Genomic DNA, 102,793 nt, shown 5'->3' on the forward strand with positions numbered 1-102,793 from the left:
TTTTTTTATTAGATCACTGTTTATCAAACCTTCAAAATGTGTTTTATTACTCATTTGATGCTTACACTGAGGATTCTCTGTAGGTCCACGTCATTATTCATACAGATTCCTCAATATATTCTCCAAAAAGATTTTGCACATCCAAAGTAAAAGCTCTTTTTTAAAAAATCTTTGGTTGATTATGATATTTTTCACCTCTACCGCTGCACTTTTCTCTTCACAAATGAACATAAACATGTCCATTTAGATATTGATTTATATGCCTTTCCCACAGAGGACGTTTTGACTTGTCAAATGCAGGTGTAACTAATAACACTGCTAACAGGCTGCATCCCATTTAGTTGTTCCAGTGTAATGATGCATCAGCTGTTAAGATATTACCATGCAACGTGAGTGTGTATTGTGTATTGAGCCGGTGTAGCTTGACAAATGGTTTTTGAGGGTGACCTATCACTTTAAGAGTGTCAGAGCCCCTCGATGGGCTCCTCATCTTTTTTCTCTCACAACATCTTTCTTCTGCCATGCATGGCTTGTTGCCGAGGTAACAGGCCTGAGAATGGTTTAGCATTTCCAGCATTGCCTGGTGAATCAACTCATGCTGACATGCAGCTGACAACAACATGCTGTATGACTGGCTCAGGTATTTTCTCACCAAAATGTCACCAAGAGTCACCAACCACCTGGTGCTGTGGTATATTCTTATATGAGAATCATATCAAAGGAACCATACATGATATTATGTTTAGCTGCTCTGTGTGATTATGGACACATCGTACTGAGCGTTGTGTGTGACGATGCTGCTTTGAGCTGTTGATAAAGAAAATCAAACCTGGTGATGGAAATGTCCATGCTGCCACGGTCTCTTTCCAGATCTGTGCGGACTGATGTTTGGAACATTACTGTGTCTCTCCAGCAGAGGACAGTAGCTGTGTGTATGTGTATGTGTGTATGTGTAGATCTGTGTGTGAGCAATGAATGTGTGTGAGTGTGTGTGTGCGTGTGTATGTACATTTGTACATGCATGTGAGTCATGTCACCCATCATGGCTATTAAGCATTTTAGTCTATTACATTCTAGTCTGCAACAAGCAAATACAGGCAGCATCCATGAATTATTACCTGTTCATTTCATTCAGCTTGTTTAAATGCACAGCAGCAGCACACTTTTCTGTTACTTGTTTTTTTTTTTTTTTTTTTTTTTTTTGATTGACCAGATCATTATTGAGTTGCTCCCCCACAGACTGAAAGCACATCAGTCAATCCCTGCCAGTCTGAATCTGCATTTGTATTGCTCCCTTGGTATTCTTGCTGTTTACAGGTAATCTGTCTGTTGGAAACTGGTGGCTGTAAAAACAAACAGAGGCTTAATGGACAAGTCTGGGTTACCAGCAAAAGAACAGATTGGAGTTACTCAGCCCTCCATTAATCATACTTATAATGAACTACATTACGTATTTGGATGGAACTGTTCGTATTTAGCATGTGGCTTTAATCTAAGTGGCTCAAATCACAGTGCTGCCAGGACAAATGTGTGTTTTAATAAACTATTTACCAAATTAATTCAGGAGGATTTTAAGATATTTCCCTTCTGCACATAATTTTCCAGGATTTCTCAGACACCAGCTTTTCCTAAAACACATTAAACACACAGTGACAGTGTTGTAAAAAGGTTGATTCTTCTACATGGACTTGATCAATATGCATTGTCACTCATTGTGCCCAACCGGGACACACTCAGGCCTAGCAGTAGGCTGAGTATGATGCAACATCTTGCAATAAACAATGTGCTGTAAGAGTATGTTACCCAGAGGCTAGCAGTGCATGTAAAATCCAAGTTCAGAGAAAAAAGGAACACGGTTACACGCATGTAAACACAGTTTAACAAAATAAAAGATACGCTTTTTTTTTTTTAAATTGTCCTCGATGTCCTTGCTTTCCTCAGCTGCCTCATTCCTACCTGCCTGCTTTGTTGGACTTGATGATGGACCCGTGGGTCACGGTTATTGAGATGACCTGCCTCATTGATCACCTGTCACAGGTATGGATTAGAGCAGAGATCAATGGGACAGCCTTATACTCAGAAGCACAGCAAAGGGAGGCAGCAACTGCTTGATAATGGTCTGACCCCTGAGGCTCCAGTGGTCTGTTTTGATCTGTGTGTGTGTGTGAGTACTCACTTCCTCTGCTTCTTAAATCAGGGTATGTGGTGGCTTATCAGTCAGCAGGTCTCCCTGCTCTTTCATCCTTTCTTCACCCTGTCTGAGCGTCCTGCCACACTTCTCACCTGACACATACACTTTTCATTTCTGTGCCTTTGATATATTGCTTATTAAGACTTCGAACACAATCTGAAACATCTTTTATATCAGATTTTTACAGTTGATTACAGCTGTAGTTGTAGTTTATAAATTCAAAGAAACCCAACCATTCAACAAAAACACAAGTGACATGCAGTGAAAATGTAGGGTTTTGGAGTCTTCAGCTGCTGACTTTTCCCAGTCAGTAATCCAGTCATGAAAGGAGTCACCATTCATTTTCTACTTTATTTTAGATATAATAGACAAAAAAATGCAAAAAACATTGCTGAAACATGACAGAGAATTCAACTTGACCATGTCTTATGTCCAGTCTTACTCTAAATATAGGTCTTTCTTATGCAGAGAAACAAAACACCAGAGACTGACCTCTGCTATTAAAGGAATGTGTTGCAGAATTTACAGATAATAATTTAAAGACTGTTTGCACACTGGCTTCTTTTAAGTACTACATTTAGAGTTAGTTACAGGTTAGATGGAGTTACATTAGTCCAGTAAAAGACATCCCATCTGAAATATGTGGTGCTGAAAGAAGAGCTCCCATAGATGTCAATATATTGTAGAATATGTGGCACAATTCAAGAAGAAAAAGAGTAATTTTGATGATTTTTATTTTGATTTATCTCATCAGTGAGTTTCCAGTTTGAGGTGATCAGGAGAAACAAACCTGCGCTCTCCAAACACTGAAGCTTCATTTGAAAAGGCTGGCTAGTTCCACCACAGTACACAGTCCTAGCAACATCAAGGTGTGAAGAGGGCCATCCGTTCTTTGTGTCTCCCCCACTTACACAAACACATGCAACAAAGAAAAACACTTTCTCTCAAATCCAATTGGCTGGACTAATAATTGGATTTTGTGATTCTGTACATCAGGTTAATACTGGCCATATCTTTATATTATATTTATATTATATTATGTTAGTGTACCATGATCTGATTGCTGAAGGCTTGCCCACCCCAGTAAATATACAGGTCCAGATTAAACACTTATTCATTTATTTATTTTAACTGTGTGAGCCTAATAAATGAAAAGAAAATCAAGGTTCTGCTGAGTATCAGCACAGATACCCAACTGTGTTACCCAAACTATACACTCCATTTCCAAATACGCCATTTCCATCATAACAATGCAATGACGCTTGACTGTTTTGCATAATCAATAAGCCTCTGAGCAGTAACAGTGAGTGGATATAACATTTGTTAGCATCTTCACGTTGTAGGGTCTGGATGCTGCAGGAGGGAGGCTCAGTGCATACCAAACTACCTCTAGGACCCAGTGTCTCTCCTCCTCAGCCTTTGTAGTTTTGTGTGGAGATGAGGGAGACTGAGATGTGCTTCTTGCTTATCACGATTCACATCGAGCTTCTGTACAAGCTGAGGAGGATGCTGAACAGGGCAATTTGAAGCCAGGATCAGCTCCTATAACTGCTTGTTTTTATTTTTATTTTTATTTTATTTTTTAATTTCATTTCTCTTCATCTCATTGTCACTATTTTTTTTATATTCCTCAAATTAAATTTCGAGACATCATGAAAGCCAATGCATTTCGGGTGCATTCCTGCTGCTGGCTGGGACTATGATTTATCAATGCTCGCAGCTTTGTTCTCATGACAGACTTGCACACATTCAGTCTCATCAGAACAGGAGAGAGCGGTGAATTGTCCTTAACTTTCTTGCATCTTCGACGATTCCAGCTGCAGCAGGTACTTTCTACACTTAAGGTGAGTCTGTTTTTTCTCTCTCCCCCACCTCAGACACAAAGGAAACGTTTATTTTATTATTATTTATTTTTATCTGAGGAGATGCTGGAAAGCGTGGGAGAGGCAGCTTGATCTCCCCTCTACATTTTTTCCCTCATATTATTGGTTATTTTCTGCATTTTAGGAATTTTTCTGTCGTCGCCTTCAAATCGGTGTACTGACTTGATCCAGTATTTTGGGGTAATGTTCAGTGAGTGGAGGCGTGGGACGTGTCAGTGAATACTAATTACTGTCAGTTGCTGTCTCTGCTGTTTCTTCTCCTCCGTCTATTGTTTTTCCCCCCGTGTGCTAAAGGGAATCCCCAGAAATAAGTTATGGATATCTAACGAGTGTGTAGGTCGCATATAAATCCACTGGCATGTCAACCCGGTTAAACTGATCGTCCATTCATTACAGTGGCTGTCCTGTTGTGTGTAGGTGTTGAAGCAGCCATGTGGAGCAGAGAGAGCGCTTCTCTACTTCTCATCTGCCTTCTGGCGCTCACAGCTCTCTGGAAAACCAGGTGAGTCTTTTGAATGGGGAGACGCCTTGAATGATAAGAGCTGTAGGCCGAGGATCACTCACTTTGTCTCTGGGGACGGACCAGAGGTCTCCATGTATCTGGCTGTTTTTTCTTTTCTTCCCTCAATCACACTGGACTCATTATCAGTGGACACAATGCGCAGGAGGGGGAGACAGTTACCGCCTTCAGCATCCTCAGTCTGACCATAAAAATAACCTGGAGGGCATGTGGGTAATTATCTACTGCCTTGTAGAAAGTGGGGCTTATTGCAGCGAGGTGCAGTTTCTACAATGTAGGTCTAAACAAATCTCACTCCTCAGGGTCTCCATGGTTATTTAATATTACAAATTCCCCAGACCAATTATTATTTCTTCGTGATAAATAGCGCGCGCACACACACACACACACACTAGCTCTATAATAGGATATTAATTGTCAATACCCTTTTGTAATTCAGTGTAATGCAGCTAATATTAATATTGGAAAGCAATTTTGTGACCAAATGGCCTTTCTTTCAAGGAAAACACAGCTACCAATAAAAAGTCTTTGAAAAATGTCTCAGGTATAATTACTTCTACTACTACTACTTTTCTAAATTGATATCTCTGAAAATTTGTCCAACCTTCTTTACACACTTTTTACTAAGTCCCACTAAATGCTTTCTTAAATTAGAGGACATCTTATATTATCACATCAGGTGTTAAAGTGTCTTTTACTATTGACCAGAATAAACTGCCCACACCAGAGGACAGTTGAAAATTAAAAGACAACCAATGTAAGAAGTATGACAGGTAATTTGAATAGGGTAATTGAATTGCTCCTGAGGCTCCATTATGATCCCGTCAGTGTATGGTAGAGATTCTAAAAATGTGTTTGGCATGGTCAAATTGTCCATCCCATTGTCACTGGCCTTTTTCACTGCACATATTCTGAGATATCACAGTGAGAAAAGCACCGGTGTAAATACATTTTACACAACATTGTATCTATAGTAGTTTGCAAAAAAAAAAAAAAAAAAATCATATCAAATCTATTAATATTTTAAAATAACTGCCAGCAATTTTGTCTTGTGATATTTCCAACTGTACAAGCAGGAGGCTGGAGGTCAGTATAAAATGACATGTACACAGCCTAAGTAACACTTACAAAATTCCTAAACTCAATATCTGTCATGGAAGTGGATAATGCCAGTAGCTGGTACAGTAGTTAGGAAAATGACTTAAGCCTTTTTTAGCTAACATTACTAACTGGTTAACTGCTGAGGAAGCCTTGAAAACTAGCTAGTTAGCTACTTAGCTAATGATAGCAGGTCAATGTTAAACCAAAACAATAAAAATTGTCTGAATTATCTAAATTAGTCAAGATTTATGGATAAATATGAAAGCTTGAGTTATCATTGCTTCCACATAAGGTTTCCTTCATACGCTAACACAGGTTTGATGTTTTTTCTGGTGCCAGCAGCCTTAACATTTGCATGCTGTCCTCATATGGGTGTGATTTTAAATGCAACTAAGTGTTGTTGCTATACTGGAGAAACATACTTGAAAATAGGAAATAAAATATTCTCAGCCCACCAGTATGTAGCCTACATTAATCCAACACTTTCCCTGATGGTAATTAGAGAAATGTGGTCCAAACAGAAAATATTCTGATGTGAACAAATTATTAATATTGTGTATGTATATTGTCTTTTCCTACGTAAAATAGAACATGCCCAAAACCTGAGGCTGTTACACCAGAGCTGTTGACAGTAGTGATAATGTCGAGCTTTAACGTATTACCTTATCTGAATTTATTTACCATGAATCTCCAGCTCTGATTAAATTAGCATATATTCAGTTGTGTTTTGGCTCTAAGATTAGATGGCTCACAAATGTTCTGCCTTGAACTGGGTCATCCATGTGGATGAGAAACAATATGTGTGTCTGTGTGGGCACATATGGAGTCTTTGCCAAATAATAATGACCCCTTTTCTTTTCATAAATTAAGCTTCTGACGAAAACAGAGTTATGAGTCTAAAGACATTTAAAATTTAATCAGATTCCTGTTTGTTGAAGTGTCCTTTAGCTGGTCATGTTGTTGTTGTGTGTCTACTAGATCAGTGAATGCCGATGCCACATCCGATGCCTTTAAAACCAACATCACCCTGTTCACACGGATCCTGGACAGACTGCTGGATGGATATGACAACCGTCTACGGCCTGGTCTTGGGGGTAAGGAAGTTATGAACTATCAATGGATGTACAGAAGTTCATTGTTTAATATTAGATTTTTGTTATGAAACATCAAGTCTCTATTTTTTTAAACAGTTGATGGCTCATTTGGAGTGAGAACATTTCATTTAACATCAGCTTTTGTTGTACCGATAACCTTTGGCAGCAATGCCCTCAAGAATAAACTGACAAACACACTCTGTGAACAAAACATTTAGGTTATATAACAGTCACTCCACTTCCTGGAAAGTAATAGCAGCCAAACTGGCCACATTTAACCCTGCAGACGGATATATTCTTGCTTGAGTTTTCCCGGAAAATGCTCAGTGACTCTGTTTAAGTGTTGTGTAGTTGTGCTCCATGGGTCTAAAGCCAGTTTGCCTGTAGAAACGTGTTTGAAATAATTTCACTGGTATGACAGAGGTTTTTAGTATTGTATTGAGTGATTTCTGCATTTCATTCATTGGTCCATTCCTTCTTAAAATATATATTTTAAAGGAGCAGTTACTGTAAACTGAAAGTTGATTGATTTTGTATATTCCTTGAAATATACTTTGGATAACATTCTGGTCTACCAGATATCTCTCTAATTTTTTCTACTATCTATGAAAAGAAAATAGGAATAGCTCTTGCAGAATTTGCATTTTCAGATGCACAGGTCCCTTTGTTATAGCGCAATGGTTAGTCTAAATAGGTGTGTATGTATGTATATATATATATATATATATATATATATATATATTTGTTCTATGGGTATAATTGCTTTATTAAAGTTCTGCGTTGTCATTTTGTGATATTGACATGTTGGAAATGTTTATATGTCATAATATGAAAATAGAAAAAATCCATAGTATAAAATAACAATATGTATCATAAAATATAGCAATATATTTTGATTCTTTTGTGAAATGTAGCCACTAAAAGGTGAGTTTCCCTAGTTTCTGAGAGACTTGATAAATTTTAAACTGCAGGAGCATAACAGGCTTCGATAGTGTCCAATTCCCACTGTCTGCAGAGGACAGTATTTCATTACTTGTGGAGGATCATACCTTCTCCTGTGGCCTCTGTGCTTCTCTCTCCATCCTCACCTCTCCCATCATCCGCCATGTTTGGCATCTCATTTCCAGCTGGCCCCTCATCCCAAAGCTGAGCTCCTCCCTCAGGATTTGGTGCCATTTGAAATTCAAATTCCTGGGGCCATCAGCCCAGCCCAGGAGCTGCCATATGGGGAGCAGACCTCCTTTAGCTTGGCAAGGCTCAGCCTGTACAACTGGACCTACAGTAATAGTGCTGCTAGCTTATTTTATTGTTTGTGCAGGAAAAGCTCAAATCTATGGCCTTTTGCTATAGTGTAGCTCCAGTATATATATATAAATCTTACTTTAAAAACCTTAATGATGATATTTCAAGTCCTGTTTCCATCATATGTGTTTTTATAGTCAGTGCATCGCTAGAGAATATTTTTCCTGATGTTTTTCATTTGGCTCTGGCATTGACAAAATATATGTAGTCCATTGGAAGATTTATAGGATTGCATAATTAAAACTGTATTGATTTTGACTGACAGAAAAATTACATTAACTAATGATTTTCCACCAACAGACAGCTCTGAAGAAGTGATCGTGTTAAAAGACAGGCTTAGGGAAGAACTGCAATCTGAAATAAAACATTTAAATAAAACATTCAAACATAAATTAGATGCTTTCATTCAAGTACCATGAGCACATACATTTTTATCAGATTTGGTTCCAGTGGGAGCTAAACCCCCAACACTCAGAGTGTAGTAACATACTTTACCCATTAATATAAACAGGGCAACACCACGGTGCAGGATTCAGTCTAGAAAAGGAAAATAAAATGACATCAGATGGAATTTTCCACATTGTAGACACATTAGATCTGTATGTCTCATCTGTGAGAAAAACATGTTAACGCCTCACTGGACTTTGGTTTATAACACATTTATAATGGCTGAAAAAGAGACTCATCACAGCTGCACAAGTGTGTTCACTCATACATACAGTATAGTCATACAGAGTCAGTCCCTTTGACAGTTTTCATGGTTCAAGTAGCGTGCCGCAAAAAACGTAGGCTGAATCCCAGTAAAATACCATAACCTATGCATGTGCTCTCCCTGTATGAATCATTAATTCAGTCATGTATTTACAGCATCATTACAAATTACCTACATACATGCAGAGCATATTACAAAATGTATTTTCCCTACATGTACTGTCATTTTTACTGGTCTGACTTTGTAGCTTTTCTGTGCCAGGAGTCTCTTTTTACTCTTCAGTATCAACAATTTTAAATATCCCCTCAGCTTCAGAGTGTGGACAAAATAATATGAACACCTATGTCATATAATGCAATAAATCCAATCTAACAAAATCACAAACCATGGCCTAAAGAATAACCCCTAACACATTTCAGACAGTTTCAGCCAAAAAGGCAGAATCATTTGCATGTCTGTTACTATACATTGGATTACATTGTACATAAAATGGTAAAGTTGAACATTAAGTTATTGTTTTCACTAAACCATGAGACAGATAAGTCTGCACTCATGAGCGTTTTACAGTGTTTTTTGCAGTGAACAAGAGATGTGAGTTTTACAGCTTCTACTGAAAATCAAATGATGAAGATGGAAAAGATTAATCTAGGGCAGAGGTTTTTGAGATGAACCCACGTGTCCCCTGGGGGCTACTAGAAGGTTTTAGGGGAGAGAGAGAAAGAAAAACAACTACTGTAATCGTTTCAACAATGAATGAATTAGAGTGTGGGTTTAGGCTGCACATTTCTCTTGAATTTATTTATAGAAAATATAACCATAGCCATGTGATAGCTAAATAGGCCTATTGCTTTCAGGAGCAAAAACAACTATTTTCCTCTAATATAGAGCCTGTAATGTACCTACTGTGGACCAAATTGTAATCCTAACTGCTTTAATCCTGCATTTATTTTTCATGCTTGTCATGTGTTTGGGTGTTAAAGCGATACCAAGCTCTTTTAAAATGCAGCAATCGGTGTCTGTCACTTTCACTGAAATCAAGCCAGGCTGCAGAGTGAATGCAGAAAGCACAGTTGCTCCCACATCATCATTAATGTGACTGCAAGGCAGCTCACTTCTGTTCATATTCACACTTCTGCTACTAATTTGTTTTCTACCCCAAAAATTTGTCATCTAACTACAGCTTCATGCTTAGAGCTATACATTATGTTCCAGCTTTAAAGTTGCAACAAGCAGGAATTTAATGTAAACGCCAATTGTTTTATTAGAGGAAATCACATCTGAGGCTGTAAGAGATGTCCTCACTGATTAAAAAGATGCTGTTGGATTTGTCAGAAGCACCAAAAAGAAATTGTGTTGTCGAGTATGGTCACTGCTCCACTGGAAGGTGAAAAATGAAAATAGGGAAATATAAACTCTTAAAGTCTGTGTAAAGAAAATTCAGAGATTTGTCTCTAAACACATTATTTATGTTTGACACATTGTTTATGTTTGTTCCTGAAAACATGTGTAAAGTCTGTAAACTCTGCATTACTGCATTGTGGAGTTAGACCCTTTCACAGTTTCATTCTCAGGATTTTATGGGTGGGTCTGAAACGGTGGCTCCACTCAGCATAACCCCGCCCCTAAGACTGTGACTGATACAAATAGCAGTGCTGCATTAGCATCAGTGCTTCTTCCGCTCCACTGCAAGTTACTGTAGGGTTTGCTAGCTAACTATGCCATCGTCCCGCAAATGTATCTTCCCTGGATGCCAGAGTTTGCAGAACAGTTCGGTCATCACCCTATTTAAATTTTCAAAGGCATTAAGAGATGGATTAATTTTGTGAAGAGCCACACTGACGAAGAGCTGTCGAACACCACCAACAGTGGTCATTTCACTCCGGTTGGTTTTACAAACTTTCAACAGAGGCAACGGGAATTCACAGATAGTCCGACCATCCATTTTCTACACATTCCAAATCAATAAAAAATTGTCCTCAGTCTCCAATCTTTGCTCTGGCTCTGGTGGCTCAAATGTGAACGTCTGTACAATTCCAATGCTGCTAGTATCCATTTTTCAGGTCATGGTGCCAACAAGATGCTAACTGACACTGTGCCACCTTCAGCAGACACGCCCTCAGTGTCTCAGAGCAGAGCAGATTTGAAACCTTATTTTATATGTTTGCCGATTTTTTTTTAACCATTCAAATTTAGCTGGATGGTTAAAAACAAGGAAACTTCTCACATGTGTTTGCTATGAAGGATCCCACAATACTTCAGTTAGTAAACATCCATCAATGCATCTTTTCTCTAGAATTTAAAGAGCAGGTTTTTATTTATCTTTAAAGCTGCATTAATCAATATGTTTATATGGATATATTTTATATTTTACTGCTCTCATCACCACCCTTCTCCCCACAAAAAAGAGCTGATGGGAGAGTGAATATGGAAGTTACTAAGTTTGCTTTTTGTTGTTTGATTGTGTAAACTGGCAATAGTTCTCTAACACTTGACTGCTAACCAATGAAGTCAGCTCTATTTTATTTAAGTTTTATATAATCGTTAAACACCTCCAATATTTGCGGTGGCGTTAGATATTTCCCTTCTTTTAATAGTCATTGTTGAACATTTGTGTTGTTTGCACTTTGGGTGATATTGTGTTGACTTCTGGTTGGACTTGCTGATAGAGGAACCAAAATGTCTGCTCAAACAGCTAAAAAAGCTAGCATGGCTAACCACATAGAAATATTAAACACAACAGAGGACATCAGGTGTTAAGGAAATTTAGTGAAAAAGTTGTAATAAACATTCTTTAATCACTAGGTAAAGCAATGTGGCAGTTTTACAGATTGTTAATTTAACTTAACTTAATTAAAACTTATGATTGATATAATCAAATCAGGTTTGGCTAATAAAGATATCATCTCTCTGAAGTGATATCACTCATTCCCTCTGACTCACCCTGCACTCCAATATTGGGTTTTTGCTCATGCTCTTTATCTGTATCCAAACTGGCAAGAGTTAAGTTGACATTTGGATAGTTGCACAGCGGGATGCACAGTCCCCTAACACAGACAGGTTGCATCTGACCAATTAAACATGGTTCAGCAGGCCCATCTGTACCAAATGATTCAGATGATATGAAAAGCACATGTTTATGACTGTTCTTGCTGAATAAATGAACTTTAGGTATTGTCCTTGTTCCTATAAATAAGTGTCCTAACGTCCTCAGGCATTAAATGCACTCTGGATATTTTTAAATAGTAAACATGTATTTTCCCTGAGGGCTGTGCTTTTCTAGGTTTGCTATTGAGGATGCATCATTTGTACAAATATGGTTAGTTTTGCTCCACTCATGCAATGCAAACTGGACTGGAGCTGTCATACGGCGGTGGTGGATTTGGTTTTCTGGAGACCTTTTCTTGTGGGGGTTTTTCATACAGGTTTGGAATTTTGTGATGTGATATAACAAAAATCACCTTCAGTCCATACTTACAATAAATTGAATGAATAGTGTGTTGGTCAGTCAACCTTCATTTGGCATTTCATGTAAAACTAATTCATAGGAACAAACAAGGAGCAAGGAAAGATTAAAAAAACAAAAAAACAAACAAAAAAAAACCACAGATGACCACAATATACCCGATGAAAAAAAATGAGATTATTATCTGGGTAAAAAGAATAAAATATGCAACAACCTTAACAATTAACATCTAAAAACAGCAAGTAGTAGCACTGGAACCCTCAAAACATCTACAGAAAACATTATTTCATATAAAAAAAACTATATATACAAACACAGGTGTGCAAAGATCACTTTTTTCTGAATGTTCTGATATACAACACTGATCATCAAGAGGCAAAGTGCACAAAAACATAAGCTTTTCATTCATATTTCATAGTGTTAAGCATTGCCAGTGTCTCAATCATTCACTTAGTCACTAAATATAAGCATTTTATCATATATAGAAGACTCGACATTTAGTGTCAAACACAGATTTTACTGTGTTGTGTTTCATGTATGCCTCCATAAAGAACCTTTCTCTTCAAATAAGTCAAACTAATGGAACCTGATCATTTCAAACCAGCCTGATCCACATACAAAGGCCAGGTTTACATAAATAAAAGCACCCCACCATATATCTCCCTAAATGGATTGCAACTATTACCCAGCAACCTGTCGCTTTCTCTTGATTTACATCACCTTATAAATAAGAAAGCATTTCCATAATATGTCTTGTTAAAAGGAGGTGGACGCCGGCTCGCTTTGCCATGCATGAGAGCACTTTACTTAGGAGTAATGATCTCTTTAGATTGTATGTGAGATGCTGTTTGCTCTGTAGTACAGAGTGTAGAGTAAAACGTGAAAGCTTTTTGAATTGAGCGAGCATGAGAGATCGAGCTTCAGTAATTATTGAAAGAGACAGAGTGTAGAGAAAGCAAATGGACCTGATGCAGCAGTACTGATGCAGTCACACATTATCACTTGAATAGGAAGCATATGAGGGTTTGCTCTTCCTATCTGTCACATCAGTATGAACATTTAGGACAAATTTTCTACGCTTAAAATCATAGCTTACATGTCACTGTGGCTCACTAAATTTAATCTTACATGAGCTGCCCATAAACTGGTTTGCACAGTGATGTAGAGGTGATCTGAATTTGTAAACAATATATTGTAGCTCTGTCTGAGCTTGTCTTGCTGTGCAGACACATTTTTGCAGTGACAGTAGGAAACCTTAAGTTTGCAGTAACAGTATTTTAGTGCAGTTTCAGAGTGGTTGTTGGAGAGTGTAATCCCCTGTGCATAGGTTGGTCATTTGAGTCCCACAAGCGAGTGGCGGACTCTGCCACTAACAATATAAAACTAATATCAATGTAATCACTGAATATAAATACATCAAATGGCTATTGCTGGAAAAAAAAAATGGTGACCCTATGTTGTAGTCAAACTAGATTTTATCATGCAAGTTTAAACTCATTCTTTATAAGCTGTTTAAAACCCACAGAACAACACCTCAATTGTCTTTGTTTTCTCTTTTAGATGATGAAAAATAAAGCTTTAAACAAACAGTATTCGGTCAGCTTTCCTGGTCTGTACTAAAAATCTGTGAAACAAAATTGTCAGAAAGATAGAAGAAGAAAACAGCCTGTAGAAAACTATGTAAAAATCCCATATTCCCCTCATTGCCTTTAAACTTTTTGTAGCATTTTGTTTTTTTTCTCATTTGGTGTCTTTATGCCTCTAATTGTTGTGTCTCATCCAGACAGGGTAACTGAGGTGAAGACAAACATCTACGTCACCAGCTTTGGACCAGTTTCAGACACAGACATGGTGAGAGCAGATATTGGACATTTATTCATTGTAGTAAATTATTCACCCATATCTTTGTTGTTGTATAAACATTTAGACAACAACACCATTCCAGGGGATGGCCTTGTACTCCCTGTTCATACTTAAAGGAACAGAAGACACTTGTTTTGATTTATTTTTAGTTCCATTATGGCTTCCCCTCCTTTCATAATTTCATCATCTGTCTTTCTTCCTTTCTCTCTCCACACACACACACACACACACTGAGATGCTGAAGTGGGACCAGTATTCCTCATTACAGCGTGATGTCTATTCATCTGACAATTTTCATCTTATAAATTATTGAAAGTCCTCTTGTTATTCAAGTCACTCCTTTGTTTATCCTGGGCTTTCCTGTTTATCATTCTGAAACATGCACCCACCTTCACATCATATCATCAACCTCCCTTCTATTGTTGAGGACCCATTTTCCAAGTGATTGATCTATTGATTTAACAGTTATGATGTTGGAGTTCAATGCAGTAGTCTCTGAAAGATATGTAAACTAGAAGGCTCTCAGTTGAACATAAACCACAATGTATGCAGAGTTGGTCTCAGAGACAGACTAGTTAAGACCAAAAAATAAAAATGATCTCAGATCCACCTACATCTGATCGACAGATTTTCCCAAGGGTGATCTGATCTAAATTTCAGCCAAATCATTCCTGATGTCTCTCTTTCAGAATATCTTACAAACAAACAGATGGACAGACAGACAAACAGCTGACAGGAAAACATCTTCTCCTTCAATTCCACTGGCAGAGGTCATTACTGAGCTAGCTACTGGCCACTGGAGACTGTAGCCCAGAAATATGTTTAAACTGTGAAATCAGTGGGGTATAATCATCTCGGCGAATGCTCAGATTTGAAAAATTCTAATATCGTTATTTATTTATCAGTAAAACTGACATATCATGTAGTAAAATAGGGCACAATCCTGAAAAATATGATTTATTTCAGGGTCTACTCTTGCACAGACAGATGTCTCATAAAAATGTGCAACAGCATGAAATATTCTCCTCTGACCTGATTGATTTATTCAGATACTGTAGAGCAATTCAACTGATTGCTAAGGTGGCTGCATTATAGGATTTATAGTAGGTCCACTGACAGTCAAAGCTGGAAAATGAAAGAAAAATAATTAGAAAAGAGGAAGGAAAAAAAGGAAACATACTGGATTTAGCTTCACAAGCATTAGCCACACAGGCTATAGGTTATTTTAAACTCACAAGCCAAAAAGCTTTATACTCTTTGGCTGCAGTTTTGTAAATAAGCATGTACAGTCATCCGTCCTACTGGTAACATTGTACTCACCAGCAGTAAAGAGATGGGGTAAAAATCAGAAGCACATCAGGTTTGACTGAACATTTCAGGTGCATTCATTTTCACTTCAAAATAAGGTAGTTTAGATGTATTATCTATATAGTTGGCTTGTTTACAATTTGTATGATCATCTGACTGCTCATATTTTGTTTTGTCACATTTGTTGCAGCAATGTTGTCATGCTCGCAGATCTCAGAGATTACTTTAGTGGGTTAGATATTATCAAAACCAAGAGTAAAGACAGAGAAAACTATGAAAACAAGACCTAAATTGTAATAAACTGGAATTATTCTGTTACTGTAGGAGCTGCTATACCCTTAAAGAATTTCATTAGTCTTGGTTTCAGTGGACTGTTTCGGTGTCTCAAGATCTAAATGTCAAAGGCTTTTCAACTGTGTCAAGAAAAAAACAAACTCTGGAGAAATTTATCTCTCCTGCTCATTCTCACTTGCTGTGTGTGAATCACACAAACACACACTCTCTCACATACACATACATTTCACAGTGCAGTGCTTTCTGCCCTAAATCCTTTCTGGTGTGGTTTCTTTTGACAACAGAGGATTGTAGGTCAAGGGATTGTCTTGGCCTCAGAGCCATCTTAGGAAAACACCAGGTCACAGAGCTGCGAGGAACATGGAAAGCACAGGCCTCACCTTGATGGAGCTTTGACAAATAGAGAAAGCCATACAGTGCCCAGGTTTTAAAGTGGCAGGTGAAGTCAGTCGTGAAGAACTGGTGCTTGTAGGCTCCCATAAAACACGGTGGTGGAGAGTGCAGTGTGTTTTATTTTCCATCTTTGAGAAGGAATTTGATTCATCTCCATACATGGGAAAGCTGAGACCTGAAAATAGATTTATAAATAGTAGAAACAAAAACTGTTAAGCTGGTGAGGTTAATACATTTATCTCCTCTGCCCACAGGAGTATACCATAGATGTTTTTTTCCGGCAAAGCTGGAAGGATGAGAGGTTGAAATTTCATGGACCAATGAATATTTTGCCTCTCAACAACCTGATGGCGAGTAAGATCTGGACTCCAGACACCTTCTTCCACAATGGGAAAAAGTCTGTGGCCCATAACATGACCATGCCTAATAAACTGTTGAGGATCAAAGATGATGGGACGCTGCTGTACACCATGAGGTAATTAAAGCAGAAGCGTGCCCCAAGAAAAAGTTGTAGTAAAAGTTGTGTTTGAAACATTTTGGCAAATACACTTATTCACTTTGATTGATTGGCACCACCTTCATGTCTCTATGCTAAATATGAAGCTACAGCCAACAGACCTTAAATAGTTGTCCGATACATAAACATAAACATTTTGTTTTCACACTTAAGGTTTTGTATGAATTAAACAAATGCGATACAATGTGTTAACTAGCTTAGCTTTAGAGGAGCTGGCAGTTAGTTCATCACCTCTGGACAGAACCAGACTAGCTGTTTTCCCTTGTTTCCTGACTTTGTGCTAAGCTAAGCTAACTAACTCCTGGCTGTAGCCGTATATTTATGATGCAATGTTGCTGTTTAAATGCTCTGGGCAATAAAATACAACACATCTTCTTTGTAGCGTTCATGTTGTTTACATATTCTGACATAAAAGCACATGAACACACCAAAGTCAAAGCAATGACTTCCCATCTTGAGAAATGGGACCAGGAGGAGCACATGAATGCAACATTTGTGTACAGACACGAGGGTGGTATCAATCTTGTCAGCTAACATTAAATGAAATATGCATAATGTTTCCCAAAAGTCAAACTGTCCCAAACTGACTTGGATAGAGGACTTAACCTACTAAAGTGTATGACAGCCTTACAGAAACACATCCAGTAGTGACAGAGAATCCTGTTTGTTCAAATGTATTCGTCTGTTTTTTTTTACAACCAAGCATCTTTTTGTCAATGTTCTTTTCAATAAGATCAATTTGAAAGATAAAATATAGAAAGATATTTTTGCAGTGGTTGAAAAATGCTTTAAATAGTACATACTGTGCAGTTTCTTATCTCATAGCTAACCTGCAATCTCACCACAGCCACACACTAGTCTTGATTTGTGCTGGTCTCTGCAGTACCTTGTTTACTTTGCTCTGCTGATTACAGTTAAGATGAATTATTTTTGTCTCAAGGCATTACAGATGGGAAGCATCTTGAATAGTGCATGAGGCTTTTTTTTTTTTTTTTTTTTTTTTTTTTTTTGAGACCGTGCCTAATCTGTGCTGTTTACTTTTCATGCATTTGCAAAGTCTCCTTAATTTTCTGTGAATTGGATGCAGGTTAACTGTGCATGCAGAGTGCCCAATGCATCTGGAGGATTTCCCCATGGACTTTCATTCCTGTCCACTAAAATTTGGCAGCTGTGAGTAACTCTGATGATGATAGCGCCTGAGGGAACTTTAAGTAAAAATGCTATTTTCTTTTTCTTTTTTTTTTTCCTTCTCCTCACTGGTTCTTTGGCAAGAGAGCAGCCTAAGAACCGAGTGAAGCTGGAATGCATGGCTCAGTTTTCTGGCAGTAGCCCTTCAAGTTTTAAGGAAATATGCATCAGCAATTAAACAGATACAGAATGTCAGTGTAACTGGGAAGTATGGGAAAAGGACTCTAAACTCATCCAAATATTTTTCATTTTGTGAATTTAAATCAGTTTTAATCACAATTTTATTGCCATGGCTTCTTTACATTTGGATGATGAATTTTTGTTTTAAGCTGCTTTTAAGATATTGTTTAAAAACAAGGTATTATTAAATATCATAGCAGTATAAATTGGGTCATGTCTGAAATGCCTTGACTTCTCACATTCATTAAATGTCCCATGCACCTTTAATGCATTTATGTGGTGACATATTTACAGTATTTTACTTTAATCTCCTTGTTACAACAGTACAACAATCTGTGGCGTGACATGATTGGCAGCATATTTCAATAACTGAATGTATTGAGGGAAACAATCTGTTTTTCTGTGTCATCAGACATTCTTAGGTTAGCAGACAAGCTTTCAAATCTCATATTCAGTGAATGCTGTGACTGATTGAAAAGGGCAAATGTCACCATGCATCGATTGCTTGTTGGCGTTTTACATCTTCAACCACTGAGAGATTTTTTTCTTTCTGCAGTATCCCTTTTCTCTAGAAACCCAGTATCAAACACAATGTAGTGGGGGCTTTTCATTTGGGTCACTGAAATAATTTCTCGAAAAGTCATCAATAGCTGTGGCTGCCCCAGATTTATCCCCTATGGGTTTATCCTCTTCTCTTCTTTTTTAGATGCCTACACAATCTCAGAAGTGACTTATGCTTGGACTCTAAATGCCTCTGATTCTGTGGTGGTGGAAGGAGAAAGCTCCCGTCTGAACCAGTACGATCTGCTCGGACAAACGGTCGGACAAGAAACTATCAAGTCGAGCACCGGTAAGCTTTTGTTGTGATCTAGTAGAAGTCTAGGGGGAAATGCATCCACCTCATGACTTCTCCACCTCTGTCCTCTCAAGTAAATTATCCTCCATCTTAAAATTTTTTCAAATCCTAGAAATTACGAAGCTATCACTGAAATAGTCTGGGCTTTGTTAGATAGTTTCCAGCTGGCACCATAGACTGTATATAAAAATGTTTTATTATTTTTAATGTTTTATACACAGTCTAGGGCTGGCACACAGCAAAAAGTGATTATTTAACAGTGGTTTCTCATACACCTGTTAATGACATAATCTGTGCAAACACACCATTAATCTGAAAACTCTGTTCTGCTCGGTTCATTTTGTGGAATCAGGATCAGAAATATCTCCATTATCTGTGAACAGTTTGAGTGTGAAAACTGTGAAGATTTTGTGCTTGTTTGGGTGGATGTTGAACTCGTCCACCTCCTACATGTTACAGGAGGCGGCTGTGGTTTTCTGTGAAATGCTTGCTAAGTTTTGTCTTTTTGTTACTCACTTTTTTTGGCTTGAAAAATACAGAGAAATGTTTGTTCTGGCTTCCTCTGCGTGACAAAGATTCAACAAAACAGGGATTTGGCATTCATGCATCTTGAATTCCCTACTTTGTTCGGTATTTTGTTAATCTGCATTTAGCATGGCCCGGAGACCCAAAAGCAGCATGACAGGTGAACTGCTGCTGCTGCATTCCAATGCAGCGCAGTTTCTTTGGATGGATTTTAAATGGATGTCAGTAAAACCAGACATGAGATGCTGATGTAGGACTAAACATAAGGGAGCACATCTGTCTGTTGTAGCTGAGACACTAACATAGGAGCTACAGGAGAAAAGAACGGACTGCTGTGTTCTTCAGTGATTTAAGTGTCTTCTGTTGGTGCGCAAAGACACAGGAATGTCTCACAAAAGTGCAGTGATGCATGAAATGACAAAGAAAATCTATGTTCTCAGTCCAGAAAGTGAATGAGTCAGTGTGTGCATTGAAAATGGGGCATTTCACTCAAATGGACCTGCAGGAGACATTAGCAAGTGAATCCAACAGTGACAAGCTCATTAGTGGACAGGGTAATTAACTTTCATTACATCTAGTGTTTTAAAAAATGCACTTAAAGCAAAAAGCAGGAGATTAAAAGTTATAAAATATATATGGAATATAACTTTTTTTTAAAATGCTATTTTAACTGTTTGCTAAATCAAACAGCTATTGTCCAGTCATAGACTGGCAATGGTAACTAGATATACCTGGTGTTTCAGCTAAGCCCAATGTATGTAAAGAAAAGATGTAAAGAATGTGTTAGAGCTGCAGCTAACATCAGTGGCTCTATCCATCTCTGTTGGATATTGGGAAGTTTACACTCCAGCAAACCTAGATAAACTGATCTGATATAGAATTACAGTATGCTCACTAACACAAAATGGTTAGTCCTCAAAAATATGAATAATAAATAATAACTGTAACCTCTGATTTGCTTGTCCTAGTTTGTGTGTAAGCTGAGCAGTTGAACAGGTTTATCGTTTGAACAAATTGATAATTTGATCTTATATATTTTCTTATTGTACTAGAATTAACTAACTCTACTCTGCAATACAAGAACAGTTGTGTTTCTTAATTTCAACATCTTCTTCATGTATCATCAAATGGTGAGGATGCTAGCTGTTTCCCTGGATGTGCAGCTTTAGCACCCTACCATCAACGTAGCCATTAAGGGCACACTGTAGACCTTTTATCAGGGTTCTACCTTTAAAATTACCCCAACTGAGCTTGTGTTCAGGCAACTCTAATGTTAATGTGATGCTAATGTTAGCTTAATTAGGTCACTAGCTACAATATGCTAGCAACAGCTGTCAGAATCACGGTCAGCAGCTAGAAATGAGAAGCCTGTTTTTGTTATGGCCATTGTTTGAAAATTACTAAGAATTTTACATGTGCCATAACAGAGAGCTTGACAGATGTAGCAACAACTAAGGGGAATGTGGCTTAGTAAACTGTCCGTTACTCCTCTTTGAAAGTAGAAATGTACTTTATCTTTAGAAGACTATCAGTTGTCAAGCTATATTTATCTATAAATCACTTTTAACAAGCGGATTCTTCACAAAATGAATACAGAAAACAAAGAACACAAATACATACAAAAATAGGCTAGAGATAAGAAAGAAAGAGAAAAGAGATAATGAGATCTAAAAATAGAAGCAACACATTTCATGCAAACACACCATCACAGATGCCAAGAAACGGGGCCAGATTTTGAGTGTGCATACATGAAGCTATATGTCTTTCTGTTTGTGTGAAGATGAGAGCAAAACCATTACAGTCCAGAAAGTAGACAGTACAGAGAAGAGCTTGAGAGATGAGATCAGAAACTGGTCGTTAGTTGTGGAAAATATAAGTGGCCTTGAGTCTGGATTTAAATACTGAGACACTGTGAGGCCAGCAGCCTTCTTCTGGAGAGATGAGAGAAGGTTGGCAGCTGTCTCCTCCACATGCTGGGAGTGACAAGGAATCTGACACACACTGACGGGAGATTATATGATGGCAGTAATCAAATCAATGATGAAGGCCATGTAATATGTTCTAAGTCAGAAATAAGACTTTGTAATTAGTGCATAAATGTACAGGGAGAAACTGGAGAGAGAATAAGACCAGACTACAAAGTGATGTGTTCTTGTCTACTGGTTTTCTGAGCATTGTTTAAATGTAGAGGAGGAAATGTTTAAACCTGAGGACGATCATTGAAGTGATAAGTCTGGATCAAAGATGTTTTAATGTTTGAAGGGACCCTTTCAGGTGACTCTACTTGAAATAAGACACATGTCTTATATGTGAGATCTTTAATGCTCAGAAGAAGGAATTTGTCATCTTATATTGTGTTGTTTGCCGTTCATTTTTAGTATTAATTCTGTCGGTAACTACGACATCACATAGCAAATTAAAATGGAAATACAGATTGTCTCTGCAATATGGTTCTCCTCTCAGAAAGGCTCCCTGCTGTGGCAACACAGTGTAACAGAATGAAATAGGTAGCACAGTGATAAATAACATGCAGGGACCATTGCAAATAATCCCCCAGTGGTTATTAACTTAGAAATAAATGCCCTCCAGGGTGGGTACAAACAGAGCAGAACTGAAGCAGGTGGAGGCTGGGTGGAGTGGAGCAGCAGTAACCGCAGCAAGCACACGTCAGCGTGGAGTGAATGTGAACCAACAAGATGGTCTTTAAATAGGCCGCCAGATCAGTGCAGCGAGACGTGATGGCTGTGGTTGTGGTTGTGTTGTGCTGTAAGTGGTTAATATAACATTAAAAAGAGATATTGTGTCATTATGATAAAAATAACATGAGTATAAGGAGAAAAAATAAGTTAGGGCCTGTGACTACAAAGAACCTCAAAATATAGATGAGGCATATTTCAACAGACACACAGTTTTATTAGAGCGTGTGTTGCCATGGTAACAATGCATGTTGCCATGGTAGTGTAAGCATAAACTAATCTTAAAGTACTTATATAGCACTTTTCAAAACAGAAGTCACAAAGGGCTTTAACAAGCAAGCTTTAAGAAGAAACATGAGAGATACAGGGAATTCAGAAGTGATTCAGTGGATCGGTTCCCAACTTGAGGATTGGGACCCTTCAGAAGGTTGCAAGATAAAGGGGTCATGCAATGAGTAAATATATAGCAAAGAGAGAAACTTCTCTGCTGCTCAAATTGGTTTCTATCTTCTTCTACCTTTTTTTCTTTCTTTAATCTTTGCCTTTTTCTTGTGAAACTCTTCAGACCTCCAACAGTTATTCAGATGAAATGGTCTAAGAAATTTGGTGGAGAAAGTCCCAGCAGTGCTATGAGGAAGGGTTGCAGGTAGACACTATCATTTTCAGGGTGCATTTTCTTGTTAACCATACCACCCCACCCCACCCAAAAAAAACAAACAAAAAAAAAAAAAAACAAAAAACAACAAAAAAGAAACAAAAACCAAAACAAAACAAAACAAAACAAAACAAAACAAACAAAAAAAAAAAAAACCACAACACAGTTGGTAAAAACAGTTGCTGCAGCACTTCACACAGCCTGGCACAACGCCATCGTTTGTTGTAGTTGAGGTGTTGAGGTAGATCAGAAATCTGAAAGCACGTACAATTCTCTGTGTCACCGAGCGACAGCACTGATCTAATTTTAGTAATAATACTTAGTTGAGGATAATGTGATGGAGGAAGCTTTCTGAAACACAGTTCTTGCAGGACGATGATAGCAGTGATCACAGTAATGGTGAGGAATGTGTAGGCGTGCTATAATTACAGGGAGACCAGTGCTTTTTGTTTTGTTTTTGTTTTTTTTTCAATTTTGGCCAAATTTGAATGCATAACATTACTAAAACCCTATTCAATATTTCAAGTTTGATGGATGAGTTCTTATTTCTTCCAGGCAGTCAATTTTGTCATTTTGTTTCAGTGTGGTATGAAAATCAGCTTTGCAGAAACATGGAACTTGCTTCAAAATATTGGCTAAAAATTGTAAAACCACTGGTATGGACCTTTAAGACCTTGAGGGTGGAAATGTGAATTAAGTATGTTAAGTATGATGGCTGACAAAAATGTAAAGAATGAGTTACATGTGATGACGGGGAAGGAATTTGTTTAAATTTGTTCCTGGTGGAGGATTCTGACCTCAGACTTTAACTATAAAGTCAAGGGAGGTGTGGGTGGTTTGCGAAGCATCACAGTGGAGTTAGATGTCTTCCCTGTGTGCTCCAGCATGCACAGTCAGTCCTTCTTTTCTCACAAGCTGCTCCAGTTTTCATTCCTGGAACTTTTTTATACTAAAGTTCAGGAAAGTGCGGGTGAAAGCATCGAAAAAGTGTCAAATGTTTTCTTATAGCACAATCAAAGACCATGACATCCCTGTAGCATTAACAGGATCTTTATCCCATAATATATCCTATAATCCTATAATAGAGTAATTAAAAGAAGTTTACCAGAATCTTCCAAAATCTAAAATCATCTGAGAATTCAAATGCAGGTACTGTAAAGTTTGTTACAGTTTTAAATTGCATCCAGAAAAAAATGTATCTCCCACAGAAAAGCAGGCTTCATAACTGCATCCCTGAACCAAGTGCTCCACCACTACTCCCTTTAGGTATCAATTACCAGTATACAGTATTTCCCCAGTGACTGCATTCCACTATCAAGGGAATCCCTGCTTCAATTTCATTGAGTAAGAATATGCTTTCATGCACTAAATGCTCCTATCTAGGTTAAGTGCTGTATGATGCTTTGGTAGAAGGCAGCATGCCTGCCAGTGACTGCTTCTCTTGTTTAACTAGTCACTCCACGTTATCTGATTGGCTGACTTTAAATTAATCATTCATTACTAGTGTGTCAGTGTTTGGTGTAGCGTACTTGCAAACTAGGTCATTTGGCACAAATGAATGTGCTCTGAGGCTTCACAGGGACGGACATCTTGCATGAGCCTGTGAACATATCAACACCCTGTTACATAAAATCCCACTATTCAGCCATACATTTATTTGTCACGCAGTCATGTTCGATGTGTTACTTTACAGCACTTACAAAGAGCAGTTCCTGTGAATCCCACTTGTTTCTGTTAAAAACATTTATTTTTGTGTAACTGAATACATCACACATAAAAACTGAATACAGTGATGTTTTACTTAACAGTGTCATTGTTGTATTATTTTATAACACTAACAGAGGCATATATATTCTGAGTGTATGTTTTCTACATTTCTGAGCGGGTTTTGTGATGTGGCAGGAACATTGTCCTGCTGGGTGAACATGGTATTGTAACGAGATGATCAATGTTATTCAGTTCATCTGTCAGTGGTTTGTAATGTTGTGGCTGGTGTGTGTGTGTGTGTGTGTGTGTGTGTGTGTGTGTGTATGTAAAATAGACCTATAGGCCTATACAGAATATGCCACCCACCAAAGTGGTTAGTAAGAGTGACAGATGGATGCTTATATGGATTGATTATAGTTGCTTTAAAGAAATAGTTTTTTAAGGGGGTAGGAATGTCCCATTAAGTTCTCCCTTAAGCCTAAATTGACACTGAATCATATGTTTAAGTGCACTCATACTGCTGAAATCACTCATCTACTGATCTTTGAATTGATCATGCTCTGTGCTAAATGTGTAAGTAGGCAGTTGTTGGTGGGGGTCGGCAGTCTGCCCTTTAGAGGCCACAAATTGAGCTGTTAAGCTTTACATAATGATCTTTTAGTGGGGAACTCTACAGATTCTGCAGATCAGTCACTTGTCATGAGGAGTACTCTACAGCCTGTAAAAACAGTTGTATAATGTCTTCTCCGTCTCTGGATGGAGCCCTCTAAATCTGAAAAAATAACCCTGATGATGACATCAAGGTAACTTGGCATGGCTTTGGAGATGACAGACAGTGTTACAAGCTGGGATTGTGGACAAAGAAAGGGACAGTCCAATGAAAACTCTGTTGAGTATATATGTGTGTGTGTGTGTGTGTGTGTGTGTGTGTGTGTGTATATATATATATATATATATATATATATATGGAGAGAGAGAGAGAGAGAGAGAGAGAGAGAGAGAGAGGACTAAATGTAGCCACAGTTAATACAGGTATCTCTGTACTATTCCCATGAAATCTTGATTTGGAAAGCGTGTTGTCTGGTGTGAGTCTGTGCCCTCTATTGGACAGTTGACGCCATACACCAGATTGAGTGAGGTATTCCTGTGGTGTTAGCAGGGAACCTTGTTTCCTACATCTGTAGGAAACATGATGCGATTACCATCTTCATGCTATAATTAGTGTCTCCCCTCTCTAGTGAAGCGATCACAGGTTTCTCAAGAGAAAATTCAGCTACATGCAGTAGATTCCTTGCTTGTGCATCCTCCTCCCCCATCCACAACACAGGCAACAGGGCTGGCATGCAAATTAAATTACAGAAGATATAGAGCTCCATAGGGTGCTGAGAGTGCACTCAATCTCTATATTCCAGTGCCTGAATTAGTGTGTGTGTGTTTGTGTGTATGGTGACAGAGAGAGAAACTGGTCGTCACTTAACTGCTAGAAACGCGGGCAATACAACTACACTGCTATAAAAAAAAGGGAATAAAAAATCTTTTGGGATTAGTCCTTGGAATTGACACCCCCTTCCCCCTTCCCACTGCTGAAAAGGACTTTCCTCTTGCCAAGTGGCAGTGTGTATCAAGGCCTTCATTTCAGAATCGCAGCAAATGAGCTATGTTTCTCTGTTCTGTTGCCATGGGTAACACATCTTTTTCTTCTCATGTCTAATCTTGGCTTCTCTTTGAGATATCTTCCATTTGGCCTGCCTGCTACTGCAGCATTGGCACTGTTTCATGGCCTTGTCAGCTATTAGGCTTTGGTCGGTGAATAGGAAATCATACTGCTTATTTTTCCATGTACGAATGGACTATCATATCAAATATGCACTATTAACAAGTAAACTGTCTAATCGACAGACTGCTCTGCATTGTTTAAGATCGTCATATAAAAATACAAATTTCTACTGATGTAAATAACATGGGCACAAAGGGACATGTGGGGTTGCGCTTTCATATTTATCTGACTATTAGAGAGCAATCTGATAGTTTTGATGGATAAAACACCTTCCTGTGCAGCAGGAGCAGAACAGATGGATGCAGCAGTGTTCAAACACTTCACTTACTCACATAGTGATCATGTTCTTCATTTTACTTCTACCTATTTGTTAATGGTTTGTAGTCAGTATTTTTTTTTAATAATTTGAATCATGAATCACATATACACGACAAAACAAGAAATCCACAGGAAAGCAAGTTTTTATATTTAGCCATTAGGTCACCATGTTTTAGTATGGAAAAGTCTGAGTGGAGTCTCCTTTACTGTAATGACGATAATTTTGCCTTTAATTCTAACAAATCAGTGTAGTTTAGGCTAAATTCATAACAAAAAGGATGATAATGGTTTTATGAAAACCTGAGCAAGGATGCCAGTTTTACTGCTGTGGTTCTAAAATATTATCGATGGAGAGATGGAGCAGTAAATATGTGTTCGAGTTGTAGAGCTTGGAAAATTGTTATATACAGTATATCTGTACATAATATAAGGAAACTGGCGGCACAAAACTAGGGGAAAATAAAAGGAAACCAGATTTAATGTAAAAGATGGACTGTTTATTTAAAAAAATCTTAAAGCAGAGCTCCACTGATTTTACACATCAAAGTCTGTTTACAGGCTGTAGCCTGTAGCACACATTTGATGAACTTTTATTTTGTAAGTATCTTCATCTCATGCTACTTTATACTTCTGCTTCACTGCAGTTCAGCAGGAAATGCTGCACTTCTTACTCTATATTTCAAGATTTTATTTATAGTACAAAACGTGCTAATCTTATAAAATATGAGTGCACCACTAAATCTGTGGAGTCATACCCCATGAATTATCAGAGCGAGATGTCAGTCATTAAATGCATCAGTTAATGAAACTTTTTAAAATACCACAGAATAACTGGTGGTAGAAGCAGCTGTTGTGATTGTGCTTTAAACTGACCCTGATTCTTGTGTCCACAGGTGAATACACAGTGATGACAGCTCATTTCCATCTGAAGAGGAAGATTGGCTACTTTGTCATCCAGACGTACCTCCCATGCATCATGACTGTCATTCTTTCCCAAGTGTCTTTCTGGTTGAACAGAGAATCAGTGCCAGCTAGGACTGTGTTTGGTAAGTATATAACTTTATCACTGACCACATTCCTCTTCTCTTTTATTTATGTATTTGTTTGTTTATTTATTCATTCTTAGGCAATAAACCAGATCTTATTGAAACAGCCCAATTCCCAGTGGCACTATTGTCATATAGGCCCAGTGTTATGCATGTGGAACTCTTGGAATTCATCCCAGTGTTGTCAGCATCAGGGAGTGAAAACAACCAGTGGTTGAAATTTGATGACAAATGGTGGGTGCAGGAGAAAACAGGATAAAGAAGAAATACATTTCTAGAGGCTTCAGTGCTTTTTTAAAATCCAGTTGGACAAGCTACTGTTGGACTTGTTTGTGAGCCAAGTGGAACTAATAACAATGACCTAAGAATGGTTAGCGCAGAGAAAAAAAAAAAAAAAAAAGAAACAGGTACAGGAGTCAAGAATAAACTGGGCAAAAACACTCAAACCTACCAAACAGTTAAAGCATTACTGAAGGTCAGTGGTCATTAGTGTAGAGAAGGCTAATAGCAAGCTTACACTGTAAAGACAGACACAAAGGACTAACACTTACTCTGAAAAGGGTAAAGGAGTAGAGTCCATTCTTTGAGAAGGAAAGAGTGAGACAGTCAGTAAAATGAGTGAAAATTATTCATCGATTTGATTTGATTTCATTTGAAATCAATCAAATGAAATGCTGTTTTCTTTTTGTATTTCCAGGTGTCACCACTGTTCTCACGATGACAACACTGAGTATAAGTGCAAGGAACTCCCTTCCCAAGGTTGCTTATGCCACTGCCATGGACTGGTTCATCGCTGTCTGCTATGCCTTCGTCTTCTCTGCTTTGATTGAGTTTGCCACTGTCAATTACTTCACAAAGCGCGGCTGGGCTTGGGATGGAAAGAGTGTTGTGAATGACAAGGTAATGAGGAGAAAAACATGTCTTTTTGACAGGCCCCGTTTTCAAAAGGAATTCATTAGCATTGTACTGAAGAAAGCAATACTTGCAGATTGGATATTGGAGGTTTAAAAACATTTGTTGGATGCAGAGGGCAGCAGTGATAATAGCTGCTGTTACTCTTCACCCCAAATGGCGCTAAAACACAAACTCCAGTCTGTGCAACGTTGCTTCTGTAGTCTTGATCTAAACCTTAAAGTGCTGTAAATGCACACTTCTGATTTAAGTATGATGTGCCCTACGGCAAGCACTTAACACTCAAACTGCTGCAGGGGAGTGACTCAGACTCTGAGTGTGTACAACTGTGATTATGTATCTGTCAGCCCAAAGCTTAAAGAGTTTAGAGAGTTTATAATGTACCCCAGTAATGACCTTTGATTTTAAAAACAGATTTAAAGTTAAAGAGTTTAAGAAAGAAGCGCTTTTATATGTTTGTTGAATAAACTCTTCTTCAGGTGTTATGATGCACTGCAAACTTGATTTTATGTAAAAGTTTGACAAAGGTTTGCAATATATGATGCAGACTAATATCAGCACCAACAGAAGATGTTAATAATATCAATAATTTCCATGCACATGTATGAAGATTGTAAGAATATAAAAGACGTTTGCAGTAAGTTATCTGAAGGTTTAGCTGGAAGTTAGCTAGCTAGAAAAACTGATAAAAAATTATGATAAATGACAAACTGGTTGAAAAATAGATGCAGTAAATACATTGTTCATCCTGTCATTTGTGGTGTTGATGGGTCAGCAGAAAAAAAGCAGGAAAAAAATAAACGTTTTGTAAACTCTAATCTTACAGTGTGTCTCCATTTCAAGGATAATTTTACGTTTAACCCAGACACATCAGTATGGAGTATTATGAAATGTTCTTACAAATACAACACCCTATGTGCCCAATTGTGTTTCCACCTCCTGCTTACTGTAAGTGTATCAGTCCATCTAATGTACATTATAAGTCCATGACAACCATAGACCTGTTGGAAAGTTACAGAGCATTCTTAACAGCAAACTGTATTATGCCATATATATATATATATATATATATATATATATATATATATATATATATATATATATATATATATATATATATATATATACATATATATATATAACTGTATATGCCATATTTGGCCTTTGCTGTCTTGTCTTTTGTCCTGACCCTACAAAATGTGCTTCATCCATTACCAGGACTTTCCCATTGCCACAGCAGCCCTCCATTTACATGTACTTCAAATTCATGGGATGACAAATGAGGTTCCTTTTACATTACGCCTAATCTTGGTTGTCTTTCAACAGAAAAAAGAGAGGGCATCTGTTGTCAAGAAGAATAATGCCTACGCTGTAGCAGTGGCTAACTATGCGCCTAACATTACCAAGGACTCCAGCACACTTCCAACCATCGCCAAAGGTGGTGCTGCAGATCCCAACAAGCCCAAAGCAGATGGCAAAGTGCAAGACAGCAAGAAGACATTCAACAGCGTTAGCAAAATTGACAGGATGTCAAGGATTTTGTTTCCAGTTCTCTTTGGCACCTTCAACCTTGTCTACTGGGCCACCTACTTAAACAGAGAACCCGTTATAAAGGATATGGTCCCATCTAATTAGAGACCACTTTTAATGGGTTCTTGTCTGGGGACTAAGAGACGAACCAAATACCTCCAGCAACTGTGTATACATACCTTTGCAGAGTGAAGTCCTGGATTGCAGTGTGATCCTCTATCTCGGCCTGTTTTCTACACCGTCTGCAGCACTTTTGAGAAGCCTGGCTTTTGTAAATGTGTATGTATATTTATATTCATGGTTCCATGGTGACATATTGTGTGATTACTTCGATTAGAGTGCATATTTCCTTGAAAGTATGTTTTCCAGTTACAGTATGTGGCCATTGTACATACAAATCAAATGAAGAGTAAACACATTAACATTAACACATACATTTTTATTTAAGATTACTTCTAAATGTGTTGAGTTTTGCTGGTAATGCCCACTATCTTGATATTACAGTATATATTTTTCTTTTGAGTGAAAGGGACTGCTTATATCATAATTATTTCTGTCCTTGCCATCTAAGAGTGGCTTTTTTCTGTCCAAGCCAATGCAAAAACACACTTGTATAATATTGTTACAGTGTAAAAGTTGTTTTATTATCTGTGACTACAGTTATGGGGCTGCAATCGTACTCTGACCTCCAGAATCACTGAAACACTCCAAACCAAAAGGCTGTAAAAAACAAAAACAAAAACAAAAACAAAAACAAAACAAAGATGAACACAACAACAACATAAACCAACAGAAGAAGCTACAGAATTAGTGTGCTTGTGCTTGTGATACAGTGTCGTACTGCCAGCATCACTTTGTAGTGATATCATTTGGAGTCACAGGAAAATATCATATTGAGAAGAAAAGAGAAACAAAAGAGGGACTCAGATCAACAGAAAGCTGCACACAGTGTGTGCTGAGGTGTTAACAGCTAAAACTCAAGCCATCAAGGTCAAAAATGAATGATTGATATATTTACATGAATTTTTATTTGTGATATGTGGAAAAGACAAAACTTTGTATGTTTTGTTTACACATGTATGCTGTCAAGTATTGTTAGTGCTGGCAGTGTTTAAGAAAAAGTCAACTTGTAATACTGAAAAGTATGTAGGAGCACAGTAGTCTAGTTTGTAACTTATTAACTGTAATTTATCATTTAAACCTAATAACTGAATACGATCAGAAACATTTGACTAGACGATAGGAGGAAAGTCCATGAAGAGAGCAGAGGGACACCACACAAACCTGACTGAATATTGCCTTACAACACTTTTAGCTAACATTAGCACAAAATGCCTATTTATACATCTAACAGACACAGAGTAACATTATCATCCCATTGAAGTTGTGTTTTTTGTCACAAATATAAGTCCAGGGGTCACTCTCCTTTTAGCTCTGTGTTGATCTCCAGTAACTCCTGACAATAATATCTATCTGAAGTGTTACTTTCTTCACCAGCTACCTTACATGCTGACTTTGTAACTCAGTTTGTCAGAGCAAATTCATTAAACAATGAACTACAAGGGGCTAAAAAACAATGTAGAGCTGCAGAGTTGGGGGATAAGTTTCTGTGACCCCTTTCACCTTAGCATATGCATTAATTGGTGAGCAAAAATGATCATTGCAGTATTAACAGTAAAGGGAAAAGAATCTGTTGCTATAGCTACAAAGAATTTATGAGATGACAGAAGAGGAGCATGTTTCTTCACAAGCACACTAATAAGTATTGTTCACACTTTATTATAATACAATTTGATCATTTTTGTTTTATTTATTTAGGCATTTAAGTGAGTTTCAAGTTAACATCATGTGAACTTATTTCAAATGTGTATATCACAGCTTTTTATTGGCTTACCACCAGTGGTAATAACTCTGGAGGACAGTGTGGATTTGTTGGTGTTGAGTAGAGCACTGTGGCAGTCCTAAACAGCATGTTGGCCATTATCATTTTTTGCTCATTATTCATAGCCAGTGTCTGGTTATTTCCAACACATTTCATGATCCCACCAGCTGTTTTGAAATAATTACAGATTTGAAAGGGATAGGATTGTAAACATAAACCTGTTTTGTGCCAGTGTGAACCTCAGTGAATCATATGTGGAAGTTCTTTTAATAGTCACATTTCTCTGCTGTTTCTCTGTGTAATTGGTCTGAAGTGACAGGATACAGGCAGGATTTGGGAGTAAATTAATATTTTTTATCATGAAATGATCATAGATTTGTCATTTCATCTCATATTCTTATGCTGTACACACTAAAACTTTGGACTGACTCAAAAGCCATATACAGTCATCAGCAAAAAAATAACAGGGACAACCAATGATTGTACTTTTTGAGGATGAGTGGGAACAAAAATCATCATACCATTTAGTTGGTTAAATATCCCCCAAAACATATGAGACAAAGCAAAAAAGCATTGTATAAACCTGTTTTGTAGAAGATGCTCTTTCACAATCTCGGCCATGTTCACTGTATATTGATAAGACAAATCATGTTCAGCCCCATATCAGTAGCCATGTACGGGACTCTACTGTGTAACCTTTTTCTCATAAAGTGATATGATTTTGCTTCACATCAGTATTTCAACTTAATTTAACTTAATTTGACTGTTGAAACAAATTTTGCATGAAGATGAAATCTAGGATTTAGATTTATTTTTTACAGATTATGTTGTGGGATATACTTATTTTTAATTCAGTTTTTCTTCAACATCCTGATAGAATCTTAAACATTCCAGATAAAATGATTGTTCACGAGGTGGATGCTTGATTCAGTGCACAGTTTCTAATAAAACACATATCATTTCAATTCTTTACATCTAGTTTTTGGCATGTATTTCGATGTCTAACACAAACACATAACATTCTTTTGATATGCTTCCCTTACAGTTAGTTTTTAAATAATTGTGACCAGGATGTACTGAGTGGGTTATACTACAGTTGAAATATAAGCGAAGACAAAAAAGCAGTGACAGACATTTAGTCATTTCTGTACTATAGTTTCTTGTTGCTTATCAGGTGGGATTTATGTCAATATAAGTGTATCTGTGATTGGCTAAAATCAGCTGATAATATTGGTCAGGCTGTTATCACTTTTTAAGCAAGATATAGAAAAGTATAGAAAACATGACTGTATCTCAATCCACAGTGTTTTATTTGAAATTAACAGTTTATTTTACACTGTGTCCTTTTAAATGGCTAATACTTGATACTAGAATTTAATTTACTTAAACATTCAGTTACTACATGCCTGTAGCAAAAACAAACAGCAGCTGACCTTACACTGAGAGGCTATGTAGGAAGTCTAGCAGTATTTTCAGTATTGTCTCCCTATAAACCTATTGCTGTGATGTAAGCTAGGTCGGCAAATAACCATTCAGTGTCATGAATGCAAGGGTCATGAAAAGAATAAAACATACACAAATAAACAGCATTTTATAAATATTTTAGGCTTATTTTTCACACAGAGATCCTTACATAATGTAGCTATGATTTTAACAGTAAGGTAACTGGACTAAATCTGGTTATATTTGGCGTGACATGTTTGCTTTGAGAACCAAGACCTGGATGTTTATAAAAATAAAACTCACAATTTACGGCAGCCCAGTATGAGACGGTGAGAGAAGCAGCTCAGCCCTCCTTCAGCAGGAGAGGATGCTGTCAACCAGTGCTCCTATACTGCCAGAGACTATCATTGCAAGTGTGTCGGTGAAACCCACAAAAAGCCCAGTGGCACTGAGCCGTAATGCAAAGCTCGCTGAAGTTTCATTTTCCAGCCTGATCTTTCCACCACTCAGGCTCGGCACAGACCCCAGTGTGAGGTCTCCTCTCTGAGCAGTATCTCCACAGTCCACTGCTGACCCTGCTCATCCGCTCAGACTGTGGCTTGACAGAAATCAATACTGACGGATGGGAAGTATCTAAGTGGTAGGACAGCGTAGCAGAGCTGCTTACATACATCTCTAGAAAGCTTTATGATTAAAGATTATTTTTAATTGATAACAATCACATTGGAGCACTCAAACATTAGGCATAGACTGCATTTCTCTATAGACTGCTACTAGACAGTTCAATTTAACTGTTGAAAGGAGTTAATAAAATCTAACCTGTGATCTTGAACCACAAAGGCTGCATGTGGGATCCATCCATCTCTTTCCAATTATACATAAACCTCAGAGACATTTAAGATAGGAAACTGGTGAATGGCGTTTTTTTTTTTTAATTTGAAAATCCAGTCAAATGAGTGTAATGCTGTATGGATAGTTCAATGCCCAGAGAGGTCAACAAGGGTCATTCTCTCAAGTCTACCTAGCTAATGACATGTCAAAAACACTAATGATGGCTGCATTCCACTTAGGTGAGCCAGCTGAGGCTGTCAATAGAACACAATCCCTGCTAATGTTATTAACAGCACATGTTTTTCCTGCTATGCCAAGTAGAAATATAATAATGTTGTGAAAGAGACAACCAGGGAAGAGCACAACCACAGGTCCCACAGGTTGTTTGTGCAAGCAGCTTATTACAACCGTCAGTTACATTTTATTAAGCAACATCTAGTGGCCGGGTGACTTGTCCATTGATGTCATCATAGAGAGACAAAGTCCACATTGGTATGGAGGTCAGGTGGATGAACAGGTCGGCAAAACAAACTGCTATTATTTTCTTGTTTCTAAGTGACACAATTCAACGTATAACCTTGACCACATCTTTATTATTGTAACCATGACAATAAAATGTCTTCTAACCTTAACAGTGAACTTATTTGAACCCAAACCATAATCTTTCCCTAACCCCAAACCTAAATCTAACCTTTACCATACAAATGTGACGTCATAAAATCAAATTGTTAGTTATTTGTTTTTCAACTGTTTTTTTTTTTTTAAACTCTTTATCCACTCTTTATCTCTTGCTGATGTGGGGTGCTAATGCAGGAAATGTATCAAATGTATCATCTGTGGTGGAGGACTTGGAGGACCCAATATTCCATGTTAGTAGACTTTATGTGGCAAAACAATTCACAACTATTCACACCTAAATGTCTTAAGTGAAGAAACTCATGACATACTTGTGACATACTAAACTGTTCTGGTGACATTTTCAGGAGCAAATGGAAAATCAAGTGATGATTATATTGTAGCTTTGAAATGTTAAAATGTAAGTCTTCAGAAACACTAAGCACTAAAATCATTTTGACAGCTGTTTAAGGGCAATGCATATCTCCAGTTTGTGCCTCTAACTAAACAATGTTTTTTACATTTGAGAGTTTTGCTCTGGTAATTAAATTTAAGATCTGAAGAACTATTTCTCTGAAAGATTAGTCAATATTTGAAAAAATCCACAGGCTGCAAGATATGTCCTGATCCCTCAAAGACTTCTCTATACAACTGGCTTTTTAACCTATCTCCAAAATTTTCCGTTCCCCAACTCTTTATTTTCTCATGGAAAACCATAACCATAACAAAACAAGCCAATCTCCAACTGTCCACCATCTGTCCACCATCTGTCCATTTCAGAAACAGAGTCACAGCTGTAGAAAAAAAACAAAACAAACAAAAAAACAAATACCTTTATTGTACGACAGAAGCCAGAGAGAAGAGTCACACAGAAACTGGAAATGTCTCCAGAACAGGTAGGTTGAGTGTTGTCAAATGATTTTTCTTAATACTGGCTTGTATTATCTGTGAAGAAAAAACAAAACAAAAAAAAAAAAAAAAAAAAAAAAAAACCCCAAAAAAACTGTGAGCTCTTTGAATCAGAGGCATCCCTCAGTGCAAAAGTCTTAGATGTTTGAAAAAAAAAGATGATGATATGACAGACTGAAACTTGGTCTAATAGAGGCTTATTATCTCTGGCTGCACAAAGAGGAAAAGCTAATCTATTCTTGTGCGAGAGGCTGCTTCGTTGTCATAGCAACTGATATCCATTTTTATCCCTCGTCTGAGAGATTGAGTAGGCGGGACTTCCGGCTGTCAAAACATTCCCAAAGATAAAAGTACGACAAGATAATAATCCGCCGCTGATGCTTTCAAACGTTTTTTTCTAATATATTGTTTTATTACTCGTTATTTAGTTCCTCGAGTAGTAATTAGGACTTAATAAATAGCCTGTTAACCTATCAACAGACATAACATGCTGCAGTGTTAACTCGTATCAGCATTTTAAAAGTCACTGGAAAGAAAGCCAGCGCAGTTAGTTTAGCATTACAACACAGTCTGGATAAATGAATTACTAACAGTGAAACAGTTTCATGAGGAAACATTCTGGACTGAGTTGGCGGTTTCTTCGCTCTGTGTGTCGTTAAAAAAAAGCACGAACGGAAGTTATTGTAGAAAGTCATCTTGTTTTATTTCGTCACCTTTGAACTGAAAAGCAACAACATTTCCCACAAGCCTTTGCCAGTGAACTGTCACCCAAAATGTCAGCACCCTAGGAGCTCATGCACCGGGGATATTACAGGATTATTTACTTTAAAGAAAAAGTACTTTCTTTTTAAATATTAACGGTCCACCACTGTGAAAGTAGCCTACACTCACTCGTCCTCTAGAGTTAGCTAACGCAAGCTAACATTTATTGATCCTTCTTATGATGAGGTGAGGTGACTAGCTCAACGAAAACATGTCGCTGTCTCTATTCTCTCCTCTGTTAAGACGTGTTTCACAGTTTAAAATGTACAGAAGGAAAATACAGAACTACAGCAGGAGCTGCATAGTGTTGAGACACCGCTGGATGAAGAGGCTGTCTGTTTTCTCCAGCAGCAGCTTCAGGATGGCCAGCACACAGACAGACAAGGTAATAAAACACTGTCAAATTCAGCTAGCCATGTAAACTGCAGCACTGTGGTAAACTATCGTGTATGAGTGTTTTCTTTCGTTACATACAGCTTTAAAGATGCTTGTTCCAGGGGACAAATGGTCGTCTCACATTAAGATACAGGGTGAAACAGTGCTGCTCAAATTTATGAAGTTAATCACTGTTTATTTACTGAACAAAATTCTGGTTCATTACACGCCCCATTCAGAAACAGACATAATAACTGAACTATCTCAAAATATGAAGGTGGCAAACTGTAACAATTGAGCAGTTGTTGAGTGACTTCTTTCCTTTTGTTTTGAAGGAGGCCATTGACCTGTCCAAGTTCCCTGTGGACAGAATCAGGAATTTTTGCATCATTGCCCACATTGACCATGGAAAAAGCACTTTGGCTGACAGACTGCTGGAGATGACCGGTATGTCTCAGACAGGTTTACATGCCGGAATAGTAGCTTAAAGAGTCAAATTTAGACTGATGGCTGTATTACTAATGACCAAATGTTATCCACCTCACACAGAGAACATCAATTACTTGATCAATATTGAGTTTCACACGTACTAATGAGTAAATCATATTACACTTCAGTCATCTGCACAGTAAATGATTATGTCAACAGTGATGTGTTTTTGTCACTGACAAACAGGGGCCATAGCAAAGACTGAGAAGAACAAACAGGTGCTGGACAAGCTTCAGGTGGAGCGAGAGAGGGGGATCACAGTGAAGGCCCAGACAGCCTCGTTGCTTTACAGCCACCAGGGACAGCAGTACCTCCTGAACCTCATCGACACACCGGTGAGTCCTCAGCTGGGTGGGAGGTTGGTAAGAAGAAGGTGGGAAAAATGTCTCATGGCAGGTGTGTTTGACAATTTGATTTGAATTTGAAACTCTGCATCTTATGGCAGTGGGATTGGCAGATTTATTTATTTACTTTATACATCCCCTAATTTCCCTGCGTTCTACAAAGGTAATCCAAAGCAGACAGTTGAATTTAGGCCTAACTGTACTGATTATGTAGCATATCAATGAGTTATTCATTTATTGTAGTTTTAATAGATAGTTGCGTGTTGCAGATTTCAGCGTCTCACCCATAGTATTCATTGCTGTAAAATCATACTGCAAATAGTACATAGCACTTTTCTAGTCAGGTACGTGGTTTCTCCAAAGTAAAAAAAATAGATGTATGTTTGTTACGTGCCATTCCTCTGTCAGATCTATTTGTTTACATGTTGCACAAACACATCTCACAACCTTTTACAACCTTTTGTATACCCTCTCTCCAGGGTCATGTTGACTTCAGTTATGAAGTGGCTCGATCAATCTCTGCCTGCCAAGGTGTCCTGTTGATCGTCGATGCCAATCAGGTACAAAACCAGTGAATTATGGTGGCTGTACTTTGCTGCATGTGATGCAGTCATTAATATTTTATTGTCATGTGAAGGGGATTCAAGCGCAGACGGTGGCTAACTTCTACCTGGCTTTTGAAGCTCAGCTAACAATCATCCCAGTCATCAACAAGGTACATTCAGACCAACCAGTGTTTGCTTTAATCACTTGAGTGTGAAAGTGTGTGTTGGCTAATTCTGTTTCTGACATTTTCTCCTTTAGATTGATTTGAAAAACGCTGATCCAGAAAGAGTGGAGTCACAGATTGAAAAAGTGTTTGATATTCTAGGTGAAGAATGCATTCGGGTAAGTGGAGCATGATGTGAGTTTCATTTTCAGCTGTATATTTTTGATAAATGTGTCTTAATTCATAAACTCCTCTTTTTCAGATCTCAGCTAAACTTGGAACAAATGTTGATGCTGTTCTCCAAGCGGTTGTGGAGAGGATTCCCCCGTAAGAAGGCTCAGGTGCTTTTATATCTTATATGAAATGTTTGACATGAAAAACTGAGGCTTTTTCTTTTTCCCATACTTACTCTCAGGCCCTTGGCAAGCACCGATGACCCATTTAAAGCCCTGGTGTTTGACTCCAATTTCGACCACTACAGAGGGGTGGTGGCTAACATTGCTGTGTTTGGAGGTCGGGTCAGAAAAGGGGACAAGATCATGTCAGCGCATCTCGGCAAAACCTATGAGGTCAACGAGCTGGGGCTTCTGCGACCAGATGAGTACCCGACACAGAAGCTGTACGTGGCATTTTTCCTCTTCTCATGTCATCTCTCTCCCATTTGGTATTTCATCCAGTGGAGCTGAAATGATGAATCAATTAGTAGTCGACTGACAAAAAATATGAGTTTTGACAGTTGATTCATTATTAAGGTCATTTTTTAAAGCAGAGATACCAAACATCTGCTGGTTCCAGCTTCTAAATTGTCAGGATTTGCTGCTGTTGTATGTGATAATATAAAAATTATATAATGTATATGATATATATTTAGACTTAGACAGACTTTTATTGTCATTCAGTATGCAGCAAGTGTATACAGAACGAAATTTCGTTTGCATAGGCCTCAGTTTTTACAGTTTCAGTGCAGTGTAAATGTTTGTGCAAAAATTCAGTAAGCAGAATATGAATAAATATATACATAAATAGATATGTACAGTAAGATTTTTAGCGTGTATGGTGATTTTAGCAGCAGCAGTATGGATTAAATATTAAATATATAAAAATATCTACATAAATGTACAACTGCAGTCTAGTGTGAGACCAGCAGCACTGAGTTTACATAATATATAATAACCTGAATATGTCTAGGTTTTGAGGTGTTGGTCAGACAAAGGATTGGAGCTGTTTGATGCTTGGGGTTAGGGTATGTATATAAAACATGATAAAGGCCATTTAGACCAAAACATACTGAAGCCAATAAACCAGAAGAACCAGATACTGAAAGACATTTTCAGTGCAGCCATAATAAGCCTGCCTGCTGTATGTCTGCAGTTTTGTTTGCAATAGGCTGTGGTCCACACAGTAGATAAACACTGGAATCCAGTCCAACTGTCCACTGATATCTCTTGTTTACATTGTATTAGTGTAACTCTCTGAGATGGGTTGTTGTGTAGATTTGCAGGCCAAGTGGGCTACATAATAGCAGGGATGAAAGATGTGAAGGAGGCCCAGATTGGTGACACACTCTACCTCCAGGAGCAGCCGGTGGAGCCACTTCCAGGGTTTAAACCTGCTAAAGCCATGGTCTTTGCTGGTAAGAGCTGCTCATGTCTGCAGCTGCTGCTTCTGCCTTCAGATACAAACCTCTCTGCAAAGTTAAAATAAGAACCAAAACTGATCAAATCTTTTTTGAAACACCCACTAACAGCACTGAGACGCTGACCTTAAATATTCCAGTATCACTGGACATGAAGGCAAAACATAAAACCTCTTCAGTGCATGTTGTCTTTCACTAGCTGGTACAGTAAAGTGCAGCCAGTGCATTTCAAATGGAAAGAGTCTTGTTTGCTGATGACATGCACTGTGCCTTTTTTTCCTGTCCCTCAGGCATGTATCCGATGGACCAGTCAGAATATCCGGGCCTTCGCAGTGCCATTGAGAGACTGACCCTGAATGACTCAAGTGTCACGGTGCAGAGAGACAGCAGTCTGGCCCTGGGAGCAGGCTGGAGGTGAGGACGTTATGAATAAGAATAAAAAATGACTTCACAATCCCCAACCCGAGGAGTGGGGATTGTACTGAATATACTGTACCAGCAAACAAGAACAAAGACGGGGGCTTTTCAGATTCTGAGCAGTGCAACCACAAAAGTTAAGACCCCTGTCAGAAATCATTATGTTTGCATGTTTTTCAAGTTATTTGATGTTGCAGAAAAGTTATCAGCTTTCTCCTAAAAAGTACAGAATGTAGAGGAAGTTTCTACACAAACTTGGACAATGTAAGACATGATCTATTGGTAATTATCAATTTTCTTTTAGACACAGGCTGTGTTGCCAAAATGGAGAGCCAAGTAAGAGTTTATTTATCATCACAGGTCATATTATCAGCCCAGATGATGTAAATTTGATTCTATTAGTGGCAGTGATTTAGATAATTTGGAAGTAGGATGCTGCACTGCGATAGCAATAAGTCTTACGCACTCTTGAGCTCATTCCAAAGAGGCTCTTTGTAATTAAAAAGCATGAATATCAATTATAAAACTCCAGTCAACCTGTGGACCTTCACATCCCTCCTGCAGACTTGGCTTCCTGGGTCTTCTCCATATGGAGGTGTTCAATCAGAGGCTGGAGCAGGAGTACAATGCCTCTGTTATAGTAACAGCGCCCACCGTGCCCTACAAGGCCGTCCTCTCTTCAGCCAAACTCATCAAGGTAAGAGCCATTTCCTGCTCGTATATTTCCTGGTCTCGCAGTGGGGCCTGGCCTGCACTGTAACGTCAGCAAAAAGTTCCGACTGACTTGGAAATCGATGATAAATGGAGGCTCTGTGGTATTGCTGGCATGCTTTCCTGTGAAATGAGATATGGGAGACACTTGATTAGAAGAGGACAATCAAAATGTTGTTTTGCAAAAGCAAACTTGCAGCCAGATTATAAGCATAATGTAAGAGTATGTGCAGAGTTTCTTCTGGTACGTTTTGCTACAGGTCAAGACGAAATTACTGATGATATTCCTCAGTGTTGTCAGAGTAGTAATGTTACATATGTACTGCAATAAAGGTACTGCAAGACTGTAAAGGAAGACTGTAAACCTGTGGGGGGTAAACTTTTCATATACAAAATATAGTGTTTGGTTGGAGTAAAACTATAAAACCACTTATGTTTTTAGAATGAAACTTTTTTTATTTGCAGGTTTAAGTCATGTTGGTTTTCCTTACAGGAACACGGCAGCGAGGAGATTACCATCGTGAACCCTGCTCAGTTCCCAGACAGATCAGTTGTGTCAGAGTATTTGGAGCCCATGGTGCTCGGGACCATTCTTGCTCCAGACACTTACACTGGAAAGATCATGGCTCTCTGCCTGGTAAGAAGAAAATGTAAATGAAATTAATAAAAACAAATCATGCAGTACCTCTAACATATGTATCTACCTTGTAAATGTCTTATTTAAAGTGTAGACCTTTTTTTTAAAGTCAGAGAGTGATACTGTCTCCAAATACTCGCAGGCAATTTGGCCTGATTCTCAAGCCTGTCAGAAAATGGAGCTGACAGGAGATATTAGAGTGCACCCGTGCTCTTTACGCTTTCCAAATTGGTCTGGAGCCCAAGAGAAAAAAAATACTGTACTTGGAAACAAAAGGAAGCCATGAGAATGCTCTTTTGTTAAAAATTGCCTTTATTTAGCTGATCTCACTTAACATGATCAGGCCTTTTCCACTGGTGCAGTTAAAATGATATCATATCATCTGTGTTCTTCAAGAATCGCAGAGCTGTCCAGAAGAACATGGTGTACATAGACGACCAGCGCGTCATGATGAAATATCTCTTCCCGTTAAATGAAATCGTTGTGGATTTCTATGACCTGCTCAAATCACTGTCATCTGGATATGCAAGGTAAAACTAAGCAAGTACTATAAATAGCATTTTTAAAGTAGATTTGAAACATTTATTTGTCAAATTTATTAGGGTCTTGTACCAATGGATAAATGTATTTATTAGGAAAAAATTGCAGCGACTTCAGATATAAATACAAGCACAAGGCTAAAAAAAATCTTTCCCTCCTATCCCACAGTGTTCCCTTTCTTAGTCTTACATTTAGATCAAGCTCTTTGATAACGCTGACAGTCTTTCATGCAGCTGACTGTGATTTTGATTTTTATCTTCCGTACTGTAGCTTTGATTATGAGAATGCAGGCTACCAGGCTGCTGATTTGATAAAGATGGACATTCTGCTGAATGGGCGACCAGTGGAAGAACTCATCACAATTGTACACAGGTAAGTTACAAGAACAGCTAAATTCAGATGCTGTGAAGTGACAGTGATTAAATAAAAATACAATTTTTATCTGCTTGAAAGCAGCTTCTTATTTTCCCAGTCACAGCACTCGCCCACAGCTTAATTATTCTTGCTGCTGTCACAAAAAAGACATTGCAGATTTTTATGAGTTTACATAATTGCAAGGTTATATGGTCCCATATTGCCAGAGTAATTCTTCTGAGCCTATGGAGCATGAAATGTATTCAACACCCAGGATAACATTAAAATAAGGCCTCTTGGCAGTCTTTGTTGGCGTTATCTGTTATAGTGACTTTACACACCGGACAAGGACTTCCTTCCATTTGTGACAAGGACAATAGAGTAACTTCATAGGTGAAAAGTGATGACGCACAGCAGATCTGTATTTAATGTACTTGCTACCAAAGCCGGTACAGGAGTCAGTGGAGGCCTTGGTAATTGAAGGGCGCTACGCTTCACCAGCTATGGCTACACTGACCATTTATACTGCGAGCCTTGGAGCTGAGCCGAGCATGGCCTCAGCCTGTTATTCTTAAAGGGCAACGCACCAATCACAGAGCAGGATCTTTTACAGGAGGAATGTAAAGGAGTGACTGAAATTTATGGTACGTGACTCGGCCAAAGTGAGGCAAGGATGTGCTGTCAAGCAGAGAAGCTATTTCCATATGTTTAGGCTTTTATCCAAAGTACCTTACAGTATGACAAGGACACTCAGTTGTTGTTCAATGAACCACACTATTCTAGTGTTAAGTGCCCTGCTCTACCTATTAAGGAATTGTTCAACATTTTGGAAAACAGACTTATTCATTTTCTAGCAAAGAGAAAGATGGGAAAATATCACTCTCATTTCTGTGTTGTGGAGCTAATGCTAAAACTTGACTAGCTTAGCTTAGACTGTAAGCATTAGGAAACAGCTAGCCTGGTTTCCTCCAAAGTTCAAAAGTACCCCTGCCAACAGATCTAAAGCTCACAAACTGACACATTATAATCTGTCGTACAGAAAGAGTTATATGCATATAACTTTTGATAAAACCTGATATAGTTTTTCACTTTTACAGCATGTTTGTGTTTGGATTAAACAAAATAACACGAGTTATATAATGAGTCATTATAGTGTATTTTTGAGCCAAACTGTTTCTCCATTCATGCTCTCTGGTTCAGTGTTTAGCTGAGCTACTCTTCAGGCTAGCTGTCCATCTTGTGATTGAACAAGTGTATTTACAAAAATGTCAAACTATTCCTTTAACCTGCACAGGATTCAGTTGACACGAGTAAACAGTTTTTCCACTTATATTATCCTTTATACTGTTATTATTATACTGATAGTTTTGACTTGATGGATTTTTATCCCTAACATGGTGAAATGTGGGGAACCTTGCTCTGATTTTTGACATAACTTGGAAGAGCAATATGTCTTGTCATTCCACTCCTCCTTTTCTTTAAGTTTTACACAGATTTGTCAGATGGAGATGCTGTGATTCAAGGTCAGAAACTTAAAAAGACAGGCAATAACTACTCTGCATTCAGCCCCATTTTGATTAAACTTAGATAGATGATGTATGTTGTTGCTGTCCTAACGGGTAGCTACATTTATAGGAGTAAGACATGTGAATGTCATTCTCAGTAAAGTAGATTTTATGGATTTCACTTTTTTTGTACTTGTTGGCAGTGTAGAACTATAGCATTTCACTGTCTTTTTCGTTACAGAGACCGTGCTTACACTACAGGCAAAGCCATATGTGAGCGACTCAAAGACTCCATACCAAGGCAGATGTTTGAGATAGCTGTACAGGCAGCTATTGGAAGTAAGATCATAGCAAGAGAGACGTAAGTACAACATCTGCAGTTAGCTTTATTAGAATAGTACGAGGTGCAAAATAATATGTATTCATAAAGCACTTTGAATTATCTTTGTGTTTGAAATATGCTAATTAGATTAACTTACGCCTTTCAGAATAAAGGCGTACCGAAAAAATGTTCTTGCTAAATGTGTAAGTAAAAGTTTTCCTTCATTCTTAAAAGCTGTTCAATCTAAAACTGCACTGCAAACTCTGAATTACTATTATTATCATTATTTTTGTCTTGGCAGTATGGTGGTGACATAACACGTAAGATGAAGCTGCTGAAGAGACAAGCAGAGGGCAAAAAGAAGATGAGGAGTATTGGCAATGTGGAAGTTCCCAAAGACGCCTTCATTAATGTTCTGAAGAGAAAAGACAAATAGGCTGCAATATTATTAGTATATTATTATGTAATTATTATATGGAGCAGGTCTTTGTTATCGGAAGGCCTTGCTAGATTTTTCTCTGAATAAAGTGGATATTAGTGCTCCAAACTGTTGTAGAGTAATTTGTAGAGCTGATTTCCACTGTATACATCATCACTTCCTCTCTCTGACATTTAACAAAGGATTCCAAGTTGTTCAAAATCAGTGTGGATATAGTTCCCTGTCACATACATTTAAATTGTCTCATCTCTTCAAGACCAGTGTGGACAGGATGAAGGATTACACTCTCAGCATACATATGGACATGTGAATATTGTCCTCATTGGTTGCTGACTCTGACCTTTGAAAGATACCAAAGAGAAAACAGAATTAACATGCAAACGTCCATTGGGTGTGTCAACTGTGTTTGTCTGTCCTTTACAGAGTTTTCCCAGTAGATGGCAGCAGCAGCTCAAACGCACAACAGAGCTGGTTAGACGTTAATTCTGCCCTGAGCTAATTTCCAATCAGACCTCATCAGCCTCAGGCTCCATAAATGTCAGGTTTAAATCATGTAAAACTCTAGACAGTCCACTTATCTGCTACCCAGCAGTTGGAGCTGCTAGATGAAAATATCTCATTGTCCCCGTGTGCTGCCCTTTGTTCCTGGCAAATTAAAGCAAATCTGATTTAGGGACTAATTGGTATTTAGCTACAGTAAAAGGGAGAAGGACAAGTTGAACTTCAGCTGTGCACAATGAATTTAAGTACTAAAGAAAAAAACATGCAAAAACTGTCAGTAAAAAGTTTAGGATTACAGACCTTTTCACTGCAGACATGCTGTCAAGTCACAGCAGGAAAAGCTCAGGTGTAAGTGATAACATTGATTGCTGAGTCCCAGTAAGCTGTCATGCCCAATAACGTGAAATGCAGTCAAATTATAATACTATATATGATATTATATCTAATAATTACACTGTGTGGTACCTTCTATGGATAGGCTCCGGCCCCCTGCGACCCTTAATGGATAAGTGGTATAGATAATGAATGAATAATGAATAATGGTACTCTCTATAACAAGTCAAACTGACAGTATGAATAAGCCTCAATGTTAAAAAGCCTGTGTTTATATTTCACAGACATTTGCACTGTTCAACTAAAATTATATTGAGGAAAGCATCTAATTTTAAAGAAGTCAACTCCTTCACATATTGTAGTGGTTTGGCCCTTACAGATGGTATTAATGGAAAATTGGTTATCTAAGGATGCATTCAGGGGTTCCTCAGATCTGTTTTAGGAATGCTTTTAATCTCCCTATATAATAATAATATTATTTATTCATGTGTAAAACTGCTTGAAGCTTCCTCTCTGTCCTTGGTGATATTCAGGCTACACATAACTGGCTCTTATTAACCTTATCAGTACTGAATGCAAAAAGAAAAGAACAAAGGATAGGTAAATCATTCTTATATACACTTTGGGTGGCTCCCAAATTGTACATCTGTTGTCCTTGGACTGTTGACATTAGGTTGATGATAAACTGTATTTCATATAACATGTTCAAGAATTCAACACTGCTGCAGATATTATATAATAGGTCTATAAGATATGTAAGGTGACAACTTTAGATCTCTTTACTGTTTATAAAGCCCTGCAGTAGAGGATAACACGCCTCTTCACTACATCTCAAGACTGATATCAGTGTCAAAACTACTTAAACAAATGCTCCACTCAGATTATAATGAAACTGCAGCATGACTTAAAATCAGATCACCAGATTTCTCTAACTGATGGAGTCCACCTGTCCTAGTGATAGTCAGATCTGAGATTTAGCTTTTACACCATACCCCTGTATTTAAACACAGGTATTTGATGCTGACTTTAATTTAATCATTGCTATATTTTATTTATTATATACATTTTTAAAAATATATTTTTACAATATCTTACTACAATATCTTTTTTTTTGTTCTGTGCATACATGGCATCATGCAAAGCAGTAAACCACTCTCATAAGCCATCTGCTTTTGTATAAAGGCAACAAGTATTGTTGTTTTTTCTATGCCAGTTATGGTAAATTAGTAAGTTTATTATTATATTATTATATTTATTATTTTCAGTTATAAATGTCAACAGCAGATGTAAACATAAGTGGGGTGAAAGCGTATTGGTCTTGTTTGGTTCTTCGTCGTACCCGTAGTTCCATGCTATCAATGCGGAAGCGGCTATGAATGGCTACTGCGCTAACTGGTATTACCGTTTTTATTCTTAATAACGGCCACACATGTATAACATAAAGGTAGTTATGAAAATACTGACACATGTGGCTTTGTAATATGCTGTTTGACAGTCCGTCCATCCGAAATGGGGTGTCATGGCTCTTTATCCTCTCTCATATTTGGGTAAACTGTTGCTAGCTAGCAATTTATCTCAGGGACGTTACAGGGACTTTGGTCATCTTGGTAACTTATTCATTTCTTAAAGTGTCCGACAGCCAACAAGATGAAAGTCCGCTCGTCTGTTTTTGCCTCGTTTATTTTAATATTTGAAGTGGTTGGCATTGCCCTCTTCCTGCGAGGATTTTTTCCTGTGCCTGTCAAGTCTTCTTTCTCATCCAAGAGCAAGCTGTCAGACCTGCCGGCGGAGCCACTGACAGGTGAGTTCACAGCATCGTGTGGCACACACTGACTTGAGTATATGTGCGAGTATCAGCCTACACTGGCATCTGTTAAAACTCATTAATTGTTTGCTTAACTTACAGGGAGCTCTCCCAACTCATCTCGCCTCCCGCACCCCCTTTTTAAAAGGGTGGTTATAATGCTGGTGGATGCCCTCCGGGAGGACTTTGTGTTCGGATCCAGCGGTCGCATGTACATGCCCTACACTAGACATGTGGTGGAGAGAGGCTCAGCGCACAGTTTTGTGGCCAAGGCAAGACCTCCAACAGTCACCATGCCTAGGATCAAGGTAAGATGTTGTCACTCAGGTATCATGGTGTGGAGAAGAATTCACCCATCATGCCATCAGTCTGTTAGATTTGCTTGCTTTGTACTGATGGTTATGGGTAGCTGCAAATCAATTTACAGCAGTGAGGCAGCCATTCAGATACCAACTACCTTCTCCAATTTCAAGAGTAATTTCCAAAAATGCATATATTGTTTTTAGAAAAAAGGCGCTACTTAATTTTATTTTGTTTTGTATCTTTAAATCTGACTTTGATGCAAAACTTCACTGATTTAAGATCAGAATCAGCCTGTAAACCATCTGGTCAGGCTGGTGTTACTCCATATTTTTCCTATTTTTTCCTACGTCAACAACGTTCCATCTGACTCTAAATGGTGTCTGGAGCTCATCCCCAAACCAAGACATGACAGATCAGGTGTTTTGGTGTATTTCGGGATTGTGTGTCAGGAATGTGTTGATCCAACTTACCATTCATTTTGAAGGCTACAGTTTATGCTGCTGTTTGATTGTATTGTGTTATACTGAGAGATGTTTCTTATATGGCACACCCTTACATAAACTGTTTTAAACTTTGCTGTGGTTAAGGAAGGAACCTCTAGTCAATCTAAGGTGGATGACATTTACTGCTGGTGAAAGGCACTTAAGGACTCAGGCCTCTCTGACAAATGCTTAACTATTCACTGATGTGCTATTCAGTGCCTCACTAACTTCCCCGTAGAGATATTAAGTTAAAGTTGAAGGTAATATAAACTTCAAATTGCTGTGATTTTTTTTAAGTGTGTGTGTGTGTGTCTGTGTGTCTGTGTGTGTGTAAGTAAGTAAGTCTACTTATATTTCTATCTTTGTGAGAACCACCCACATAGTTTTAGAGTTGGGAGTGAGGACATTTTGTGGTCATCACAACTTTGAAGGGCTGTTTGAAGGGTAAGCCTTGGCTTTAGGGTTCAGGTTAGAATTAGGTATAGATTAAGGTTAGGGTTGGTGCTAAGCAATACATCATGTCAGTTGAGTAAGTGTCCTCACAGGTGTCACAAGTGTCTGAACTTGTGTTATTATTATCCTGACAGTTGTATAATTTGGATGTTTTTATTAGTTGTATTAATGTAAAATGAGATACAGTGGTGGAAAAAAGCTTTCGGACACCCCATGCATTTGTGAAATATTGCATTAAGAATCACTCTCAGGTCTTCAAGTGCAGTTTCTTTAAGTACTGTCACTGCCAAAATACTAAACAAATCCCTAAAAAGCCATTAAAAACTTGGTTCCATAAAAATACATAAGAAATTTTCAGTATTGAGTCATTTTAGTATCAGTGATCCACTAATGAAGGTTGTGCTTTTTATTAAAAGACCCAATTTTTGTTGCCGTGCTTTGTGTCTATATAAAGCCAGCACATTTGAAAGTTCTTCAGAGACAAAAATGGCTAAAACAGGGAACCTAATGCAGGAAACACCAAACTGATGTCCAGTGTTCCACCTGCACTGATCAATGAGAGACAGAGGTTAGCCCGGCGTCATTGGGCCCAAGCACACTAGAACTGGACAGCCAGGAATTGGAAGAAGATTCTGTGGTCAGATGAGTCCAGTTTCCAACTTTATCCTCCTGATAATGAGAGGGTATGCAGAAGGCCAGCATGTACAGTACCTACTGTCAAGCATGGTGGAGGCAGTATCATGGTTTGGGGATGCATGAGTGCTGCTGGTGTTGGTCATCTCACTGTCTGTGATGGCACATTGAACTCTGCCAAGTATTGTTCCATTCTCAAAACCCACATGCTCCTTTCTGCATGTGCACTGTTACGTCGAGGTCAAAACTGGATGTTCCAACAAGATGATGCCCCTTGCCACACATCCAGGGCCAGTAGAACTTGGCTGCAGGAGCACTGTATCCAGGTCTTAGAGTGGCCAGCTCAATCCCCGGACATGAGCCCCATTGAAAATCTGTGGTGGATTATCAAAAGGTCTGTTTCAAAGCATAAACCAAAGAATTTAGAAGAATTAAAAGCAGTAATTCAAGAAGAATGGGACGAGATTACCCCTCAGTACTGTGAAAGGCTTGTGGGGAACATGCCAGCCAGGATTAGAGCTCTACTGTGTGCTAATGGGACTACTATATATTAATTTGATGATTTATTTATTTTTGTTCAGTTTTGAACACATTCTCTGTTATTTGTTGACTTTGATACCGACAATGTTGAGACATATTGAAACTGTCAAGAATTTAGTTTTGTTTTTCTTGTAAACAATAAACAAAAAAATATGATTTGTATTTGTTCCCCAAATATTTCATGATAATATTTGAGACTGTGTAAAATTTTAAGGGTGTCCAGAAACTTTTTTCCACCACTGTATAAATCACATATACATGTCACTCCCTTTTCCTCCCTGCCTCCAGACCTCAGGACTGCAATGGAAATAAATCATAAAGCTTTCTTGCAATATCCTGATGTATTTTAGCACTGTATGCACATTTGTGTGCTGTATTTTAATTTATTGAATAAAGTTGATTAATCTATCAGACATAGAAGTACGAGTATGTGTGTGTGAAGACACGGGCGCACACACGCACATGCGCGCACACTCATTCTCACACACGCATACATAAAAGGAGATGTTGCAGGTCATGGTCACTGCCTTAAACCACTGGTCATTTTAAAAATTACCCTCAAATAAATTTATACCTGTGGGTTTTAAGGTTGAGGCTTAACAGTGTTTCCTAATCACTAAATGGCAACAATCCCAGATCTACATCAATATATGCAAAGAGTCTTTTTAACTAATTATGTGCCTGTGAAAGTAGTGCTGAAAAATTCCAAATGGATCAAAAAAAAACTTATATTATACAATTAATCACTGAAATTGTTTCACATGTAAAAAAAATCCTAAAAATGTATTCCATCTTCCCCAGTTTGAGGATCTGCTGCTTTTCTCTGTTCTATATTGTCAGAAACTGAATGTCTTTGGGTTCTGGGCAGGTGGTGAGGTAGAACAAACAATTAGAATTTGTCACCTTGAGCTCTGGGAAAACTTTACTTAATGTGCAATTAGTAAAACAGAAAAGAAAGTTTAATTTATCACAAATATTTCACCCATCTTGTCATAGGAGGTGCAGATGTCTGAATCAAATATGCCCTGACAGTATTGCTGTGAGCCTAGAATAAATCATGCAAAAGAAAAGTGTGAGGAGCATGTTGAAGTAGGTGCTAGGTTTTCAGCTTATAACTGCGATTTGGGTCACATGGCAGAATCTGAAAGAGTGAAACATGGTGCGTTGTCACATTTGGATGATGTGTCATGCTGATGAGAGTATTTTGGGAGCAGAGCCAGGAGGGAATTACAGTCATGTCAGTTGTGCCTTGCATGACAGTTGGTAGCGCTGAAACACACTAAGATTGTGGGCAGACTGGGAAAGAGTCAGCGTGTTGTCTCAGTGGTGGTGGAGCGATTTTGTAAAGGGAGTGATTTTTCTAGGAAAAAGAGCAGCTCAGTTTTGTCCATAAGGGTGCTGGGCAGTGCTGAGTTGTGGGAAAGAATTTAACTGAAGCTGTCAGGTGAAGCAGAATATTCTGTCTCGGTGTCAGAGGGCAGAATAAAAGGCAACATTCATGATTTAGCAGTGGTGGGAGGAACAGCGATGTGTCAAACTGTTGTAAAGATAGAAGAAGATTGGAGCCAAAACTCAGCCCTGGAGAACTCTGCTGCTGAAGAATCCTCCTCAGTGATGTCTGACAAATGTGGTCAGACAGGTAGACTGGGAGGTGGGAGAGCACAGACTCAGCAATCCTCGGGTCAGCGAGGGTGACAGAGACCATGTGGGGGTTGACAGTGTCAAAGAGTGGACAGGGTTAGTGAAGAAGGCGATGAGGAGCAGTACCTCAGAAATCCTGAAGCCTGATCCTACAGAGTGTGGTACAATGAGCAGGAGCAGCCAACAATTATTTTCATCATCAATTCATCTATTGATTTTGTTAAATTATACAGTGTCAAAACTGACAAATGTAAATTATGAGAACACTGTCCATTCAGCCATTGTCTGTACTGCTTATCCTGAGGGGTGGCTGGAGCCTATCCCAGCTGACTTTAGGCGAGAGGCAGGGTACACCCTCTACAGATCCCCAGTCTGTTGCAGAGCTGTCATATATAGACAAACAACCATTCACACTTACAAGCAGCATTAGCAGAACACAAAGTAATGTATTAAAATTAGTAATTTTAATTGACAGTAAATCAACAGAAGTAAATTTTTTTGACATCATCTTTCTTTTGATCAATCTGCCGTCTTTTTTAAAATCTTTAATTGGCTATCACAGTTTCCTAAAGCCCAAGGTAATCCCATTAAATAGCTTGTTTTGTCTCACCAACAGTCCAGAGCTAAAAGATATTTAGTTTACTGCCACATAAGACAAAGAAAAGCAGCAAATGCTTTTTAGAGAAGCAGGCCAAACCCTTCAGACATTCAGTGCTTTACCACATGAAGATATTTAAAATTTGAAAGCTAAAATTAGTGAATGTTTGGCATTTTTTCTGAGTAAATGACTAAATTGATTCATCGATCATAAATATAGCTAAGATATAAAATACCAGATTAACAAGAAAAAAATGCATTATAATTTCCCCAAGCCCAGGGTAATGCATTCAAATGCTTGTTTCACTCGACCAACAGTCCAAAGTTTTTGTGTGTTGAGTTTAAGTGTCTTCTAAATGAATGTAATGTTAAGTTCAATCAGACATGTTGTGAGGTAGACATGAGTACATTGACTTCAAAAGAAACTGGTTAACTGTCTGTAAATGGATTGAAGAACGCTTCCTTGAACAGAATTAAGTCTTGTGTCAGAGAGTTAATGCCAGTTGTCATGAAATAGAGCAGGTCATTGATGATCAGGGGGAGGGATGTGGGGCTGGAGCTGAGCTGGATTGAGGCGGACATGCAGGGAAGACAGATGTTCCCCCTTAATCCAAGGGTTTAAAAAAGGATCTAGTGATGATGGAGAGAAATGACTTGAAGGCAGAGAAAAACAACCTGGGATGTGAACCATGTCAAAAGATCTGTTGATTAGAAGAGAATAGGCAGGAGTATAGGGAGGGAAATCAATGAGAGGAATTTCAAAATAAAATCTTTCTGATTTAGAAGCACAAGCACAAAGGGTTTATGTCACAGCAGATATGAGTAGTACAGTGCCTGGGCAAGGGGGAGAGGAGAAATTGAAAATGCCACTCCCTTGGCTGTCCAGAAACTTGTAAGTTTGATTTGCAGGCCTGGTGAGAGTGTACCAGTACATCTATAAGCCCTGCAGGAAGGACAGTTAATCACAGTTCAGGGGGATGGGCAGTAAAATTAGATTTGAGGCACAAGTGCTTAATGTAGTGACTGTGCTGCTTTATATTCCTCTTCATCTGTTGACAAACCTCTCCAAAATAAAATACTGAATGACTGGTAATTGATTAGAGTAGTAGAGTTGAGACTTATTTTATTGATACAGACTAGATGAACACAGCCTGCTGTAATGAAACCCCACAGGACATCTGCTGAAGTTTCTGGCACACTGTCAAATTGCAGCTGCTGCGTCACAAAAACAAGCATATGATCAATGCTTTATTAACATCAGAGTTTAGATTAAATTTATCAATCACACTGTTGAGGTTTGGTAATGCAGCAGTAGGTGGCAGTGTAGACCAGCTGCCATTTACTGCTTACTATCACTGCATTGCACCCAATTAACTGGTATGACACAGCCAACTAACCTAAATCATAATCTCTCTGTGGCATGGCCATTAATTTCCACACACATTAGACCCAGCTCTCACTCCACTGTATCTCATAAAGTTACAATCTCCATGCAGATATACAGCACAGCTAAAGTTAAAGTCTTTTTCAGATACAGAGTTGGGTTTTAGTATCTAGCTTCTTGCCTGTGTATTATTTTTTATTAAAGGCCAGGCAGCAAACAGTTTTTATGCTGGAAATACTATCCAGGGGTCCTCCCACTAAATTTAATGATTCCAATTCAGTCGGTCTTTCTAACTGTGACAGGAAGAGAAAAGAAGTTAGTTTTCCTTCTCAGCCTTGTATTCACATGTGGCCAGTTGAGCCGCACTCTCAGACTGGCACAGCAGTCAGTGGATGTTACTGAGGTGCTGGATTTGGACAATGAATTCAGTTTATCATAACAGAGGCAACAGCAGCAGTAATGCACTGTGGGTGTCTGAAAGGCTTGTATCTGCCTGGGTAGTATGGATACAATAGATCAGATACATAATTGGTCCACCGTATTACCTCCGTAGGTATTGCGTGGTAATAAGGCCAGAGAAGATGGAGAAGACTTTCAAATTAATGGTAAAGAGTCATCCTTTCAGTTGTCAACCAAAAGCAAGTGCTGAAAAGGAAACTGGAAAATCTTTTGCCAGAGTCAAAGACATGAAGTCACAGCCCCTTCCGTCAGTGTTTTGGCACCTTTACAAGTTTTCAGCACTGTGCCAGAGAGTGTCTATATACCCCACTGATATTGTATTTGACATTTAAGCAGTGGCACATGGCAAGCCTAGACACATACTGTGGGCCAATAATTAGTAAGTTGATGAGTCACTGATTCGTTTGGGCAGCATCTCAATGTTTTTCTTTTCTTGGCATCTGGTGAAATTCTGAGATTTAGCCTTTTTAAACTGTGAACTTTTTCACAGAGCTTTTGTATAACTCAAGCTGATCTTTACAGTAGAATTATCTCCACATGTCCCCATGGTTATTACTTTATTTATATTTATTACAGCAAAGTGTCCTACTGCTTTGCCGAAAAAAAGGGGGGGGGGGCTGTTTTTGTTGGAACCACTGGTTTCATTAGTCAGACTATCTCTATTAATAGACCGGGGACCTCAGTTAGACTGAAGAGGCAGAGAAGAGAAGACTGCTTTTGAAGCGGAACCATCCATCTCTGCCTGAAACAAGCATCTGCACTGGCAGGAGCAAAACAATTGCAAGGAAGGAAGTGGTAAATAATTGAACTCAGGAACAAAGATCACTAGAGATGGGCCTCAAAATTTCAGCTTCGGTTTCCAGCGGGAGAACATTTTGTTATACCAGTGAATCAGTTGACCAAACTGAAGGGCCTCTGACATTACTCAGTCAAAGAGTATGCTTATTAGTTTGTCAGTGATAAAAAGGAGACACAAACCTTTCAAAGTGGCAGAGGAGAATTTTGTGCCCATAGATCAACACTCAGGTTGATAAAAACATCATGGTCCTGGGTATGCTGAAAATGTGTTAGAAAATAAAGAAAGGTTTATGTCTTGTCAGCTTTTAAAGTCTCTCTACAATTCATTGTGGGGGTGTGACATCCTTAGTTTATTGCTATTTGTCTCTTGTGTCTGTGAAGTAGACACAGAGTTGCTATAGAGCAGCTAAAGTGGAGCTCACACAGCAACCACGCACAAACTGCTACAAAGTGTTTTGCAGGCAAAAAAACAACAACAACAAAAAAACCACTAATGTATAAAACCTGATAAGATGAGCAAAATACCCCAGTGTGAACAGGGTTACATAAGGACAAATACATCAATGATAAAGTGGATAAAATAGTGTTTTAAGAAGTGATTTGAATCTGCCATCCCAGCTCCCTCGGCAGGTTCCTGTAACACCTGGACCCCTCACACAATAAAGGCTGGTCAACTCTGATTTTAGCCTGGATTTTTTAGCGTCCCAGAGGACCTCAGGCTGTGCTCAGGGCAGCTCATAGGGGGTTTAAATAACAATGTTTCCTGCCAGCATCTGCACTCTCTTGTCTCCTTCAGTGCATAAAGGCAAGGCCTTTGTACTCCCCCCTCGACGATGCACCAGGCTCGATCCTGACTTCCAAAATAGGCTGTTTTTTCCTTGTCAGTCAAATGGAGGCCAGCGTTGTTTTACTGCAGATTCCATGATGAAATCAGTAGAAACTATACTTCATAAATATCATTTATCTACCTGGTTCATTTTCTGTTTGTGGCGGCAAGATTGGTTTGGGAATGTGGGAATAAGTCTGGTTTCCGGTGCTAGATCATTGTAGTCACCGATCAGATAATTGATGATTAATTTGATTTATTTTGTTTTGAAGATTATCAGTATATGAAAAACAGTCTTTAACACTGTACTGCAGCGCAAATCTTAATTAGCTGGATTAGTATGATGAAACTGTGAGGTTGTGTAACACCATTAAAAGACAATTATTGTTCAAAGGACAATGACAAAAACATATCCCTCCCCAGGCTCTTACCACTGGCAGTATCCCAGGCTTCATTGATGTGGTAATGAACCTAAATTCTCCTGCACTGCTGGAAGACAACCTCATTTGGCAGGCCAAAACAGCAGGGAAGAGGATAGTTTTCTACGGAGATGACACCTGGGTGCGCCTCTTCCCCAAACACTTCATGGAGTACGATGGCACAACCTCCTTCTTTGTATCTGACTACACTGAGGTATGTTTGAGTCAAACAGCCTGGGTTTAGCTGCATGAGAGATATGAGTGATGTATTTTTATGCTACTATCAATCAAGGATTAAAGCACCTGATGACTATAATACAGAAAATGTGTGTGTTGAGGCTTAGTTTTGCAGCACAAGTTGATTCATTCATTCTTGTGTTTCGTACTATAAACATGACAAATTTGCCAAAGATGGAATGATTTAGAAATGTTCTAATTGCATTATGAGCCAGGAAACTCTTACATGCTTGTGGTGATTATTCATGAAACAAAATGAATTATGTTAATACATGCACAGGTTATTCAAATTTTCAGACTGTTGTGGCTATACATTAAAGCATATTAAACCATACCATAACCCAATACATACAACAAAGATGAATTGGTTCATGCATCTGTTCTGTGTAATATGCTGTACGTGTTTGTCTGGAAATGATTCATTTGCTGCATTATCTACGAGGCCAAGTCATCTGCATTAGAGAGATGAAGGCAGCTTATCAACCAGGGAGGCACGGAGCTGAGATCACACAAAAAAACTGCTCATCAATTAGCTGTGTATGCTGTAGCTACAAATGCACTGTGGGACTGAATGCAATCTGCTCTTGTTTATACTAGCATATTGCTGGTGCAGATTTTTAAGCCCTTTACCTGAAATGTTGGATGGAGGTAAATAATCTGGCAGAAAATATTTGCCCAGTAATAATCAGACAATCATCAGACTCCCTTCGGCTCACTTTTCATTTGCTCCCAGGGATGATTTTGGATAATATCAACCTAAACTGATAGTCAGCTGAAATCCTGGGTGTCAGTGAATATATCTTGTTTCCATCTAGGTTGACAACAATGTGACCCGTCATCTGGATAGCACCCTCAAGAGGGATGACTGGGACATTTTGATCCTTCACTACTTAGGCCTGGACCACATTGGTCACATCAGTGGACCCCACAGTTCACTCATCCAGCCCAAACTGCTGGAAATGGACGACATCCTGAAGAAGATCCACAGTGCCCTCATTTCAAAGGTAGTTTCTTCACTCTAAGTTTATACATGATCTAACATCATCTGCATCTTCTGTTATTACAATTTCAGAATTTATTATTATTTATTTACTTAGATTTTTTTAATAGTGTGAAATATTTTATCAGTAAAGAAGTTTTGGAATTTCATATGAAAGCTGCATTAATCAGTACTTTTGCATGAATACTGGGAAAAAGCGAATATTGAACTAATTTCACCTGGGACGTGACTCCAAATGAATGGTAATGTTACTCTTTATCTGTTCAAATGTTTATCTGTGATGTTCAAATTGACACCTTCTTGCTAACACTTTAGGCTAATAAGGCTAAAACATTTAGTCAATTAATCATTTAGTGGAACAGCTAATATTACTACAGCTAATAAAATTAAATAAAATTAAAAGTAAATTAAATAGCCATTCAAGATATAGTCATTTTTAAAGCAAACACGCCCTAGTCTCAGCTTCAGTCGTAGGTGTTTGCTGCTATATTTGGTCTTTTGGATAGTTAACTGAATATCTTTAGGTTTTGGGGCCCTGGTCAGACAAAGTGAGAAATTTGATGACAGTCTGGGGCTTTCAGAAATTATGATGGGCATTTAAACTATTTTCTGACATTGTCTTAATAAGGCCATAATTTATCACATATTTGTGTAATATTCAGCTTGTTGTGGTGTTTTGTCACAAGTGGCCAACAAATGGTCAGTGCAGCTTTAAAACCAATCCCAGTGTTATATTTGATTGATTGATATTAATCCTACAAAATACAACTGGTTGATGTTTAAAAAAGAGGGAACTTGCTCAGAACATTTCCAGAGTTGTCCTCAATGCAACAAAATCAAAATGAGTGAAATATATGAATTTCATATTGCAATCATTGGCCCTGTGAATCCTTGTCTCGAAAGAAGCCATGTGGTAATGGCATACTCTGCCACAAACTGAAAACTATTATGTACAGAGCCAGTGACAAAATGTAAATACACTGAAATAATGTTGACCATAAAAAGTATAAATAAGAGGGTTCAATGTGATGAAAATCCCACGGGTAACAACTTTTCCCTTTACTTTTATCAATCATTTACTCACTGTGTGTGGATACTGTCCTGGCTTCTAATTTTCAAATCAAGTTAATTAGGCTCATTTGCCCTGTACATCTCAGCTGCTGCTTAATTTAATTCTTGCTTGTCAACATCTGTCTCTCTCTGTGAAAACTCAACATTCCACTTCAAAATTTGAATATTAATTTCATCCTTTTGAGAGGGTTCGAGGATTATTATAAAAACAGTCAGTGTCACTCTAAAGTAAATAAATGAAATATGCAAATATGAAGTAATGACCAATAGTTAATAATTTAATGTGATGCTATCAGAAAAATTTTGGCATCATCAGGTTTTGGATGGTCATTTAATTACATAGATAATTTGTACTGTTTCCAGCAGTTATTATGTTATCTGTTGCAGCAGCCACAGAGATTTAATAAACTGTTAAGCCTCTCTGCTATCTTTATTTTGTCTTTGATCAGTGTGCAGGTCTTGTGGCCTTGTCGTCTTTGTGCGGTCTGACAGCTGTGCATGCATTTTGTCTTTGTGCCGTGTTGTGTGTTGTTAATGGGCATTGTCTCTCTGTCATTCAGCTGTGTAGCTTGTATTTAGATTGTCAAGTCATGTCTAAACGAGCCTACAATCTCCCTCCTCTTTCTCATCATTTGCATCGCTGAAATGGCAGAGAGAACAGAAGCCAAGTGCACGTATGATTGTCAAGTTTTCCTCTTTTTTATTTCAGTTGTATTTCTGGAAATGCAACATTTCACCACGTCGCCAAAGTTGTTAATTGTGTCTTGTTAAATCCCGTCTCTCCAGGCTTGTGGCAACATCTGTGTGTTGTGGGCAATGGCAGCCTCGTGTGTGCTCCCAGTGAGCTCTTTGAATGAAATGTGTTTGAAAGTCTTGCTTCAGTGACATTAGTAGAAGCTGTGGCTGTTCTTTTCTACAGCAGCAGTGTGACCTAAATATAGACACAGCCCAGTGGGGTCCTGCAGGATATCTTAGAAGCTTCTGCAAAAACAACTGCGTTTTCTCTGATCAGTACACACTCTTAACATGCTGGGGGGTGTAATGTCATCATTTCAGGGTGTTTGACTGACTGCACACATTAAGGTAGCTGTCGTTTGCTGCTAAAAGTAATAAAAGGAATGTTGGCTCCTTTTGCAGAGGAGAAAAGCAGGGTAACATTCAAATGGCAGCCCTCAAAGTTCTTTTTGTCATGTGATGGGAGTAGCCTATTTCAGCCAGCTCTTGTTAGGGGCAGAGAAATGCGCTACCTGCACACTCTCCATTAAAACGTGATTGGAAAGCAGGATCTCCTGGTTATAAAGACCTTTGTCAGTCGTCTGTGTTAATAGAGAGCACATGGCCTCAATCTTCTCTTTGGGTATTTCAAATTTTAAGGTTGGGCTGTTGCTTTCGCTGTTTGAAGTGCAAAATGTGTTAAACCTGACCTGCAGAGTAAGTATGTAATCTGAGCCATGTATTTCATAAGGGAGATAAATGAAATGGAGATTCACTGTTGCAGATTTTAGACTGTTAAACCTTTATTCTATTTTTCTTTTTTTCCTTCTTTCTTATTTCATATTCTCCTCTGAAAGAAGACCTGAATTTTGCTCTCTTATCGAGGAAGAACTGCAGTGTTTTCTATACAGCCCCTATCAGAAATACATGGTAATTTGCTCCACCTGTCAGGTTTCAAATATATTCTTATGATTACATTATAAACAAATTAAAAACAGAATGCTATTTAACACGGTTGAAAAGTGTCTGTTGTTACAGTGACGTTACAGTAATTTTTTCAGATAATTGAGCTGTCAGTGTATTGGTTTGTTCAGGTTTAGGTTGAAGTATTTATTCAACCTACCATCACTTGGAGTAGTGAGTCAGGATATTTCAGCCATTTATCATTTAACCTTTCTATTTCAACTATTTTTCCAAAATTTGGAGCTAACTTTTTGATTCCTTTCTCTTACTTACTTTATTCATTACTTGTATCCAACTATTTCAGTAATAGTTACTTACAGCTAATTAATTCAGCTTCTTATCCATTACTTTTAGCCAATAGTTTTAACTGTTTAACGTAATTTTACCTTGCTATGTCAGTAGTTTACTCATTACATATAGCTTACTCTAAGGAATTCCTCTTATCCATTACCTTTAGCTATTTAATCAATTTATTCATTGTATTTAGTGGTTATTATAAATTAACTGAAGATCAGCATCACACCACTTTGTAATCGTAGTTGGCTATTTATTTTGTTCCTCAACACATAATGTAGATTTTTTTTTTTAATTTCTCAAATTGGAATTTCTATTTTTAGTTAAGATGAGTTAATGAGTTGAATTCCTCACTTACCCCTTAGCAACTGTAGAAGTACCCCGTGGGGTACAAGTACCCCTGTTTGGGAGTCACTGATTTTCCAAAATGATTGCTAAGTAAAAATAAAACCATTTAGCTTATTTCTTACTTGTGAAGATCCTGAGCTATTGTCAGATTCAGCATGGTGCCTTGTGTATTGGTTTAAAAAAAGGTTTATTAAGAAGTGTGGAAAAAGTCTCCCAAAAGAGGCAGGTGCTTTCAGCAGAACGTGAGTACACTCTGACTTATCCTAAACAGAAAAGAGGCTTGCTCAGTGTGGGGCTCAGTGGTGTTTAGTAGCGGTCTTGAGGTGTTTTTAGTCTCTTGTGTCCAGTGCCATTTATAACAAGCATTCAGGAGGTAAAATCTAGGACAGCAGGTTGCTTCCTCTGTGCTGAGTGAGTAACAAATATAACGGGTCAGTTGAGCACAATGGCATAGTTTGGCTCCAACCTGCAGTGTTTGCTCAATGTATTTATCACGTTTTTATGTTGTGTTCTGACAGTATCAAAAAAGCATGTGGCAACAGCCGCAGAGTAAACATTTATGCTGACGTTAGTCTTTGCTGTGAGTCTGTTTTGATAAAGTCATCCTAAATGAGACTAACGTTTGCCTTTCAAACACAAAAGCAGAATTTATCTCAGCTGCTCAGCAACTGTTGCTTTTTCTGTCTTTTAGGATGTCCATAAATCTTTACTTGATATAATACAATTTTCACTCTTTAATAATGAATGAAATCTCTGGTCTTTGTTTCTGTATGTGTGATACAACACTGGGACTGAGGAGTCTTTTGAGAGTATTGTAATGTGTAGCAGGATTTGGCTTTTGTTTTGATAACATCTGTAGTCATGTTTTTAAATCAGCCCCCGCTGCCATGAGTCATAAGGCATCCCTGTCGAATTTATAGTCAATGGAAGGTTCTCGTGAGTCTAGTTGAAAGGGAATCTCTTAGGGAAGAAACCAAGCGTGATCAAAGTCTGTCATTCTCAACAAACGAGCCATCCTCAGTGTTTGTTTGCTGTCTTTACTGAATTTTTTTAAACTCTGGAGATGGAAATAAACTGTGCCAGGAAGTCTTTGTCATTACTTCCTTTTCAAAAGTAATAATTTAATACCTTCCTTTTCTGTTGCAATTAAAGAATAACTCTGGTATTTTTAAACCTTCGTCCTCTTTTCACAAGTTTTTGGGTGTAAATGATTGATAGGGACAAAGATCGGCTGCAAGAATTGAGCAAGAATGGTGTACCCAGTGTAATACATTGGGCAATTTTCCACGTCTAAGTACATCCACTAACATGCAAGTTGTTATTATAAGTGTATGACAGCATTATGGAGAGGATTCCTACAGAGATACATTTTTTTATTAAAGAGTAAGATCCTCTTGGGGTAACCAGAAACATCACCGTGTATCTCTACCAGACTCCACTGGTTGCCTATCAATCATTTACAAATATAAGAAAATAAGGCCCAGGTTAAAAAATACCAGAGCTGTCGTCTAAATGCCTCCAGCATAATATCATCAAAAATATGGTGAAGTAATCTATCACCCCAGCAGCCATCATTTTATGCTATTGCTCCGTTTCTGGATGTATTTTTTTATTTTGTTTGCCGGCACAGGAAGCGTTTGCTGCCAGGCGTGAATTATTCACATCTTAAAGCTTTAAGGTTTGTCCTCCCATATCAGCACATACTGTAGGATTCCATTAACATTTGTGTTTGTTCTCTCAGGAGGCTGAGGGGTCTCTGCCCTACCTGCTGGTGCTGTGTGGAGACCACGGCATGTCAGAGACCGGCAGCCATGGAGGCTCCTCAGAGCCAGAAGTCAATACGCCCCTGGTGCTCATAAGTCCGGCCTTCAAAAGAAAAGGTAAACTGTCTAGTGTTGCTAAAAGAGGGCGAAAGGATTGTGATTGATTGTGTTTAGCCGTGGTCTCAACATCTTTTACACATGCCATTACAGCTGAAACCTGTCAACATACTGCCCCATGAGTAAGAGTGTAGTCATGTTATGTCGTGGTGACTCCATCCCGTGGTCCAGAATGTGGTTTATTTCTGACAAATAATTCTGAATCAACTTAACTCATAAATAGAATTTGTAAATGAAACAATCACACATAACTTTCCATCAGTTTTAGCAGCAGTGAGGAGCAGTGTCGTCTTCTCCTGAGCAGAACTTTACTTTGCAGCGACGAAAGTGGTGTGGAGTGTGAAGGTGTGATTGTGATAATTGCTTCTTTCTCAGCCAGGTCTATTTTTGAGATCTTTTTTTGCGTACATTTTTTTTATTTATAGACCATTCATGCTAATTAATCATTTGCAGTTCAGTTGAGTTGTTGCTACAGAATTAGTGCTTTTGCTAGCACTCTGCACCTCCCATGGTGCCAACAGCTTGAATGACTTGTCTATCAATCACAGGAGGGGTGGGGAGTAAATGCCAGATTCTGTGTTCTCTTCGAACAAAATACATCCAAAGCTACTTGAGTTAATTCCTTAAGTTGTTAATGAGGTGGTTTTCTGTTTCATTAACATGGAAATTAAAAGCAGCCATAACACAGTTTTTTAAGAAGTAAAGTTTGTTTTGTTAGATTACAAACCCCTGAAAACTTTTCTGCTAAGTATATTAAAGTTAAATATTCACTAATAAAAGCACACTCAAATTAGCATAAAAATATTTATTATAAGAGCTTAACATTTAAAAAAACTCAATCAGGTCTGTAGGACATGTTTTCAATTAATGCTGACAAAACAATCTGCCTTTGGTTCTGATTCAAACATTGCAAGGTTCTGATTGGTGCATAGTTTTATGTGTCATGACCATTTCTAACTGAATCTGTCATATAAAACAACCTATACTGAATGAGGAAATATTATACATTTCAAAACATACAACAAAACATACAACAACCTTATTTACTCATTAGTAAAAATTTGAGTCCTTAATCTATTTCTCCTTTAATACTGTGAGGTACAGACTTTCTAATAATACCACCTTAGATGCACATACACCGACATTGAAGTGTGTTCTATTTAATGCATCAGTTAGTGCAATCAGTGGCCTCATCAACAGGACTGTTTATTTTTAACATAGGGAGAATGTCTGCATAGGATCAGAGTTCATTACTGGCTCAGTACCTGAGCTTCACGTTTTAATCTGAATGCATCATTGAGAAAACAGCCCTATCAGTGCAGAGTGGTAGAGCACTTAGTTTACATTGCTGGGAGGCAATACCACTTTAATCGAACAATGTAAGCACAAGAAGCTGTATAGTCACTGTTTATCTCAGCAGCTATCCCTGTGTTTTTCTGTGTTGCAGTCAAAAGTAAAACATAAACAATAAGACAGAATGGATAAGGTGATAACTTCCCAGCCTCAAAACCCACAGCAACAGTGGTGCAACCACATCAGTAACTGATGCAAGAATGGTTTGATACATTGATAAACAAAATTTCAGCCTACTGATGTAACAGAGATATTAATGAGCTGGGCTACAGTATAGTACCCATACACATTTCTTACATGTCCCAGCATTAATTTAAACCACATTACAACAAATATTGGGGTAGCTGCTGACCTTGTTATTGTCACAGTGTTCATGCTGAGCTAATGCGTGGCTCCCTACAGTTACATGAGGAATTTGACTGTGATGATGGTATTGTAGCGATAATATCAGTGAGCTAGATACTGTAATTCATATGGCATTGTCACCAGCTGCCATTCTCTCATCTGTGAATCAGCAAATCAATGTGTGTAACCTTTTACTGAGTTATGACACATCTGTCATGCCAGAATGTGAGTCGCTCTCTTGTGTAACCCTCCCATGGTCATACCCAAATAGTACAGTACACACAAGGTTTGATTGGATGTAGCAATATAGACATGTGGTCTGTGGTCTGCTTAGCAGAATGCTGCTTCTTGGCTTCTTTTTAGAGAACAAATCTCAACATCGTGAAGTAATGGTGTGTGATTTTACATGCAGTTAATATGGGATTAGTATTTGTTTTTCACCATGGGTCTGAAAATATTCCACTTAAAAAGAAGGCTCTATCAACTCTACTCATTAGTGTAATTGATGCAACTAAAACCCTAACTTAAACATTTTTAGACATTCATTACATAGTAACAGATTTAAACAAGCCTGATATTCTTGGTAGATTTGTAGCATTATCCTCAATAGCTGTGGGCTTAATACAGCAAAGTCCTTGTGTTGTTGCAAATCCGTCTCCTTTTAATTTAAAATGGATAATTCCCCAGCTTATTTCATTGTGTCCAATTACCAAATTAGCTCATAGCTGTGGGGGTTTGTCCCAGCCTTTGGTCTGTGGCTGTCTTTCTTCCCCGCACATGTGAGCTGTGTTGTTCATTTGGATATATTGTGTGTGTGTGTGTGTGTGTGTGTGTGTGTATGTATATATATATATATATATATATATATATATATATATATATATATATATATACACACAGCAGTACAGTCACTCAAACACAGACATTCTGGGAAATGTCTCCCACTCTCTGTCTTTTTGAAAGCTCTCTACAGGAAGTAGAGTGTCAACATAAAAGTGTTTGATAGGAGATGAGCTCTGAAAATGAAAGTCACAATTCACATGCTAATGATTTCATTTCATTTGTTCATCATTATTATTTTTTTTTGTTTTGGTGTTTTTTGTGTGTTGTGACAACCCTCCCATGGTCATATCCACAGGCATTAATACAAGAATAATTATGGGGGTTGTTTGTGATGCATTTGTGCTCAGATTCAGGCTTTCTGTTGTAGAATTCAAAGTAAATATTGCTGTGATTCTAATCAACAAATAAGATGTCACTAATGCACTCTGCCTTATTAAATTAAGTAAGAGTCAGTCAGTCGTGAAGAAGGGTTGTTGACACTCCTCCAAACCCTCTGCATTTTCTGTGACCGCAGTTTGACTGTCCTAAGAGGAAAGGGAAAGCAGTGGCAGTGAGATGCTGTAGCTGCTGTGATTAGAGTGATATATCCCTCTAAAATATATTCTCCACATTCACTGACTTCCAAATAATAGAAAGGCGTGGGATATTTCACTGTTAATACTGCGTCAGGTTTATGACTTAAGGGAGAAGCACCTCCTTTTTCTAATTTATCTTGATGAGTGTTGTGAAATTCTTTTAGACAAGCTCTTATTGAGTGAACACAGAAATCTTCCACAGCAGACAGTATGAAAATTGAGCCATTTCCTTGTGTCCGTCATGTAAATAGTTTTTGTCTGTGAATTGCTTTAGAGTGTGAAGTAATGAAATGTGACTTTTGTTTTTATAAATAAATAGACATTTTTCTGCCCGCTATTACTGATTGATGTAACACAATTGTGATTCAACATTTGGTTAGCTTTTTGAAAGCTTTTCCATTTTCTGTGTCTGACACTGCAGGTTTTTAAGGAAAACATCCCCAGGCACACAGAAAGTGCATTTTGACTTTCAAGTGTTTTTAGAATGAACAGATGAGGAACCCGATAGTTGTTAAATTCAGTGATCCTTGTTTAGATACCACCAAAAAAAGAAAACTAAAAAACAAATAGATGCACTAAATTCATGTGTCATTAAAACTGTCATGTATTGCAGGTTCAGTAATTCTTACTTTTTCATGTGTGCTTTTTTGCCCTGTCACATGTCAGTGGGAATGGAGAAGCCTGGAGTAGTCGAGCAGGTTGACCTGACCCCAACCCTGGCCCTTGGACTTGGCCTGCCCATATCTCAAAACAGCGTGGGCCGTGTCATCCCAGGTGTTTTGGAAGAAACCTCACTCCGAGACCAGCTGCGCTTCCTGCATCTCAATGGCCACCAGCTCAGCTGCCTGCTCAAAGACAGCATGCCTAACTACGAGAAAGGTGGGTTACAAATTCACCGTGTCCAACCTCTGGAGTCGTTAAAAGCCCAGAAAGCCAGGACCTTGTCAGACAGGGAGTTTCATCATTATGCTGTGTTGTTTTCAGAGTGGTAATAGTATTATTTTCTGTATTTTCTTCATGCACACAGTGATGTGGCAATTGAAAATGGTATGAAAACAGAGCAATTGAGGGAATAGTTAATCAGCCCAATGGCAGTCAAAACTCTGTTGAAGTTGATAGAATCACCTGACATTCAGCAAGTCTTTGCCATTACTGGCTACATCCCTTTTTTGGCCTTTTTTGTGTAACACACAAAAAATACAGTATAAAGCACATGTGGTATCCTGATCCAGGTGTATTATTCAACAATATGAGCTGTCACATTCTACTCATGTTTAACCAAACAATGCTATAAGCTTCAGTAAACCCACAGAGAATTATCACCTGACTCTTCTGGTCCTCTCCGCTCTACAGAGAATTTTAGCATCTTTGAGCTCATTGTTTTGGTTTTCTCACAGACTTAGTGTTTTGGTTCACTTTCACTGCTCTTATCATCTTATTATCTCTTTTCCAGCTGTAGCGGGCAGCAGTTTTCATTCCACAACACCAACCTGACAAACAAAGTTAGCCACTAGCTGGTGGACATATTGGAGCATTTAGCTGCTAAAGAGAGAGAAATTTCCCTCAGGAGTTGGTGGAGACCAAAACAGAGACAAAAGTAGAGTGAATATTGGACATATATTTATAAAATAGATTAATAAAGCTAAACTAATAAATTGCTTTATGATTAAATAAGAAATTAATATTTTAGCTATAATGATTCTGTAAGATCAAAGTTGTGTTGCCCCTGTCACCAAAAGAAAAAAAACTGTTTAATACTGTTTTAAAGGTATAACATTTAGGTAACTGTATGTTCTGACACGTGTCAGATAGTGAAATCTGAATATGCCACATGAGGTATTGATATAACATATGATAACTAAGACTAAGAGGATCACTACCTTGTTGAGATTATTTGACCATGTAAGTGTGGCACAGACACAGATGGCACAGACTTAAGTTGACTCAGAAATGGTTTGCTTTACATAAGTCCATCTCCTCATTATTCACACCATGTTGTCAACTGTATCAAAGCAGCTTCTCACAGCATTTAACCTCAAGCAGTCTGATTAAAAACAAGGCTAGAATCATCTTAGTAGTTCAAAAGATTCATCATACCTCAACTCATCAACACTGCAGTCCTTTACAAAAACAGGGAAATTTAGACTTCAGCGTGACTCAGATGAAAATAAATCAAGTTAAACACTTGCCTATATTTTGGCTAATGGTTTCTAATGGCAGCTAACAGATTGAAAATATTCATCCCATAGTCAAATAATCCTCCAGATGTTTCCGCTACAGGACGTGTTTAGTTCCTGGATAGTGCGGATGAATCACATATGCTCTGACGTAGGTAAGTAGGGAAGCTGCTATAAATACTGACTGGCTCCTGTCATGTCAGGATGTAAGTGACAGCAAATCTGTTTATGGATTTCTTTAAGTTCTTTAACCTTATAACTGTGACAACTCCACAGGAGAGACTCACAAACAGTCTGTTCTTGAACATTAATGCTGCCCACTCTTTGTGCAAATGCATGCACATATCCTCATAGAGTTTTGCTACCGACTTATATCTGGGGGTCACACTGTTTGTCAGAGTTATCCATCTCGCAGCCTCTCTCCCGCGCCTCTTATTTTGCCCCCTCTCTGTCTGTCTCTCTGTTGCTGTCCTTCACTTTCACAAACATTTGATACACCAATGGCAGCAATTACCATTGCTAATGTCTGATCGGTTGGAAGTCATTTATCTTATCGTTTAAAGTGAGATGAAGGGATGGAGGCAGAGAGAAAACTCTTTGATAAGTTGCTTGTTTGGCAAATAACTGGACATATGACATTTAATGTAAAATTTCATAATCCTCATAAGCTATTTTTCCCACCCAAAAAATATTTTTTCACTGCATCAAATATCAAGAACAGTTTTGCTTTTGAAATTATGACCAAAGAACTTTTTAGTGGTGCCAAGGTTACTTACAGACCTGCAACCATCCTATCTAATGAGAATTTTATAAAAGCAGCTTGAACAAACCTGATGACCAGAAAATGAAAAACCTACCCCTAAATGTATAAATCCTTAGCATCCATTGCAGGACTGATTTAAAATCATTACACTGGATCTGTAAGAAATAGTATCAACTGAATAACATTAACAATTTTTTAAATTGGGGCCAAGAATCAAGATCCTGCTAAATGAATCAGTGGGAAGGGAGATAAATAGATGGATGGCCTTGTGGATTAAGGAATCCTATAAAAACAATGTCTACTCATTTTCAGCCATATTGGTCCAGAGTGAAATTTCTCAAATTGTGCATGCATTTATGATTTCCAAATGATGATGTTTTCTTTTGTGTTTTCTTTGGGCCCACACACATTTGTATGTTGTCCCAGTTTGCTGCTGATGACAGTAACACTGTTGTCTTGTGTGTGCAATGTTCAAATGTAAGGTGAATGTAGAGAGTGCTGGTTAAAAGAAAACGCTGACACAAAATTGTTTGAGGTAAGCAGCAAATAATGCTTTTTGAAAAGTTGATTTGAAACAAACTACTTCCTTTCACATTAAAAAAAACTTACCGCTCTGGCAGCACATTTTCCTCTCTATTTTGGTCCCTGGTTTCCATAGTGATGGGATGAAATGGAAATTATTTCGGCAGACCTACATTTGGATGTGTTGATTTTTTTGAATCTGTCCACTTGGGTAATCATGAGGCTGTTATGCAGTAGAGTGTAATAGTTGTCACTGCTGGGAAATTCGCCTGGGATGATATTTTAAGTAGCACGCACAGTTGGACACCTGTTGGGGTCAAATTTTACTGGAGGTGAAAGAAGTTGCTTAAAAGAAATCAGCCTTCTGTCTGAAAATAAATGTTGCTGATTTCAGTATTTAAATATGTTTCATCAAAGACACAAAAAGTACTTGAATTGAAAAATTGTTTAGCAGAGATTTATAATGCCCAGCCACTCTCAGCTTCAGTGTGCTGCCCTAATTGGATATTTTCTGATTTTGTCATTGTTGTGTAGTCTCTTCTTGCAATCACATATGTTTGTAAGTTTGTTTAAAAGTAAGAATAACCTGCAAGACATAAAAGAAACAGTTCTGAAGTGTAACTCTGGTGATACAAGGTTTAAATAACCTTGCTCTGCCTCCATATCTCTCTGCCACATTCCTTGTCTGTCTCCCTTGTTTCAATCTTCATATTGTGGTTTTTTTTTTTTTTTTGTGCTTCTAACCTCAGGCATCTTGGAGGGCCATTAACCAATCCCTGTACTTTCAGACAGATGAAACATGGCCAAGACATCGATATTGTATGATTCATGCCTGTGGCTTAAGGTTCTAATATTTCTACCAACCCCTATGTCTGGCAAAGCCACAGTCACTATTTATCACCTCTATGCCTATGCTGTTGAGATAGGTGTTATACTGCAAAATATTGTTTTTAGGAGCGTGTGTGTTTGTGTGTGTGTATGTGTTTCACTGAGGTATACCACAAATCAAACCTCCACATTGCTTTGTCCTTGAACAGGGTCCTAAAGCACTGAAGTAAGATGAAAACAGGCATCATTTCATCTGCTTTGAGTAAACATGAGAATTAGTCACAGCCTGTCATAGTTAGCATCTTGACAAATTATACATTGCTTTCCTCAGGACTAAATGGTTTTTACCACAAGTCTATTATCTTTTCAATTTAAGGAACATTATTGATATAGAAAACAGGAAACGAAGATACTGAAATGACATAGATTTCCCATGTAAAACATCCAATGCAAATAAGAATGATTGATGGAGATGTAAATAAGATTACTGAACTCTCATTCATAAGGAAACAAATGGTTAGAAAATACCCATATTCTTGTAATGATGACATACAGCAGGATAGGCAGTAGCCTGAGGAGGCTTTTTCTGATCTAAGACATAGCACTCCAGACTGCCATAACTTTTCTTCACTTTTTTCATGGGTTTGTTTGCTTAAAAATAAGCTCATGGTAAAAAAAAAAAAGGAGCCTTTCTGCCAGCTCCAGCCAGTCGTAGCTCAGCTACCATGATTGTAACATAGTTGATATGCCACAATATGGTGACAGATTGTTGATATATACAAGGAAATAATGCCAGCACTTGACAGTCGCGTTATCTTATAATACTGAAAATATTGCTTATAATTTAGAGGCAGTCTGCAAACAGGAGCTGAAGTTACATAATTGGAAAGCTTAGATTGTTTGGTTTCATAAATAAGTTTAATTGTCGTGATGCATCAAATGGTATTTGGTGATAAACAGACAGAGTAAAATTAATGTGATGCCGCATCAGGAAACTCGTAGAGGTTATTAATGAGATGCTGCAAATGCCCTCCTCATTTTGACAAATATATATGAATGCGATAGCTGCAGCAAGAAGGTTATATAACATTAACGCCAAGTCTTTGAGTAATTGACAACAAACATTAATGTCAAGTAATCCCTGATTAATGTCCACTCTAAAGCTACACTATTTCAACACTCTGGTTGCTGATACCACCCCACCCCACTTCTCTCTAATCTAGAGGCCGGATTTGAGCAGTTCCGCGTGGCAGAAAAGGCTCATGGGAACTGGATGAAACTCTACCTGGAGGGAAACACCTCTGAGGTGCTGAGCAACATGGGGAAAAAGGTGCTGAAGCAGTATCTGGAGGCCCTGGCCGCCATGAGCTCGGCTCTCAGCAAACAGCTGGGCAAGTACGACATGTACTCCATGATCGCAGGAATGGTCTTTGTATTTCAGGTGAGTACAGAATAGTTTCATTCATCCTACATGCTCTGCATGAATCATCTTAATGCCCAATTTCCAGTGGTGTTGCTCTTAACTACCCCAATAAAGAAATGAGGTCTCCACTGTTCATATATACTGCTTAAACCATGCTAGGTTTGTTCAGGTTGTATCAGTTAAACAAAAGTCTGATCTTGAAACTTTTTCCTCTCCTCCTCTTTCCATTCTCTCCCTCTCTCCCGGCCCTTAAGCTCCTGTTGATCTTACTGCTGGCGATGCCTGAAGCCCTCAGTGGCGCCGCAGCAGTGGACCTCCCAGTCCTCTCAGCCTTGCTCTCCCTGCCTTTCTACCTCCTGTGCCTGCTGCTCGCCTCAGTTCACGTCTTAGTGTGCACATCTGCTGAGAGTTCCTGCTACTTCTGCAGCCTCTCCTGGGGTCTTGTGTTCACTGCCGTTGCCTTCTCCTCAGCAATGTTTTGTATTCTGGTCTCCATGGCAACACGCCGATTCCCCCTAGGACCAAAGATTCACAGCAAGGTGAGTTTGTGCACCTAAATATACCACCCAAACACAGGTTGTGACAAAGATGTGACAGATGTTTGCCTGCAGAGATCTACACATAGATCCTTTACCTGTGTACAGTAAGCTGGATGTGAACTTGTTCATCAGTTCAGCTGCTTTGCTACTAGAATATTAAAGAGACAAGTGAGGAGAAAGATCTAATGTTGGTGAATCCAGCTGTCTCTGGGTGGAAAACGAACTCGCTGCTGTTTAGAAGAAAGATTCTTGCACTTACATAATAATTTTTCCCTTCCTGCGGGTAAAGAAACATCACCTATGAAACCATCAGAATTTATTCTAGAGAAAATCTACTAAATCTACCGAGGCTCAGGGGGGTGGCACACTCCTGTCTATTGTACGCCCACTTTGTGATTTAGCAAAGTTAGCAAAGTATTTACTAATGCAGCTTTAAATCACTTGAATGTTCCTGTACTGTGAAACAAAGGCCTGAGAAAGAAAAGTTTTAGTAGATTTTCTTGGATCTGTGACAACTGAAAAATCACTCTAGCAAAAAGAGGCTGACAAGAAGCAAGTGGCTTTTAGTTGATTTGAGACTTTAGGCATTATTTTGAGGCATTATTTAAATTAATCAAACAGTGGCTTTATGCACATGTGTGTTTTTAATGGAAGATGGCAAAGAGCCTTGTTAAATACATTTTAATTGTGCTACAGTAATGCATAGGAAACTGGCAGGGTAATGATAATGTCGACATTTTTAATGCAGTAATTCACCCTTAAATATGTTGACCCATAAAAACGATATTATTTCATGTTAATGTTAGTATAACAATCTCTTTATAAGACAGCGCAGTGACTGTGAGAGGCACAGAAAAGGTATTATTTCTCAGACTCTGGAGTTTAAATGTTAAAGCCAATGGTTAAAGCCAAAAACAAAATGTGAGCTGCTACAGTCTACTCCACATCCCAGAGGTCAGAGCCTTCCATTGTGTTCCAGATCCATTAAAAACACCACACATTTCTGAAACACACTGCTGCATTGATGAGCATAATCCATCATTTAGAATATGTTTTATATTTTTTCAACACGGCTTCATAACCCTGCAATCATTGCACTCATATCAAAAATGTTCAAGTCTACCAGAATTGAATCTGTGCAGATCACCGTGTCTCCAGCTAGACGGTGTCTCCCACTCTGCATTACAGAAAATTTCGCTCTACCTTTTCATTGCCAAAGGAAGGTGACAACTGTGTGGTGTAATGGAAAAAATGAAAATAGGCCAAGAAAACTTAACTATTACCATCAATATAAGGGTGTGTTTGGAAAAAATACTGTAAATGTGCTGTTGAACATGAAGTTTTATGAAAGTCAGTGCACCAGTAGGACTCTGCAAGCACTATTTAAAGCTTTTTCTGCAAACAGTGAGACCTCTGGCAATAAGACCAACTTGAAAACAGACATTAGTAGCATCTGACCTAATTCACATTGCAAAAACAAATATTTCACTAAAGTTGCATTGGTGTGATTTTTTGAACTGAATGGGATTAAAAGATGTGCAGAAAATTCTTGAACAGAAAAAGAATTAAACATGACAAGGGCAGTCATGAAACCACCATGTCACCATTAAGGAGCTATGTTGAAATGGACCTCAACAAATAAAGTAAATACCAGCGATATGTACATTACTCTTCTAAATGTGAGCAATCAATCAGATATAACAAGACTAGTTATTCAGAAGGTGGAATCTTTCAGTCTATAGTGTTTGTTTAAATTGGCCTAAAAGATGAGTCCTCTTTGTTGCTGCTCCTCTTTGCTCATTATAAGTTATCTGTAAAGGTTACATCTCATTTCCCTCCTGGGAACTTTTGAGAAAGTGCTGACACGGCAAAAAAGTCAGAAGAAATCCACTTGGCCCATTAAGTTGGGTGAAGAAATAAACTTCCAAATCTATACATTGGAGCATGTGGAGGAAATATACAGAACTGTAGATGTTTCTGTGACTCAGCCTTCCTTGAAAGAACTATGGAATATTTGTATTTGAGTTTGAATGTCACACAAATGTCAGCCTCAGTGTGCACATACTTCACTGGGGAGTTAATGACTGGACTTGTAAAGAGAAATGTGTCTCCTCATCCAGCAGCAAATTCTCGAGAAATTACCAGACTTTGGCTTGAGAGGTGACAGAGGGACAGAAAGTTGAGGCTCAGCTCAACAAACAAACTTAACAAACACATCAAACACATATGAACAAATGATTTCCAGTTCATTATGGTTACAAGTAACAACTGATTTCATCATTGTGTAACGTGTGACCGTTTTTTGATTAACTGACTAATCGTTAGTCTATTTAAATGTCACAGAATAATGACAAATCAAAAAGTCTACAAACAAACAAACAAATTATTTCAATTTCCTCTGAGCAAACCCTCTGACTTTAGAAGAAACTGTTGGGGCGTTTCACTTGATAAATGACTTGACTATGATCAATGAATTATTAAAACAGTGGTGTTTCAGCACTACTGTCAGTGTGTCTGTGTGTTATAGTAAATGACTAATGTCAAGAAAGAATTACAACAAACAAGTATGATTATATCTTAAATGCTTATGAAAAAAACTCTGCAGCAGAATGACAGTGCTAGATCCTGAGTGGCAAGACTGTTCCAGGCCCACAATTTAAGTGATACAAGCAATAAAAACTGTATTTTTTATGGATAATGAGCTTGAACTGTAATCTGTCCTCAATTATAAAACCTGTCATTTAGTTCTGAATCCTGCTGCAGATATAATTTTAACTGAAACTTTTAAAGGAGCTATTTGTAAGTTTTGCTATCGCTACATGGCCAACGTTACCATTAACAGCTGTTTACTTACCAGTCTAGAAGAAATGTTGTGAGTTCAGCATCAACTTTAATTCCTTTTCTTGCAAAGAGCTGTCTCCAGCACCGGAAATAAACAGCAATGTTTTGCTTCTAGTTCTGTCACAACTTTTTTTTCTGTATACATTAGCATGCTAACAAGCTAGCTGTTGCCTGACTGGCCTACCTCATCACTTTCCAACAGGGGCTCATTGTAACATCCAGACTTCCCTGATGAAGTAGAGCTGCTCAGAGGGCATATTCTAAACTCTATTGTATTGTGATATATTGTAAACACAGCAATAGCTGAAGCTCTTGGCAAGTGATCATCACCACCACCTGTTTCCGGCAAGGAACGAAGTTCAGCAGCAAGGAAAACTTTCAAATAGCACCTTAAACTAGTCTTGATAGAATCAATATTAAAATCTCACTGATTACTTTGAAAGGAAAGCATTGATTTGTCCCATCTGCCATTATATACTCTGGGGAGTGTACAGAAGTGCGTCCTGGTATCATTAAATGTTTCATATCTTGTTTCAGAAACAGTGATTAAGCATTTACAATCATGGCCCATTTCCATGGCCAAAATCTTTATCTCTGTAATAACCTGTGTGAGGAAACACAATTAGTGGACTCTGTATCCTCAAAGTCATGCCTGTCAAACTCATTTTGATATTGATATTAAACAATGAAGCTGTTTTATTGTTACACTATATTAGTACTGGTAATGAATTTGCAGGAAAATTTTTAAAGATTTTTGTCACTGGATCAAAGCAAATCTGCAATTGGGCGTCTTTTTGGAGAGTTTTCAGCAAAATTCAATTTACTAAAGTGCTTCAAAAATACAGCTTAAGTTACCATCAAGGAGGAGAAAGAAAGAAAATATTGTGCAACAAAGTTCTGAGATGAAAGAAGGAAAGGGTACAGGTTCAGGTACAGTGTTGTTAGATCACTTGAATCAGTTTGGATCTAAGTGCAAAGCTTTGCCTGGTTTGGCTTGACAAATGACTGCATTATGGGTGGCATCCAAAACTTTTATTAGAGGTATCCTGATTAGTTTCTCTGCTGGACAGAGTGAGACTGAGGAACTGGAAGATTTAGTACCCTTACCAACTCACCACTTAAACAAAATTGTGATTAGAATTCTAGTTGAATGAATTTTAGTAACCAAAAGGTGAGTATACTTTATTTAAAGCAGTGGTTTCTATGAAGGAGGTTACAAGTGAGGGAATATTTGAAAAGAGAAACTGGAGAAAACAGAAATGCCAAGAGTAAAACCTGCTGTATTAAAAAATGCTAAGACCCCCTTAACAAATGTATTCATTGAATCTATCATGACTTTTATAAGGAGCTTACTTAACTCTGAGAACAATACAAGAGTTTAATGAGCTTTCTTTTTTCCCTGAGTGAAAATAACTATATTTCAAAAGAGAAGGCTGGAAAGTCCTGTAATAGAGGACTGAGTCAGAGAGGCTGTTTCACAACTTCATGATAGAAAGTCAGGTTCAGTGGTGTGCCAGTAAAATAATCAGAAATCATATACTCATATCATACCCAAGAATGGTTGTAGTAATTCCAAAGGCATCACAAGTGATTCCGTTTTCATACTTACGTTGCCTAAAATGGTAGGAATATGGTCATTAACTGGCATTGATGCAGACAGGGCACAAAAGATCCTTTTAGGAAAAAAAATATTAGATTTTAGACAAAACATTTACGATTCACATGTTTCACTGTGCTTTGTCATGATGCAGAGAAGGTCTCTGTCAGCAGCAGAGCAATATCCTTTATCCATCCTGATTTATCCATCTTGATAAAGCTTCAGTTCAGCTTTTGATTGATTGATGTCCCACTGTATATGTCGGCCTTGAGGCTACTGTTATTTCAACCTTTAATGCTTTTCAAATCAACGGAAGAGCATAAACAAGCCATCTTTTATTATCTCAATAGTAAAATAGTCTTTTGATAATTACAGCAATAGCTTAACATTTTGCTCATTCATTTTTTGGCACAGAGTTAGATAAGAAGTCAGTGCTATAGTGCTATATCTGTATAAAGGCACAGCACCTTGAAAGATCACTGGTTAACATGTTATATCTAATTTGTTTAATCTATTTGAAAACGTATAAAAAGTATAAAACAGTTGCTTTTGAAGTGTATCAAATGCTACTGCTGACAGTACTCCTGATCCTAAGTCACTAGACATTAGTTTTTTAGAAGGTTTGTACAGAGAAAGCATGTCAGAAATATAATTTGGCCCTAGTCCAGTAAGTGATTTGCAGACCAGTAGTAGCATTTTAAAATCGATTCTCTGACTTACTGATAACCAATGCAAAGACTTTAGTGTTATATTTTCATGTTTCTTTGTTTGGTAAGAACTCTTCCGGCTGCATTGTGAACAACATTTTTGAAGTTGTAGTTGCCCAAAAGTTTTCTTTGATAGATTTGAGAGAAGACTGTTAAAATGTTTTTAACTCAGGATGAATGTGTTGATTGATTTTTTTTTTCTTTTTAGATAGGAGTCCTCCTAGCCTAGTAAAAAGCTTGATGTCATTACTCATTTAATATGATAGTATGAATGCTAAATTTAGAGTACACACACGTTTTTGGCCGACTCACAGTTCACTTCTTTCCAGGCAAAGACATAGTTAGTTACCATAGTCATGTGGTGACGATCAAATGTGACACTCAAATATTAGCACTAGTATTGTTAGCATTAGTATGGTAATGGTGGTGATCAATTGTGTCAAGGCAGCAGTGAGATCTAATCATGGCAGACTAGAGTTAATTTGCCTTAATGGTGTTGTCATTTAGGACCTTAAAAGAGGTGAGTGTGAAATGTAGTAACTGTTCTATATGCAGATGATACTTATCTTAACATTTTCAGTTTACATCTTTTTCTTTATGTCATAAAACTGGTTAAGCTCAAGTATCTCTTATGAGTTAGAAAATAGATGAGTAAAACTGAATCAGTAGAATACCAATAGGGTATTATCAATTCTATATAAATGCAAATGGTTCCTAAATTATTTCAGGGATATTTCCAGTGCGTGCCTATGTATTCCATCCACTTTGAAACAATGCAATGAACACAATGAGTTTGCAAAAGACTTCAAGGAAGGAAAACATGAGAATTTTTGCTTTTGTCATTTCACAATTTGACAACCATTGGAGGAGGAGAGAAAGACTGGAGCAGGGAGCAATGGAGCTGGAAAAACATATTAAAGCTCCCTTTGGGCCATGACATGTTTTATCTCAAAAACAAAGAAGTTGTAGGCATGCAGGACATCAATCCTCTTGTCAGTAATGCAAGGGTGGCTCAGAGTTTTGTATGTACAATTAATTAACAGTGTCTGCTTAATCAAAGACTGGACTCATTCCTGATACATGTGTTGACTAAACATACAGGGTATTTAATCTGGAAGATGATCATGAAAACTTGTAAGTATAGATTTTCATGTAAAAGAACCTAGATACTAATAATGTATGATGATATATGCAACCTAGAAGCTGTTTATTCTGTTCTTGCCACAGTTGAGTGGCACATTTTGGGGGTACAACTACCAGTGAATATTTAATGTCACAGCATGTTGTATAAAACAATAATAGCCTGTAGTTTTGTAACAGAACAAGTATGAAACAGCCCAGTCCCACTGTGACATAACCACTGTAGCCTGCAGGTAGTGCATGTGCAGGTTCAGCCTTTCTTTGTTTCCTAGGTGAAGGCAGGCTAAGATCTATGTCTGTATTTGGTGGTTGTTTGTTGGGCTAAAATATTGCTGCTGAACTAAGAGGTTGGCTGAACTTCATTTGAACTTGCTATGTGTGGCAAAGTGCTGTCAACTTCCAACAAAATACTTTGCATTCAAGTAAGTGATTGGACTAACACCAATCTTACAAATGTGATGGAAGCATTTGTAAGTGACTGAACACAATTAATGAATGACAGCTCATGGTCACTATCTGCAGTGCCCTGGTGTGGAGCGTGATTTTATGTTTTATCAGAAAATCCATGCATCATAAAGAGCAGTCTGAATAGTGTCTTTTTGTGTGAACAGAGTACCCATCATGAGCCACAGTTTTCTCTTTTTGAAATCTTTTTGAGTTTAAAATGATCTGTGTGGGTAACAGAGCAGGTATAAGTGGTAGCAAATTGGACTCTTCTATTATGAAGAACATGGGTCATTTAGATGGGTTTATTTCAGCACCTGAAGTAGATTGGTATGAATCACCCAAGCAGTAATTTGATCCAACTAATTGTCCCATTGAGATTAACAATAAAATTATAACTGCCAATAGATAAACAGCACAGAGGTGGGCGAGTTGAAAAGAGGTTGAGTGTCTAGTTTGGCTTGTGTGGCTGTGATAGTTGCATCATTTGTAAATAGTATCAAGCTAAAATGGTCTTAAATAGATTTGCTAATGCAGAAAATGTAATCCTAAAATTTGGATTGGTCCTAGCTGTCCACAGAATCTCATGGGAATCTGTTTGCTGTTTATGAGATACACAGCTGAGAATCAGATGAGCAGACGAAAAATGTGACCTCTTGTCAGAAGCAAACATATGTTTGCACACTTACTCAGTCATACAGAGCACATTTGGGACATTTTAATATTCCTTGCTTCAAAGCTTCTCTTCTAATGCACTTTTACTTTCCTTCCTAGTCTCCACTGAGGAGCAGTGGCAGTGAGTGGTCACTGTCAGAGCTGGATGTGTTGCTGCTGGCTGGCACCATCGGACACACTCTAAGCTTGGCGTCCAGCAGCTTCGTAGAGGAAGAGCACCAAACTTGGTACTTTCTGCTCAGCACACTGTGCCTCGCCGTCTTCCAGGATGTCTGCCGCAAGTACTTCCGAGAGCAGAGGAGCCCAGTAGAAGAAGAAGAAGAGCATATCCTCCCTTCCAAAGACTGTCATCCTTCTGCTCACCCTAAGGCAGAGATTTGCTCAGAGAAATGGCTAGCATTAGCCACGCCACCTTTCACCCTGGCCTGCTGCCGGCTCCTGCGCTCTCTCAATCAGACTGGGGTACAATGGGCTCATCTTCCTGACGTTGGACACTGGCTTAACAGGTTCAGTTTACCAGTCTTCTAAAATTATGAATTGTTGCACAAAACTAAACTAGAGAGCCAATGGAAAGTTCTAAAACTATGGAACTCCAAAAAGGACAATGTTAGATACACAATTCAAGTAACTAATCATATAGATGAATCCAGAAAAATGTTACATTTTTAATGTTAAATGATAACTTTGTATGGGTGATATGGGGAATGCTTTACCAAACAGTTGCGTATATACAGTATATTCATTTGGAGTACTGAATTAAGTCCAGTATTTATATATTCTTTTTGTTTGTTTGTTTCCACCAACTCCTGGGGGAAATATCTGGCTCTTTAGCAGTTAAACACTTCCCTGTATTCACCATCTTATTGCTGCCTTTGGCTTTCTGCAGTTTGGCACTGGGTAGGTAGTGTAAAGTGGATTTATGGCTGCTTTTTCATGCAAAACAACTGCCTGGAGGTGACCAGTACAGTAAAGTTGTTGAATGCAAAACCAAAACAATAAGCTGAAAGATGCTATGAAGCTCCACATTACTGAGGGGAACTGTATGGTCAGGTGATAACTGTCAGTGTTTGTCACCACAAGTGATGCATTTTATTTTACACATAGGGCTACTGTTAATACACAAATTTTGATAAGACTATATTTAACTCAGCAAGGCTAGCCACCCTAGCTGCCCAGTTGGCTTGTTTTACAAGACACCAAAGCAAAGAGTGTTTAAAAAAGTGTTAACAGCAGTGGCTTCCTGGTTGATTCAGAATTACCATGTTAGCATTATGATTCCTAAGATGTTCTCCAGGGGAAAGGCACCACTGTTTGAATAACAAAAAGAGTGGTGTGCCTCTCTCTTTTTCAGTTTCTCTGAAGTGTTTGTGTTCCCCATCAAACAACACAAAAGACCTCTGTATACAGTATGTAAAGTGATGATATTGAAGATCTAAGTGTATCTGAAAGTGGAACTTAATACAAAATCTGCTAAATGCATGCATAAATGCCTTAAGTATACTGATTCCATACTGACTCCAGCATTACAGTTTTATCTCCACTACTGGTAAGGCTCAACAAAGAGCAAAAGCTTGAGTATGTTGTTTATTCTGACAAACAATATTGTATTATGGGTTGTAATGAACACAGGGCTGCTAGCAGAGCTGAGGACTATTAGTCTTGTGTTTTAGTGTATAGTATATTTTTCTTTTTAATAGGGGTATGTGGGAACATGTAGGTGACAGGACATTACAAAAACTCATTTTTAATACAGCTACAGTTGAGGGTGAGAGGAGGAAGAAAATGTGGTGCAATGTTGAGTGAAGAGTCTTCTTTACTGTTTTAAGTACTGACATTCAGCAGTCTCACGGTGATAGAGCATAGTAAAAAGGCAGAGACACCAATTTGTCCAAAAACAGTGGCCTCAGTAGACTAGAATGCAATGCAGCAACATGATGTTCAATTTCCATTTGTCTCTCCACCTACACATAAGTGTAAGAGATCAATGTAACAAGTTCATTCCTGCTCTCTGGGGATTATTGAAAGCCATTATGGGAAATATATGATCTTACCTACTGAAGTAGCCATAGACGAGGCCAGATGAGTGAAATACACAGGGAAATTACACTTGATAACAAAATAAGTCCCTGAATAATTTGGTCATCAAAGACACTGAAGGGAAGGTATACGGTGTTAATGCTAAACAAGCTTGTTCCTCTGACACTGAAACATTTTAAAGTGTTTTTGCTGGCTGAGAAGCTGACAAGACCCTATACTTAGCTTTTTTTAAAAAAAAAAAGATTCAAGAAGGGAAAATAGCCCTCTGTGATTGCTCACACTGTAGAAAAACTGTGATTTCTCTACACAAGTGTGACTGTCTCCGAGCCATTAATATTCTGTCAACAGCACAGGGCAGGGGGATTATGGTTTGTTCTTTAACATGCATCACATTGCTGGAATAGAGATGTGGATTCTGACCTTTTCCCTGTCCAGCTTTGCCCTTTCTTCCTACCTGCACTGCCTGTTGCTTGGATAATGAGATCTAGGTAGCGTTACACCTCATCTTGTCTCAAAGTATCCAACTTCCACTACTGTCTGATCCAGCTAACGGCTAAATACACCGCTTCTATTCAACTTTGATACGTCCTTTGAGGTCTTATTGCCTGCCTGTGCTCAGTGTGGCATAATTTCACACTGTATAGCCTTAAATCCAGTGAACAATTGAAGATCTGTGACTCTTTAAAGTTTAAACTACTGCTGGAGGATATGACTGACAGTGTTTTATCTCATCAAAATGTTCTCTGTTGCTCAGAAAATACTCTACTTCAAAGTTTAAGCTTTGTTTTTTGATATATTAAATTGAAATCACTTAATTCATTTTCATGCATCATATATTTTAGGTTTAATATATTGAAAACTGTGTTCACAGACATGTTAAAAATGAATTAATTTCAGTTTGAGTTTCCAAAGAGCCCCTCATATCAGAATCCAGGGTCTTTTCTTCACCCCATGACTGTTTGTCTGTCTGTTGTCTTTTTCTAGCTCCGAACACAAGATGGTACTCTCCCTGTTGACTGCTTTCTGTTTGGTTCTTATCTACCTCCTGGTTCAAAGACGGTGTTCATGGGTCTCCAAGGTTGCCCTCGCCCTCGGACTTTTGGGTGTCTACAGCTACCGGGCAGCTGTTGGCAATGTCTTGTTTCCCTGGCAACACTCTGGTCATACTATGTCCAAGTAAGTTTTTGTGAACCCTGGGACCATGATTTCATTCACCATAACAGTTGGCAAGTTGCTGTCCCCTGTTAGTGAGCTGATTTAAAGTGCCAGGTTGTGCTGTGATGCAACTGAGCGTGCAGGCTGCAGTGCTGCATGTGTCATCTAGGACAAATGCTCAGACCCACTTGGCTCTAACTCTGATGATGAACTGCTCTACCTTTTTTTTTCCTTTACTGCTACCTACAATAAGTGTTGACCTACACAGTGTACCCTCAAGTCCTAAAAAATGACACTAATTACATTTGAAGGGGCATGAAGCAATCTATGACTGTCGATTTAAATTGGCAGCCAGTAAGAATTGCAGTAGTATTGACTTGTCTTTTCTCCTCCAACACAAGTCTCTAGCCAACAACTCCACCCACTTCTCCTGTCCTCTGCACCTGATGAAAACAAAGTCACATTTTCACAACACACAGGAGTGTGCTAGCTAATTAGAGCAAAGATTGAACAGGGAAAGTGAAGAGGTAATATATCACCATGCAGAATATTGGAATAATAGTTTTGTAAATTTGCTTTTCATTTGTCTTGAAAATGAGGTTTGTTCTTTGTTCTTTGTTTTTGTTTTTGTTTGTTTTTTTTTTTTTTTTGGGGGGGGGGGGGGGGGGCATTGATCGCCATTGCTGAGCAGTAAAAAAAGCCAGTAGATGGAGGGTTTGGAAGTATATGGTCACTCTTGTGGGAGAGTGTGCAAAACAATAGTACAATAGTACAGGCTGGAAAGTGAATTTTGAAATTAAAAGTCTCAGTATCTGTTGGTACTGAATAGCTTCTAGAGCTGTCATCAGGTAAAAATTATATTTGTTCTCCATTGGTTTATGACCGAATACTTATAAAGCCAATGACATTTCCATCAGCCTCAGCCATAGTTTTTGCTTAGTACTATTAGCATGCTAATACGTTACATAAACATGTAATGTACAATACTGCAATACCACATATTGTACAGTGTAACCGCTTAACATCAGCATATTAGCCTTGTCATTGTGAGCATGTCAGCTCGCTGTCATTAGCATTTTTAGCTGTTCCTTCTTTGCCACCTTTTTCAAACTGGGTTGAATGTGAGTTGAATTTCAGTAAGGTTAAAATTCCAGTGAAAGTAACAGTTGTTCAACATTTATTAGCTCCAAGTCCAACATGGTCTGCTCAGGTTCAGTTGCCATTGTTTGAAGTACACAAAGAAACTCAACACAGTGGCATAGGAACTCAAATACACACACCATTTTAAATGCTCACAATGGCAGCCACTTGCAAAGGCTCATAGAATCACAAAGCCACAAACATAGCTGCAGTCTTATTAATGTAATAACAAAATGATCAAATTAAATAAAGAGGTTCTTTCACATGTTTTGTACAGTTAGAGACATCTATACTGAAATGTGAGGCATTGCCGAGCTTCAACATGAAGAAATATTTACCTCCTGTAGTGCTTATTGAAGAGTTTGCTTTTTGGTTTTTTATCTCAGTTCTTAAAATGGTCCTCAGTTCCTCTTGCGACCATTAAAAGATAAATCTTGAGTAGAGTTTGGATTTTGTTAAACCTGCAGATGCACTGTAACCCTTGAGGTGTTTTCCTTTGGGTATGAATCTCCTCTCCTAGACCCTTCAACCTTAATCAAGCATACTGAGTTTGTAATCACATTCATTTTACACATGATAAAACATTTAATATGATGCATAACCCCTCAGTGTCCAGTGCATTTTGAATATTTTGTGTGTCCTTGAACTCAACGTGACTAATGGAAAATTGTTTGTAATGTGTACCTTAAGGAATAGATAAGTACTCTTGTAGACTGATGCCACTTTACACTGTATATATCTAATCCTTCAGTACAATCTAAATGTAATAGTCATTGTTAGCATCGTCCAAAATGAGAGGAAATCGACAATCTTGGAGCTCTTAAGTGAGGTAATTTTTCACTCTGCAGACTGTAGCTTGGCACAGAGTTATCTGCTACTAACCCCCATCAGAAAATAATGAGTGTGCAGGGCTGCACACAGTTCTCCTGTCTAGTTTTCCCGACCTCCCTTCATCTACCACCAGTACCTGGCCTTCCCTAACCTTTCCTGTTCTCCTTGGCAGCCTCTCCTACTTGCTCACCTAATTAAAAGCTCAACCTCTCACCCCCTTCCCTATACAAAGACACCTGACTAAAGCCATGCAGGGACCCTGGCTCTTTTTGACGAACTGTATGATTGACAAGGTTGACGGTTGACCCAGTCTGTCAGCTTTTTCTTCAGACCTCAACAGGTTGATCATTAAGGTGCTCCACCTTAAGGATTTATTTTAGATTTAGTCCACACTGTGGCTTCTTGGGCGAAGGTCTTCACACTGTGTAGCTAAGACCAACTTTAGTCTGATTTTGGTTGCTGGGTAAGGAAAAGCTATGTTTGTACAATATATTTGTGTACTAAAATAGTGCTTTGATTTTTGTTTAGTGTGGCCTGCAACTGCTGAGTTGTTGAAGTCAGATAATATTATATTTCCCATGGGTCTGATATTTAAGTTCGGTATTTTTGAGCAATATAGTTGACTTTATGATTATTTTAGATACAATATCAAAGCAGCTTCTCTTTCTCTGAAGTGAAAAAAAGCCAGAAAATGTTGCACTTTTTCACTGCTGTGCTTTTCCCCTCACTCTATAATGTCACTTTAGAAAGGAATGACTTTGTATAATGACCCTTTTAATGTCTGCTCTTCCTGGGTTACTCTTCCTGTGTGTTTTTATCAGAGTAAAGCCCCCTGACAACCCCCCGGGTCCCTCCTTGCCCTCCCTTTGTGCCAACTGCCTAACTGCGCTGTTGCATCTTTCAAAATGGGTAATGGGGTTTAGAACAGCCAACGCTGCTCATTTTAAATGGTTCAAAGAGTTACTTGGATTGATGTCACTGTGGATACAGTTTGTCTCTCTCTTTCTGTTTTTCCTCTCCCGCACACACCCTTCCTTATGGCATCAGAAATGAACCTAAAAATAGACCAGCAGTCAACTGACAGGACAAACATGTACTTTGCATTATTTTTATTTAGCTGAATATATCGAGAGAACCCTCGATACTACCAGAGCACAACAGCATAAAAACATCTATAAAGCAAGATACAATCAAGGTAACAGAAAAGATGAAGCAAATTACATTTTCAAGTGTTTCAATAGGAAATAGCTCAACATCAAAGCAGCCGGCTGAGGGCCAAGCCTGTCTGAGCCTGTATACATCACAGCCAAAGTTTGTTGCAGTCTCCGTCCCCCCTTCTGCCTTTATGGCACATTTTCAGACCTAACGTAAAGCCATTTTACAATGTTTATGTTTTCATTTGTATGTGTGTGTGCTTCACACCTGCAGAAAACATGACCCATTTTATCATGTACTGCTTTATCTGGAAAGGGGCTGTTGTGCAGGTTCCCAATTTAAAAATATTCATGCATACCGATCCCGCTTAAAAATGGAAATGTATTCAAACTCTTCTCAAAACACCTGTGAACCCTTGCCACACACACACACACACAAAGTCAGAGGCACACACACGCACACAGAATTCAGTTTTCAGTTTTATTACCCAAGAGGTAAACCATTTTATAATGCTGTTTCAAAGGCAATTCTGTGGTACAATATATCAGTGGTAACATTTAACAAATTATTATCCTCCACTGACTTCAAAGCATTGTTCATAAAACTGCTTTTGTCTGTGCTTTATCTTTATAAATCATGCTGCTGTTTCAGAAAGAAATGTGCACTTCTCTTTAATCAAACATAAAGCTGAACAAAAAAAGACATAAACACATGCTGTCAGCAAAGCAGGTATTGATCCAGAAGTTTGCTGTGCAATTAGATGTTTTGTCTGTAACCATTGTTTTAAAGTCTGCCACTTAGTCCCAGTGGCATTTCAATAGCTGCGAGTTTGACGTGCTCAGCTTCATCCCACAGAAAGACGGGGGCTCAGACAAAGTGGGCAGGGCCCTCCTCATTCTCAGGCGTCTGCTTCAAAGCTTTCCTCTTGCGGTGAATTGCTTTTTTGGTTGATTTACTGTAAGTGTTAGTGTTGATGCAGGTGATTGATGAAGGGGATACACCAAACATGTTGAGGAGATTGAACATAGCCTTACCTTTTCTTATTCACTTGCTGGAACACCAGCGCTTGTTTCCAAGGTAACATTATACCCAGCCAGCTCCTCTGTACCACAGCTAGACAAGCTACTATTTTCTGTCCCCCCGTTACTACTATTAACATTACAAAATAGAACAGATAAGATTGATTCGACTGGCCACGTCTCCTCACCATATGATGTGCTTTAATGCACCTAAAATCTCAAGTTTTTCTCAATAATTTTAAGTACTCATATGTATATTATAAATAAGCAACACTAACAGTTGAAGGTTAAAAAGCATCCTGTGATATTCTATATGAAGAGCTAAAAGTTAAACTCAACTCAACAATTTAATCAAATTTGATCAATATAAACAATCAACCCTGCAACCCTGTCTTAAATTCATTTAGTCAGATATTTCTAATCCCATAATGGAATGCATCACATTTTAAAGATGTGAAAATTGCAGTCGTGCAACTGATGACGACTCATCAGTGTCATCAAGTCTCAGTTTACTGCTCTCTATAGACAGAGCTACTGAGTGTTTATATTAAGGGAAAACTGAATGAGTGAATGAGGGAGAGATTTTGTGACATCACCAGTGACGTTCCTCTTGACATCACCTTTTTCCAACCTTTTCCATTCAAATGTTGAAGTTGAGAGAGAAACCTTGTTTTTAAAAATATCCCTCAAGTGAAATTATGATGATGTCTTTATCATGAAAGCCATAGCAGAGAGAATTGGTGTGTGAGTAAGTGGGTTGGACACATTTTTTAGGTAGTCATTTTCTATGTATACTCCTGTGACTAAATAAACTTTGATTAATGAGTGCATTCAGGCTACAGTATTACTGTATCTGCTTTAATGAATGTTTAACCACCTGCCGTGTCTTATTAATCTGATAGTGGCGGTTTGAAATACAGCTGCAAGACTCTTTCCAGAGTACAGTTCTCAAATCCACAAGAAATCTCAACAAATGATGCTAAAAATAACAAAATGCACTCTTAGCATTGTTCTTTATGATAAATGTGCTGCGCTGGAAGACACAGCTGAACATCATTATCACAACAACTTTGGCCCCTTCTTTGTTACTGTTCTGGAATAGGACTGAGCTTACTGTGACCTCGGCCTTTGTTTGGTGGTCTGAAGTACAGCCTGCCACACGGCAAATGGAGGACTTTTACCCACCCCCTTCTTAAAAAGTGACAATAATATATCTGAAGAGGGCTGATAAGATTGATGTTCAGTACTAACAACACTTAACAGTCACGCTGGCTGCAGTCTGACTGGAACAAAAACTCCCTTTAGACTGGAGTTTCCAAACACTTTGCATACCATCAACAAATAAAAAAGCAGCATTAATAACCCAGCATTTGCCATGGGTATATTCTGCTTCTGTGTGTTAACTTGCTTCTGTGTCTTTAGAGGAAATCCATGACTTTATTGTTTATGTCTATAACAAGCCACCATGCTTCAAGTGGACAGAAGGGATGGGAGGGCAGGGACATGAGGGGTTGCAGGAGTCTTTTTAGTGTTGTTGCAGTTCCTGTTGCCTGCTGCTTGTCTGGAGATTTGGATGGTAGTCATAGATTACATAATATTGACTAATCTAATTTAAGTAATGGTTGGAAAATTTGAGGAATCTGATAGGTGCAAAGCTGTCTCGTTTACACATTCAACTGTAGAGAGAGTGTGATATACTATAATCAGGAGAAGCTGAAAATAACTGCAGTCACTTCCGGGGGGGGGGCTGTAAATGGGGACATGACATAAACAGCAAATAGTCTTTATTGCTTAGACAAGAAGGAGAGCCTGTGCTTTATGCTTTGTAAAATGTCAAAGCAAACAAGATGCCTTTCAGCATTCAGCCTCAGTTTTGGGGAAATTGTTTATTGTTTCAGGCTGATATGGATTAGGCCTGCAGTCTTTCAGAAGTAAATACACAGGTTTCAGAAGGGAAGTCATGTAAATCTCATGTTTTTTTTCCATTCTGCTTTCTCTGTGTAAAGCATAGTTGTAAGATAACAGGCACATCAAGTGCATAACACAATACTGGTTAAGCACAAACATGTAGGACAGAAAGATTAGTTTGTAATTCTCTTGATTTTTTTTCCACCCTACACACTAGTTAACAAGTGAAGCCCAGCAGCTCAAATCCATCACTGTCCTCGCATTAAATCAAATCCAGGCCAGGATTTTCAGCTTTTCCTTTGCATAAAATAATGATGAATACAATCCCTGCCATATTGTTAGGGGAGTTGTGAATAATAAAGAATAGTGCTGTATTGAGCATATTACTCTGCTCCTTTCCTCTGTCGGAACAGGTTTCCATAAAACACACTGATTAATAATACATGTCCAATACTTGCTCAACTCCTTCAGGGTCAGCTATTATCCTGTAGCAGTCTTGGAGCTCTGACTGCATCCTGCTGCAAAAGAAACGTCCTTTTACTCCATGATTGCTTTCGACTGAAAAGAGGCATGTTTCTAATGTCTTACTTTTGAGAGTTTCTAAGTGTATTAATAGCTTTTGAACCATCACAGTTTGGAAACATTACCAGAAGCTACTTTAAATGAATGTTGGATATGATTCTCAGTATCATCTGGATTTTGGTAGTCAAGAGTTGAGTACATAGAAAGCACCGAATTCTTCATTCCTGGGATAATCTCCACATGTTTGAAGAGAGTACAATTAAAAGCCTCAGTTTCCTCAGGCTGTAACTCCATGAAAATTCAGTTGCTCCCCAAACTTCATCAGCCCTTAATGCTCTTTATTTCCCCCCCATCCATTATGAAATAGAATTAAACAACCTATTATTGCCTCAGCTCTCAACACCCTTTTGTTGTCTGTTTTTTGTTTTATTATGGCTAATATACTTATTGTCTCCTTTTTGGACAAATATTTAAAAATGTAAGTTAATTAAAGAGCAGATTAAAAAAAGTTTTCATTTAAGTTTCTGTGAATATGAGCATATGCTGAATGCCTGGAATGGAAATTAGACTAAATGTAATTGCCTTCATAATCGAAAGCACTTTTCCTTTAAAGCTTCAATTGGGGACTTTTTGAGCATATAAATTATTGATAGTTGGAAAAGGATTTTTGTGGAGTAAGCCTCTTAGAAGGAGAAGAGCCTAGTGGAAACTTTTTTTTAACCTTGTAGTTGCTTCAGACTTTAGACCCAGACTCACTGTCGGATACCACAGAGGATACATGATAGACCTTGGCTGTTGTTAAACCTTTATTAAATCTTGCTGACATGGATTCATAGCTTACATAGTTTGCATCCAAGAAAAACGGGAAACCTCCTTTTTTCCTAAACTTGTTGCCTTAATCGCTGGAGAAAAAGAGGTCAAATCCACTTGAAGGAACATTGGATCCAAATAGGTGAGCTTGTGAATAAAGTATACTCAGTTGCCTCAGTTGCCAGGTTATTAGGTACATCTAGCTGTACAGTGTAATACCACAATGCTGCAATAAAGTTTTTGTTGAAATTGTTTTAGAGAGGTGTTGCCTCAACTTTATGATCATTCAGAGACTGTAGTTTATGGTTCTGTTGGATTGTATTGTGTTATACTGAGAGGGTTTTCTAACCTTTTGTCCACCTCATGTAAATCAGAGAGGTTAGGCTAAATATTAGAAACCTGGCAGTGTTAGACTGCACCAGTGGGTGTACCTAATAAACTTTAGTAATTAGTATATATCCACATACATTACTGAAGAGTAAATGTTCAAAAAAAATTCAAACTACAATCATGTCTCACTACAGGTCTCACAAACATTATGGATGTTAACAATTATTTTACTTCCACCTGAAAAAAATGATAAATTTGAATGATTTTTTTTATTTTTTTCTTGAAACATAATTAGTCAAATGTCTGTCTGTCTGTCTGTCTTTGAAAAGAAATGAGTCTGTGATGTTGAGGAGAAAAAGCAAACTTGCAGTAATAGAGGTCTTGTGACTGTGGCTATAGGATATCTCTGACTCTTGACATTTTACAGTCTTTAATAGCAGCAGACCAAAATTACACCCGTGAAAGTTTTTAATATTCCAGGGCAGCTGTTGTAAAATCCCTCTGTAACCTTCAAGAGTAGACTGTAGTCTGGGTTTTTCACTGCCAGTGTTGTTGTCCTTATCATTATCCTCAACTATTTACAATCTGTGGCACTCAATTCAAGACAGAGAATTTTGTCGTACAACCTTAAAATGTACTAAAATATGTTAATACAGTGTCTGTCAAATTATAATGATGCAGAAACAGTCACAACAGACAGAGTGATGGTGTTTTCCTCGGGCGATTCTTCAGTCTCACACCTTTTAATTATTAATGTTACATTGACACACTGCATACTGAATGAAGGAAAGGTTATGAGTTACAGAAATATAAGGAATCCTGTCTGACAAGAGACAGGGTTATGAAATTAATTAAAGCAGTGAACTTTGAAAACCTATTATAACAAAGGGTCTGGCTGACATATGAAGAAAGTACAGGTATGTTAAGCTGTAGATCACTGTAAAATAGAAGAAGAAGGTCTGTGACTGAAACATATTACAATAGATATGAACTTTGGAGCTTTATCCTCCTTTACCTTTCTTCTCTATACTCCCTCTATTACCGGTGCTGTCATAGAGATAATGTGGATGCTTGCTTTTGTTCTGTTAAGTAAGTTTGATTTGATTTTGCTCTTGTCATTTGTTTTACAGCTTTTGTTGCCTACTTTTTGATATGAAGCATGATTTTTCTTTCATCATTCAGTATGTGAAGCCTGCATTAAATCATTTCCTAATGTCCCAGAACCCTAGCTCTGGATATTTAATCACTAAACGCATGGATAGGTACAGCAAGACTGCCAGAATCCACATCCCAGAGTCACTTACTACAATTAGTTGAATATTGAACAAGGAGTTTTGTGGGGAAAAATCAATACTGGCTCACTGCAAATGCAAAAATGACACAGTCTGTAATCTTTCTCTTTTAGGGGAACAGTGGAGGCACGCTTTGTTTATGTCTTCGTTTTGGGCATCCTCTTCACGGGCACCAAGGACCTGCTGCGATCCCAGATCATCACAGCAGATGTCAAACTGAAGAGCAGGGGATTATGGGAGATTTACAGCGGCTTGGTCTTGTTGGTTTCGCTATTGTTTCGTGCTCATAACCTGCCAGTGCTGTGCGGCTGCCTGTTGATCCAGACACTCATGGCTCAGTTTATCTGGAAGAAACTCCACTATGACGCAGCTCAGACGACCATCATGCACTACTGGTTTGGTCAGGCCTTCTTTTACTTTCAGGTAAAGAACAATGATGATGTCAGTGTTCACGTACATTTTAACAGCCACTATGTCTGTCTGTCAGGAATATGTAGAAGGTGTGTCGAAGAGTAACTTAACACCAGGCTGACCAAGCAGTGTTTTGCTGCCCTCTCTAGTTTTGCCCAGCAGTGATATTGGGTGTGGTTGAATGTGGTCAGAGGTGTGCTTTGTTGTTGACCACACCCAACAATGATGTCACAGGGTAATGCAGTAATAAGTAATATAGTATCTGTATGAATTTGAATTGCAAACATCATCAATTTTTTCATGATTTTTTTATGTTAGAGAAGTGGGCTTGTGGCCAGAAGGTCACCTGGTCACACCAGCATTTAAAGGAGCTATTTGTAAGTTTTGCTCTCACTACGTAGCCAACGTTAGCATTAACAGCTGTTTACTTAGCATCCCAGAGGAAATGTTGCAGGTTCAACATCATACTAAATTCCTTTACTTGCCAAGAGCTGTCTCCTACAGGGGAAAGCAATACCAGTGTTTTGCTTCTAGTTCTATCACTTATCTTCTTCTACTGAGTTAGCATGCAAACAAGATAGTCCTGGCCCAGCTGGTCAATCAATATCTGATAGTGACTCATTGTAGTGTCCAGTCTGCCCAGAAGAAGAAGCACAGCTCACAGGGTGTATTCTAACCTGTTGTATTCTAAATGAAACAATTGCTGAAGTTGAAAAATCACGTGAAAAATCATGTGAAAAATCACCACGTCACCAAGCTTTAAACAGCAAAATATTCAGAAGTGCAGATAAAAATTGCCACTTTCTGCTGTGACCAGACCTTAAGTGTGCTTTACTTGAAAAGGGCCTTTAACCCCCAACTGCTCCAGTGGAGCTACTCAGTGACCATCAGTTTAGACTGTAGTTCCACAGCTTCCAGATTTAAATGTGCATAACTGTGTAAGGTGAAGCCTTGTGTTGAGTTACTGTTTGTTTCTTAAGAATAACGTCAGACCCATCGTGATTCAGATACAGTCATGCTGGTTTGTGGGTGCTATAGCTGTAGTTGTTGTTGCTTTTGCCCTTTTCACAGGAATTTGTTGACAGTAGGAAAAAAATACAATTATGCCCATTATATCCTTTAAGTTTTCAGGCTTGACTATAGTCTGGTCCAGTAAAACTGACCTTCAGAAAGTCTTGCCGTTAAAATAAATCATAAACAATTGCCAGTTTACAAATCACAACTATTTCAAAAACTGAAACATCCACTGGTGCTAACACCACAAAGGACATAAGTATGGAGCTGTGTGTCAGAGCTAAAATCACCACAGCTCACATCTACAAAAAGGAGTTCACAGAACAACAAAACCTAAGTTTTTCTTGTCTGATTGTAAGAGACATCTAATTTAACACTGTGACACAGAGTGTAGCAACATTTAGGAAAGCTATCACCACTGATAAAGGATACTGTAATAGCTGCCATTCTGGTCAGAGGAAGTGTTTGTGTGTAAATTATATTACTTTCATCCAGCACTGGCATGAAGGCCAACTGGACTAGTTGTTTCCTGTGGATGTGTTATGAGCTATAAAAATGTTCCTCAAAGGCAGATCTGATACCTGCCATTTGATTTAACCTCCACCCAAGACATATATGTGGTTAGCAGCTGTGTATTGTTGTCAACACTGAACTTCCACATTGCTAACAATTTAATAGCCCTCATCACCTTTGGGTCATTAATACTGTGATGGGCTCGGGAATAGACCGCCACCAGACAATTTTCAGTCTAACCGCCCAGGCATGTAATTACAGACCTTTGAGTAATAATGTTCTCAACGAAGCTGTAACCATAATGGATCTGTAAAGCTGCGACATGTGATTTAAATTTGCTGCTCTGAAACAAAAAGTGATGTCATGCAGAACAATCAAAATTATGTTGAATTAAAATCTAATCAGGGAGTACAGTTACAGCTGATCAGGGACCTCCGGGTTACAAATTGATCAAAGTTGTGAGATATTACTGCAGAATCTAAAACAGTTGCTTTTCTGCTTTGTTTTCAGAAGCTTTATTATAAATATTGGCAGACGGCTGTTGTTTTCAAAGTGTCCTTGTTCTTTGGCAGTCAAACGCACTAAAACACAAGAGGACTGTTCCAGGTAACCTCACCTGCAGAGAGTTAAATCATAGCACTTGATGAATTAACTGTCTCAAAGGAGAAATTTTGGCCACCTGCATTTAGCTGTCTTGATCACTTGGAGTGATGGACAAGTCAGACTTTGCAGTGGATTTCCCTGGATTTATCTCCATCCCAAAACCAGGTGGTTGGTAAAGCAGCAAGGAGGCGCTTATTCTACAGAAATGAGACAGTTTGTGCAAATGTTTTCGTTGTAGGGACAACTCACCCCGCGGGTATGAATTCAGATGCAACTTAGCAACCTTCTGTAGAAAATATGAATCATCACAGGGATGGTTTTAGAGCTCAGGACTGAGAGTTGCACTCATTTAATTAATCCGACAAAAGTGACTTGCAACAAGCGTCATCGCAGAAATTACAGACATCAGAACAGACTTTCTCCAACAGAGGTGTGTCTGGAGTCATTTGTTATCCATCCTCACACACTCCAGCAAAGAGCTCTATTAGACCAACCTCACTCTCTGACAGTTGTTATGACAATCAATTTTGTCTGAAATTCATACATAAAACATTTTGTGCTCTCCTGGTTTTTTATAAGTGATGTATTTGTTGATGGTGTAGAATGATGTTCGAAAGATCACAGCATGATTTCAGCATGAAAACATCCATAATGCAGCCTCCATCCTGCTCACTGATATTCGCTGTCTGCCTAAAATGGAGCCAGCTGTTAATGTTCTCTTCCTCTGTGACCGGAGACGTGTGCACAGAAGGAAAGTAAACAGTTACTTGATGTGCTGCTTATGGATCATCATCACATTCAGATTTAACAGGGAAGCCATCCCTGATTTTCTGCTGTTTCCCACAGATGTTTTTTTTCCCTTTGTGTTTGCATGTAAAGGGTGGAACATAAATGCAACAGCCTGATAATCTGAATACATTGTAATGGTAATTATCACAAGGAAATTGAATTTGTTGAGTAAAGCACTTACAAAATGAAATACTAATGAGCCAGTTTGAACTTACTTGGGAAAGATATGACTGTGCCACCCAGAGATCAGATTAAACACCTGAGCAGTTTAAACACAAATTACACAAATCGTCCTGACCAAAGAACTGAAAGAATAATTTTCCAGTGTTCTTGAATTTAAAAAAAGCTTTTAAAAGGACTCCTTCACATGCAGGTTGAGCCTGTGATGAAACAACTATGTAAAGATCCCTAACATGCATTTCAAGGTTATGAAATGTGTCTTCACATTAGCATATTTTGTCAAACTCTTGTGCTGTGTTACAGTTGAAGCAAGACTTATTTTCCTTGTGTGAATATATCTTGCATTTACAGAACTATACACCCTTTATATTGTGGCTATGAATCCTGATTGCATTGCAGAGATAAAATCTTCTAAAGCTCGAGATGAAACTTCTGAACATGAAAGAAGAAAATAAAACAAGGTTAGAAAAGTTTTATATTTGCAGTTTACCACAGGCATATTTGGCTTGTTCCAGACGTACTGGAAATTGGTCGTTAAATAAGCTAGAAATATGCTTTTTTTAAAAAACAAAAGTGTGTTCTGGCACACAGACGTACGCTCGCATACACAGTAGCCTGAGTGGGTCTAACAAGAGTCCAACAGACCGAAGGCTGCGTGTGCTGCTCTGGTCAGAGACTGGAAAACACAAACAACTGGGCTGCTGGGAAGTTGCCAGAAGCTCAGTGTAATGATGATAAAGCAAAGGACCAGTTCTTTAAAGCTCTGAACTGCTTACAAAGCTTCACCCACAGATCTTTGTGTACTCTTTTTTTTTGTCTTTATGCAGGGTAGGTTATTTCTGCGCCCCCAGCGATGCTAAAATAAGATCTCTTTGTGCTCCTGCAGGGCAATTCCAACAACATTGCCACAGTCGACATCTCAGTCGGGTTCATTGGACTGGAAAGTTACGTTGAGGCACCTGCCATCTTCTTAACGGCCCTCAACACTTATGCAGGGCCCCTGCTATGGGCGTGTCACCTCGTCTGCTACCTCAGCTCAGAGAGAGACAGGTAAGAGTTTAAAAGTCACTCTGTGGCAGTGATCTCACACCGGGCACGTCTGCAGTCTGCAGGGGCTAAGTGGAGAGTTCAACTCAATTCAATTAAACTAAACTGACTAATGTTATTATTTGATTTAAAATATGTTAACATGTTAAGGAGAAAAAGAACAGCAAAGTAGGATTAGAAATTGTTGTGCAGATCTTTACTATTATATTTACAGTAACCACTAATTTGCCCATCAGCCCGAATCTGAAAACCAGTAAGCACGCAAGCAGAAAAATTAAAATAGTTTGCTAAAAGTAATGGATATGTAAGTGATAAACTGATTTGAAATATTGAGCTAAAAGTAGTTAACAGTTGAAATAGTTAGCTGAAAGTCATGGAGATGGTTAAAACATCCAGCTTCTGTGACTTGAAGTGGTAGTAGTATAAATTCCATCTTGATCATGGCAACCTTAACACTGACAAGTAAATGTTCTGAAAACATATAATTAATAGTTTGAACATAAACATGATGGTAGAAAATTAATTTCATTTAAACAAACTTTGGTTTTAAACCTTCTGTGGCAGTACATCCACACACATTGCAATGACTAGTGAGTGTTGGTTATATCTTTTCTGTACTTTTTTCCTCTTAAATTCTCTCTGTGGGGACAGTGCAGGTGCACGAAAATGTTCTGTTAATTGGTTTACTAGTGGCAACAGGGAGATCTGCTTGCAGAGTATCAAAGATGCATGTAAACAGCTTAACCTGCTCTGGAGAGAGGCCAATAGCTGAGTTGCTGTATGTGTGTGAATGCAGCCAATAACTACAGCTTCCCCTCAGCATGAGGCCCCTGCACAGTACTGAGTGATGAGGTCTGTGGCTGGGCAACAGCTGCCCTGCTGATAGAGCCAAAGCTAAAATGCTCTTTTAATGTAGACAAAGGATGGTATTTGTATAAAAGGGGTTTGTTTAACCTGCTTCTGTTGTTTAAATGCCAGAAACAGAAATTCAAGGATATATTACATCTCAGGCTGCAGCCTTGTGATAAAAAGTCACAACTTTATGAAAAAAAAAAAGTTTTTACCACAGAAATTAGACTGCAGAGGGTATATATATATATATATATATATATATATATATATAATATATATATATATATATATATATATCCATGCATGATTTAGATCCTTAATAATCTTTGATCTTGCATTTGAATATGATTAACTTTTCAGTAGACCAGACAGTCTCTGATTAAAAAGTTCTGCTCATCTTAAAATATTTGTGCTGCTGGAGGCACAGCTCGGGGATGTTGAAGTTGATCCATTCATCCATCAACATTTTGGTCCTGAATGGCTCCTGGCTGGCAAGTCATGAAATCTGATGTGGACATTAAAGGTCCCCAGAGAATGACTCTAATATTATGATGGTGAACAAGACACTGCAGATATCCATGGGAGTTTCACCATCACCACCCCAATATTTCCACTTTTAAGTAGAAATACCAAAATTTATTCAGCGTTAATGGCTCCAAGGTGATTATAGTGACCTCCATTTTTCCTGTGGCACCGTACTCAGGGAAAACTGAATTATGAAAACCCACTAAGAGTAAAGGAGCTAGAGGGTCAAAGAAACCACACTGAGATTGTAGCTAAAAAACAGCAAGTCAGGTGAAGCTTTCACTTTCTACTAGAAAGACAAGAGAGAAGGAAAATGACTTTGCAGTAACCAATGACAACATGACACCTGAGGTGTATTGTGTATTTACTATATATAAATTCAAATTGCTGCTTAAAATGTTACCTCATGAAAACTAAATTCAGATGCAGCACTAATCTATTTCACATGCAACAACAGTGCAAACAGGCAGTAAATCACATTTAGACTGACTGCACGATTGATTCACCCACAAACAGCCTTTAATGGGAAGTGATGGTGGTGCCTGGCTGCCTCGCCACATTCTCTGTGGTTTTACCCTCTGAACAGCCAGATCGCCAGGAAGTTGTTTGGTCTGCCCATCACTTTGATAGTGAGGGCTGAATGAAGACTGCAGCTCTAGAGGCATTGCAGGGACTTTAGCCTCATTCTGTGATGCCCTTCAAGCTGATATCACATTAAATCCAACGTGTAAACATCATGTACTGCATCACAGTGCTGGACACATGACCATCTTTCATTGTTGACATTAATCATAGTGTTTGTGCTTTCCACAGAAGCATAATATACCTGTAATATGCACGCAGAGGCACTGTGACAAATGAAACTCTAAAACAGTCTCATGCAGAGTACAGTAGCTCATTTAAAATTCACTCTGCACCATCAGCAGCTCAACCACAAGGCAAGTACTGGAAATGGGCTTTGATCAATAGCTGTTCAACGGGTTTCCCTCAACACTGTCAAACTCCACTTAAAGCAATACTGTGATTTGAAGAGAATGTTTTCATTGTTTTAGTCCACATAATCACTGTAGACCTTCAGGGCCAGCTAATCAGTGGAGATGCATTGCAACCTTACGATCATCATTAAAACTGTCTCTAAAGTCACTTATTCTGACATAAATACGAGAAGCTAAAAGTGTATTCAGGTCATGTTATTTACTATGTATATCTTGTGCTTTATTTCCAAGAAGCTGCACTGGCACTTTGAAATTACCTTTGTTGAGAGCTGTGAAAAAGCACAAGTGGAGGTGGTGACAGACTGTTGGTCTTTTGTGCAGCATGCTTCTTTGTAAACTTATGAGTGAGATGGTTTACTGAAATACAATGTACTGAGGGACAGTCAGTCACTGCTTCATTTTTACACATTCATTAAGACCACAGTGGCTTTTTTCTTTGAGTTATGCACATGTCCTTCTTTCTCCCACTTTCTTCAGCTTGTTTCATTTTGTTAGATGAGTTTCACACTTTGGATAAATGACATCAAGCTGAAGTAGAGCTAAGCTTCTTTGTCACCTCATTCATTTATCAAACTGTGAATTAGAAAAGATGTCAGAGATGTGGCACGTCATCTCCACTGAGAGAATTAAGTCACTGGCAGGATTTTACAGATTGGCTGTTTACCTTGGTAACCCACCTGAGAGGTCGCACATGAATGTTTTAGTGGCTCTTTGAGGCAGGACACAGAAATAAACTTAAGCTGTGTAAAAAAACATCAGCTCTGTAGAAGTAGCCATTAGATGAAAAGCTTAACCTTTATGTTGATTCACAGAGTGTGGTGGGATTCAGTTTTGCTTTGTTTTTTTTGTTTTTTTCTTCTTTTTAACAGCCATGCCGTCATGGCATCTTTCATCTAAGTTACCATGACAATAAACTCAGCAACCTCATTTCTTTTCATCTGAGGGCATGGAGACTTTGCTAGTTTTACAAATTAGTCCATTAGGGAGACACAACCAACAAGACAAGTCCCAGCTTAAACATATCACCTGTATTTATTATTTGGACATAAAAAGTAAAGTTATTGTTAGTATCATAACTGGAAACATCAATTTGAACTTGCAGGGCCAAGTCCTTGATGTTTTAAAGTGTGTTCACCATTGCTTTGAATTAAGTGGTTTAAGTAACTGTGTTATACCGGAGAAATCCTTCACTAAATTTGTGTTGAGCTCTCAGTAACTGCTAACAAGTTTCAAACTGGTGATTTATTAGTCTAGTCGTGATGTCATGTTGTATTTACTAGTCGTTTTGCACCATTAGAGACGTGACTTGGCTAGTAAAGTAATAAGTGGATTGGTTGCTAAGAAACATCAGTAGCACTGTCCAGTTGAAAGCAATCAACTATGTTGACAGGCTGTCTTGTATTGTGACAGGCTGTAACATAACATGCAAGAAATTACAGTTTTCACTGGTCAAACTTAATATTACACTGAACTTCCTGTCATCTTACTTTGTTTTGTTTAGTGTGTGCACATTGTTCATAGTATTCATACAGTTTAGACTGAAGCTAACCAAGCCTACATTGCCATCTCATTAAGCAAAACTGGCATAACATTTTGTGATTTGTGTTATGTTATTTTTGTGAAATGTCATTTAAATCTTTCTGGTTTACATCATTATTTAAAGAGCATTTTATCAAGAGTCAAGTAGGATTTGTCAACCATGCTTCCATTGTTCAGCTAACTGCATAACAGTTACACTGGCATTTACTGAATGAAAGCATTTAGTAACAGCTGATCTCAGAAGAACTAGTATGTGCAGTGCAGCCTGTTTTAATGTAGTAATTCTCCACAACTCTTAAATTATGACGAGGTTAAGAAGAGCTGGTGCAACTGTCTCCTGACCACTTGTGTTCCTTTTCATATAATGTAATCAGTGGTTAAATTCAAGTGTTAACATGTTCATCAAGAAGATTGTTGTCAAAAATTGAATTTTCCTTCGGGAGAGGATCTCCAGCTCTTAGTTCACAGATGTAGCTTTGCAAAAACTACACCAACGTAAAAGAATTTCATTCTGTCTCTCAGACACAGGACAGCAGAGCAACAATTACACTTTCACTTTTCTCTGTTGCCTACTCCATTCAAAAAAAGTGTATCATTGATTATTGGTCACTGTTTGATTACATTCTTCACTAACATTTGTGTGTATGTGTATCTATGTAGAAGGGTGTGTGTGTGTGTGTGTGTGTGCGGGTGCACGTGTGTGTGTCAACTGGCCCTTTGATTAAATTTCCACCTCCAAGCTGGACTACTTCCCATGTCTCCTACTTCATCAGCGAGCCTTCTCTTGTCTTGGGAAAAAGGCTTGAAGTTCCTCCCCCTCAGCTGGGACTCTGCCTGTTTGAATGAACAACATCCCTGCGCTAATTTACGCATGTGTTTCAGTGCGTCAGAGATGAAGTGTACACATACACGACTCTTTGTGTATCCATGTGTGTTTGGTTTTACATCATCACCTCCTAATCTCCTCGCTGCATCCCTCCTCCCATCATGCATGTTTTAAAGTCATTTACTTCTCTATCAGAAATTGCCAGCAATCCGTATTATTGTGAAAAGATAATTGGATCAGACTCTTCTCTTGGGTACATGCATAAGGTAAAAGCTCCGAAATGTGAAAATGTGGCCTTCCCTGTGAATCATCAGAAACAATCTGCAGCTTTACTGAATCAACATCACCTCGCATCATTTAGAAAACATTAATCAGCTTAGGTTGACCTTGGTTCTCATAAAAACTTTTCTGCTCTACAGGAAGTTTCCCTATTATCTGCAGCACAGAGTCACCAGCTTTGCTCTCTGTGGTGCTTTCCTCCTCTCTGATGAATCCTTTTCCTCTCTGCAGGAGCCCGGTTGCAGTTGGGCATGGTTGCTACTGTTTGGCCCTGCTGAGGTCTGTGCCAGCTGCAGCCTACATTGTGCTGGTAACGGTTCTGCGCTACCATCTCTTCATATGGAGCGTCTTTTCACCCAAATTGCTTTACGAGTCCATGCACCTGCTGCTGACCGCAGGAGTGTGTCTCTTCTTCAACACCATGGAGCAAAACCACAGCTCCAGTAGGTCGTAGGCAGCCAAGGACGCAGATTTTCTGTTAAGTCAAATGGTCGGACACAGTCTGTTATTTCTGTAAAAGAAATGCTCCTAAAGACTGATGCCCATGACAGTATGCTCATAATCAATGCTTCAGAAAGAGCCCATCATCTGGACTCTGTACACCTGCTTTGCAAAAATACTTTCAGAATGCACCTACAATGTATTTTTGTGTTTATTTTATTTTATATATTAAATTCTTTCCAAGGAGAAAATATTTGCGAATGAATAAAAGTGGAAGGATGTTAAGACGATTTTTGAAAGAGAATAACTTTTTTTACGCGTACATACTGTACATTACCTCAGGGACTGGTGTGCAGCGAGCTGCAGTGCTACATAGGTGACAATGAGTTTGGTGTTTTGTCTTCATGGGTAATTTAACAACTTTAATGTGACAGAGGAAAACATTGTGTGCTTATGGTGAACAGAGTGTAAGCATGTGATGTGTGGGTGCCTCCTGAGCTGAACTCTTTTGATGTCAGTCGTTTTATAGGTCACCAAACTCAAAATGCCTTTGTAGGAAAAGCACAGGTGTTAAAACTAAAATTAAAGATGGATGAATTCCATGTAGCTGCTTCAGTGTCAGGCTCCTTGTATTGTTCGTGCTGGCTCACTGTCACACTGTCATGGCTTACTGGGACACTTGAATACAACAGAGCCATTGTTAGTGTTAACACCTGTGATTTCCCTACTGTGACAGGTCAAAATGTCTGCTGTGAGAGAGCACTATTGACTAATCATAAAGGTTTATGTTGTTCTGGAAAGTACAAAAAAAAAACAAAACTACAGTCTGTACCTGCACTCCCAGTCCAAGGACGACCTAAAGGCTTTTGTTTTAGATATTTTCAGATCAGATGAGCTGTTAGATGAGCTATGGTACTTCTTGTTCATACTCTCCATTTCAGGGTGTCTGCTTCAGTGCACTGGGATCAGGGCCCAGACAATAAACCAGATTTATCAAATTACAACATTGTTCATCTCATTTTGACCTAAATTTATTCATGACATAATTTTCAATAGATCAATGAATCCCATGTTAATTGATCATACTAAAGGTAGCTAACAATTGAATTGTAGCACATGTTGTACAGCTCTAGCTCAATTTGTATTCATTCAGTAGCAATTTTGGTGTCTTGGCACA

At 38.3% G+C, this 102,793-nt stretch overlaps 3 protein-coding genes across 3 annotated transcripts; all 3 read left to right on the plus strand.

Annotated features, from left to right (window-relative positions):
• Positions 1–3,608: 3,608 nt before the first annotated feature.
• Positions 3,609–32,885, plus strand: LOC108878814 (gamma-aminobutyric acid receptor subunit alpha-2). Its single transcript, XM_018669788.2, has 10 exons — positions 3,609–4,035; positions 4,492–4,576; positions 6,674–6,789; positions 14,050–14,117; positions 16,379–16,599; positions 17,729–17,811; positions 18,716–18,859; positions 27,437–27,589; positions 28,287–28,489; positions 29,828–32,885. The coding sequence occupies exons 2-10, from the start codon at positions 4,506–4,508 to the stop codon at positions 30,134–30,136; spliced, it is 1,368 nt and encodes a 455-aa protein (XP_018525304.1). The 5' UTR covers positions 3,609–4,035; positions 4,492–4,505; the 3' UTR covers positions 30,137–32,885.
• Positions 32,886–36,442: 3,557 nt separating this feature from the next.
• On the plus strand, positions 36,443–45,336 carry guf1 (GTP binding elongation factor GUF1). Its single transcript, XM_018669776.2, has 17 exons — positions 36,443–36,858; positions 37,184–37,295; positions 37,524–37,672; positions 38,161–38,241; positions 38,319–38,396; positions 38,486–38,569; positions 38,653–38,717; positions 38,806–39,009; positions 39,884–40,023; positions 40,317–40,440; positions 41,008–41,140; positions 41,648–41,791; positions 42,188–42,321; positions 42,602–42,703; positions 44,432–44,551; positions 44,679–44,715; positions 44,814–45,336. Exons 1-17 carry the CDS (start codon positions 36,685–36,687, stop codon positions 44,946–44,948), a joined length of 2,016 nt encoding a protein of 671 aa, XP_018525292.1. The 5' UTR covers positions 36,443–36,684; the 3' UTR covers positions 44,949–45,336.
• Positions 45,337–47,129: 1,793 nt separating this feature from the next.
• pigg (phosphatidylinositol glycan anchor biosynthesis class G) lies at positions 47,130–101,906 on the plus strand. Its single transcript, XM_018669774.2, has 13 exons — positions 47,130–47,586; positions 47,692–47,897; positions 56,129–56,338; positions 57,177–57,365; positions 62,493–62,631; positions 66,414–66,626; positions 71,261–71,478; positions 71,715–71,999; positions 79,503–79,909; positions 82,425–82,616; positions 91,716–92,025; positions 95,999–96,162; positions 101,407–101,906. The coding sequence occupies exons 1-13, from the start codon at positions 47,433–47,435 to the stop codon at positions 101,627–101,629; spliced, it is 2,910 nt and encodes a 969-aa protein (XP_018525290.1). The 5' UTR covers positions 47,130–47,432; the 3' UTR covers positions 101,630–101,906.
• The last annotated feature ends 887 nt before the right edge of the window (positions 101,907–102,793 follow it).

This window comes from Lates calcarifer, linkage group LG8 (genome assembly GCF_001640805.2).
Source record: "Lates calcarifer isolate ASB-BC8 linkage group LG8, TLL_Latcal_v3, whole genome shotgun sequence".
Lineage (NCBI taxonomy): Eukaryota > Metazoa > Chordata > Actinopteri > Centropomidae > Lates > Lates calcarifer.

Coding starts and splice junctions, on each gene's coding strand:
- guf1 (XM_018669776.2), top strand. CDS start 36,685: ATGTCGCTGTCTCTATTCTCTCCTCTGTTAAGACGTGTTTCACAGTTT. Junction 38,397..38,485: donor TCATCCCAGTCATCAACAAG/GTACATTCAGAC, acceptor TTTCTCCTTTAG/ATTGATTTGAAAAACGCTGA. Junction 42,322..42,601: donor CTGTCATCTGGATATGCAAG/GTAAAACTAAGC, acceptor TCCGTACTGTAG/CTTTGATTATGAGAATGCAG.
- LOC108878814 (XM_018669788.2), top strand. CDS start 4,506: ATGTGGAGCAGAGAGAGCGCTTCTCTACTTCTCATCTGCCTTCTGGCG. Junction 4,577..6,673: donor ACAGCTCTCTGGAAAACCAG/GTGAGTCTTTTG, acceptor TGTGTCTACTAG/ATCAGTGAATGCCGATGCCA. Junction 17,812..18,715: donor TCCACTAAAATTTGGCAGCT/GTGAGTAACTCT, acceptor CTTCTTTTTTAG/ATGCCTACACAATCTCAGAA.
- pigg (XM_018669774.2), top strand. CDS start 47,433: ATGAAAGTCCGCTCGTCTGTTTTTGCCTCGTTTATTTTAATATTTGAA. Junction 56,339..57,176: donor TTGTATCTGACTACACTGAG/GTATGTTTGAGT, acceptor GTTTCCATCTAG/GTTGACAACAATGTGACCCG. Junction 72,000..79,502: donor GACCAAAGATTCACAGCAAG/GTGAGTTTGTGC, acceptor TTTCCTTCCTAG/TCTCCACTGAGGAGCAGTGG.